This window comes from Somniosus microcephalus, chromosome 12, assembly GCF_052327205.1.
Source record: "Somniosus microcephalus isolate GS21.2 chromosome 12, FLI_Smic_1.0, whole genome shotgun sequence".
NCBI classification, from domain to species: Eukaryota; Metazoa; Chordata; class Chondrichthyes; order Squaliformes; family Somniosidae; genus Somniosus; species Somniosus microcephalus.
Window position 1 is genome coordinate 81,374,561 of NC_140998.1, and position 134,392 is coordinate 81,508,952.

Here is a 134,392-nt window from a genome sequence, read left to right on the forward strand (position 1 = left end):
CGAGAGATGTTATCGCTGCGGCAGATCCACCCATGACCAGAGGGACTGCTGGTTCAAGGACAAAGCATGCAGGCAATGCGGAAAGATGGGACACATTGCACGTGTATGCCGATCTGGAAACAAAAAATCCACTGACAGAAAAAAAATCAATAAGGAAAAGTACAGAAAGGTAAAAATGATGATGGACAGTAGCTCTGAAGACCAGAAGAGCGATAGCGACTCCGGAAACAAGAGACTAAGCTGTCTCAAATTACATAATGTAATTGCCAAAGAAGATTACCAGACCATTTGGGTTACCCTCACGATAGCGGCGTCCCCAGTTAAAATGGAGCTAGATACAGGATCAGCTCTGACCGTCATAAGTCGACGGGATTACGAGCGGCTATTTCTGCATATACCTTTGAAAGACACATCCATTATCTTGAAGACATATACGGGGCAGAAAGTATACCCCAGAGGGAAAATAAGGGTGCCTGTTGTATACAACGGCAAGGAAATACAGAAGTTGTATTTATACGTTCTGCAAGATGGTGGTCCGCCGTTGTTGGGACGTGAATGGATCAGGAAGATACGTTTAGACTGGCACTCCATTCAGGCACTGACAGTGACCAGTAAGAAAAAAAACGATGACGACGTCATACCTGAACGATTAAAAGACATCTTGGCTAACGCCAAAGAAGTGTTTCAACAGGAACTAGGAACCTTGAAAGGTGTCACCACCTCAATAAAAGTGGAAGATGCGGCAATTCCCAAGTTTTTTAAGGCAAGGCCGGTACCATACGCAATTCGCCCAGCAGTCGAGGCAGAGCTGGAGAATTTGGAAAAAGCAGGCGTGTTATCCAAGGTAGATTGGAGCGAGTGGGCAACACCCATCGTCCCGGTCATGAAGAAAACGTTGAATAATGATAAATCTGAAGAACAGAGAAAAATTCGCATCTGTGGGGACTTCAAGGTGACTGTAAACCCGGTCCTTCACACGATACAGTATCCTCTTCCAAGGATAGAAGATATTTTCGCCTCACTATCCGGAGGGAAACGTTTCACCAAAATTGACTTGGCACAGGCATATCTACAGATGGAGGTTGAGGAGGCCTCTAAAAAGTATCTCACGATAAACACACACAAAGGCCTGTACCAGTACAATCGACAGGTTTTCGGAGTAGCATCAGCTCCAGCTATCTGGCAAAGAGCTATGGAGCAAGTCCTGCAAGGGATTCCAGGGACTCTATGCTACCTTGACGACATCCTTGTAACAGGAGAAAACGACAATGAGCACCTTGCCAATTTGGAGCAGGTGCTCACTAGACTGAGAGAACGGGGCCTACGAGCAAATCGCCCCAAGTGCGAATTTTTCCAGAAACAAATATCATATTGTGGCCATATAATTAACGAAGAAGGGTTGCATAAGTCACCTGAAAAAATTGAAGCGGTCATAAAAGCCCCAGCACCTGAAAATGTCTCACAATTAAGGTCGTTCCTGGGATTGATAAATTACTATCATAAATTTTTACCGAACTTGTCAACTGTTCTGCACCCTCTTAACGCACTGCTACAAACGGGAGTAATTTGGAAATGGAGCGAAGACTGTAAACGTGCCTTCCATAAATGCAAAGGCTTGATCATGTGCAAGGAAGTGTTGGCTCATTACAACCCATCACTGCCAATCAGATTGGCGTGCGATGCATCCCCTTACGGCGTAGGAGCGGTATTATCGCATAGATTCCCTGATGGCTCGGAGCGGCCGATAGCTTTTGCGTCACGCTCATTGAACTCAGCTGAGCGTAACTATGCCCAGATCGACAGGGAAGCACTCAGCCTGGTGTGGGGAGTGAAGAAATTCAACCATTACCTACACGGACAAAAATGTACCTTGTTGACTGACCATCAACCCCTCGTCTCCATATTCAACCCTAAAAAGGGCGTTCCCATTATGACAGCGCAAAGGCTACAGAGGTGGTCCCTTTTCCTAGGGGCACACCAATATTACATAGAATACAAAGGATCAAAACAGCATGGGAATGCTGACGGTTTATCGCGCCTACCGTTGCCAACGGTAGAAGAGGCACCTACAGTGGACCCAGTGGAGATGTTCCAATCAACCATAGTGGAATGTCTACCAGTAACAAATTCTACCATTGAAAAGGAAACGAGAAATGACCCGACTCTCTCACGAGTCTACGATTTAACGGTGAAGGGATGGCCAGCACATGGCGAACCACTGTTGCCAGCATTCTCGCAAAGAAGAGAACAGCTGTCAGTGTGCCGAGGAACCTTGATGTGTGGATCCAGAGTGGTGATTCCACCCAAACTCCAGGATAAAGTGCTAAAGGAGCTTCACAAGGGGCATCTGGGTGGAGTGAAAATGAAGAACTTAGCCAGAGCATTTGTGTGGTGGCCAGGTATCGATGGAGACATCGAAGAAATGACCAAGAGCTGTCTAGGATGCCAGAAGGTCCAAAACGCCCCACCACAAGCCCCTCTACATCCATGGGAGTGGCCCTCATCTCCATGGCAAAGGGTACGTATCGACTTTGCTGGTCCATTTATGGACTCAATGTTCTTAATCGCGGTTGATGCACACTCCAAGTGGCCGGAGGTAATAAAGATGTCCTCCACCACCACGGAAAAAACCATCACAGTATTAAGGACCATATTTGCCAGGAATGGGCTGCCTGAACAGATCTGTTCTGATAATGGACCGCAATTTGTGTCCGAAGAATTCAGGAAGTTCTTAAAAAAACAATGGGGTTAAGCACTACACGTCCGCCCCATACCATCCCGCCACCAATGGATTAGCTGAAAGGTTTGTCCAGACCTTCAAGAAGGCCATAAAGGCCATGGGTAATGAAGACATAAATCTGCAACATAGGTAGATAACTTCTTGTTTGCGTACAGGAATGCAACACATGTGGTTACAAACCAAGCTCCCGCCATGATGTTTTTCAATAGAAGACTAAGATGCCGGCTGGATTTGATCAAGCCAAACATCAGAAGGGACGTAGAGAACCGTCAATTTCAAGGCATGAATGAAAGTCCAACTAGAACCTTCCAGATAGGTCAACAAGTTTTGGCCTGGGACTACCGTACCGAGAAGTGGCAGCCTGGAACTATTTGCACACGACTAGGACCGCTGATGTATACCGTGGACATTGGTGAAAGCATAAAAAGGCGCCATGCTGACCAGATCATAGAGTCATCCGAAAAGGGACAACCTACACCACAACTCTATACGCCTAATGATGAAGCAGAGATACCCATAGTATCTACCTCCGATCCGGTGATACTGGAACCAGATGAACCCGACACTAGCATTCAAGCCGAATCGACCTTGCCAAAAGAACCTACTACACCACCGAAAACTACTACACCACCGAGGCGTTATCCGGACCGAGTCAGGAAGCCTCCAGAGAGACTGACTTATAATTGATTAACTGCAGCAAATCTGTAGATTATTGTTCTTGTAAACATGTTAATTAATGATTACTTAAAATGTTATGTACTAATTATCTAAAAGGGGGGGAATTGTAGTGTATGTACTTTTAAGAGCCCCTGTGTACTGTAATACCGGTAGTGACCACTCGGGTATATAAGCCTGTATAGCGTCTTGTATCTTTTAGTTCACCTCCAGACTTTGTTCAGTAAACACCTGTTAAACCAACTCCTGCATTCCATGTCTCCATTAACACATGGATACAACACATACCATTTGCCTTCCTAACTGCTTGCTGCACCTACATGTTTGCTTTCAGTGACTGGTGTACAAGGACACCCAGGTCCCTTTGTACATCAACATTTCCCAATCTATCACCATTTCAATAATACTCTTCCTTTCTCTTTTTCCTAACGAAGTGAATAACTTCACATTTATCCATGTTATACTGCATCTGCCATGTATTTGCCCACTCAACTTGTCTAACTCGCCTTGAAGCCTCTTTGCATCCTCCTCACAACTCACAATCCCACCTAGTTTTGTGTCATCAGCAAACTTGGAAATATTACATTTGGTTCCCTCATCCAAATCATTGATGGATATTGTAAATAGTTGGGGCCCAAGCACTGATCCCTGCGGTACCCCACTAGTCACCACCTGCCACCCCGGAAAAGACCCATTTATTCCTACTCTCTGTTTCCTGTCTGTTAACCAATTTTCAATCCATGCCAGTATATTGCCCCTATTCCCATGTGCTTTAATTTTGCACACTAACCTCTTATGTGGGACTTTATCAAAGGCTTTCTGAAAATCCAAATACACCACATCCACTGGTTCTCCCTTATCTAATCTACCAGTTACATCCTCAAAAAACTCCAGTAGGTTTGTCAAACACGATTTCCCTTCCATAAATCCATGTTTACTTTGTCTAATCCCATTGATAGTTTCTAAGTGTCCTGTTATCACATCCTTTATAACAGACTGGCATTTTCCCTACTACAAGAAACTTTCGATTAACCAGCCACTAAATAACCAGAACGCTCTATCCACTGGCAAAATTCAGGAGACAGTTCAGATAACTTTTTTTACTTTTAGTTACTTTTTTTACTCATTTGTGGCTGTGCAAGCGTGTAGCTGAAGCTGTTGCTAAGCTACAGAGATGCTTGCAAGTTGTGCTGATTGTTTTGAAGCTGTAGCAACAGAGTTTGTTGCTTTAGACGGAGCTCTGAGCTCCATATCTTTTAACTATAGCGTTCGGTTATCCGGCATTGTTGATGGACCGGCACCAGGTCGGTCCCATCCATGCCGGATACCAGAAAGTTTCCTGGTGAGGTTAAGCTAACCGGTCTGTAGTTCCCTGTTTTCTCTCCCTCCTTTTTTAAATAGTGGGGTTATATTGGCCACCCTCCAATCTGCAGGAACTGTTCTATAATCTATAGAATTTTGGAAAATGACAACCAATGCATCCACTATTTCCATGGCTACCTCTTTTAGTACTCTGGGATGCAGATTATCAGGCCCTGGGGATTTATCAGCTTTCAGTCCCATTAATTTCTCCAGCACTATTTTTTTACTAATACTAATTTCCTTTAATTCCTCGTTCCCACTAGATCCTTGGTTCCCTAGCATTTCTGGGAAGTTATTTGTGTCTTCTTCCGTGAAGACAGAACCAAAGTATTTGTTTAATTGCTCTGCCATTTCATTGTTCCCCATTATATATTCTCCCATTTCTGACTGTAAGGGACCTACATTTGTCTTCATTAATCTTTTTCTTTTTACATACTTGTAGAAGCTTTTACAATCCGCTTTTATGTTCCTTACAAGTTTACTCTCATACTCTATTTTTCCCCTCTTAATCAATCTCTTGTTCCTTTTTTGCTGAACTCTAAACTGCTCCCAATCCTCAGGCTTGCTACTTTTTCTGGCAACTTTATATGACTCCTCTTTGGATCTAATACTATCCTTAATTTCTTTTGTTAGCCATGGTTGGGCCACTTTTCCTTGTGTTTTTGCGCCAGAAAGGAATGTATAACTGTTGTAATTCATGCATTCGTTTCTTAAATGTTAGCCATTGCCTATCCACCATCATGCCTTTTAATGAAGCTCCCCAATCTATCATAGCCAACTCACTCCTCATACCTTCGTAGTTTCCTTTGTTTAGCTTTAAGACCCTAGTTTCGGATTGAACTTCTTCACTTTCCATTTTAATGAAGAATTCTATCATGTTACGGTCACTCTTCCCTAAAGGACCCCGCACAAGAAGATTACTAATTAACCCCTTCTCATTGCACAATACTCAATCTAGGATAGCCTGTTCCCTAGTTGGCTCCTCAAAGTACTGGTCTAAAAAACCATCTTGTACACACTCCAGGAATTCATCCTCCACAATATTATTGCTAATTTGGTTTGGCCAGTCTATATGTAGATTAAAGTCACCCATGATGACTGAAGTACCCTTGTTACATGCATCTCTAATTTCCTGTTTGATGCCATCCCCTACATTACCACTACTGTTTGGAGGCCTATAGATAACTCCCACCAATGTTTTCTGCTCCTTGGTGCTTCTTAGCTCCACCCAGACTGATTCTACATCTTGATTTTCTGAGCCAACATCCTTTCTCACTATTGCTCTGATTTCATCCTTTACTAACAAGGCCACACCACCTCCTTTTCGCCTGTCTTTCCTAAATATCAAATATCCCTGGATATTCAGCTCCCAGCCTTGATCGCCCTGCAGCCATGTCTCTGTAATTACAATTATATCGTATCCGTTTACATCTATTTGCGCTGTTAATTCATCTACCTTATTACGAATGCTTCATGCATTCAGGTATACATTGCCTTTAGATTTGTCTTTAACATTTTTAGACATCTTAACATTTTTTTGTACTATGGCCCGATTTGTCTTACCATTTTTTCTTACCCGCACCCTATTTGTTAGTGCACTCCTTTGTTTGTACGCTCTGTCCCTTCCCGACACAATCGGATTATCCTTACCCCAATCACTTTCCTGCACTGCTTCCTTGTCTTTTCTCTTTAGCATTCTAGATTTTTCTCCACCAGGAGCACCCCCTCCACCCCTTATTTAGTTTGCTAGAACTCTGGTCCCAGCATGGTTCAGGTGTAGTCCGTCCCAACAGAACAGTTCTTTCCCCAGTACTGGTGCCAGTGCCCCATGAATCGAAACCCACTTCTCCCACACCAATCTTTGAGCCACGCATTCATCTCCCTGATCCTATTAACCCGATGCCAATTTGCTCGTGGCTCAGGTAATAATCCAGAGATTATGACCTTTGTGGTTCCGCTTTTTAGTTTAGTCCCTAGCTGCTCAAACTCTCAGCAGAACCTCTTTCTTAGTCCTATTTCATTGGTACCTACGTGGACCATGACAACTGGATCCTCCCCCTACCACTTCTTCTTCAGCCTTTACACTGGCACCGGGTAGGCAACACAGCCTTCGGGACTCACACTCTTGGCTGAGATTTACTGAGATACTATTGAGATTGATGAGTTACCTCTCTGGCAGATCCAGACCAGTTAATTAATTAACTAGCCCCACCCGCTCTCCAGCACAGAGCTTGCTTTGCCCTGCCCAAGCCTGGAAGAAACTTAAAACTTAAAAACAGTAAATTTAAGTTAAATGCTAATTGCAAGCACACAAGACTAGATTTTATTTTTTTTAAATTAAAGCTTAAAATTCACTCCCTTACTCACGAAACTCGCACATTTACACTCTGTTCCAAGCTGCACTCCACGACTCACCAATAAACTTGCTCACTGACCAAGGCCACTCAGTTCCCAACCTCATTACAGCCTTGGTCCAAACATGGACAAACGAGCTGAATTCCAGAGGACAAGTGAGAGTGACTGCCCTTGACATCAAGGCAGCATTTGACCGAGTGTGGCATCAAGGAGCCCTAGTAAAACCGAAGTCAATAGGAATCAGGGGGGAAAACTCTCCACTGGCTGGAGTCATACCTAGCACAAAGGAAGATGGTTGTAGTGATTGAAGGTCAATCATCACAGCCCGAGGACATCGCTGCAGGAGTTCCTCGGGGCAGTGTCCTAGGCCCAACCATCTTCAGCTACTTCATCAATGACCTTCCCTCCAACATAAGGTCAGAAATGGAGATGTTCGCTGATGACTGCACAGTGTTCAGTGCCATTCGCAACTCCTCAGATAATGAAGCAGTCCATGCCCACATGCAACAAGACCTGAACGATGTTCAGGCTTGGACTGATAAGTGGCGCCACAGAAGTGCCAGGCAATGACTATCGCCAACAAGCGAGAGTCTAACCACCGCCCCATGACATTCAACGGCATTACCCTCGCTGAATCCCGCACCATCAACATCCTGGGGGGGGGGGTCACCATTGACCAGAAACTTAACTGGACCAGCCACATAAATACTGTGGCAGCAAGAGCAGGTCAGAGGCTAGGTACTCTGCAGCGAATGTCTCACCTCCTGACTCCCCAAAGCCTTTCTACCATCTACAAGGCACAAGTAAGGAATGTGATGGAATACTCCCCACTTGCCTGGATGAGTGAAGCCCCAACAACACCCCAAGAAGCTCAACACCATCCAGGACAAAGCAACCCGCTTGACTGGCACCCCATCTGCCACCTTAAACATTCACTCCCTCCACCACCGGCGTACGGTGGCTGCAGTGTGTACCATCTACAAGATGCACTGCAGCAACTCGCCAAGGCTTCTTCAGCAGCACCTCCCAAACCAGCGACCTCTTCCACCTAGAAGGACAATGGCAGCAGACGCATGGGAACACCACCACCTCCAAGTTCCCCTCCCAGGTCACACACCATCCTGACTTAGAAGTATATCGCCGATCCTTCATCATCGCAGGGTTAAAATCCTGGAACTCCCTATCTAACAGCACTGTGGGAGTACCTTCACCACACTGACTGCAGCGGTTCAAGAAAGCAGCTCACCACCACCTTAAGGGCAATTAGGGATCGGCAATAAATGCTGGCCTTGCCATCGACGCCCACATCCCATAAACAAATAAAAAAAACTTCTTGCAGCAACAATGCACCTCCCCTTTAACAGCTGTAGGCTGCCATTAAGTAGCACAAGCCACTCGAAATATCGGGCACGTTACTGATGCATGCAGCCAATGAACAGCACGAGTAGCGCTGGCTGCACACAGCAATCATTTAAAACAGCAGGTAGCACGAATTTTACGTGCTGCCTGCATCACAATGAACAGGCTCAGGTTAATCCCCATGCCCGTTTTCGGGGGCTATCCCATTTAACCCTTGATATCTGAAAACTTTAAGACACTCCTTAAACATAGCTATAAGTTGCTCTCTTTACTTCAATATGCCATGCCAATGCAATAAAGCTTTCACTGCAGACCAGATCAAGATGACTCCTGGCAGTCATAATAGTCATACCACTGTTATCACTAGGTACGATAGTCAAGCAGTTCTGTAATACAAATGCAGCATTATGCTTAAGTAAATGAGTTATAACAATATCTATCCTTGTGACAAATGTTTGTTATTCCTAGACCGATGGATGGCTGCTGACTGTAAACATCCTGCATGAACTAAATTTGGATAGTGAACTGATTTCCTATCCTTGCCCAAATGTGACAGACTACTAATCCGGTGATTAGGTATGACAAGTGTAGTAAAATTCCCTGTATGTATGTAATCACAATTTTGGATTCAAAATACAATTATTACCACTGTATGCATTTTCTGGCAACTGTTTTCCTCTCCTAAAATGTATATATTTTTAAAAACAAAAATAGGTTCTAACGTATAAAAATGGTACGGCGCACATGTATTAGTATTTTACAGTGCCAGAAACCTAATTCAGTGTTCAAATTTGCTGCAATGCTAAAGTGGTCATTGTTGTGATAAAGCTTCGGATACAAGTGCATCTTGTGCTCATTGCTACCCAAAAATCCTGTACAACAGTTGTATTCACTTAACATCTCACCCTCACTGCATTTTCAAAACTCAGATTTTTGATCTCAACCTTTCACTTGAATATGCGATACTACCTACGCTGATTGAGAAACATTAAGAGAGCTGTGTGCACACAGTTTTATCGTTTCATTATACCATGCACGTTGTACATTGAGGCACAATCATGTCTCTGATAGTTAAGATAATCCATCAATTCAGAATATCATATTATTAAGTATGTTGGTACATTTACTTTCATCTAAATTGCTTTTACCTTTTAGGAAATGAAGCAATTTTATATGCTGGAGAAACCTTTGCCCACTCTCCTTTCCAGTTCAACACGTGCTGGCATTTCAACAAATTGTACCACTCTTAAAAAAAAAACTATTTTAAAACTATGAGAAACACAAATACTCAAAACAGATTCAGTTTAATTCCTGTCAAAAATACATAAAAATTCAAACAACATAGAAAAGTGAAAACTTGCATCTAAACAAAATTCAACACCTTGAAGGATGTAATACATTAAAATGTAATTACAAAAACATGGAAATCTGAACATTTTGACCTGTATTTATTTGCATGAAGTGGACGATGAGTAACTGGAGTTAACTAGACTGATTGCCGGCAGCTACCAAGCAAGAGTAGCAGCTTATTAATAACTGTATTCCAATGAATTCACAATTTAGCAGTTTGTGCCAATTAAATCACCACTATATTATGGTTCACAACAGCTCTACAAAACAATCACATTTCTAATGTCATGACTTTACAACATAGAAAATATATCCAAAAAATGAAGTCGTTTCAGTAAAAGTTAATTTGATTTATTCATATTTCTGTCCCCCCCCCCCCCCCGCTTTTGTACTACACATCATTCCAGTCAACAAATGCAGATAGATAACTGGTCCTTGGTCCGCTGCCAATCGCACCTAAACCAGATACTACGAGATGTCAACCAGTTCGTCACTCATTAAAACAAGTGCCTCTGTTCTGCTGAAATGGAGAACTCGCCACATGGGATGACTCTCGAGCACAGGTTGCATTGTTGATGTGAACTTCAAACAAATATATACATATAAAATCCCCCCCAATACAGCAAAAATAATTTTAAGAACATTTAAATATAGTACAAGTTTTGCTTAAACTGCTGCACTATCACCAATTAAATGTGGTTTCAAAAGATATGTTCAAACCGTGTCGAAGTAATATGTAGCATTGCTAGTCCTTTTTGAAGGCAAAGGCAGACAACCTTGAATTGGTGGATTGGTGCTGTGGTTTCTGCTTTTTGGCCAAGCCTTCGGGTTCTTCAGAGTTTTCCTTTTTGTTTTCTGGCTCACCTTCACTTGGCGCCTCCATACGCTTACGTTTTTTAACATCTTCTGCATCAGGCGTATTGTTGATACTTTCACTTCTTTTAGCTTTCTCCGTCCAGGCCTGGAAAATAAAATCGTCGCAAGAATAATTTAAAACGGTACTGCAGTGTGGATGTTACAATTTGGGCCATCATTCAACACTGCGCTCGAAGCTCAGCTCAAAAGTCAGCTTCCAGAAAAAGGTGAACACATCTTCTGAAACTTAACCTCATGCATGTAATCAATTGGAGTTAGCATGCCTTGGGGTTAACAATCTACTCTTTCATTGCTGGGTTATGCCAGAAATCGTGCAGGATGTCCACTCCTGATCTCTCCAAAAGGCAGAAAAGAACATGCTGACAGATCATCTATTGCAAGCTAAACTACAAATTGTTTATTACAAGAAAGAAAATGTACACCGAGCTTGGTATGGCAGCTTGGTGCTTATGGTACTGGACCAACAATCCCAAAGTCATGAGTTTAAATTTCACTGTGCCAAGTTGTGAAACTGAATTCCCAAAAAAATCAATGGTGTGATTTTTCCCCCCCACATGTTGGACCAGATAGAAATAAAGTTTAGGAATCAATGCATGGCTGGAACAATGGTGTAGAAGGGAACGTTTCAGATTCCTGGGACCACTTTTGGGACCAGGAAAGCTGCACAGAGGGAAGAAACGTCACCTAAACTGGAGAGGCACCCGTATCCTTGCGAAAAGGGTAAACAGGGCAGTGGGAAACATTTAAGCTAGTTAGGGCAGGTAGGAAAGGAAAATCCACAAAAAAGAAAAAGACTTGCATTTATATAGCGCCTTTCATTACCACCGGATGTCCCAAAGCACTTTACAGCCAATAAAGTACTTTTTGAAGAGGAGTCACTGTTGTAATGTAGGAAATGCGGCAGCCAATTTGCGCACAGCAGGCTCCCACAAACAACAATGTGATAATGACCAGACAATCTGTTTTAGTGATGTTGATTGAGGGATAAATATTGGCCAGGACACCAGGGATAACTTCTCGCTCTTCTTCGAAATAGTGCCATAGAATCTTTTACGTCCACCTGAGAGAGCAGTCGGGGCCTCAGTTTAACGTCTTATCTGAAAGATGGCACCTTCGACAGTGCAGCCCTCGCTCAGTACTGCACTGAAGTGCCAACCTAGATTTTTGTGCTCAAGTCTCTGGAGTGGGACTTGAATCCACAATGTTCTGATTCATAGGTGAGGGTAAGCGACTGGCTGACACACAAGTCAAAAAGTATGAGAAAAAAACCAGCAGGACATATTATGGGCAAAGTGGGAACTGTTATCCAGATTTTGCCCACTGCCTTATTTACCCTTTCCACAGGGACACAGGTGCCTCTCCAGTTTAGGTGACGGCTCTCCCATTTGTGCAGCTTTCCCTGGCCCCAAGAGTTCTGTACTCAAATGCACATAGCATTAGAAATAAAACAATTTGAAAGCACAAATTCAACTTATGAGGGGTATAATGTTGTAGCCATTACAGCGATCTAGCCACAACCCAAGTATGATTGGAAACTAAATATTCCTGGCTATAGGATCTTTAGAAATTACAGAAAAATTAGGAAAGATTGGTAGGGGTGGGGGGTAGGGGGGGGGGGGGGGCGGGGGAGAGATGCAATAGTAGTAGAAACAAGGATTTCAATGATCACACAGTGGAATTACTATGTGTAGAGTTAAGGAACAGCAAAGGATGCAAAGACTCCGGTAGGAAGTATCTACAGACCTCATGATAATGATGTAGTGGGGTGGGGGGAGGGGGATGCATCAATAGAGAGAGCAGGGAAGCATGTAGCAAAAACAATGTAGTTATAATGGGAGATTTTCATAGAGCGAAGCAGAACAGCTCAAGTAAAAAAATTAATTTCTAGAATGTAATCGGGACAGTTTTCTAGAACAGTGGCCTAAAAATTCGATAAAGCCCGAAAATGGGCAGTGCCGGGCCGAGGTCAACTCCCACCCGTTAAGAGTGCGCCGGCATCACCGTTATTTTGGTGCTGCCTGCTGATTTAAATGAGCGCAGCGCAGGACCTACCGTGAAACGCGCTGTTTCAGGAGGTACGATCAGCAGGAGGCCGAAGGTCGGGTCTAAACTATCTGTGTGGCGTTATCAGGAAATCATGATTTATGAAAGTGAAGTGGAATGTTTCTGGTGTTTTGTAGGTTGACAGAGCCTAAAAATACACTAAGCTGTCAGATTTTAAAGAATGCAACCTGCCGTTTAGCTGAAATCTAGGTTTAATTCAATTGTTGAAACTCTCAAATAGTTAGCCGGCTAATTTGTCAAGTGCAATTATTAATCAAAAAAGGTCCTCATTAACTGGTTAAACGACTGCAATTTGGGTGGAATCATTCCAGCAATTTGAGTTTCCAAATACAGTAAACTCTAGTTTAAACGGCACTTTATCAACCGGCAAAATAGATATATCGCAATACAAAACACTTCAATAACCGGTAATCTTGCCGAATCCATCCAGCACTCGTTTTGCCGAGTCCGAGTCTCCCGCGGTGGCCGAGTTAGTCAGTGGTGATGGTGAGTGGAAAAGCAGCACCGTGGTAGGTATGGCTCTCTGTTATCCAGAATTTTTCATCAACCGACACCATCCTGGTCCCATAGGTGCCGGATAAGAAAGAGTTTACTGTACTTGAACTTATGAAAACTCACGCTACATGTGTCATCAAATTCCTGATTGTTTGCACTAGATGGTGCAATGTCAAAATGTCAAAAACAGTGATCAGTTAAGAATGCAAACCTATCACAGAGCCTGGGTTAGGTGGGACTGCACATACTCTGCATAGTTATTAAAGACTGAGCTCCATAGATCGCCTCCACCTTCTCCCAGGTCTACGTGCGGACAACGGCTGCACGCACGTGTGTGCTTTGGAGAGGGCGTTAAAAGGAGCGGCGACATCCAAAATCACTCAGCGTGCGGCATTTTGATCATTAAAATATTTGAGGCAAGCGCAGGCAACGGCAGTGCTGCCGACCTGCCCAATATGGCGGCCGCTATGTTTCGCGCCGGAAGTGGGCGGAGGTGAGGCGGCCGCCATTTTTTCTTCAAAACCGCCTCAATGGCCGGCACTAAAGGTTCCAATTTCTAGGCCAATATGTTTTAGTACAGACAAGGTAACAGGCCAAACTCAATTTAGTGATGAGCAACGAACCAGAACGAGTTAACAATTTGCCTGTATGGGAATATCTTGCAAATAGTGACCATAATATGAATGAATTTGATATGAGGTTTGAGAGGCAGAAGGGCAAGTCACAAACCAAGGATGTCAATTTAAGGCAAACTTTGAAAGGATGTAAAATGAATTAATCGCAGTAAAACTGGGCGGAACTGTTATTGGGTAAACCTATAGACAAATAGCGGGAGGTATTCAAAAGAAGTATTTGGTACGATACAAAACCAGTGAATACTCGTAAAAGGCATAGGCTCCACATGTGTAGTTAAGCAACCATGGTCAACAAATGAAGTAAAAAAATAAGAGGAAAGGCTCACATAAATACAAGGAAAAGCTGAAATCCAGCAGATTGGGAGAGCTATAAAAAGCAACAAAAGGATACAAAGAAACTACTGAGGTGCAAAAAGGGACTATGAAGAAAACTTGTAAGAGATACCAAAGCTAACAGCAAAAGTTTTTATATATCAAGAGAAAGAGTGGTAAAGGGGAATGTTGGCCCATTAAAGACGGATGCAGGCAAAACTATAACAGATAATAAGGAAATGGCAGACTTGTTAAATTAATACTTTGCATTCATTTCACTGTGGAACTCACTGCCTGAAAGGGTGGTAGAAGCAGAAACCCTCCTCACATTTAAAATGTACTTGGATATGCACTTGAAGTGCCGTAACCGGCAAGGCTACGGACCACGAACTGGAAAGTGGGATTAGGCTGGATAGCTCTTTTTTGGGCGGCACGGACATGATGGGCCAAATGGCCTCCTTCTGTGCCGTAAATTTCTATGATTCTTGGAGGAAGAATACAAAATACCACTGGTACAAGGGAACATAAAAAGTCAAGGGGAAACATTGGATTTGATATAAGTTTAATAAATGGTAATGGAGAAAATAATGGGATTTATGATAGACACATCTCCAGGACCTGATGGTTTCCTACTCCAAGGTATCCAAAATACATAGATGAAGAAATTGCAGATGCGTTAGTCATAATTTTCCAAAGCACTCTAGATTCTTCATATTTAGAAAGGATCCCACCGGCTTGGGCGGGTGTCCTTGCTGCCTGCAATTTAAAATTTACGTTCTGCAGTTCCTCCATGCTTTTTCTTCATGGAAATATTTTTGGTGATACTTAATTCCTCCTTAGCAAAGAAAATCTCTTTGGTTTTGGCTTTGAGCTTATTTGCAGGATTTTTTTTTTAAAACATACATTGAAGCTCCTTCATGAATTGTATTTTTTCCTTCATACAACTGATTCTCAATCATTTGAAAATAAAGCCCCAAGTAAAGCAGTTGTAATGAAAAATGAGATCAATCCATTTTCAAAAGAGAAAAAAAATCAAATATGAAACGGTAAGTTGGCTAATCAATCCAAATCTTTTACTCACACTCAAGCTGTAACTCCTACTCTACAGCTTTAAAGACTTATCAGAAATTCATTTCATGTTCAAAGCACAAAAACCTGCTGCAAGAAGCCCTTCTGCAAAATTCCATTTTTCACTCTCCAGTTTTATCCTCCAATTAAGTGAATCTAAACTGATGTGTTACTGCATCTGCCAATCCTGTTTAAATAATAATGTCATCAGCTCACAAAGAAACTAAATCAATACTACTAAATTTACATAGGTATGGTTCCTCAGCAACATCCACTTCAAACCTATTCAGTTACATGTTGTTTTGTAGTCTGTGAGCAGTACAATCAAAATCAAGTAGCGCTGGTGACAACACCGTTTCCAATTTGATTGCTGCTAGATTTCCCAGTATTCATGAAAATAAATATCAGCACAGGGGATGTACCTTAACACACCTATACAGATTTATTCTGTACCAATTTAACCTATTCAGACCTATAGATTTAAACCTATACAGGTAGACTATCCTTTATCCGAAAACCTCGGGACCAGCCGAGTTTCGGATAAAGGAGAATTTCGGATTTCGGAAGGTGGGTCGGCGGGGGGTCGTGCGCACGACTTACGCTGACGCTCAGCGTAAGTCAGTCGGGGTTGGCGGGGGTCGGGGCCGGCGGGGTACGCGGGGGGGTCGGCGGTTGTCGGGGCTGGCGGGGTCCGCGGGGGGGTCGGCGGTTGTCGGGGCTGGCGGTTGTCGGGGTCCGCGGTTGTCGGGGCTGGCGGGGTCGGCGGTTGTCGGGGCTGGCGGGGTCCGCGGGGGGGGGTCGGCGGTTGTCGGGGCCGGCGGTTGTCGGGGCCGGCGGTTGTCGAGGCTGGGCGGGGCTGGCGGGGTCCGCGGGGGGGGGGGGTCGGCGGTTGTCGGTTGTCGGGGCTGGCGGGGGGGGGGTACGCACGACTTACGCTGAACGAAAAAACCTTCGGTTTTTAGAGGGTTTCGGTTTTCGGAAGTCCGGATAAAGGGTAGTCTACCTGTATAGTCATAGTAAATGTGGGGTTCCTGTTGTGCATTAGCTTTACTACACAGATTTAACGAGATTCAAATATCTACCCATTGTACCAATGCAAAGCAGCAATCAAGCCAATTGAATGTCGAACTATATAGCCAAAACAGCAGAATACAACTCAAAAGAATGATTATGAATTATTATTTGCCCAAGTGTATACATTTTCTTTGGCATCAATGAAAATGGATTGTCCTAGCTAAATAATTCTTAATTATTTGGAGATTTCAATTAAACTTTTTCAAATTAATTTTATTAATTATTAAAATCAAACAAAATAATTGGTGCTAAAGTACATTAAAAAATGCCAAAAAAATTCTAGGATTGGGTTCTCATACCTTCCTCTCCTCGGATGACAGAATGCGGAATCTGTTCATGCCTTCTTTAATTATTTCTTCTTCTGTCAAACCTGGACTCTCAGCAACAATATCACCTCGGCCTTCTTCTAACCAGAGTTGGAAACCTGTCCTCTTGGGCCTTTTTACAACAAAAAAAAAACACACTATCACTGTATTTTAACAAAGCATTGTTTTCTAGTGTCAAGTCATTAAGTAGTTAGGAATTACAATGCAGCACTGATCGCGGAAATAATGGTGCTAGAAATTGCGGTCGGAAGCGTACCTCCGGAGTACGCTTCCGACCCGCAAAAGAATTACGAAAGTACCTGCTGTCAGCCAGGCTGCAAAAACTTGCGGTCTCGAGCCTCGAGGTGGAGGGCAGCGTAATGGCCCACGGATCCCAGGCGGTGCGGAAGCATACCTGGGAGCACGTGGGCCTAGACCTCCAATCAATAAGCAGAATTCCATTTCAATCATTTACGAAGGGAATTCACTAATGAGATGCAATGGAATCCCCAAATCTAATGATTATACAATGTACAGAATTGGAATTTTATTCATAATTATCTTCATTCCACCAACCTCACGAAAAATTTAATTTTTTGATAATTTTATACGTCATTAAAACTGTAATCCGGGCCAATATTTGCATAAACTCAACTGATACAGTGTATGTGCATAATTTAGGATATGAAAATGTTTAATTAATGGCTTAGATAGCCCCTTACGCTGATGCAAACAGGCCCTGCGCCTGCTTCAATCAACCGTAAGACTTCCATGCACAATCGCTGGTCAGTCACTGGGCAAAGAGCCCAGCTCTACGTTAGCAATTGCTTTTTTGTAGCCCCCGCAGATGGCCTGTCAATGCGTATGTCGACAGCCGTAAGTTCTGGATTTCACACGTGCACAAGCAGAAATCCTGAACTTGCGGTGCATTTCAAAGGGAGTACGACGGTGTACTGAGAGTACGCCGTCATACACACCGCAATTCCAGGGCCAATAGATCTAAACTTCGAAGCAGAATCTTTCTGGTAACTATCTGGTGACACAAAGGAAACTTTGAAATGTCTAATGTTCAGCAAACAAGTCATATTACTAAAGGTTTAAAAAAAAAATCTGCTATGATCTCCAACACAAATTGTTAGATTTCCTGGTAGTATAAAGGTTATTAAAAGTGCACATTCTTTATGTATAATGTTAAAAGCACTCACTTTTTGTTTTCTGTGTTTTTGCTGTCAGGGATGATGGTTTGTACAGGCTTAGCCTCAACTGCTTTCTCTTCCACAGTTTTACTGCTGGATTTAGGAATGGTTGACTGGAACAGTGTAGCTTGGGTCTTTCAAAAATAAGAAAAGTGAAACAAGATGCCAAACTAGATAAATAGCCCTAATGTTGAAACAAAAATTACGGTTCTTTTGTCATGCAGATCATCAGTTCTGAATTAACTGCAGATAAGTGTAGGACTGGCTTCAGTTGGAATCAATTTAACTTACACAAACTAATTACAGAAGTCAAGAACGCTAATGTAATTATCACCACTTAAAAATCAAGTTTTTATTTTTACATCTAGCTGTACAGTGCAAGAGCTGCAAAACACTTCAAAAACATTTTTAAAAACTAGCTTGCAACTATATTGTTTTGAGATAAGTAATTATAAAATCAACTTTTAATATCCAGAAAAATGATTTAGTCATGTCTCTGGAGCTACACACACAACTTACTTTTTTAACCATCTCGAGTTTTGATATGTATTGTGCAAAATAATTCTCCTCAAATTTGAATCCAGTATTTGTTCCATGGGTGTTTAATAATGTCTGGTATCGTGGTCATTTTTCACATATGAGCAGAGGATGCTATTCAACCACGTGGACACCATTGTCAGACCCACTTATGTCCTAATGAAATGTCTACACATCACCTTCCAGATAGAGATGCTCAATAGTGATGAGCAGGGGCAACTCCTAATACAGGGCCACAGAGGTCAGCAGTAGTAATCTTCTTCTCTTCTTAGGCAGTCCCTCGGAACCAAGGATGACTTGCTTCCACATTAAAAATGAGTTTGCAGGTGACTGATGAGTCAAATGCAGGACCTACAGTCTCTGTCACAGGTGGGGCAGACGGTGATTGAAGGGGCGGGTGAGTGGGGTGCTTGGGTTGACGCTCCTTGCGCTGCCTGCGCTTGGCTTCCGCTTGCTCCCGGCGAAGAGAGCTGGCAGTAGTAGTACTCCTCTTACCACCATTCTGGTTGAGATCAACCAATTCAGCACAGAGCAGGGGTTAACTTGGGACTTTCTGACTTGCACAGCTCAGTCCCACACTGAGCATTGCATTTAATTGAGCCACTAGGAGAACCACCAATCCTGCATTTTTTTTAAAACATGCAATTCCTGATTCTAATAAAACAAATTCTGAAACAAGTTAATACCTGTTTGGCCTTTGGTTTTAATATCAGAGGTTTCAGGACCAGTGATTTCTCCTTATTTGCAGACTGGCTGTTGTTGCTTGTCGATTTTTTACTAGTTTTCGTCATGCTATCTAGAATATTGGTGTTACGGGCTTGACCTCCAGCTAATGCAGGAGATATTCCACCAGATGTAACCTGGGAAGGAGAAAACAACAAAGATTTTGGGTTTAAGTAAATAAAACTAGAAGTAAAATGAGTTTTAAAAAACAGCTCTATTAATGTTTATTGCATTACACGGTAAGACACAAGATCCTAGTAGCAAACAGCACAACTTTACTACTTGTTAAAAAAATCTGTTCTTGCTGACTCTTACTATTTTAATCACTTTTGCAGAAACTATGTTAAATAGACACTATTTTAACCAGTGATACACTTAACAACTTTAAGCCATTTGACATTGTAATTAATTCAATGGATGGTGCACATATTATCTATAAATCATTAGCATCTACTATTTGAGCTCCTGTGGCATTGAACACAGGGAGCCAAGACCAAGTGCAGTATTCAGATCAAGCAAGATCAGAGGGCAGGAGAAGGGAAACAGCAGATAGCACTGGAAAGAGGAGGGGAAGATGGAGATAGAGAAAGAGATGGTGAGAGGAGGGGAGGATAGAGAGGGCGAAATGGAAATAGAGATGGAGATAATGAGAGGAGGGGGGAGATGGAAATAAAAATGGAGAGCGAAGAGGGAAAAGGAGATGGTGGTGGCAAGAGGAGGAGGAAAGAAGGGGTAATGGAGATGGAAGGGAGAGACAAAGGGAGAGAGGAAAAGAGAAAGGGAGAGGAGACAGGAGGGTGGAGATGGAAAGAGGAGAGCAGGGGAAGGGTAATGAATGGTGAGGTGAGAGAGAAATTAAGTTGGAGAAAGTGGAGGAGAGGGAGAAGAAGAGAATTGTGGAAAGGAAGAAGAGAGGGCAAGGGTGTGGTGCGGAGGAGGGGAGGGAATGGGAGGATTGGGGTGGGGACAGGTTGCTGTAGGCACCTGTTCTGTTGACAGACTCGGGGGGATCCACAATTAGAAAGAAAGAAATTACACTGAAATGCATAATTATCTACCCACTGGTCAGTGTGTGCAATTGAGTGGATCTGAATAGCCAGGATTGAGCTGCAGTTTGTGTTTCTGGGCGTAACATTAAATTTTAACCTTGACGCCTTATCACAGCACTACTTTCCTGTGTGACAAATACTACATGGAATATGGCAACCCACCTTTGATTTTTAATATAGAATAGATTGTTCTTAAGATGTACATCTCCAAATATAGCCTGTGCAATGTCTTTACCTCAGTCTCTTACTCCTAGTCCACCTTTTCTTTTTGGAAATTTGTTTATGTTCATCCTATCCCTAAAAATGATGATTCTATCTTATACTTCTAACTATTGCCATAATGTCTGCACGTTCTAAAGTTCTGTAAGATTTTGCTGACTCTTAAACTAATTATCTTGAAAGTCCTGGTTTAATCCATGATCAGCAGTAGTTTTTAATTCCACTGGTTATCAACTTCTGCCAGTGATCACTTTGGTAATTCATTTGACATCACCCTGGACAAATTAACATTATATGGTCTTCCACAATGACTAACTAGTTTCCTCTCAAATCTCTAATTATGTTGTGGCTCAACCTCGACTTTTTCTCCATCAACTCAAAGGCTCTCCAAGGATGCTTTCTCTCCTTTTCATACCAATCATCTCCTCCACTCAACTGTACCTTCTATTTTGACGATAAATTCCTCTACATTCATCAATTTTCTTGACACCGCACACATAGAACTTTCATTCCTCTTGAAATATGGCTAAATTGGTGCATCTTGATCTCCATGCTGACTATTCCTCTTGTTTATGCTAATACTATCTTACATGCTCTTCCACCATTCCAAATCCTTATTGTGCTGAAATCAAAACTCACTGAACTTTCTCCTACTCCAACTCATCTCTCCCAAGATCTTAAAGTTACAGATCACCATAACTCCATCAGTCTTCTCGTTCTCCTCCAATTCACAATTCTTTAAAAACCAAGCATGGCATTACCCAATCATTACTTCCTGATTTACCCAGTATTATATTCCTACTTGTTTCAGCCTTGATGGTACTAAAGAACTTGGCCTCTTACTTAGGTTTCACAATACAAATAATAGGTAGGAAGACATGCAACATCAGTATTTATTAGCACACAGAATCCATCTATTTTCAGTTTATTTTATTATTTTACACCATTGTTAAAAAAAAACTGTCACTGTAGTTTGCTCTTTTTATTCTCTTTCTTTTAGGGAGAAGTTTCCTAAAAAAAAAGTATTTTTCCCCTTCACTTTCTGGGAGGTCAAATTGTGGTTCGGTGACTAGGTCTGTAAGTTACATCAAATTATAACAGTGGATATCAAACAGTTTTCTACCATTCCCCCCCACCTACATTCAAATGTTAGCTACAGGAGAGATAATATTTTACATTCTCAGAATCTTGAGGTAATGTACCCTAATCTCTTACCTTAAAGGGATTGGCACGTGCAAGAATACTGTTTGTAAGAGTTACTGTTGACAGGAGAGATACAAAGTTATAAAACCAGAACTTACATCACAAGTCCAATACTAGTTCCAATTTCACGAATAAAAAAATCAACCATTGTTTCATAGTATATTGAAATCTGTATCAATGGTTATATGACGTGATCATCTAGACACAGACAGCATTTAAAAGAAAGCAATCCTTGATTAAGCATCTAGTTGCAATTTGTGATGAACGGTCCATTAATGCAACTTGCACTGTTAACCAACCAGCCAGCTGAACAAACACAAGTGCATGTGATACAAGGTATGACACACTGCTATACAAATTCATTATACCAAATGATAGGATGTTGGTTTTTGACTGAAACCTACTGACACTAAAGTCAATATACTTCCAATCACACTTTTAAATATGCAACAAAATAACAAGCAGAAGTGATGTACTAGAATGGCCTTCAATTACATCAATGACAAACTTTCTCATTTGTAATTTACATGAAATACAGTTTGCATTACATACCTGATTTTGGAGTAATATTTTCTACAGAGCCATGATCTTTACTAAATGGATTTAACCCTGCAGTACAGAAGGACAGTGAGTTAGTTATATTCAAGAAACTTTCAACACTAAGAATCTGTTTTAGGCAGATATTGGGTTTGTTCCAAACACAAATTGCCAGCACAAATAAGGCAAGAGATTATTTTTGGAAATTGCAGGAAATCATGTGTCAGTATCTATTTGTACAAACATTTTCATCTATTTATTTACTTTAAAATTCTGAACCCAAATACTAAATGAATCACGTTATGCTTATGCATGAAGGAAGAAAAAGTGATAGAGTGGAAGACATGCAGACAGTTGCAAGAGAGGTGCAATTTATTTTATTTAAAGTCCTCGTGGGAATAACCCCACAGAAGAGCAGCCACTAGAAATTTTAAAAACTTAGGCTTACAATTGGTGCAAGACTTATAATTAGGCTGAACACACAGCAACCAGTAATCTAAAAATTCAAAAGCTGAATATTTAGCTGGTCTCACTTCGCTTTGCATAAAGTGTTTCCTCAGGATCCAATCTATTGTTACTATCTTCATCTGCATCATTCTGAACACATTCCTCACTTCCTTCTTCTTCCTTTTCAATACAACTTCGAGCTGGAGGTTGCACATGTGGCGAATTCCATTTAGTCACTGACGTACTGTAACTACATAAAGAAGACAGTTTCAATAACTAGCAAAATTTAGACAAATAAGCTTTACATATTGAAATGCTTAAACAACTATTTTTGTATTCATAACAATTCAGTGCAAATGCAGAAAAAAAATGCATGTGGTGGCTGGGTTCTGTGGCTACCTGCAGCTGCTCCAGTTATTTGGATGCTGTTAGTTGAAATCAATAAGAAATAGTTGTTCATATGAATTTAATGAGCCACTGTGAACAATGTAGATTTACTGGATTTCACATTGAAAGCTCTCTTCCAAGCTACCAATTTCACCCTAGAGTTTTCCATTTGAATCCAGCTCATGCTTCACAAGTAATGCACATTTAAGCCACTTACACATTTCCTACATTATGCCTTCTACATATTGGTAGCATCTCTAAAGGTATATACTACACCAAAATAGTGCACAATATATATAACTATGGGAGGGGGAGCGATAGGGGAAAAAAAGGCTGCATTTTCAGTTCTTACCTCAAAAGCACTAATGCTGCACAAAACATCACTGAATGAAGAAAAAAAGCTTCAGGCCGCTAAATTCGGCTCTGTAACATCTGTTTTTTTTTAGTCCAAAATGGCATCTGCGTTGCGCGCACACTTCTGGTGCGGGCCACGCCAAATGCCTGTTTTATTTTAGTCCAAAATGGCATCTGCGTTGCGCGCACACTTCTGGTGCGGGCCACGCCAAACGCCATTTTGGCAAGGTCATTAGCGCGGGCGCTGGGAGCGTGCGTCGAAGTACAGAGTAGGCAGATCGTGACGCCAGTCAGCGTGTAACACCGATTTAACCCCAGCACTGCCATTTTCGACCTCAACGCTGCAGCTAACACCCTCTCTTAAACACGTATAGCTGAACACGCATTCAGCAGCAGGAAGGACCCTCCCACCAGCGCCATTTGAAAAGATCATCAACTGCTTTCAGGTTAGTTCCTCACTGATTTCTTCTGGCTTTTGGTGAGTTTGTAGAAGTGCTTTGTGGTTTGTTATCTTGTTTGCAGTTGCTGAAGTGTCCAGGGAATGGTGTAGCAGGATACTCAAAAGCACCTACACTGACCTGTTGTCCCAGACATGGATGCAGCAGTTTGTATCCCCCTTGGCCTGCAGGGAGAATGAGCAGAAGCAACACAGAGAGGACAAGCTGCTTGAAGAGGGAGGGGGAGGGGGAGGGGAAGGGGGAGAAGGGCTCTCAGCAGGAGACCGTATCCACCCAGGGTCTTCAGGGAGAAATTCTCCTACCTCAAACTCAATGAGGGACAGTGTATGCGATGTCTCCGCTTCACTAAAGAAGGTACTCACGGAAATCTGCCACCTGTTGCAGGAGGAACTGCAGCCTCAGAGGAGGGACAGGACGGCATTGCCAGTGGCTGTGAAGGTGAGTGTGGCCATGAATTTTTATGCGTGGGGCCCCTTTCAGGCTAGCACTTTACAGCCAATGAAGTACCTTTGGAGTGTAGTCACTGTTATAATGTAGGAAATGCAGCAGCCAATTTGAGCACAGTAAGCTCCCACAAACACCAATGTGATAATGACCAGGTAATCTGTTTTTGTTATGTTGATTGGCCAGGACACCGAGGATAACTCCCCTGCCCGTCTTGATCTTTTACGTTCTGAGAACGCAGATGGGGCCTCGGTTTAACGTCTCATCCGAAAGATGGCACCTCCGACAGTAGAGCACTCCCGCAGTACTGCATTGGTGTGTCAACCTAGATTTTTGTGCTCAAGTCCCTGGAGTGGGACTTGAACCCACAACCTTCTGACTCAGAGGCGAGAGAGCTACCCACAGCCACAGCTGTGCAAATTGTGCAATTTGTTTCAGCGCCATGCCAAATTAAGCTTTGCAAATAATTTATATGGTCTTATGCAAAACATGACTTGAACAGATAGAACTAGTGATGTATGATGTCAACACATTTTCATACAGCTTATGATTTTGTGGGAGTACATGGTAACTACAAATTAACAAAAGTAGTAATACCCAGCATTTAGCTCAGCTCTAAAGTCGTCTTCTTCATCTTGTACGGTCATCAACGCTGTAGCTTTCTCCTGCGCAAGGTCACTAAGGCGCTGGGCAAGAGTTAGATGCTTTGAACGTGAAGCATACTTGATAGCCAGATTCAAGACATTCTGGGTCATAAACTCCGAGAGCTCCTCACAACGGAATTCACGCTCTACCTTGCAAGACAGCTAAACAATAAACAGAATGTTAGTTTTTTTCCTCCCCCTCAAAAGAAAATACCTTGATATTGCTCATTTTATAAACCTTCATTTAAAAAACAGTATTAATCAAGAAAATCCATCTTTAATTCCACAATATGAAAAGGTAAATTATCACAGTGCACACCATACTGACAAAAATAAGTACAAGGACCTTTTTGGGGTTCATCTTTGTGTTCCAGTCAAAATGTTAGTGCCGATGAATAGAGTTCTTCCTTTTGTGTACCCAGTGTCAGCACTGCTAAGGCAGCTGTATCAAGGGTTCCTGCTTTTCAGAGCATTTATTTTGAATCTCGTGTTTTTTTTTCTGGTTTCACATGATCTTTAAATCAGGGATTAAACCAAAAGCTATTGAAAATGACTAGGATATCAGACTTATTATTTTGGGGCAAGTTTACGAATGGTGAAAGTCAAGCATTGTCTTGCTAATCTCCTATTTGGCATTCTTGCTTCTGTGTAGTGATCTAACTTTTAAATAAATCCAACTTACAGCCTGAACCTAATGGTCTAATGTTACCCGTTTATGATGACATAATGCACTGGAGACCACATGGGATTACCACTATGTGCTCCTGTTTATTCCCAAATGGGGTATATATTGCACCATCAGACCATTACACTATAACCATAAAAGGTGCAAGTTTCAGTTCACTGGGGGACTCTGTCTGCTTATAGAAATTTTTGCTGCAAATGCAAGGTTGAAGTATTGGGAGGAAGCAATACATCGCTCTCACATTAACAGCTTTTACATTTTACCTTACAAAATGGTGTATGCTGTAGCTCTGTCAGATCAATGCAATTTTTGATTGTTACTGGTTAGGTCGGGACCTCAAACTGTGAACTATTTAAGCGGGAAGATGGGAAGTCAATCAGAAGCCCAAAATATTGGCCCAGATATTCCGATCGCAGGCCTCCCGCAGGCGAAGGGCTGCGATCTGCAAAAATCTGCGCCCTTACCCGAGGGCTCCCGGGAGGCGCGCAATTCCAATGCTGGGCCTCTCCAAACTGCCGGTGCGCAGGGCCCACGTATCCCAGAGGCGCAGGTAGTTCGCAGCGTCCCTGGGATCACGTGTGCCATGGGGAGCCAATCAAAGAAGGGAATCTCCCTTCATACATTTGACAGGAAGACCTGTCAAATATATGAATGGAGATCACCCCCAAAACATAGTAAAACATTAAATAAATAAAAATAAAAAAATCACATTTTTAAAATGACTTGAAAGTACAATAAATTAACTATTTTAAACAAAACTTAAAATTTTTGAAAAAAATAATTAAAGTTTTTTTTACAGGGCTAAAAATAAACTTACCTTTTTTCAAGTATTTTTAAATGATATAAATCAGTGGTAAAAATTAAAAAAAACTTTTTTCAACTCTTATTCTGGTAAAAGCAGGCCTTACGCCTGCTTTTATCAGGCGCAAGAATTGTAAGTGTTTCTGCGGGCGGAGGGTCTCCAAAAAGCGGAACTCTCCGCCCACGGAGGCCCTTCTCCTGGGCAGCCGGAGCATCAGTCAAGAACTTTCTTGACAGATCGGAAATGCCGGTTTCCAGCGCATGTGCAGTGCATGCCTGAAACCAGCATTTCCGATGTCCCTACGGAATATCCGGCCCATTATATACTAAGCTACCCAGTTAGGTATTCTGGCAGCACAGCAGGTTGGGGGCACCAATGTACATTAAAAATGGGATTGCACCCACAATTCATCATACAAAGTCCTTTTCTTTGTAGGGTTGGCAGAGTTCTCTCTTCATCCAGGAAAGGGAGGATGCATATATTTACACAAACAGCTGCAGAAGATTATATAGAATTTACTCACAGCAAACATCTTCATTAGCAGTTCCTGCTGTTCCTTCAGTACTTGGTGTTTTGCAGCTTCGTCAAATTCATAGCTATTTGCTGCCAGATAGTCAAAGTGATTATGAAATAGAACTGATCGCCAGTACTGCTCCTGGAAAGATGGGAAAAACTTTAATTCACCTGTGATATTCTACCAACAAAATTTCAACACAGGCTTCCAATATACTACAAAACATTTCGGATTGAGCTATTTTATATCAATATATAGTGAAACCCGCGCACAGGTTTATACATAGTGAAATCCATCTATAACAACTACTCTTGAGATTAACCTCTGCTTGATTCAAGTCTCAAATCAATTTCCTGCGTATTGCCACAGCAGCATTAATTGCTAGAAACTACAATACGACACCATCTTCCAAAGATTAACGATGACAGTGCAAGCATCAAATGGCATATTTCACTGTGGCTAAATCCACTTACAGGTGGTCTTTAAGAAGCTCTGGCAGTAATTTTCACTGTTCACCGCTTGAACATAAGAACATAAGAAATAGGAACAGGAGTAGGCCATTTGGCCCTTCGAGCCTGCTCCGCCATTCAATAAGATCATGACAGATCTTCTACCTCATCTCCACTTTCCTGCACTATCCCCATATCCCTTGACTCCCTTAATATTCAAAAATCTATCGATCTCTGTCTTGAATATGTTCAATGACTGAGCCTCCACAGCCCTCTGGGGTAGAGAATTCCAAAGATTCACCACCCTCGGTGAAGAAATTTTTCCTCATCTCAGTCCTAAATGGCAACCCCTTATTCTGAGACTGTGACCCCTGGTTCTAAACTCCCCAGCCAGGGGAAACATTCTCTCTGCATCTACCCTGTCAAGCCCTGTAAGAATTTTGTATGTTTCAATGAGATTCCCTCTCATTCTTCTAAACTCTAGAGAAAAAGGCCTATATCTATTAGTTTTACCTCATAATTACCAATTTGTTTACTATATATTTTTGGATAAACCTTTCAGATAATCAGAAGAAGATTTTTTTGGGTGCTAAACTGGCAGGGTGGATTATCCACCAGTTATAGAACCTGCCCGATTTTAATTTCCATTGATTTCTTCGCTCTGCCAGTTTACCAACCAAATGGTGACTGTGCAAATTACATCCCCTTCCCCCAGGAATCGCACAAAACGTCTAAGTGCTTTCAGCACCTTATGGGCAGTTTTCAAAATTAAACTGTTTTCACAAGCCTCTTACTTTTTAAAAATTCGCTTATGGGATGTGGGCGTCGCTGGCAAGGCCAGCATTTATTGGCCATCCCTAATTGCCCTTGAGAAGGTGGTGGTGAGCCGCCTTCTTGAACCGCTGCAGTCCGTGTGGTGAAGGTACTCCCACAGTGCTGTTAGGGAGGGAGTTCCAGGATTTTGACCCAGCAACAATGAAGGATCGGCGATATACTTCTAAGTCAAGATGGTGTGTGACTTGGAGGGGAACTTGGAGGTGGTGGTGTTCCCATGCGCCTGCCGCCCTTGTCCTTCTAAGTGGAAGAGGTCGCGGGTTTGGGAGGTGCTGCTGAAGAAGCCTTGGCGAGTTGCTGCAGTGCATCTTGTAGATGGTACACACTGCAGCCACGGTATGCCGGTGGTGGAGGGAGTGCCAATCAAGCGGGCTGCTTTGTCCTGGATGGTGTTGAGCTTCTTGAGAGTTGTTGCAGCTGCACTCATCCAAGCAAGTGGACTCCTGACTTGTGCCTTGTAGATGGTGGAAAGGCTTTGGGGAGTCAGGTGAGACAGTTGCTGCAGAATACCTAGCCTCTGACCTGCTCTTGCTGCCACAGTATTTATGTGGCTGGACCAGTTAAGTTTCAGGTCAATGGTGACCCCCAGGATGTAAATGGTGGGGGATTCGGCGGTGGTAAGCCATTGAATGTCAAGGGGCGGTGGTTAGACTCTCGCTTGTTGGAGATAGTCATTGCCTGGCACTTGTGTGGCGCGAATGTTACCTGCCACTTATCAGCCAATGCCTGAATGTCATCCAGGTTTTGTTGCATGCGGGCATGGACTGCTTCATTATCTGAGGAGTTGTGAATGGCACTGAACACTGTGCAGTCATCAGCGAACATCCCCATTTCTGACCTTATGATGGAGGGAAGGTCATTGATGAAGCAGCTGAAGATGGTTGGGCCTAGGACACTGCTCTGAGGAAGTCCTGCAGCAATGTCCTGGGGCTGTGATGATTGACCTTCAATCACCACAACCATGGAAATGAGACAGAGATCTAAACACATCCACACACCTAAGACCCTCATGGTTCCATAAGGGCAGTAATATTAAAAAGTTAGGTTAATAAATGAATTGAATAGTTCTGCATGCAATTCTATGCACATCCATTTTACACAGGACCCCACTATCTGCTAAGAGGTTTAAGAATGCATACTCAGAAATACAGTTAATATTCAGACATCTACACCAATCTTCCTTGATGTATTGCTTTTCAAAAATAACTAATTGTTGCATTGTCTTAATTGTTACCTAAACTGATAAATTTGGATCAATCCCAAAAGTGATCAGCCACGTACCAGTTCAGATTCAGAAACAGCTCGACAGGTTCTCTTTAACATGGTTTCTTACACAGTTTATTTATGAATTAATTTGCCTTTTTTTCCAAATACATTTTGAAATTAAGCAATAATGAAGTTCAAAGTTTTAGATTTTGCAAACAAGGTTAAAGTACTATTGAGTAAAAGATAAACTATGTTAATGAATTACTTCAGGGCATTGCATCAATGCAAAAAGAACATACTATTTATCACATACCTCCATTTGTCCTTTTTCTGAACTAGTTTGACAATAAGGAAGCTTCAATGGTAGGATTGTTACAGTGGGGCGTGGAAGTGTAGGTGGAAACCTAGATCCTTTACATTGAATGCATCTGTTAACAATAAAATGACATTTTAGTTCTAGGGGTGACATATTTTAATCATGTCTATTAGTTTTACCTCATAACTACCAATTTGTTTACTATATACTTTTGGATAAACCTTTCCGATAATCAGAACAAGGTTTGGTTTTATTGCATTGCCCAACCTGCTTTATTTGAAATGTGGCTCCTGCCAATAAAGAAACATAAAAAAATAGGAGCAGGAGTAGGCCATTCAGCCCTAAGAAATGTTGTCATGGAGAAATCCACGGTGCCAACCATTCTGCCCGCCACTAATGTTACAGGACTGCATTTTACACTCTCAGAGAAACAGGGCAGTGCACAATAGCAACCAAGTCAATTGAGGACATTAAGTTATAAAAAAGCTCACTAGTGTGTTGTTTGCATGTATTTTTAAAAAGTGCAGGTATTTTTGAACTGTCAAGCTATCTCATAATGGATTTTTCCACTTAGCTGAGAAAATGCTGAGAATGCAGGAAATTGGATAGCAAATTCAGACCAGCCTGAAAAATGAAAAAGCCCATCAGCTATATGTATTTACATCAAATTAATTCAGGCAGTCTCAATATTGGGCTTGGGACCACAAAATGCCCACAATTTGACAAAAACTTTTCATTCACATTCAGACAATCATAAGACCGGCTAGCCATGTGCAATGGAAGCATTCATACTGGTTATTAGGGGCTAGACCAGTTTTAATGGTTCCATTTCATACACTAGGTTAGAGTAATATATTAATATATATTGCAATGAAGGAGCTTTACTTTTCATCTAGACCATGCTGTACTCCCCATTTTATTCAGAAATAAGTAACTTTCATTTTAATAGAGCTGAAATTAATTTATTGCTTAAACAAAAGTGTACAGGCTCCACTAGTGTAAAGGTTGCATCCAGAGTTTTTTCCCGCAGCAGGAAGTCACACTGCCAGAAATGTAAATCATTAAAACCAGTGTGTGAAGGTGCAACTTATGCATCAGTTATTACAATAAGTAGAATTACCCGAGTGTCATATAAACATTTGGGCACAATACATGTAAGATACAAGGTGCTCAGCATTCCAATTTTGACAACAAAAGGAAACTGCTTTGCATCAATGTTAGATTTGTAGTATGAATTCACCCTAATCGACAAATTGTTCAAAAGTCCATCTTAAATGTGAAATAAGCTTAAAGAAACATAGAAGATAGGAGCAGGAGTAGGCCATTCGGCCCCTCGAGCCTGCTCCGCCATTCAATGAGATCATGGCTGATCATCCAAATTCAGTACCCTGTCCCTGCCTTCTCCCCATACCCCTTTAGCCTCAAGAAATATATCCAACTCTTTCTTGAATATATTTAATGAATTGGCCTCCACCGCCCTCTGTGGCAGAGAATTCCACAGGTTCACCACTCTCTGGGTGAAGAAATTCCACCTCATTTCAGTCCTAAATGTCCTACCCCTTATCCTTAGACTATGACCCCTGGTTCTGGACTCCCCGACCATCGGGAACATCCTTCCAGCATCTAGTCTGTCCAGGCCCGACAGAATTTTATAGGTTTCGATGAGATCCCCTCTCAATCTTCTAAACTCCAGTGAGTATAAGCCCAATCGACACAATCTCTCCTCATACGTCATTCCTGCCATCCCAGGTATCAACCTGGTGAATCTTCACTGCACTCCTTCCATGGCAAGAACGTCCTTCCTCAGGTAAGGTGACCAAAACTGCACACAATACTCAAGGTGCGGTCTCACCAAGGCCCTGTACAACTGCAGCAAGACATCCTTGTTCTTGTACTCGAACCCTCTTGCTACAAAGGCCAACATACCATTTGCCTTCTTAACCGCCTGCTGCACCTGCATGCTTACCTTCAGCGACTGGTGCACAAGAACACCCAGGTCTCTTTGCACTTCCCCTTCTCCCAATCTATTGCCATTCAAATAATAATCTGCCTTCCTGTTTTTGCCACCAAAGTGGATAACCTCACATTTATCCACATTGTAGTGCATTTGCCATGTTTCTGCCCAATCACCTAACCTGTCCAAATCGTACTGGAGTTTCATGACATCCTCCTCGCAGCATACCCTCCCACCCAGTTTTGTGTCGTCTGCAAATTTGGAGATATTACATCCAATTCCCTCGTCCAGATCATTAATATATATTGTGAACAGCTGGGGTCCTAGGACCGATCCTTGTGGTACCCCACTAGTCACTGCCTGCCACTTGGAAAACGACCCGTTTATTCCAACTCTTTGCTTTCTGTCCGCCAACCAGTTCTCTATCCAAGTCAATACCTTGCCCCCAATCCCATGTGCCTTAATTTTGCACGCTAATCTCTTATGCGGGACCTTATCGAAAGCCTTCTGAAAGTCCAAATACACCACATCCACTAGTTCTCCCTTATCTATTTTACCAGTTACATCCTCAAAAAATTCCAGTAGATTAGTCAAGCATGATTTACCTTTTGTAAATCCATGTTGACTTTGTCCGATCCTGTCACTGCTTTCCAAGTGCTCTGCTATTACATCTTTTATAATGGACTCTAGCATTTTCCCCACTACCGATGTCAGGCTTACCGGTCTATAATTCCCCGCTTTTTCTCTGCCACCTTTTTTGAATAGTGGGGTAATATTAGCTACCCTCCAATCCATGGGTACTGTTCCAGAGTCTATCGAGTTCTGGAAGATGACCAGCAATGCATCTACTATTTCTAGGGCCACCTCCTTAAGTACCCTGGGATGTAGATTATCAGGCCCTGGGGATTTATCAGCCTTCAGTCCCATCAATTTTCCTAACACCATTTCCCTACAGATACTGATTTCTTTCAGTTCCACCCTTTCATCAGACCCTATGTTCCCCGGTATTTCTGGGAGGTTATTTGTGTCCTCCTTTGTGAAGACAGAACCAAAATATGTATTTAGTTGGTCAGCCATTTCTTTGTTCCCCATTATAAATTCCCCCGATTCTGACTGCAAGGGACCTACGCTTGACTTCACCAATCTTATTCTCTTCACATATCTATAAAAGCTTTTACAGTCAGTTTTTATGTTCCCTGCGAGCTTACTCTCATTCTATTTTCCCTTTCTTAATTAATCCCTTTGTCCTCCTTTGTTGAATCCTGAACTGCTCCCAATCCTCAGGATTATTGCTTTTTCTGGCCAATTTGTATGTCCTCTCCTTGGATCTTATGCTATCCCTAATTTCCCTTGTTACCCACGGTTGAGTCACCTTTTTTGTTTTATTTTTATGCCAAACTGGGATGAACAACTTCTGTAGTTCATCCATTCGGTCTTTGAATGTTTGCCATTGCCTATCCACCGTCAACCCTTTGAGTGCCATTCCCCAATCAATCCTACCCAACTCGCTCCTCAGACCATCGTAGTTTCCTTTATTTAAATTGAGGACCCTTGTTTCTGAGTCAACTACTTCATTCTCCATCTTAATAAAGAATTCGATCATATTATGATCGCTCCGACCCAAGGGGCCTCGTACAACAAGATTGCTAATTAATCCTTTCTCGTTACATAATACCCAGTCTAAGATGGCCTGATCTCTGGTTGGTTCCTCGACATATTGGTCCAGGAAACCATCCCGTAAACACTCCAGGAATTCCTCCTCCACAGTATTGTTACCAATTTGGTTAGCCCAATCTATATGTAGATTAAAGTCACCCATGATGACTGCTGTGCCCTTATTGCATGCTTCTTTAATTTCCCTTTTAATGCCATCCCCAACCTCCGCCTTACTGTTTGGAGGTCTATATACCACTCCCACTAACGTTTTTTTCCCCTTAGTATTTCTCAATTCTACCCATGCAGAATTGTGTTATGAATCCAATGTTTTTGCAATGTGAAGTTATTTCTATATTAGTTTAAATGGATTGAAGTAATTTCTAAAGTTTGTGATGTGATGTAAAGTAATTTGATACAGACAAAACTGATAAAACGCTTAATTGAAACATGAATCGTAATACTTACTCCCTGAAGTTGCGCTTTCTGCGGACAACTTTACATATTTAAAGAATAAAAATGCACATCATACATCTGCTGATAGGTATACTTGCTTTACCTGAGCTGCTGAGGGTTTTCATGGATACCAACCACCCAGTAATAATCAGATTTGCCCTTGCAATGGTCCCTAGTGTTAGAAATAGGAATCCAGGTGTTCCCTAGAGATCTGTTCAGCATTCGCACTATCCCCTCGGAATCTGCAAATACTGGGGTTCCTACCAAAAAAGTATTAAGCAATAGTTAAAGTGCCAATCGTTATGCACATGTACTGTGAGTAGCATTATTTTGGGAACATTAGTGGATTAAAGACAAGTTACAATCACTATTTCAAAAAGACATTTACTGCAATACAAAGGCAATGAAGTAAGAGCTTCAAGACATGTGTACTGGTTGAGATGTTTAAACTTCAAGTCCAGCACTTGTGCCAAAATATTTATTACACTTTAAAAAAAATTACAACCATCCTTGCTGCAGTAAAACAAGGTCCCAATACAGCAATGGAACAGAAAAATTGCCATTATCCAATGCTTAGAAAACAAAAGTTAAAAGTATACACAGTATCCATCTTTTTAAGAATCAAACAGAAGTGATTTAACTTCTAAGAACAAAGGGATATTTTTTAAAATCATGAAGTTAAAAGCAAAAAATGCTAGAAATACACCAAAGGCTGATCAACAGCCAAGAAAGATAGGCTTGCATTTCAAGAATAACCCATCAGCAGTTCCAATGAAGGATCTCACTCAAAAAGTTAACCTTTCATTTCCTTTTAAGTGCTCATTAAACTACTGTGGATTTCCAGTGTTTTCTCAGTTTCTTTCTATATTAGTATACAGGTAGACTACCCTTTATCCGGACTTCCGAAAACCGAAACCCTCTAAAAACCGAAGGTTTTTTCGTTCAGCGTAAGTCGTGCGTACGAACGAAAAAACCTTCGGTTTTTAGAGGGTTCCGGTTTCGGAAGTTCGGATAAAGGGTAAGTCGTGCGCACGACCCCCCGCCGACCCCCCCCCCCCCCCCGCGGACCCCGCCAGCCCAGACAACCGCCGACCCCGCCAGCCCCGACAACCGCCGACCCCCCCGCGGACCCCACCGGCCCCGACAACCGCCGACCCCCCCGGCCCCGCCAACCCCCCCGCGGACCCCGCCGGCCCCGCCAACCGCCGACCCCCCCGCGGACCCCGCCGGCCCCGACTGACTTACGCTGAGCGTCAGCGTAAGTCGTGCGCACGACCCCCCGCCGACCCCCCCGCGGACCCCTGCCGACCCACCTTCCGAAATCCGAAATTCTCCTTTATCCGAAACTCGGCTGGTCCCGAGGTTTTCGGATAAAGGATAGTCTACCTGTAATATTATGTCAATCAATACATTCTGAACATATATACACAAAGAGCGTGTCATCATATTTCCAAGTTAGGAATTGTATTTTCTCTCCTTTGTCCTGCAGTAATTGGAATACTGTATTAAGGGTATATATTAAAATCACCTTCAGCAGAGAAGCCCTGCCATGCCAGGTATGACTTTCTGTTAAGAGGGAGGGGAACTCCTTGCAGAATCTGTCGTTTTCTTTTTCCTAATTCCATTAGTTGCACCCCCAGACATTGATCTCCATCAAACCCAGTGCCTGAAGAGAGAAAGCAAACTTTATCTAAAATAGTTAGCGACAAGACCCTTTTATTACTCCCACTGAAAGTAATACTTGTGAATATATACAGAATCTCTTAGTTGGGACGTATAGCTAACTCTAGCTAGCTTTCAAAATCAATGTCCTATGCTAGAGAATTTCAGAACAATAACGGAGCAATTATACCTCATGGTTGGAATGGCTACAAATCAAACAACTTTTGAATCATTCATTTATTCCTGACATTGCAAGTTTCAACAGGTTAAAATTTTCTTCAAAAATTTCTACCCCTTCATAGGGATTACTTTAAATAAATCAGGCTTATTTGGCACATGCAGTTTATTCCAATAGGTGCAGTAAATATAGAGAACTTGGATCAGAGTTCATGGAGATCATGCTCTTATTAAGTCATTAGTTCCCGATATGTAAATGAACAGCATAAAATGCAAATTTTCTTTTAAATATTTAAAAATCTCTAGTTTCTCAGGACTTAATCACACACTAAACCCCCAAGTATTTAAGATCACTCAGACCACAGTGGAATTCCTTACCCAACACCATCAGCACAAAGTGATGCCGCTCCCAACTCCCCCTTCTCACCATCACCCTCTTAGAATAACTAGGGAGGGGCACTATACACGGCCTGGCCAGCATCATTCACAACCCAAGAGCAAATTAAAATGAATAAATACGTAATGACTGTTTTAATTTCAGCCAAGTGCTAAGCTCCGTTACTGAGCAAAAGTATAAAGTGAGCAGATATGAATAAGTCACTCGCACTAGCTGTACGACTACTATTTTCTTAATTACATTTTGAAACAAATGAACTGTATAGATGGCTGGTGGTGTAGTAGTTTAATACTAAGACGGTCTAGGAGACCTGTTTTTATTTTAAATCCTTATTTCAGCTGATGCTCAGATAGGTGTCCTCCAATGTTAAGTCACCAATCTAATATAGGTAAAACGCACAAATGAGTTCAATATTAGTGTTATGTACACTGAAACCTGCTTTTGGGTCACTAAAACTGCAAGGGTATAAAAATCCACTAGGTGGCAGTCTGTATTTACACATGGAATGAACAGAATTACAGTATATTCTTGTTTCAACAACTTGTATTTATTATAGTGCCTTTAATGTAGAAAAACGTCCCAAGGTGCTACAGAGATGTAAGCAAAAAATGGATGCCGAGCCAAAGAAGGAGCGATTAGAAGTGGTGAGAAAAAGCTCTCAGTGGTGAGTTTTAAAGGGGGGTATTAAAGGAGAAGGAGGAACTGAAGAGGCAGAGGAATATAGAGAATGGATTCTGCCTGGGCTGCTAATGGCACAGCCACTGACAGAAGGGCAAAGGGGAGATGAACAAGAGTCCGAAATCAGAGAGTTTGGGGGTGGGGTGTTGTAAAACTGAAGGAGGTTACAGATGTAGGGAGAGAAGCCATGGAGGGATTAGAAGATAAGGATGAGAATTTTAAATTTGATGTGTTGGAGGACCAGGAGCCAATGTAGGTTAGCAAGTGCAGCGTGGTGGGCGAGTGGGACTAGATTTTGCAGAGCTGGAAGATGAGAGGCTAGAAAGGAGAGCATTGGAAGAGTCAAGTCTGGAGGTGACAAAGACATGGGTGAGGGCTTCAGCAGATGAGCTGAGCTAAGGGTGGAGCCATAGGGGAATTAAGTCAATGGTGAGGTAATGGAGCTTGTTGCGGGGGCTGAAGACAATGGCCTTTGGTCTTTCCAATGCAAAATGCACCACTGTCAAGTTAGAGAATGTAGCTTGTGGCTTTGATTAGGGCAGAAACATGACTGGAGGAATTCAAACAAGGGGTTGTGGTCGAGGTGAGCCTGAATTTGTGAGACAACACCACATTCATGAACTTGAGAGAAATGGGAGGCTGGAAATAGAGTGGTAGTTTGCAAGGACAAACCAATGCTCATTTCAGTTTACTACATAATTTAAACTGTGCTTAAAAAGGCTATTGTGCCATTTTAATGCAATTGCTCAATTACAATGACCAGATGTTTTGAATTCAGCAGAAAATTTGGAATTGTCAGAAATACACAGGCATCCTGAAAAAAAATGGAGCACGCTCTTACATTTTAAAAAACAAAATAGTGAACATATACACTATTCCTACTAAGACATACATTAGGGTTTTGGATTAAACAGCCTGGTTTTAAATCTGCCATTCAAAATTTATAAAATCTAAATCTAAGCAAAGAGCAAAACTTTGTCTTTTAAAACAGAAGTAATGTCTATCCACTCAGTTCTGTGCCTCAGAGAGTAGTCATTCGTTATTAATGTTTTCAATGAATTTTCATCAGCCACAAAGCAAGTACTTAAGCATGAACCTACCCCTGCCCCATTTTGCCCACTATCCAGCTTTTGACTTAGCAAAGACGTACAAAAGAAACAAAATTGTTAAGAAATGTAATAGCTGCTTCAGAATAATATTTTTCCAAATGATGAATGAACATTTGCAATAATGACAGATTGGACAAAAGCCAAAGAGGACAAAACAAATAAATACCAAAAATGTTGGCCTGCAAATTAGTGTTGCTGATGCAGAACTTTCTAGTTGTTAACAACTTCTTACCACACTCAGCCACAAAGAGCAATTGGCACAGGGAGGCGAGCTCAACAGTATAATGCAATGGATTGCGCAAAGCACCAGTAATTCTAGCAACGATTTGGAGGTATGATTTAAAATTAGTTTTCTAAGCAACTTTGTGGAAATAATATAAATTATCCAAGGACAAAAACAGAGAACAAGGGCTTCGCCAGTTGAAATACAAGTATTTGGCAAAGCAGAGGGGAGTGTGGATGAATAGAATTATCCTGAAAATCATTAATGTTTGACTAATATACATATGGGACTTTTGTTCAGGTCTTCTTTACAGAAAATGGATAACCTCCTGAGGCCCTTACCAGTGTTGCATTAAAGGTTTGGTGCAACGGAATTTGGGAGATGGGTGACCTTTTCACAATTAGAAAAGGAGGAATTCTGGCATTTTCAGTTTACAGACTTTTTAAGCACATCTGGACACTCCAGGTAGGTCACCTACAAAACTAACTCCTTTAAAACAGACCCTTATGAACACTCAAAATATTTCCAGGTTGCAGTCCAGTTTTATTGACAGTTAAGGGAACATGGATACAAACAAGCAGACCAGCAAGGCCGATCTCCTCCGGCAAATTGGAGGAGTGGGAAATCGCTGGCTCACTCATTTCTTAGAGATACCTGTAACAGAATGAAAGAGGATCAGTGGGAAAATTTTCCACTGAAGCTATTGCTCCCCTTACTTTTTAACCTAGTGTTGCTGGAAACTTGGTACTGTGGTTGTGGAGAAAACAGCATCTTAATTCTCAACTACTAAATCTTGACTGTTCAAAGATCCTCACAAACACACGTCCATCGTACACATCAGGTGCAACAATCTGCAGGCATACTAATGAATTTTAAAAGCAGGGCTATATGTCCAACCCCGCACATGTTGCAGGCACATGCCGAGCAGAATCCCTGTTAACTGGAATAAAAAACTGCCGTACTCTTTGTTTGCAAAAAGGGAAATACTGCAGGAATCAACAGGGTTATCGCCCTTTCAATTACTGTAATCCACAGCTGTACAAGATAATTATAGATGAGAAAGGCCATTTTCTGACATCAGTCTCAAATTTGCCTTTGACTACTTTAAACCATTGTCCCCCTCTCCTAATCTCAGATCTATCTTTTCCACATCATTACTGAGTTATATATATTTCTATAAGATCAGGTCTCAGACACCTCAGGCCCAATATTAACAGCGGGGCGGGATTCCTGGAGGTCTTGCCAAATTTAGCGGGGTGGGGGGGTGGTCGGGTTGGACAGATTGCAGGAGATTTACAGGTTGGACTGGGGGAGACACTCCTGCCCACCCTAGCCCACAAGCAGTGCTGTAAAGGCACTTACCTTATGGATCCAGCCCTTCATGCCTCCCTTCAGCTGCCGGGTTTCCCAAGGCCAGGGAAAACCGGGCTGCAGGGGTTAAAAATAAATCTTACATTAAAATGGAGGCACGCAGCCTGCTTAAAATATTTTAAGGACTGCCCCACCTCCTGATAGTGGGTTGGTTGCCCGGCCTCCGAGCCACCTCTTCAAACTGGATGTAGGCAGGCTGCTCTTTTTTTTTTTTTAAACCCCTACTCGCCCCGGTGGTAAAATTACCCCTCTCCTTTCCAGGATGAAAAGCCCAGATTTTCCTAGTCTTTTCTCATAACCTTTAACATTCTCTGCACTGTCTCCAGCACTAGAATGTCTCTGTTGTGTTTCAGTGATCGGACTAGAGCACTAGTTTGATCATCAAATGTGCTGCTTTGACTATATAGTTTAACATACTTTATTGATTGCTGCTCTGCTGCGGTTGGACATGTTGAGTATCAGGTCCACTAAGACTCCTAGGTGTGGCCTGATTATAGAAAGCAAGGTTACAGTGAAGGCTTAAATAAGCACAGCTAAGGCGCTGCATCTCAGGCACTGTATTGATGGGAGAAGACAGGAGACCTGATAGGGCTAAGGTATATCCCATTGCTCATTGGCCTTGCCCTAAAAGGGTTAGTGGTTGGGGCAGAATATACCAACATTCAAGATTATATTGGATAGGTGGATGAAGGAAAAGAGCTTGAAGGCATGACTACAAGGTGGGTAAATATGATAGGAACTATTTGCTCACCTTGAGGGTAAATGCTGACACAGACTGGTTGGGCCAAATGGTTTGTTTCCATTTTGTAACTTCTATGCATTTCTATGGAATGGTTCACTACAATACCCTAAAATGACATCACACTGATGGCAGCCAGTTGTGAGAGATATCTGTCCCTTCAAACCGTGGATAAATCATGGGTAATTTCACATTTAAGATATATTTATTTCCAATAATGTACAGAAAAATAACTCCAAGCAAATATATTTGTGAACAGACAAACCTTAATAATAGATGTTAAAGTTGTAATATATACTGATTAAAAGCCAGTTGGGAGCGGGTGAAAATCTAAACCATAAAACTTCCCATAGCTCAGCACAAATTGGTAATCCTATTTACAGATGACTGGTGTGGGAAATCGAAATGCGGATGTGATCTGAAACTACACCAAGACTAAGGCATGTGGTTGCTTTATTCTGCTGCACTATGCCAGTCTTAGGACTGCTTGCTGCTGATGCTAGTTGGCCAGAATTGAAAGTGTTCTATTCCTCAGCAATAATTTTGATACAATCAACCAAAAAAATGGAAGTGTGAGGATTCACAAGAATTTTAAATGAATTACCTCGGTGATAAGAAATCAATAGCTGCTCTCCATGTCCTGTCATGGCGACCACAGGCCCCGTTAGACTGAAGAGCTCCTTCTGTACACCACCAATGCTGAAGATGCGAACAATCTGAGCATTTGTCGAAACGGCAGCCCAGCCCTGACCCAGACAAATGGCTTCAATGTTTTCATCGTTTGGCATATCCACCATCCATTCTTTATTTGTGTCCCTGGAGTTGAAGTGAATACACTGGAGCGTGCTGATATAGATAGATAGATAGAAAGGCAGAATGTTTGAATACGCACAATAACTTCCTTTTCGAAGAGTACATTATTGATAGTTTCTTGTGCTGGGCCTTAAAGATGACATGTGTGTATTTGAATGAGCTGAACAGATTGGAGAAAAAAAAAAGTTTAGCTTCCCCAATAGTTTAGCAGGTTAAGACTGCGAATGGCTGAACCATGCAGGCCAGGAAGACCCCTGATTCAATCCCCGGTCTGTGGTGAGTTTACTGATCTGCCAGTACAGCAGTAGTAACTCGTCAGCTTGGTTCAGTTGATTGCATTCTCACCCTTAGAAAACCTTGTGGTTTCAAGAACCACTATGAACTTAAACAAACAATTTAAGTTGACATTGTCAGAGGTGCTGTCTTTTAAATGAAACAGGTCGAAGTTAAGGAACCCATGGCACTATTTGAACAGCACGAGCTCTCCTGGTGTACTGGCTAACATTTCTCTCGACCAATACCACCAAAACAGATGATCTGGTCAATCATTTATTTGACGTTTGTGGGACCTTGCTATGTGCAAATTGGCTACTGTGTTTGCCTACAACACAACACTTCAAAGTAATCCTTTGGCACATCCAGAGAAAAAGGCGCAATATAAATGCAAATTCCTAGCATGACAACAGGCGTTAGCTCCCCTGGGCTGAGGAAGGGATAATTGTTCAGGGTTCCAGCTCCTAATCGCCATCTAACAAACCCTGCTGGAAAGGGACGTCAGTGGCCATTGTGTGAGGACAAGATTGGGCTCAGCTAAGATACCTGCTACAGTTGAATAGCCTGCCTACATTCGCTGTCTAGGCTCACACATAAATAATGACCACCCTTGCAAGATACATTCCGATTGGTACGCATGTAGTTATTTCCATTGGATCCGTCAGCACCCCCTCCCCAATCTCATGCAACAACGACCTTCCTCAGTGCACCAGTCACATCTGGATTCAGAGCCTGGCATAGGAAAGGCATAATCAGATACAGCCAGATTTTTCACATGGAAAAGGTCTTTCCCATTCAGCAATTAATGCACAATTTCCACCTCACTCAGTAGAATATGTTCAGGTATTGCAAGGTCAAACGCTTCATCCAGGAGCAAGTAACACGCTGCAAACTTCAGCAGAGGCCACCAGTTATTTATTCGCAATGTCACAAATATAATTCTGCCCTGTAAAACTGTGCTCATGAAGGATACACACCTAAACATCATGACCTTTCTTTTCCCTGTACAGATGCTGACTGACCTACTGCATATTTCCAGCATTTTCTGTTTTTGTTTCACATTGACAGGATCCACATGAAGTCTAAAAGGAGCATGAGTGAGATCTAGGTCAACAAATAACTGGGAACGCTCACAATCACACTGCAATAAAATACATGAGCACCAACTCAAACTTGTATTGAATGAATCATACCTCACATAAGCTTCATAAATTCTTCCTCCTCTCTGTTGGATGAATTTCTGACCTCATATCCTCTCCATCACAAAGACCGCCTACTTCCACCTCCATAACATCGCCTGCCTCCACTCCACCTCACCTTAGCCCATCTGCCAATGAAACTCTCCTCCATTACATTGTCATCTCCAGACTCAACTGTTCCAGTGCTCTCTTGGCCTGTCTCCCATTCTCCACCCTCCATAAACTTCAGCTCATCCAAAAACTTTGCTGCCTGTATCCGATCCCGCACAAGTCCCGCTGACCCATCATCCCCATCCTTGCTGACCTGCATTGGCTCCTGGTCTCAACACCTCAAATTTAAAATTCTAATCTTTGTGTTTAACTCCCTCATGGCCTCGCCCCTCCCTATCTCTGTAACCTCCTCCAGTCCTACAACCGCCCCCCCCCGCCAATCTCTCCATTCTTCTGACTCCAGCCTCTTGTGCTTCCCCCTCCCTTCGCTCCACCGATGGTGGCTGTGCTTTCAGCTGCCGACACCTCACTCTCTGGAATTCCTTTAAGACCCTCCTTAAAACCCACTTCTTTGGCCAAGCTTCGTCAGCCCTCACAAAAAACAAATAAGTTTATACCGACAGTTAATTGTTAGCCAGCTTAGCTGTTTTAATTTACAATCTGTTGGTAATGATTGAACATTTTATTTCAGGAATCCATTTCAAAAAATGCAATTTTATAGTCAAACTTATTCAAATAAATGAGATGGCTAATAAATTCAGGCCACTTCTGTGCAGCTCAAAGTAGCACTGGCAGAGGCTTAGGACTAGGTTGTGACCTGCACTCTTGATGGAGGAATAAGAAATGAGGTAATGGCAGAGGTGTCCAACCTCTGAACATGACTAAATTCAAGGCCCCTTTCTGCTCCCACCACAACTAAAAACCCAAGATTACCCCTACCCACCCCAACTCTAATAATCCCAGCCCTCACAGTAAAATTGCAACCTTTTACACCAAAAATAATCACAACCATCCCCACTCTAAAAATTCAAGACCTTCCTATACTGAGAATCTAAGCTCCCATATACAGAATCCAAACCCACAGGCAAAAAAAAATCCAAGCTCAGCTATGCAGGAGAAAAAAAATGCTACATAAAGACTCTGTTACCTCACTTACTTTTATGTTCTTCCTGGCCTGGTCAGGACTAGTCTGGTTTGCTCCCCTGCATCCTGTTCTACAGCCTGGCTTGGTCCACTGCCATCTGCTTCCTGCTACTCTTTCCGCTGTTCTACTCTTGACAATGTGGAAGCTCTTTCAGTATCTTTAAACTGGAAACTGCTTCCTGATTAGTCTAAATGTACCAATAAAAAAGAAACATTTTTGAACTAATTAGGCAGCAGCTCTTCTTATCCTCAAGGTTCTGGAAGTTTGTACTGCTCAGGGAAGTCTTAGTTGCTCATGTGTGCATACAGGAGAAAGGAACTGTGTGCAAGGAGCTCGTGGGCCAGATTCGGCCCACAGGCTGCATATGTTGGACAATGCCAATAAAAAGGAGAAAAATACATTTTTTTAAATTAACGCTATAAGCGAAGCGCTGGTCGTAAACACTTAATCCACACTCAGGGGTGCAGCACAACCTAAATCTTAAACATTTAAATAAAAAGATAAATAAAATCTCCCTCCTCCTGCATTTTTACCTGGGCAGTTCATCAGTTTTTGCACATGCCAGTAACACTGCTTCCTGTGACAAGTCAGCCATGGTGTGATTCAGAACATTACTCAAGTGTATTGCATGATGTACAGAGGTATCATGGAATTCTACATCTACAGCATTATCTTGTTCATCACTGTAGCAGCGAATAATACCAGTGGAATTCCACATCTAAAAAATAAACCAGATACAAGTGTTCACTAAAGGAGGAATACTGTGACCCAGAGTTAACACGAACAGCGCTTGAAGCCAGCAACAAGATGAAAAACACACACTGACCATTGTTCGGAGGAAATCAATTTGATACACAACTTTATGGGCAACGTAAACTTCAGACAACCACAGGATTACATTATAACTGCGAAACAGCTTTAAAGCTGAATTGTAACAATTTCTTAACATTTGGTACACAAATATGACATTAGCTCTCAAAACTCCATGGTTGTATTATCAAAGATGACCCCTTTCACTCAGACCACTGGACTTTGGTCCTATTGAAAGGAAGCATCTTAAATATTATAAAATGTGATATCTTATCTATATGTATTGGTATTTCTCAGTACCTGCTTTAAAACTGTTGTCTACTAGAATGGTAGAATTTTAAAGATTATAGGCTATCTTAAAAGACACAAATAAACATCAGCTTGGCTAAGTTGGTAGTACTGTCATCTCAGAGTCAAAAGGTCGAGAGTTCAAGCCCACTCCAGAACATGAGCACATAAACTAGGTGGATATTCCAATGCATTACTGCAGGAGCGCTGCATTGTTGGCGCTGTCATTCTTCAGATGAAATACTAAACAGAGAAGCCTTGTCTGCTTATTCCAATGGACATTATCGATTGCATGACACAGCAAGGAGTTCCCCCAGTTTTTTGGTCAACATTACCCCTGCAACCAAAAACAAATGAACTGCTCCTGAATTTTATTGCTGTTTCTGGAATCCTGCTGTTCATAAAACAGCTGCCTCCATAATCACTACACTTTGAAGTACTTGACTGAGACATTGGAGGCTTTAAAAAAAAAAAAATCATATTACCCGTTGTAAATTTTAAGGATTATGTGATGTTTCATTAGTATGTACTTCACCCTGAAGGCAGCTGTGTGAAGAGATTACAAGCAATGGTACTTGTGTTTACCATGAACCGATGCAAGAGGTGAGAGGGTGTGGAACAAGGCTGAAAAGGCTTTTGTTGCGGTGTTGGCACTGGTCCAGAGTATCCTGCAGATACTGGTGCAGCTTGTGCACTACTGGCTTGGTCATCGTCGTCATCATCCATTTTATCTAAATGCATGGGAGATCCAATATCTGAAACAAATTTATAAAAACTTCAAAACTGTTACTTGAACATCCTCATGTCTCACTCTCCCCACCCAGTTACGCAATTAATGTAAACACTGCACTTTATTTTAAGGTTTCAAATGAATAGAGGAAGTATTTTTGTTCTCATTAAAAGGTGAATGATATCTGTGCTAGGGATTGCATCAAATATTCCAAGGCATAGCATAACCATTTCCCCTTCTGTTCAACCCCAACAATGTTTCGGAACATCCAATCTCAAGAGTTCACCCTTCACTACAATACTGTTAACTTTTCCTAGTCTCATCAGTCATCGTGATAGCTTGTGCATAATTCTCAGATTCATGCTGTGGACACACACTCTCTAGGAATTGGACTGAAACTGTCAAACTCATTTAACGTAGTATATTACAGCTAGCAGAGAGGGACTTTTAGCCTAGCAATATCAGATGAACTTCAAAACCAGGTTCTAGGCTGAAAGGAAATGATTTTAACCCACTGTAAATACACCTCCATGATGTTATAGTCATTATTTACCTTGCCTCCTTTATTGGACACCAAAAATCTGATTTCAGACTGACAATAGAATCATATATGCTCCTACAACAAAGCTGGTGCTCACTTAAATACAGTGGAGTCTCCAAAATAATGAAGCTAAGATGAATATAATCTATTATGTAGCAAGAATGGTCTAACTAGCTGGATTTCTTTTTCCTCTTTAAAAAGGAGTTTTTGCTCAAAAGTAATGTTTGATTTTTTAAAATAAAATCAACCAAATTTTTTCCAAACAGAACAAATAGCATATCAACTTGACACTTCCTCACTTTTGCACAAGTTAAATAATCACCCTTGACAAAATAATGAAAATAAAAATAGGGAAAAAAGTCCACCGATGGAAACTCAAATAGGCCATTCTATTCAACCCTAACACTGTTTCTGAACACCTAATCTCAGGAGTTCACCCTCCACTGCAATACTGTGAACAGATACAGAAATCATTGCTTACTCCATACCGTGAGAGTTATCATCTTCAATGGCTCGATGATGTCTAGATCGGTTGACTATAGCCATCACACTGTCGTCTTCATCATCATCATCATCCGCCAACGGCTGCCTTATTGGTGATGGATGTGATGGATTCATGCCTTTTGTTAGCAAGTCACTGTCCTCTTCATCAAACAAATCATCAAATGTGGTACCAGCCGAATGGGAAGCCAGTTCCTGAACAAAAACATAGTTCATAAATATATATAGTAACAGAACTAATTTTGAGTTGTCTGCAATTTTTCTAATTTGTATAATTTGCTACAATGGACAATAGAATTCATAAACCTCAGTACATTGATTGTGTATGATTGTGTAATTTTGCAACAGTGCTATAAACTGTGGAGCAAACACGTGCGTTACAGGGGGGAGTTAATTGAACAATCTTTCACCAGAGGGAGACAGCAACAGTGACACACACACACAGAGAGAGGTACACGCGCATACATAAATTAATAATGTTAATCAAAATGTATTGTTTTAATACAAAATTACCAGTTCAAATAAATTAGGCCTTTTAACTTTATTTATTCCTGGTGACTACTTTGTGGCAGTTTACTGCGAAGTATATTAGAAATAGTGAACAATGACGACTACAGTATTACAATGCCTGTAATACCATACTTTTAGTGCTCACCTTGCTGCCGGCATCTGCCAAAACCCCTTCAAAGAGTCCCAGATTTCCTTCAGAATCTGTATATGCTATATTTCTTTTTGAAGGGTGCCATGCCATCGCACAGATTCGATAAGCCTTCTCATGCCGCAACCTAAGGAAACCCATATTCAAGTATTACTTTTTGTAGGTCAGTTAATAGACATGCTGCACAAAAGATAGTTTTGTCTCCAAAATGACTACAGTATTCTACAGGGAACTTCGGGGCAAAAATTCAGGGCTTACATTTCTTTGACATAATACATTTTAATTTTACAGTATTAACATCTTAAATACTTAAGTATACAGAGAAGCACATCGACCAGCTCTCAAGTGCTGAGCTATTAGACTAGCAAAGTTTTTCAGTGCCTTGTTGTTCCGCCAATGATTTTCAGCCAGAAAAAAAATGAACTCAGTTTCGCTTGCTGAGTGTCACAATTCATTGCAGCACATGTGCAGCACCAAAGAATACCAGGATGCAAGTTTACACTTTCAATTCCATACAGGCAAGTTCCTTCACCTTCCAGTAGATTATTTGGGGAAAAGTGGCAAATAAGAGAAATGCTTCTCCAAAGGAGATAGAGGGAAGCAGACCACAATTCTCACATATCCTCTGGTAGCCAACTGCAGAAAATAGGTGGTCAGGGACAAGGTCACTTGCCCACCCTCTCATTGGTCAATGGCTCACGACATGGACTAAGAGCTAGAGTTAAAGTCTGCGCTTATATTCTTATAATCCAACCCCAACTTTTTAAGATATTCATCTCCCAGCCTTCAGTTATTAAGTTTGCTCAGCAAGTTCAAGACAGCAAGCAGGCAACTACATTTTTAGCACCCTACCAAGAGTGATGCAACTATAGCCTGGAGCAATTCAACCGACGACTCCCCCTCCATTCTTGAGAGAAATGCCTTGTATGAAGTCATAGGCGTAAACCCATACCTTGCAACTGTGGCACAGACGATTCAACCACCAAGAAACTATGCAAGTGAACTGCCTTTGCTCCAACCATTCTTATGTACCTTAGCAATAACATTTGCTGTTATTAAACTGTTAAGATAGTCATATAATTGCAAGTATCTATACTTGGACTATTTTACAGTATTTTCAAGAATTATGCCAACAAAATTGTTTATAAATTATAAAATATCACACCTGTTTTGAGCAGTAAAATACAATAAAATAATTTCCAAAAGACCAAAGCAAAGTAGCAATGGTTCATTAGTTTACATTCCATCCATTAATACGAAGAAAATAAATGATTTTCAATCCAAAGTGCAAACAGGATAGCAAAAGGTAGAGGCATTGGACAAATTAATTCTTAAAAAGAAGTTTGTGTGTTGCCTCAGTGTTTTGATTTCTCTCATTAGCGAATAAGGGAGCCTGATGAAGGACGATAAAAGTTTTGGCCGTAGCTATCCTGTACAAAGTTCACTGAGATGTTGCATCATGAACACACTCGAGCTATAATGGAGTTTCACAAATCAATACAATGAATCTTATACCTTTCAACACATTTTCTGGTCCGGACATTCCATATCACCAAGGATCCATCAATACTCCCAGCAGCCACGTATCCACCACAAGGAGACCATGATACAACATTTAATGACTGAGGAAGAAAAGGGATAAAATTCTTTCATTTAACATTTGCAAACAATTCATGAACATTAATTATGCCTTTGAATAGCATTTGTGCCTGTGTTCTAACTCGCAGCAAGTCCCATTCACCCATCTCCCCTGTACTCGCTGACCTACATTAGCTCCTGGTTAAGCAACGCCTCGATTTAAAAATTCTCATCCTTGTTTTCAAATCCCTCCATGGCCTCACCCCTCCCCTATCTCTGTAATCTCCTTCAGCCCCACAACCCTCCCGCCATTTCCCCCCCCCCCCGCCCCCGCACCCAGAGATATTTGCGCTCCTCTAATTCTGGCCTCTTGAGCATCCCTGATTTGAATCGCTCAAACACTGGTGGCCGTGCCTTCAGTTGCCTAGAATCTAAGCTCTGGAATTCCCTCCCTAAGCCTCTCCACCTCTCTTTCCTCCTTTAAGACGCTCCTTAAAACCTACTTCTTTGACCAAGCTTTTGGTTATCTGCCCTAATCTGTCCTTATGTGGCTCAGTGTCAAATTTTGTTTTATTATACTCCTGTGAAGCGCCTCGAGACATTTTACTATGTTAAAGGCGCTATATAAATACAAGTTGTTGTCCAAAATAATCATGACTTCTAAGATCAATTAGCAAGAATATTTTAAAGCACAGGAAAATGCACAAGTATTTCTTAAATCAACTATTTTATCAGAATTTTTTTTTCCTACTTATTTATGTTATATTTCTATGATCTTTGAAACATTAATTCTATTCTACACAGGACTTCACAGTTTATCACAGAGGTGTTCTCTATGAATCCTGCTTCATGAAATGCTATTATTATTCTTTCAAATTTCAGTAAAGCTGTTCTCAATCGTAATGTAAAACTTACCATCATAATGCTATAGTCTGAAAGGTTATCAGTATTTTCCCAGGTTTCCCTTTCATAGAGTTTAACAACCTTTTCTACTGGAACAGCCAGGAACTATATGCATGTACCAAACAGAAAGACAGAGAGAGTTAGACTGAAGAAAACAAACATTCAAGTTATACATCTACACTGTTAATTGTCAAAATGTAATTTCTAAAATCTGTTCATTTATTAACTTAACATACATTTACATATTTTTCTGGTCAGCAGTATTTTTATTAAGTTCATTCATGGGATGTGGGCATCACCAGCAAGGCCAGCATTTATTGCCCATCTCTAATTGCCCTCGAGAAGGTGGTGGTGAGCCGCCTTCTTGAACCACTGCAGTCCGTGTGGTGAAGGTACTCCCACAGTGTTGTTAGGTAGTTCCAGGATTTTGACCCAGTGACGATGAAGGGATGGTGATATATTTCCAAGTCACGATGGTGTGTGACTTGGAGAGGAACTTGAGGTGGTGATTTTCCCATGCACCTGCTGCCCTTGACCTTCTAGGTGGTAGAGGTCGTGGGTTTGGGAGGTGCTGGCGAAGAAGCCTTGGCGAGTTTCTGCAGTGCATCTTGTAGATGGTACACACTGCAGCCATGGTGCACCGGTGGTGGAGGGAGTGAATGTTTAAGGTGGTGGATGGGGTGTCAATCAAGCGGGCTGCTTTGTTCTGGACGGTGTCGAGCTTCTTGAATGTTGTTGGAGCTGCACTCATCCAGGCAAGCGATGACTTGTGCTTGTAGATGGTGGAAAGGCTTTGGGGAGTCAGGTGGTGAGTCACTCGCCACAGAACATCCAGCCTCTCACCTGCTCTTGTAGCCACAGTATTTATGTGGTTGGTCCAGTTAAGTTTCTGGTCAATGGTGACACCGCCCCCACCCCCCAGGATGTTGATGATGGGGGATTTGATGATGGTAATGCCGTTGAATGTCAAAGGGAGGTGGTTAGACACTTTCTTGTTGGAAATAGTCATTGCCTAGCACTTGTGTGGCGCGAATGTTTCTTGCCACTTATCAGCCCAAGCCTGAATGTTGTCCGGGTTTTGCTGCATGTGGGCACAGACTGCTTCATTATCTGAGGAGTTGCGAATGGAACTGAACACTGCAATCAGCGAACATCCCCACTTCTGACCTTATGATTAAGCGATGGTCATTGATGAAGCAGCTGAAGATGATTGGCCTCCAACAACCACAACCTTGTGCTAGGTATGACTCCAGCCAGTGGAGAGTTTCCCCCCGATTTCCATTGACTTCAATTTTGCTGGGGCTCCTTGATGCCACACTTGGTCAAATGCTGCCTTGATGTCAAGAGCAGTCACTCTCACCTCACCTCTGGAATTCAGCTCTTTTGTCTCTGTTTGGACCAAGGCAGTAATGAGGTCTGGAGCCGAGTGGACCTGGCAGCACCCAAACTTAGCATTGGTAAGTGCCGCTTTGCAGCACTGTCAACGACCCCTCCATTACTTTGCTGATGATTGAGAATTACTGATGGGGCGGTAATTGGCTGGATTGGGTTTGTCCTGCAATTTGTGGACAGGTCATAGCTGGGCAATTTTCCACTTTGTTGGGTAGATGCCAGTGTTGTAGCTGTACTGGAACAACTTGGCTAGAGGCGTGGTTAGTTCTGGAGCTGTTTCTTGATATCACGAGGAGCGAATCGAATTGGCTGAAGACTGGCTTCTGTGATGGTGGGGACTTCAGGAGGTGGTCCAGATGGATTATCCACTCGGCACTTCTGGCTGAAGATTGTTGCAAATGCTTCAGCCTTGCCTTTTACACTTGCGTGCTGGACTCAGCCATCATTGAGGATGGGGATGTTCATGGAGCTTTCCTCCTCCCGTTAGTTGTTTAATTGTCCACGACCATTCACGACGATGTGGCAGGACTGCAGAGCTTTGATCTGATCTGATCCGCTGGTTGTGGGATCGCTTAGCTCTGTTTATAGCATGCTGCTTCCACTTTTTAGCATGCATGTAGTCCTGTGTTGCAGCTTCCCCAGGCTCGCACCTCATTTTAGGTACTACTGATACTGTGCCTGGCATGCTCTTCTACACTCATTAAACCAGGCTTGGTCCCATGGTTTATTGGTAATGGTAGAGTGAGGGATATACCGGGCCATGAGGTTACAGATTGTGGTGGAACATAATTCTGCTGTTGCTGATGCCCCACAGCGCCTCATGTTTGCCCAGTTTTGAGCTGCTAGATTGATTCTGAATCTTTCCCATTTAGCACGGTGGTAGTGCCACGGTGGTACTCCCACGATGGAGGGTGTCCTCAGTGTTAAGATGGGACTTTGTCTCCACAAGAACTGTGCGGTGGTCACTGCTACCAAAACTGTCGTGGACAGATGCACCTGCAAACGGTAGATTGGTGAGGACAAGGTCAAGTAGGTTTTTCCCTCATGTTGGTTCACTCACCACCTGCCGCAGGCCCAGTCTGGCAGCTATGTCCTTCAGGACTCAGCCAGCTCGGTCAGTTGTAGTGCTACCGAGCCACTCTTGGTGATGGACATTGAAGTCTCCCACCCAGAGTACATTCTGTGCCCTTGCTACCCTCAGTACTTCTTCCAAGTGGTGTTCAACATGGAGGAGTACTGACTCATCAGCTGAAGGGGGGGGGGGGGGGGCAGTAGGTGGTTTCCTTGCCCGTGTTTGACCTGAAGCCATGAGGCTTCATGGGGTCCGGAGTCAATGTTGAGGACTCCCAGGGCCACTCCCTCCCGACTGTATACCACTGTGCTGCTACCTCCGATGCGCCTGTCTTGCCGGTGGGACAGGACATACCCAGGGATAGTGATGGGAGGAGTTTGGGGCATTGGCTGAAAGGTATGATTGTGTGAGTATGACTATGTCAGGCTGTTGGCTTGACTAGTCTGTGGGACAGCTCTTCCAGTTTTAGCACAAGTCCCCAAATGTTAGTAAGGAGGACTTTGCAGGGTCGAATCAGCTGGCTGTGCCTTTGTCGTGTCCGAATCTGGTGCTGAGGTCGATGTCGGGTGGTCTGTCCAGTTTTATTATTATTATTTTTCATTGCGGTTTGATACACCCGAGTGGCTTTCTAGGCCATTTCAGAGGGCAGTTAAGAGTCAACCACATTTGGGTCTGGATATATAGGCCAGACCAGGTAAGGATGGCAGATTTGCTTCCCTAAAAGGACATTAGTGAGACAGATGGGTTTTTATGACAATCTGGTAGTTTCATGAGCTTTTTATTCCAGATTAATTTAATTATCTGGAGTTAACTTAATTAACTGAACAGTATGGAAACCAATCACCATTCTTAAGAGTCTCCGAACAAAACTACTGAGAGAAATGCACATCATTAAAGTTTGATGATCTACAGTACATACAACGTTGCACCCACAGGACCCTATCCCACTTTCCCATATTGAAAGAATCTAGGTTCAGGTTAGCAACAACCAAGCCTTAGGAACCGCAAAGTGTGGTAGAGTACAGCTGAAGTTTAATTGTAGCTCATCAGCACATGGCACTGGTAAGCTTGCCGTTACTTGTCCAACTAGCGCCATCCTACTCAGGATATTTGCTTACATTAGTAGAGTAGGAAGAATCCCAGCACCCCCAGTGATAAATCTATCCCTCCAGAGTCCATCAAATGATCCAGGCTGGCTGCTTGTCATCATTCAATCAGATTTAGTGTAGTTATGGAAAAGGACAAAGATAGACCAGGTGTACATGTTCTCGATTGGCAAAAGGCCAATTTTACCAAGCGGAGATGTGATTTAGCAAAAGTAGACGGAAAACAGCTACTTGAAGGTAAATCAGTGTCAGAGCAGTGGGAGGCATTCAAACGAGGAGATAGTGAGGGTCCAGAACAAATATGTTCCCACAAAGAAAAAGGGTAGGACTCCCAAATCTAAAGACCCCTAAATGTCAAGAAACGTAGGGGATAAGGAACAAAAGTGAAGCTTTTATCAGATACCAAGAGCTCAATACTACAGAAGCCTAGGAGGAGTATAGAAATTGCAGGGGTGAAATTAAAAAGGAAATTAGGAAAGCAAAGAGAGGGCATGAAAAAATATTGGCAAGTAAAATCAAGGAAAACCCAAAGATGTTTTATAAATACATAAAAGCAAGAGGATAACTAAAGAAAGAGTAGGGCCTATTAGAGACCAAAAAGGTACCCTATGTATGGAGGCGGAAGACATGGGTATGGTTCTTAATGAACACTTTGCATCGTCTTTACAGAAGAGAGGATGGTGCAGACATTGTAGTTAAGGAGGAGGAGTGTGAAATATTTTATGGGATAAACACAGAGAGCGAGAAAAGAGGTATTAAAAAGAGGTTTAGCGTCTTTGAAAGTAGATAAATCACCAGGCCCGGGTGAAATGTATCCCAGGCTGTTAAGAGAAGCAAGGAAGGAAACAGCGGAGGCTCTGACCATCATTCTCCAATCACTCAGGTCCATCTTTCATCACCAGGTATGATCGCTTGAAGCTGGCTTGACTCCACTGGAACAGAAACCTTGCTAATGCCCCACTGAAGGAGAAGAGTCATAAGTTGGTTACGAAACAACTAATATGCAGATCTGAGCCCTCATTAGGTGGACAGCAGGCACCAAGATCTCCCCCCGAAGAACACAACGAGCAGCAAAATCCATCATAAATATGCCACTTTGTCATCATCCTTCTAATCGCAGCATGGACAGAAACTATCCTATTGAACAGGGACTCCACCAGTGGGAAGTGTGAAGCTCCAACATTCTCTTAAGTTATTTGACTACAGCATGGTGCAATGACCTACACAAAACAATTGTGGATCTTGATGCTTTAAATGTCCAGCTTCAATGTAATGTACCAGACTTGCCTGTCAGTGACTATTAAATCTAGGTTCTTGATTAAAGGGCTTTGATAGAGACATGTCTGCAATAAGGCCAATTCCCCTCCAGAATGCCAAGTGCTAAGTCTGTGTAGATTCCCCAGTTCCAAGCCATGGTGACGCTTCTCAGAACTTATCTTCTAAGACTGTTACTGTTCCTACCCTATTGCCTAGAGCCTAGGGATTTGAAATGAATACCGTCCACATTTGCCACACTCCATTAACTGGCCGATGCAGTAAGAGTCTACTTTCCAGCAATTAAAGAGCAAATTTTCAATGAATTCTGCTTGAAGTCAAGCACAAACACCACACAATCTTAACTTACCATTATTGACACCTTGCAGGGTTAGACCAGATCCCTCCAAGGAAAAATAAAATGGTCTGATACAGTACATTGGTTTGCACAAACGACAGTCATTCCTAGCTTGCTGTTATACATCTCTTACCAGCTGGCTCACTGCAACAGCAACAGTGGCCTGTGAGCAAGTGACTGCATGCCCAACTATTCAGCTTAAAGAATACAATAGCAAAATACCGCGGATGCTGGAAATCTGAAATAACAACAGAAAATGCTGGAAACACTCAGCAGGCCAGGCAGCATCCGTGGAGAGAGAAACAGAGTTAACGTTTCAGGTCTGGGACCCTTCATCAGAACTGGAAAAAGCTGGAGATGTAACAGATATTAAGCAGGTGCAGAGACTGGGAGGGGGGAATTGAAGGAACATACTGTACTGAGGTAAGAGGCAGGAAAGATAAAATGTTGCAGCATGAAAAATGGGAGCAGGGGTTATAGTTTGAAATTGTTGAACTCAATGTTGAGTCCAGAAGACTGTAAAGTGCCTAACTGAAAGATGAGGTGCTGCTCCTCGAGCTTACGCTGAGCTTCATTGGAACAATGTAATAGCCCGAGGACAGAGAGATCAGAGTGGGAGTGAAGCGGTGAATTAAAGTGACAGGCGACCGGAAGCTCAAGGTCACCCTTACGGACTGAACGGAGGTGTTCCGCAAAGCGGTCGCCCAATCTGCGTTTGATCTCCCCAATGTAGAGGAGACCGCATCGTGAGCAGCGAATACAGTATACTAAATTGCAAGTACAAGTAAATCACTGTTTCACCTGGAAGGGGTGTTTGGGGCCCTGGACAGTGGGAAGGGAGGAGGTAAAAGGGCAGGTGTTGCAACTCCTGCGCTTGCACGGGAAGGTGCTGGGCGAAGGGGAAGAGCTGTTAGAGGTGATTGAGGAGTGGACCAGGGTGTCGTGGAGGGAGCGGTCCTTTCGGAATGCTGAAAGGGGAGGTGAGGGGAAGATGCGTTTGGTGGTGGGATCACGTTGGAGGTGGCAGAAAATGATCCATTGAATGTGGAGGCTGGTGGGGTGAAAGGTGAGGACAAGGAGAACCCTATCGTGGTTCTGGGAGGGAGGGGAAGGGGTGAGAGCAGAAGTGCGGGAAATGGAACGGACATGGTCAAGGGCCGTGTCAACCCACAGTAGAGGGGAATCCTAGGTTGAGGAAAAAGGAAGACATGTCGGAAGCACTGGTATGGAAGGTGGCATCGTCAGAACAGAGATGGAGAAACTGGGAGAATGGAATAGAATCCTTACAGGAAGCGGGGTGGGAGGAAGTGTAGTCCAGGTAGCTGTGGGAGTCAGTGGGCTTGTAGTGGATGTTTGTCGATAGCCGATCGCCAGAAATGGAGACAGAGAAGTCAAGGAAGAGAAGAGTCGGAGATGGACCATGTGAAGGTGAGGGAAGGGTGGAAATTGGTAGTAAAGTGAATGAACTTATCTAGTTCAGGGAGAAGGCAGGAAACGGCACCGATAACAGTCATCAATGTACTGGAAGAAGAGGTGCGGGAGGGGACCTGAGTAGGACTGGAACAAAGAATGTTCCACATATCCCATGAAAAGGCTGGCATAGCTGGGGCCCATGCGGGTTCCCATAGCAACACCTTTAATTTGGAGGAAGGTGAGTGGAGTCAGAGGCCATCCTGGTGGGGATGGAGTTGTAGAGGGATTGGACGTCCATAGTGAAAAGGAGACGGTTGGGGCCAGGAAACTGGAAACTGTTAAAGTGGCGGAGGGCGTTGAAAGAGTCGCGAATGTAAGTGGGAAGAAACTGGACAAGGGGAGAAAAAAAGAGTCGAGATAGGAAGAGATAAGTTCCGTGGGGCAAGAACAGGCTGAAACGATGGGTCTACCAGGGCAGTCCTGTTTGTGGATCTTGGGAAGGAGGTAGAAGCGGGCTGTGCAGGGTTGGGGGACTATGAGGTTGGCGGCCATGGAGGGAAGATCTCCAGAGGAGATGAGGTCAGTGATAGTCTTGGAAACAATGGCTTGATGTTTGCTAGTGGGGTCATGGTCCAGGCAGAGGTAGGACGAGATGTCGGAGAGTTGATGTTCAGCTTCCGCACGGTAGAGGTTGGTTCACCAAACAACAACAGCGCCACCCTTGTCAGCAGGTTTAATGATAATGTTAGGGTTGGATCGGAGAGAATGGAGTGCTGCAAGTTCAGAGGGAGGTAGGCTGGAGTGAGAGAGGGGAGCAGAGAAATGGAGACGGCCGATGTCCCGCCAGCAGTTAGCAATGAAAAGATCTAGAGAGGGCAAGAGGCCAGAGGGAGGGGTCCAGGTAGAATGAGATTTCTGAAAGCAGGAAAAAGGGCCAGCTGTGCAGGGGGGGGAAGACTCCTGGCCAAAGAAGTGGGCAGAGACGAAGGCGACGGAAAAAGAGCTCAGCCTCGTGAAAAGCTCGAAATTCACTGAGATGGGGGCGTAAGGGGATGAAGCTCAGGCCTTTGCTGAGGACTGATCATTCGGGGTCAGAGAGGGGAAGGTCAGAGGGAATAGTGAAAACACAGCAGGGGGCAAGATTGGAAGGAGGGATGGGGTCTTAAGAAAGTGATGGGTAAGGTGGTTCCAGAGGGGCGTTGGTGTCCAAGAGTTGTTGAAGCTTGCGATCCTTGACATCAGAAAGGAAGAAAAAAAGTTTTCTGTTGAAGCGTCGCATGAGTCGAAGGATGAAATGGAACTGTGGACCCGGACAGCTTTGAGAAAGAGTGCGTCGGTGCTGCTGAAGAGAGAGGTCGAGAGTGTTCATGTGGCGGCGCATGGCATTGAGTGTGGATCTCAGGATGCGGCGAGAGCAGTAGCTCAACCTCAATGCAAAATTCAAACCTTATGGATTTTTGCACATACCATCTAAGTTTACAAATTTACAAATGGTTATTTTATGTAACAAAACTGGTACTAATGCACACAAGTACATGACTTCAACCATAAAACTTGTCCATCTTACCTGATCAGCAATTTTCCAGCTTAAAGGTTTGCCAGTCATGAGGAAAACAGAGGAAATCAAAACCTCATTTAATTAAAATAAATTCCTTTAATTAACTGTGCCTTTTCCTTCAGCAAACCAGGCCACATGCAAAAATAATTTTACTAACTTTACGATTTATTTCCTTTGGTACCAGACATTTGACCTCTGATCTGTTTAACCCAGGTAGTACTAGTATTAAATCCCTAACCAATAAATACTAATCTTTACTTGGTCCCTGCTGTGAAGACAATTTTATAACTCTTCTGAAAAATAAGACCTTTTAGTATGCTGCTCATTTTACATTTACCTTTCCAGTCTTTGGTTGCCACTCGAGCCTACAGATTGATGCAGCACGGCTCACCTCATTGAATTTAGTTAGCAGTGGCCAACTTGCCACAAGTGTCTACAAAATAGAAAAATATATTTTTAACAATCATCATCCCACTTATTAAATGTATTTTTATATATGTATTTTGTTTTAAACCAGATTTAAGCGATTCTGTAATACTGAATAATTTGTGAATGTGACCAGAATGCAGACTTGAAAATCAATACTGCTTCTCAACCTCAGTGCAAAATTCAAACCGTATGATTTTTGCACATACCATCTAATTTTACAAATGGTTATTTTATGCAACAAGACTGGTACTGATGCACACAAGTACATGACTCCAACCATAAAACTTGTCCATCTTACCTGATCAGCAATTTTCCAGATACATACTGATCCATCGCAGCTAGAGGAAGCCTGTAAAATGCAACACCTTGTGATTGTTATGCACTGAGCTATTTAAATACCAAACTATAAAAAACACTTGCACATATTAAAACAAAAATGCGTTCAAAATACATATCAAAAGCACTGTCCTGAACTTTTAACCTGAATACAAAATTCGAAATCTATTTTAGCAGTGCTCAATTAGTCATACTTTAAAAAGTATACTTCTACAAACACTTTATAGCTTACTAATTTCGGGTCTTTACTGCAGATTTTGCATGAATTAAGTTGTATTAACAGTTTATTACCAGAAATAAATCCATCGGATCAAAAGCAACACTGAGGATAGGACCATCATGACCTCGGATTGTCTTCTGTTGACTATTGTCCCTAGTCTCAATGATCTTCACCATAAAGTCACTGCAAGGTACACATACATTATTTTTCTACATAATACAATACTTGAAGCAGCATTCAGATCCCAAATTAAGAAAAAAGTTAATCCACTTCATCGTTACCATAAATAAAGCACATATGCATGTTATAACTTCAATACAGGAAACTTTCTGGTATCCGGCACTGACGGGACCGAGCTGGTGCCATTAAATCAAAACTGCCGTATAAAACAACTCCAATGTTAAAACATAGAGCTTTTCAACTCTGTGTGAATCAACAAACCCTGTTGCTTAGCAACAGCTTCAACACAGTCGGCTGCAGCTGCAAGTGTCTCTAGCTGAAGCTGTTGCTTAGCTACAGACCTTGCAGAGCCTGACTGGGGAAAAAATAAGCAACAAGAAGTAAAAAAACTTATAGAAAACGGCTCCTGAATTTTGCCGGTAGATAGAGCTTTCTGGACTTTTAACCTCCGGTTAAACGAAAGTTTCCTGTACAATGAAAACAAGATGGCTCCTGTGCTGGCAGCTCCCTAGGGAGCTCCTTTGCCATCCGTTGCCATCCTTTGCTCCCCGCCCCCTCCCCACCCAGTCTCCTCTCTTCTGCTGTTTAAGTTCCCCTGGTTCTAATAGTGGGTGCATTTTATCCTTAACTGCAAGTTCAAGCTGCAAGGTTAAAGTTACCTGAGCCCACTGCCCACCCCCCGACCATGCCTGTTCTTTGTTCTCAGTGAGCACTGGCTCTTCACTTAAACTTAGCTCCCAAATTCCCAGACCTCTCTGCCGTCAAGACTACGCTTCTCCACTAGACTAGTGATCTAGTGACTAGTGGATCGCGAGTGGAGTTCGGGGCCAGGGATCACGAGAATATCAGTGCCAATTTGATCCTGTGAGCGACAACATCATTCATGTCCAAGGCCGGGACCCAGGAGCGAGGACGAGCCCAGCAGCGAGGTCAAGGCCCAGGAGTGGCGCAGCGTGAACCAGCAGCGGGGCCGGGGCCCAGGGAAGGAGCGGCACGGGTCAACAGCAAGGGCGGGAGGACCACAATACATCCTACGAAACCCAGGCAGAGAGGACCCGCGGGAAGGAGGGAGGAGGACAATAGCAGTATGTTTGTGCGTGTGTGCTAGGCCGTTGTCGCAGAGCCTGGTCTCCAATCATTTTGGATCCCCTTGCCATTGGACCAAGACCTTGCTCTGTCAAGCCCGTGTGGTAGCTGGTGTGCAACGGCCACCCCACGTTAAAAGAATTCACGCACAGGCATCTTCCACCCTTTAAAATGAAGTTCAGGACCTGGAACGTCAGAACCCTCATGGACAACCCCAACAGTGACAGACCGGAACGCCGTACTACTATCGTTGCCCGGGAGCTCAGACGTTTCGACATTGACATCGCCGCCCTAAGTGAGACCCGGCGGGCAGGGGAAGGCCAGCTCAAGGAGCAAGGCAGTGGTTACACCTTCTTCTGGAAAGACAAACCTGAAGAACGACGCCGCCTCCATGGGGTAGGCTTCGCCATAAAAAATGAACTAGTTGGGCGTCTCAGAGACTCCCCTAGCAGTATAAACGAGCGCCTTATGATTCTTCGGCTCACCCTAGCCCGGAACCAGTGCGCTACGGTCATCAGTGCGTAAGCCCCAACACTGGAAACCACAGACGAGACCAAAGAGGAATTCTACTCCAGCCTCGCACAATCCCTGTCCCGAGTCCCAATGGGTGACAAGCTGATCCTCCTTGGAGACTTTAACGCCAGAGTTGGAAAGGACACTGACCTTTGGGGAGGTGTGATTGGCACAGAGGGGGTAGGGAAAGCCAACTCCAACGGTACCCTCCTCCTGTCGAAATACTTATAACATGGCCTTGTCATAACCAACACCTTGTTCCGTCAGAGAGACAAGTACAAGGCTTCATGGCAGCACCCTCGCTCCAAGCACTGGCACCTGCTGGACTACGTCATCGTCCGAGCGAGGGACCGCAAGGACGTCCGCATCACCCACGCCATGACAGGAGCTGATGACTGCTGGACAGACCACCGCCTAATCCGCTCTGTCATCTCCATCAATGTAGCCCCAAAACAGCGGCGGCAACAGAAACAATGCCGCAGGAAAATTAACGCTGGAGCACTCAAAGACCCCGCTAAGAAAGCCCTATTCAGCCTGCGCCTCACAAACAACCGGACGACTCCCAGTGATGCAGAGACACAGAGTGTCCACAGCGCCTGGTCTGCACTCAAGGCCTCCATAATCAGCACGTGTGAAGAGACGCTCGGTCACTCGACCAGGAAGCACCAAGACTGGTTCGACGAGAACGACCAGGAGATCCAGGAGCTAATAAGCCACAAGCGCAAGGCATTCCTGATCTGGAAACAGCAACAGACTCGAGAGCAAGAAAGCAGCTCTACAGACGCCTGAAGGCCGAGGTCCAACAAAAAACTCGCGACCTAAAGAACAGATGGTGGGTGGAGAAAGCGCAGGAGATCCAGCAGCTAGCTGACAACCACGACGTGCGTGGATTCTTTAGCGCAGTCAAGACCACCTACGGCCCAAGCAGCCAAGATCCTACCCCAGTGCGGGCCAAGAACGGAGAGGTACTCATCAAGGACAGAGAGGCAGTCAGTGCCCGCTGGAAGGAGCACTTCGAAGATCTCCTTAACCGCGACTCTGTCTTCGACGCGAGCGTCAACTCCATCCCGCAGCATGCTACCCGCCACCATCTCAGCACAACCCCAGCCCGGCATGAGGTTGAAAAGGCCATCCAACAACTGAAGAACAACAAGGCCTCAGGAGCAGATGGAATCCCCGCCGAGACACTAAAGCATGGCGGAGAAGCACTACTGGCACGAATTCATGAACTCATTTCTCTTATCTGGAAGGAGGAGAGCATGCCAGGGGATCTCAGAGACAGCGTAATTGTGACCATCTTCAAGAAAGGTGAAAAGTCCGATTGTGGTAATTACAGAGGAGTTTCCCAGCTGTCTGCCACAGGGAAAGTCATCGCAAGAATCCTCCTCAATCGCCTTCTCCCAGTAGCCGAAGAGCTCCTCTGTCGCAATTGGATTCCGCCCACTAAGGGGCACAATGGACAGGATCTTCACCGCACGTCAATTACAAGAGAAATGCAGGGAACAGCACCAACCGCTGTACATGACCTTCTTTGATCTCACAAAGGCCTTCGACACTCTCAACCGTGAGGGATTATGGAGTGTCCTCCTCAAATTCAGCTGCCCTCAAAAGTTTGTCACCATCCTCCGCCTGCTTCACGACGACATGCTAGCCGTGATCCTAACCAACGGTTCCACCACAGACCCAATTCACGTATGAACCGGGGTCAAGCAAGGCTGTGTCATCGCACCAACGCTCTTCTCAATCTTCCTTGCTGCAATGCTCCATCTCACCCTCCGCACTGGAGTGGAGCTAATTTACAGAACAAACGGGAAATTGTTCAACCTCCGTCGCCTCCAGTCCAGATCCAAGGTCATCCCATCCTGTCGTCGAATTACAGCATGCAGACGACGCTTGCATTTGCACTCACTCGGAGGTCGAACTCCAAACCATCGTCAACACCTTCGCCAAAGTGTACGAGAGCATGGGCCTTACACTAAACATCCGTAAGACAAAGGTCCTCTACCAACCTGCCCCCGCCATACAGTACTGCCCCCCGATTATCAAAATCCACGACAACGTGGACCATTTTCCATACCTCGGGAGCCTACTGTCAACAAGGGCAGACATCGACGATGAAGTCCAACGCCGCCTTCAGTGTGCCAGTGCAGCCTTCGGTCGCCTGAGGAAGAGAGTGTTTGAAGACCAGGACCTCAAACCCGGCACTAAGCTCATGGTCTACGAGGCAGCAGTGATGCCCCGCCCTGCTGTTTGCCTCAGAGACATGGACCATATACAGCAGGCACCTCAAAGCACTGGAGAGGTACCACCAACGCTGCCTCCGCAAGATCCTGCAAATCCATTGGCAGGATAGGCGCACCAACGTCAGTGTTCTTGCTCAGGCCAACATCCCCAGCATCGGAGCTTTGACCATGCTCAATCAGCTCCGATGGACAGGTCACATTGTCCGCATGCCCGATACAAGACTCCCAAAACAAGCGCTCTACTCGGAGCTCCGGCACGGCAAGAGAGCCCCAGGTGGGCAGAGGAAACGCTTCAAGGACACCCTCAAAGCCTCCTTGAAAAAGTGCAACATCCCCACCGACACCTGGGGGTCCCTGGTCCAAGGCCGCACAAAGTGGAGGCGAAGCATCCGGGAAGGTGCCGAACACCTCGGGTCTCTTCACCGGGAGCAAGCGGAAGCCAAGCGCAGGCAGCGCAAGGGGTGCACGTCAACCCAAGCACCCCACCCACCCACCCCTCCCACCTGTGACAGAGACTGTAGGTTCCACATTGGACTCATCAGTCACCTGCGAACTCATTTTTAATGTGTAAGCAAGTCATCCTCGGTTCTGAGGGACTACCTAAGAAGAGACACTGGGTTCAAAATCAACAACAGCTCTTAATCTCCCACCATTCCTCTCCCTTCACCCCTCCAAAAATTGTACAGTTGGTTTAAAAATTATGAAGAATTCTCTAGCAATAGTGATAGTGATTACCTAAAGTTTGCTACAGGTGATCATTTAAAATAGTATTCTCCAGTATTAGATTACCTGGAACCAGCAGCGACACTGGTCGCAGTGTTATTGAAGACAACATGGTTTGCTTCAGCAGTGAAGCGGGTTAAAATTCCATCTGGTGAACCCTCAGGGAAGGAATGGACTTGAACAATGTTGTTAGAAACAGTGGTAACAAGCATCCCATTCTAAAACCAGAAACAAAAATATTCAGATAATTATTAATTGTCTCAAATCATAAATGATGGCTTATTCTTTAAAATAGTTCATGCATTTATAGAGAGAAACCTTTTTTGGAAATAGAACAAAAGCTGCCTTATTCTTTCTTCTTAAGTTGCAGTTGGAAGGTTAAAGTCCACATTTGGTTAAAAAGCATTCATGATAAAAGTTGGAGATTGAATCTTTTCTTTCATAAGTCTATTAGTTATGTAAAATCACTTGACTTTTTGTTCAGATTTATACTTTTGCCATCTGCATTAGTTACACTCCACTAATATAGCAGTCATTTAGCCACCACAACACAATAGAAACAAATAGCTTCCAGCTTTTTAAAAAAAAAAGTGGGATGAAGTTAAAAATATTTTCAGCAAAAATTAACAACTGGGTTATAGTGAATCTACATAAAGTTGCACAAATGCAAGGTTCCAGAATAAAGACATTAAATATAAAAAATGTAAATATGAAAAATGTTCAATGTGAAGTACTTATTCATTAACAGACATACAAAAAAAATCTCCAACTATTTTCATGACTGCTTTACTCTAATGATTTGGACTTTAAACCTTCAAATGCCATTATCCTATAAATCTTTCTGCAATGTTTGCATGCGTTCAAGTATTGTTCAGTTATAAGTTAGCAGGCGGTTCTTTTTGATTAATCATGCAGTATCCATACTGCATCCATATGGTGTCCATACTTAAGAAAGGACATACTTGCTCTCGAGTCAGTACAAAGAAGGTTCACTCGGTTAATCCCGGGGATGAGGGGATGGACATATGAGGAGAGGTTGAGTAGATTGGGACTCTACTCATTGGAGTTCAGAAGAATGAGAGGCGATCTTATTGAAACATGTAAGATTGTGAAGGGGTTGGATCGGGTGGATGCGGGGAGGATGTTCCCGATGATGGGTGAAACTAGAACTAGGGGGCATAGTCTTAGAATAAGGGGCTGCTCTTTCAAAACTGAGATGAGGAGGAACTACTTCACTCAGAGGGTGGTAGGTCCATGGAATATGCTGCCCCAAAAAGCTGTAGAAGCTACATCATTACATAAATTTAAAACAGAAATAGACAGTTTCCTAGAAGTAAAGGGAATTAAGGGTTACGGGGAGCGGGCAGGAATTTGGACATGAGTCTAGGTTCGGATCGGTCATGGCCCTGTGGGTAGCGGAGCGGGCCCAGGGGCAGTGTAGCCTGATCCTGCTCCTATTTCGTGTGTCTAATTCTGTTAGATTCAGGAGATGGTTCTGTGATAGTGGATTGGCGGTTAGGATCAGATCAGCCATGATCTTATGGAATGGCGGAGCAGGCTCGAGGGGCCGATTGGCCTACTCTTGCTCCTATTTCTTATGTTCTTATTATAAAACCAAGTTCTTTGATTTCAAAAACTTGACTTGAGCCACTAACAGCAGGACACCTCCCAACATTGGCATTCCATGGTCAAATTCAGATCCTAGCTGCATTTACATAACTTTTTTAATTTAATAATGTTGAAAATGGTCACTGTCAAATGTAGATGTCTACCTATTAAAATTAATGGCTACCATCTGTAATGAATTGCAACGCTAGGTTGTGTTGCCTGCCAAGGTTAAAGACATCTCCTCGTGGCTGGAGAAGAACTTGGAGTGGGAAGGGGAGGATCCAGTTGTCATGGTCCACGTAGGAACGACATAGGTAGAACTAGGAATGAGGTTCTGCTGAGGGAGTCTGAGCTAGGATTCAAATTCAAAAGCAGAACCTCAATGGTAACAATTGTTACCTGAACCATGTGCTAATTTGCATAGGGACAAACAGATTAGAGGTTTAAATGCATGGCTCAAAGAGTGGTGCGGGAGGAAGGGGTTTCAGTTCATGGGGCACTGGCACCAGTACTGGGGAAAGAGGGAGCTGTTCCGTTGGGACGGGCTCCACTTAAACCGGGCTGGGACCAGTGTCCAGGCGAACCGAATAACTAGGGCAGTAGACAGGGCTTTAAACTAATGAAGAGGGGGGGGGGTGGGAGGATTCGGGAAAGAGTAAATTTAAAAGCAGCGAGAGAAATGTCAAGGCTCTAGAGCAGAGTAGAGTTTTGGGTAAAAATAACCAGAGTGGGTCACGAGGGGAGAGAGAGAGTAACAAAAGTAATAGGGCATCAGTGACTAACGTGACATCAGAGAAAAATAGAAATAAGAAAAGCTAAAGGCAGGTGGGCCAGGTTGACCAAGTGTCTGTGGGAGAACACTTAGGTACGAGTGATCATCGGATCATAAGATTTAGATTAGCAATGGAGAGGAGCAAGGAACAATCTAGAGTGGAACTTCTAAACTGGAATAGGGCTAACTTCAATGGGATGCGAAAGGATCTAGCCAGGGTAAAATGGAACCAAAGACTGACAGGAAAAACTGTAACGGAACAATGGGTGATCTTTAAGGAGATGTTCCAAGTACAGGCTAGGTACATTCCAACAAGAGGGAAGGGTAAGGGAACCAAAGTAAGGGCTCCTTGGATGACAAGGGAGATAGAGAAGACGATGAAACAAAAAAGAGGGTGTATAATGCATGTCAGGTGAATTCTTCAAGGGAGAACAAGACAAAATACAGTAAGTTGAGAGGGGAAATGAAGATGAAAATAAGATTGGCAAAGAGAGAATATGAGAGTAGAATGGCGGTTAACATAAAAGGGAACCCAAAAATCTTCTACCAGCATGTAAACAGTAAGCGGGCAGTAAGAGGCAGGGTGGGGCCCATTAGGGACAAAGAAGGTGATATATTTGTTTAGAGGTGCAGGGCAAGGCTAGAATACTCAATGAGTACTTTGTATCAGTGTTTACTAAGGAGGTGGACGCTGACAAAATATCTGTAGAAGTGGAAAAGGTAGAAACAATGGAAGGGGTGAAAATTGATAGACAGGATGTACTAGAAAGGCTGGGTATGCTTAGAGTGGATAAGTCGCCTGGTCCCGATGGCTTGCATCCCAGGTTGCTAAGGGAATTGGGGGAGGAGATAGCGGAAGGGCTTGCCATAATTTTCCAATCTTCCCTAGATGCAGGGGAAGTGCCTGAGGATTGGAGAGCGGCAAATGTGACACCATTGTTCAAGTAAGGGTGCAAGGACAATCCTAGTAACTACAAGCCGGTCAGTTTAACATCAGTGGTGGGTAACGTTTTAGAAACAATAATCAAGGAAAAAATTAATGGGCACTTGGAGAGGTTTAAGCAAATTAAGGAGAGCCAACACAGATTTGTAAAAGGCAGATGATGTTTGACTAATCTAATTGAATTTTTTGATGAAGTAACAGGGAGGATTGATAAATGGAATGCAATGGATGTTGTCTACATGAATTTTAGGAAGGTGTTTGACAAAATACCACATAGAAGGCTGGTTAACAAAATTGAGGCTCAGGGAATAGGTGGGTCAGTGGCAGCTTGGATAAGGAATTGGCTTAAGGACAGAAAACAGCGAGTTGTGGTAAATGGCTGTTTTTCAGACTGGAGGATGGTAGACAGTAGTGTTCCCCAAGGGTCAGTGCTTTTTTGGATATATATACATATACAAAAATGACCTGGATATTGGAATACAGAGTAGAATTTCTAAATTTGCAAAAGACACCAAACTTGGGGGGTGTAGCAAACAGTGAGGATGATACCAATCGACTGCAACAGGACATAGAAAGGCAGGCAGAATGGGCAGACAAGTGGCAGATGGAATTTAATACAGAGAAGTGTGAGGTGATGCATTTTGGCAGAAGGAACAGGGAGAGGCAATATATACTTAATGGCATCGTTTTAAAGAGTGTGCAGGGACAGAGGGATCTGGGAGTTAATGTGCATAGGTCCCTGAAGGTGGTAGAACATATTGAGAGAGTGGTTAGCAAAGCATGTGGGATCTTGGGCTTCATAAATAGAGGTATTGAGTACAAAAGTAGAGAAGTTATACTGAACCTTTATAAAGCGCTGGTCAGGCCACAACTAGAGTATTGCGTCCAGTTCTGGTCACCACACTTTAGGAAAGATGTGAAGGCCCTCGAGAGGGCGCAGAAATTTACCAGAATGGTTCCGGGGATGGGGGATCTTAGCTACAAGGACAGGTTGGAGAAGCTGGACTTGTTTTCATTAGAGCAAAGGAGGTTGAGGGGTGATTTGATAGAGGTGTACAAGATTATGACAGGTTTGGATAGGCTAGACGGGGAAAGGCTGTTCCCACTAGTTGATGGCACAAGGACTAGGAGATACAGATTTAAGGTTTTGGGCAAGAGATACAGGGGGATGTGAGGAAAAACTTTTTTACGCAGCGAGTGGTGAGGACCTGGAACTCGCAGTCGACGGAAGTGGTGGAAGCGGAGACACTCAATGTTTTCAAAGGGAGACTGGATAGGCACTTGAGGGAAATAAACTTGCAGGGCTCCAGGGAGAGAGCGGGGAAATGGGACTGACTGGATTGCTCTACAGGGAGCCGGCACAGACTCAATGGGCCGAATGGCCTCCTTCTGTGCCGTTATGATGCTTTCTGAATGCGCAAAGCATTCGCAACAAAATAGATGAATTGATAGCGCAGATAGAAATTAGCAGGTTTGTTTAACAAAAAATTAGCGAAAGTAAATGTGGGTCCCTTACAGGCTGAGACAGGAGAAATTACAATGGGGAATAAGGAAATGACATAGAAATTAAACAACTACTTTGTGTCTGTCTTCAAGGAAGAAGACGCAAAAAACTTCTTGGAAATACAGGTACACTATCCCTTATCCGAAAGCCTTGGGACCAGCTGAGTTTCGGTTTTCGGATTTCAGAAGGTATTATTATAAGACTGGGAAATTTGTATTTAATATAAATTTTAAAAGTTCAGGTTACCTCTTGCGACTGTTCCGTGTCTCATTCCCCTTCCTGCTTCTCTGGAAAGCCGGATATCGGCTGACTCCTACTAAGCTGGCCCGCAAATCAGGTCGGGTGGGGGGAGAAAAGAATATCGGACGGGCCGCGGTTCAGGTCGGAGTCGGGGGGGGTAAAAGAATATCGGACGGGCAGCGGTTCGGGTCGGATGAAAAGAATATCGGACGGGTCGGGGGTCGGGTCGGGTGTGGGGGGGGGGGGGGGGGGAAAAGAAAAGAATATCGGACGGGCCGCGGGTCGGGTCGGGGGAGAAAAGAATATTGGACGGGCCGCTGCAGCTATCGGACCGGCCGCTGTATTGTTGGGTTCACTCTCCCGGTACCTCCTTCACACTGTCCGGCTTGGCCTGCAATCTCCTACCCAGGAGGGAACTCTGTGACCCTCTGCCCTGCTCAACGTAAGTCGTGCGCATGACTTATGCTGAACGAAAAAACTTTCGGTTTTTAGAGGTTTTCGGAAGTTCGGATAAAGGATAGTCTACCTGTACTAGCGAACCAAGGGTCTAGCGAGAATGAGGAACTGAAAGAAATTAGTATTAGTAAAAAAATAGTACTGGAGAAATTCATAGGACCGAAAGCCGATAAATCCCCTGGATCTAATGGCTTACATCCTAGGGTTTTGAAAGAGGTGGCTACAGAGATAGTGGATGCACTGGTTGTCATTTTCCAAAATACCATAGATTCTAGAACGGTTTCCACGGATTGGAAAATAGCAAATGTAACCCCACTATTTAAGAAAGGAGGGAAGAGAGAAAACAGGAAACTACAGACCAGTTACCCTGACATCATTAGTGACAAAAATGCTAGAATCTATTATTAAGGACGTGGAACAGGGCACTTAGAAGATAATAATAGGATTGGGCAGACTCAACCCGGATTTATGAAAGGGAAATCGTGTTTGACGAATCTGTTAGAATTTTGAGGTTGTAACTAGCAGAATAGATAAGGGGGAAGCAGTGGATGTGGTGTATTTAGATTTTCAGAAGGCATTTGATAAGGTGCCACACAAGAGGTTATTAAACAAAATTAGGGCTCATGGGATTGGGGGTTATATACTCGCATAGATTGAGGATTGGTTAATGGACAGAAAATAGAGAGTAGGAATAAATGGATCATTTTCAGGTTGACAGGCTGGAACTAGTGGGGTACCGCAAGGATCAGTGCTTGGGCCTCAGCTATTCACAATCTATAGCAATGATTTGGATGAGGGGACCAAATGTAATATATCAAAGTTTGCTGATGATACAAAGCTGGGTGGGAATGTAAGTTGTGAGGAGGATGCAAAGAGGCTTCAAGGGGATATAGACAAGCTGAGTGAGTGGGCAAGAACATGGCAAATGGAATACAGTATAATGTGGAGAAATGTGAAGTTATCCACTTGTAGGAAAAATAGAAAAGCAGAGTAATTTTTAAATGGAGAGAGATTGGGAAATGTTGCTGTTTAGAGAAACCTGGGTGTCCTTGTGCATGAATCACTGAAAGTTAACAAGCAGGTACAGCAAGCAATTAGGAAAGCAAATGGTACATTGGCCTTTATTACAAGAGGATTTGAGTATAAGAGTAAAGATGTCTTACTGCAATTATATAGGGCCCTGATGAGACCACACTTGGGAGTATTGTGTACAGTTTTAGTCTCCTTACCTAAGGAAGGATATACTTGCCATAGAGGGAGTGCAACGAAGATTCAACAGACTGGATCCTGGGATGGGGGGATTGTCCTATGATGAGAGATTGAGTAGACTAGGCCTTTATTCTTTAGAGTTTTTAGAAGGAGAGGCGATCTCATTGAAACATACAAAATTCTTACAGGGTTTGACAGGTTAGATGCAGGGGAGTCTGGAACCAGGGGTCACAATCTCAGAATAGGGGGTCGGCCATTTAGGACTGAGATGAGGAGAAATTTCTTCACTCAGGAGGGTGGTGAATCTTTGAGCCTCCACAACCCTCTGGGGTAGAGAATTCCAGTCGTTGAGTATATTCAAGACAGAGATTGATAGATTTTTGGATATTAAGGGAATCAAGGGATATGAGGATAATGCAGGAAAGTGGAGATGAGGTAGATCAGCCATGATCTTAGTGAATGGTGGAGCATGCTCGAGGGGCCAAATGTCCTGCTCCTGCTCCTATTTCTTATGTTCTTATGTTATATACCAGATGACATCAACTCAGGACATATACAGGGGGAATTATTTGAAAAGGCATCTGTAAAGGCAAATCAATCACATACCCGGAGAGCCAGCGAATAAACTTTTTCACCCACGTTGATCGACTTGGGATCGTCATCCTCCAGACTTTCCCATATTCTAACGTCTCCATCACTGCCACCGGTTACGATAAACCTGAAATTTCAAGAAGATTAACTCAATGACCCTGGAAAGTCCTTTCAAAAGACTATTACTTTGTCAGTCTTGACAATGGTATACTCTCATCTTTGAGTCAGTGATGCGCTATCAATTACTGAGAAAGACTGGAAGTTAAGAGAGTAACAAACAGGCTTTTATTAGCTAAAGAACAAAGGCATGCCTCTAGTGGTCGACCGGTCCTGAATGCCTGGGGAACTGCAGAGCAGCCGCCTTTATACCAGGGCATATGGGTGGAGCCAGCTGAGGCATGCACAGACAGGTACAACAATGGGCAAGAGTGAACAACAGTGAAGTGAACAACAGTGAAGTGAACAACAGTGGTTTACCACATTCACCCCTTGCTTAAAAAATGAGTCTGACGGGGTGAAGTGTATTAAAAGTTCGTATAATTAAGTCTTTCTGGGGGTCTTGTATGCCGTTGTGACGACGGCTGAGGTGGTGCAGCTTCCGACGCCGAGTCCCGCGTGGGCCGGAGCACTGGCGTGTCATCCTCATGGGTGTTGACTTGGTTGATCAATGGCGGGTCACGGGGCCACGGCGTGCTGTCTACAGGGGTTAGGTATGGGTCCGTTGCCGCCGGTGCATTGTGGGTAGCGGTGGTGTTGGTTTCAGGGGCCCCCGAGGGTGCGAGGTCTCGTATGGAGACTGTGTCCTCCCGCCCGTCCGGGTACGCAATGTAAGCATACTGGGGGTTGGCGTGGAGGAGGTCGACCCTCTCGACCAGGGGGTCCGTTTTATGGGTCCTCACGTGTCTTCTCAGTAGGACCGGCCCTGGGGACGTCAGCCATGGCGGTAGCGATGTCCCCGATGTGGACTTCCTTGGGAAGGCAAACATTTTCTCATGAGGGGTGGCGTTAGTGGCAGTGCAGAGCAGTGACCGAATAGAGTGGAGCGCATCGGGGAGCACATCCTGCCAGCGGGAGGTCGGAAGGCCCCTAGACTTTAAGGCTAGCAGGGCGGCCTTCCAAACTGTCGCATTCTCTCTTTCCACCTGTCCGTTCCCCCGGGGGTTGTAACTGGTGGTCCTGCTTGTGGCAATACCCCTAGCGAGCAGGTACTGACGGAGTTCGTCGCTCATAAACGATGAGCCCCGGTCGCTATGGATATAGCTGGGGAAACCGAACAGGGTGAAGAGGTCGTTCAGACATTTAATGACCGTGGCACTGGTCATGTCCGGGCAGGGGATGGCGAACGGGAAACAGAAGTACTCATCAATAATGTTGAGGAAGTACACATTGCGGTCGGAGGAGGGGAGAGGCCCTTTAAAATCAACGCTCAGGCACTCGAAGGGGCGAGTGGCTTTTATCAGGTGAGCCCTGTCTGGTCTATAAAAGTGCGGTTTGCACTCAGCGCAGACTTGGCAGTTCCTGGTCATGGTCCTGACCTCCTCAATGGAGTAAGGCAGGTTGCGGGCCTTGATGAAATGGAAGAACCTGGTGACCCCCGGGTGGCAGAGGTCATTGTGGAGGGCCCGCAGTCTATCAACCTGTGCGTTGGCACATGTACCTCGCGATAGAGCATCCGGGGGCTCATTGAGTTTACCGGGCCGGTACAAGATATCGTAATTGTAGGTGGAAAGTTCAATTCTCCACCTCAAAATCTTGTCGTTTTTGATTTTGCCCCTCTGCTTGTTATTAAACATAAAAGCAACTGAACGCTGGTCAGTGAGTAGGGTGAATCGTTTTCCGGCCAGGTAATGCCTCCAATGTCGCACAGCTTCCACAATGGCTTGGGCCTCCTTTTCGACAGAGGAGTGTCTGATTTCGGAGCCTTGGAGGGTTCGTGAAAAGGCCACTTGGTTAAGGGTAGCGGCCAGGGCAAAGTCGGACACATCGCTCTCCACCTGGAAAGGGATGGACTCGTCCACCGCGTGCATGGTGGCTTTAGCAATGTCCTCTTTGATACGGTGGAAGGCTAAGCCGGCCTCTGCCGCCAGGGGAAAAGAGGTGGACTTGATAAGTGGACGGGCTTTATCCGCATAATTAGGGACCCACTGGGCGTAGGAGAAAAACCCCAGGCATCTCTTCAGGGCCTTGAGGCAGTGGGGCAGGGGAAGGTCCATAAGGAGACGCATCCGGTCGGGGTCGGGGCCGATGACTCCGTGTTCCACAACACAGCCAAGGATAGCGAGGCGGGTTGTGCGGAATATGCACTTCTCCTTGTTATACGTAAGGTTTAGGAGTTTGGCAGTGCGGAGGAATTTGTCGAGGTTGGCGTCATGGTCCTGCAGGTCATGGCCGCAGATGGTCACATTGTCCAGGTAGGGAAAAGTGGCCTGCAACGCATTCTGGTCGACCATCCGGTCCATCTCCCTTTGGAAAACGGAGACCCCATTGGTGACGCCGAAGGGAACCCGAAGGAAGTGGTAGAGGTGGCCGTTTGCCTCGAAGGCAGTATACTGGCGGTCCTCATAGCGGATAGGGAGTTGGTGATATGCTGACTTAAGGTCAATGGTGGAGAATACGCGGTATTGTGCGATCTGATTGACCATATCAGATATGCGGGGGAGGGGGTATGCGTCCAGTTGGGTATATCGATTAATTGTTTGGCTGTAGTCAATGACCAGGCGCTGCTTCTCGCCGGTCTTGACGACCACAACCTGGTCTCGCCAGGGGCTGGTGCTAGCTTCAATAATCCCCTCCTTCAGGAGCCGCTCCACCTCAGATTTAATAAAAACTCTGTCACCAGCGCTGTATCGCCCGCTTTTGGTGGCGATGGGCTTACAGTCGTGGGCGAGGTTAGCGAACAACGATGGGTGGGGGGATGACTTTAAGCGTGAAGAGGCTGCAAAAGGTGCGCGGCGGGCAATTTGAAAACTGCTGGTTGCAGACTGTGAGTGGGGGAAGGGGTCCACCGTACGCCATCGTGACACTCTTAAGGTGGCACTGAAAATCCAACCCCAGTAGAACGGCAGTGCAGAGATGAGGCAGGACAAGCAGTTTAAAGTTTCTGTACTCTGTGCTCCTCACCGAAAGGGTCACCACGCAGTAGCCGCCGACGTCCGCTGAATGGGACTTGGAGGCCATAGAGACCCAGTGGCACGCTGGCAGGACCGGGAGAGAGTAACGCCGCACCGTGTCAGGGTGGATAAAGCTCTCCGTGCTCCCGCAGTCGAAAAGGCAGGTCGTGGCGCGGCCGTTTACCTTAATGTCCATCATGGACCTGGCTAGTTGGTGAGGTCTAGATTGGTCCAGTGTAACGGAGGCCAGCGTAGGGTCAGGCGTGTCGCTGCAGTCATCAGGTGAGGCGGTGGGTGAGTCGGGGGCCCGTTGCAAAAATGGCGGCCGGAACGGATCACCCATGGTCGAAGGCGTCCAAGATGGCGGCGCCCATGGTCCACACGCGGCTGGAGGCGTACAAGATGGCGGCGTCCAAGATGGCGGCCCGCTCGGCCCACACGCGGCACTGCTGGAGTTTGGGGTAGGTTTAGCCTTGCAGACGCTGGCGTAGTGCCCTTTCTTCCCACAACCAGAGCAAGTAGCGTTTTTCGCCGGGCAGCGCGCTCTGGGGTGTTTGGCTTGGCCACAGAAGTAACACTTCGGGCCCCGGGACATCGCTGCAGAAGTTGGGCCGTTGGCAGAATGTGACGGGGGTGGCGCGGCGCAGGGTGGCGGTCCTACCGTGTCCCAGGATGGCGGCGCCCGCGCCATCCACGATGCGGCCGCGCGGTCAGGGGAGTAGGCGTCCATATTCCGGTGGGCCACGTCTAGCGAGAGTGCGAGGGCCGTGGCCTTCTTCAGGTCGAGTTCGCCCTGCTCCAACAGTCTCTGCCGGGTGTAGTTGGACCTGAGGCCCGCGACGAAGGCGTCCCGGACAAGTTCCTCAGTGTACACCGCGGCCGACACCTCTTTACATTTGCAGGCCCGGCCGAGCACCTTCAGCGCCCGTAGGTATACCTCCATCGATTCCCCGGGTTGCTGTTTGCGGGACCCCAGGAGGTGTCTGGCGTAAACCTCATTTACCGGGCGTGCGTACTGTTCTTTAAGGAGGTCGAGAGCACCCTTGTAGGTAGTCGCATCTTGGATGAGCGAATAAGCTTGGTGGTTCACCTTGGAGGTCAGAACCCTTAGTTTGTCGCCATCGTTTTGAACAGTTTCGACGGAGGCTTCTAGGAAAAATTCGAAGCATCGCAGCCAGTGTGCGAACTTGGTAGATGAATCCGCCTCGAGGGTCTAGGTCCAGGCGTGCTGGTTTGAGGATTTGCTCCATCGAAAAAAAGTTTAGCTAATAAAATTGATGCGCTATCAATTACTGAGAAAGACTGGAAGTTAAGAGAGTAACAAACAGGCTTTTATTAGCTAAAGAACGAAGGCATGCCTCTAGTGGTCGACCGGTCCTGAATGCCTGGGGAACTGCAGAGCAGCCGCCTTTATACCAGGGCATATGGGTGGAGCCAGGGGCGGAGCCAGCTGAGGCATGCACAGACAGGTACAACAATGGGCAAGAGTGAACAACAGTGAAGTGAACAACAGTGGTTTACCACAGTCAGAAAGTCCCATTCAAGCCCCATTCCAGGATTGAGCACATAATCTAGGCTGACACTTCATAAGAACATAAGAATAAGAGCAGGAGGCCATTCGGCCCCTCGAGCCTGCTCCGCCATTCAATGAGATCATGGCTGATCTTCTGCCTCAACTCCATTCACCGGCCCTATCGCCATATCCCTTGATGCCCTTACTAGTCAGAAATCTATCGACTTCTGTTTTAAATATACCCAATGACCGAGCCTCCACAGCCCTCTGGGGTAGAGGATTCCAAAGATTCACCACCTTCTGTGTGAAGAAATTTCTTCTCATCTCAGTCCTGAATGGCCTACCCTTTATCCTGAGGCTGTGGCCTCTGCTTCTAGACTCCCCAGCCAAGGGAAACATTCTCCCAGCATCCATCCTATCAAGCCCTGTAATAATTTTGTATGCTTCAATGAGATCCCCTCTCATTCTTCTGAATTCAAGAAAATACAAGCCTAGTTTACTCAATCTCTTCTCATACGACAGTCCCGCCATCCCAGGAATCAATCTCGTGAACCTTCGTTTCACTCCCTCTATGGCAAGTAAGGAGACCAAAATTGTACACAGCACTCCAGGTGTGATCTCACCAAGGCCCTATATAATTGGAGTAAGACTTCTTTACTCCTGTATCCCAATCCTCAGGCTGACTGCTTTTTCTGGCAACTTTATAAGCTTTCTCCTTTGACTTAATACTAGCTGTAATTTCTTTTGTTAGCCATGGTTGGATCACTTTTCCTTTTGGGTTTTTATGCCCTAGAGGAATATATGTTTGTTGCAAATTATGCATTATTTCCTTGAATGTTAGCCATTGTATGTCCACCTTCACACCTTTTAGTGTAGTCTCCCAATCTACCATGGCCAACTTGTCCCTCATACCCTTGTAGTTTCCTCTGTTTAGATTGAAGACCTTAATTTCAGATTGGACTACATCACTCAAACTTAACATAAAATTCAATCGTATCACTTGTCCCTAAAGGCCCCCTTTACCACAAGATTATTGATTAGCACTTTCTCATTACACAGTACCAGATCCAGAATAGCCTGTTCCCTGGTTGGTTCCTCCACATACTGATCCAGGAAATCATCTCGCATGCATTCCAAGAATTCGTCCTCCACACCATTAGTGGTAATTTGATTTGCCCAGTCAATATGTAGATTAAAGTCCCCCATGATTACCGTATTGCCCTTGATATGGACCACGACCTCTGGCTGTTCACCCTCCCCTTTCAGAATGTTCTGCGGCCGCTCAGTGACATCCTTGACCCTAGCACCAGGGAGGCAACATACCATCCTGGAGTCATGTCTGCGACTACAGAAATGTCTATCTGTTCCCCTTACGATAGAATCCCCTATCTATTGCTCTCCCACTCTCTTTCCTCCCCTCCTGTGCAGCTGAGCCACTCGTAGTGCCACGGACTTGGCTCTTGCTGCATTCCCCTGAGAAACCATCTCCCCCGGCAGTATCCAAAACGGAAAATCTGTTGGAGAGGGAGATGGACCCAGGGGACTCCTGCACTAGATTCCTAGTTCTTTTACTCTGTCTGGCGGTCCCCCATTCCCTGTCTACATTGTGCACTCTTTACCTGCGGTGTGACCACCTCGTTAAACATGCTATCCAAGAAGATCTCAGCCTCGCGGATGCTCCACAGTGACTCCAGTCGCAGCTCCAGCTCCGAAACGCGGATTTCGAGTAGCTGCAGCTGGAGACACTTCCTGCACACATGTTCGCCCTGGACACCAAAAGTGTCCCTGACTTCCCACATAGCACAGGAGGAGCACTCCACGCTGCTGAGCTACCCTACCATGTCCTACCTTTAATTTACTCCCTTTAAATTAAAGATTAAATACACTAGGGACCTTACTTCACTTTACACACTACTTACTCTAGAGACCTTACTTTGACTTTAACGACTGGACTGTAGGAATACTCACCAGGTCCTACTTACCAATCAGCTCCTTCCCTTGTGCCGACGTCACTTTTAGTCTCTGATGTCACTTTCGAATGTTGCCTGTTGAGGTCTGCTCTTGCTGCTGCTCCCAACAGCTCGGTCTGGGCCTCGAGCTTTATTTCCTCGCTCCTCCTTCGCCTGCTCCCTCACAGGGGAGCAGCAGGGAGAGCGGACTGACAATAGCTCGGTCTGGGCCTCGAGCCTCGGGCTTTATTTCCTTGCTCCTCCTTTGCCTGTTCCCTCACAGGTCGATCCGCTCTCGCTGCTGCTCCCAATAGCTCGGTCTGGGCCTCGAGCCTCAGGCTTTGTTTCCTCGCTCCTCCTTCGCCTGTTCCCTCACAGTTCAGTCCGCTCTCGCTACTGCTCCCAGTGCAGTACTGAGGGAGTGCTGCAGTGTTGAAGGTGTCGTCTTTAGGATGAGACATCAAACTTGGGTGGATGTAACAGATCCCATGGCACTATTATAGTGTCCCTGCCAACATTTATCCCTCAGTCGACATCACCAAAAAGACAGATTGACTTGGCATTCATCTCATTGCTGTTTATAGACAGTTTTCTGCTGCGAATCCTAAGGATTGGATCTAGACGAAATTAATTTAATGTAGGACTCTTACAATCAGAAGAGAAGACTTTCAACCAGCCTGTCTGCAAGCACTGAAGGAACAGTGTTTGAACTCAATGCGACACCCGTGTGTTTACTTTTCTTTTGACATCTATTTTGTATAGGTTGCTACAGTTGAACAAATTCTTATGACAAAACAAATTAAAACCATTAAGTCAATGATGCTTGTTATACCAAATATAGTGCAATCAGGTTTTTGTTTCTTTTCTTCTTCACTACTGTCATCCCATATATCTATTTTTGCACTAGTCTCCTGCCATTTGTGCTGCTTTTGATTGCTCAACATTTGGTATGCACTTAAAAAGGGCAAGGACTCCCAGATTTCCCTCCCCGAATGAAGCAGTCCATCTTAACAAGTTCAAATGTCAAATATTGGGATTTAAATTTTATCAAGAAGTGTCCACTACCAATTACAGCAATGAGGTTGTCTGGTTATATCTGAAGCCTGTGGCAGTGTGCGCTGACATACCAGAGTGCAGAGTTTTAAATTGCAATCTCAAATGACAACTCAATGGCAGTTTTGTCAGGGGCCACAGAGAGAGAGCTCTACGTTGAGGGAGCAAAGGGGGAGGAGAAACATTTGAATGAAGAAGAATTTGAGATCTTTCTCAATCCACATCTCCTATTAACGCATTAGAGACTAGCATTTAAGAATTACTAAGTTACTCTCTCAACCAGCAGAATTGGGGAGGAGGTCACCTGCTCACCCCGAGTCACAAATGATGTACAAGGCACATGAAGAGTTAATACATTGGTGCTTGTGGACAGGAGTAATTTTTGAAAAAAAGGAATAAAACAAAGTTGAGTTCAATCAGGCCAGGCTACAACAAGGTACCTTACCTTCCACTTTCATCAAAACAAACACTGGTGTAGCCATCCGGGTGAGCGTACCGCATTGGCTTTCTCTCAGCTGGCATCTTTGGTTGCTTTGTCCTAATCAAAGGAAAAATGATATTCAAGAAAGAAAAAGTACAGAAAGGTTTTGTAGGTTATGGCCCTGCCTAATGTTGCTTTTATACTGATGACATTTTGTATTGTTTGATTTTTTTTAAATAGCCAATGACAAGTTTTGTTCCCTATATTGAGAAGGAAAGTCTGGGGAGGGGGTGGAGGGAGATCCCTTTTAAGCCAAAGAAATTCATCTGTTTATTGAAGAAAATTAAACATAAATTCAACTGAAATTTACATATGTGCTGATTTCTTGAAAACCTCCATTTTCCTACCTTTGGCACCAGGTTATTTCAGTGACACGGGTAGCATCCCAGTGTAACTCCACTGCAAACAATACAGGCCACAAGTTCAAACTGGGCTGAAGGATGCCCAACTCCAAGAAATCATAAGATAGGCTGGAAATTCAAATTTCCCAGGGTGTAGCAGTTTTTTGGAGTTAGAATTGCCTGAGCAGCCCTTGGGCTGGTTTGAAGTCATGTCCCAGCTGCTGTTTGCAATGGAACCTCTTAAGGTACGAGGACATTCCACATAATTAACACCAAGGGAAGGGGGTGCAGTCGCGGGCACCTGACTGGATGACCTCTATGCCAACAGTAAAACTGCCAGTTTCAATAAATATCAAATAGATTTCTAACTTTCAGATGAGAATCTCTTCCCTCTTTAAAAAAAAGTGGGGTGGAGAAGAGGAGCAGCAAGAAACAAAAGTTCTAGACCTCCAGGTAGCCACTGGATCACTACGTGAGGCAGGTCCCCGACCCAGCAACTGCCAGGTAGACCTCTGCCAGCCTGCAGACCCAGGCTCCAACCAGCCGCCAAACCTAACTACAAACCTCTTCATTGCCATTAGGTGCCAGATCTTCCTCGACCTCCACCACCAAACCCATGACACTCTTCAACCATCGTCAGGTTCCAGATTCTTCCCCACTCTCCACCACTAGGCCAGAATTTCCTCAACCACCACTGGTCTCCGATTCTCAGTCATCAGCAGGCCTTGTTTGGCACCTACAACACATTTCCACAGTTTGTACGTGCAACCCATAGCAACTTCTGCATTCACTGTGTGCATTGTGGCTGCCACCAGCCATCAAGTCCTCCATCCTCGTTTTTCTTGTTGACTGCCTTCCCTGCTCTTCTTGTCCCCCTGCCTCTTTTCTAGAGCCCCATTTCTCACCCTATTACACAATGCCCCAACCCACTCAGCAATACTAATCTCCTCTCCTGAGGATTGATTTCTTCCTGGACAGGCCCACAGCTTTCTTTTGCTCTTCTACTGGTATCCTCGACCACATGCATCACAGAACCCACCACTGGATCTCCCAAATCAGGAATCCACACTGTCTCATTGCCCTACTTCGGCACAAGGGCTATATAACTGTCCCTGTTAGATCCGTGTGTTAATGGAGACACGGAATGCAGGAGTTGATTTAACAAGTGTTTACTGAACAAAGTCTGGAGGTGAGCTAACTACACAAGACGCTACACAGGCTTATATACCCGAGTGGTCACTACTGGTACTACAGTATACAGGGGCTTCAAAAACATAGTTCCTCTTAAAAGGTACATACACTACAATTCCTCCCCTTTTAGATAAATAGTACATAACATTTTAAGTAATCATTAAATAACATTTTTACAAGAACAATAATCTATACATTTGCTGAAGTTAATCAATTACAAATTCAGTCTCTCTGGAGGCTTCCTGACTCGGTCCCGATAACGCCTCGGTGGTGTAGTAGGTTCTTTTGGCAAGGTCGATTCAGCTTCAATGCCAGTGTCAGGTTCATCTGGTTCCAGTATCACAGGATCGGAGGTAGATACTATGGGTATCTCTGCTTCATCACTAGGCGTATAGTTGTGGTGTAGGTTGTCCTTTTTCGGATGACTCTATGATCTGGTCAGCATGGCGCCTTATTATGCTTTCTCCAATGTCCACGGTATACATCAGCGGTCCTAGTCGTGTGCAAATAGTTCCAGGGTGCCATTTCTCGGTACGATAGTCCCGGGCCAAAACTGGTTGACCTATCTGGAAGGTTCTAGTTGGCCTTTCATTCATGCTTTGAAATTGCCGGTTCTCTACGTCCCTTCTGACGTTTGGCTTGACCAAATCCAGCCGGCATCTTAGTCTTCTATTGAAGAACATCATGGCGGGAGCTTGGTTTGTAACCACGTGTTGCATTCCTGTACGCAAACAAGAAGTTGTCTACCTTATGTTGTAGATTTGTCTTCAAGAAGGCCATAAAGGCCATGCGTAATGAAGGTCTGGACAAACCTTTCAGCTAATCCATTGGTGGCGGGATGGTATGGGGCGGACGTGTAGTGCTTAACCCCATTGTTTTTTTAAGAACTTCCTGAATTCTTCGGACACAAATTGCGGTCCATTATCAGAACAGATCTGTTCAGGCAGCCCATTCCTGGCGAATATGGTCCTTAATACTGTGATGGTTTTTTCCGTGGTGGTGGAGGACATCTTTATTACCTCCGGCCACTTGGAGTGTGCATCAACCGCGATTAAGAACATTGAGTCCATAAATGGACCAGCAAAGTCGATATGTACCCTTTGCCATGGAGATGAGGGCCACTCCCATGGATGTAGAGGGGCTTGTGGTGGGGCGTTTTGGACCTTCTGGCATCCTAGACAGCTCTTGGTCATTTCTTCGATGTCTCCATCGATACCTGGCCACCACACAAACGCTCTGGCTAAGTTCTTCATTTTCACTCCACCCAGATGCCCCTCGTGAAGCTCCTTTAGCACTCTATCCTGGAGTTTGGGTGGAATCACCACTCTGGATCCACACATCAAGGTTCCTCGGCACACTGACAGCTGTTCTCTTCTTTGCGAGAATGCTGGCAACAGTGGTTCGCCATGTGCTGGCCATCCTTTCACCGTTAAATCGTAGACTCGAGAGAGAGTCGGGTCATTTCTCGTTTCCTTTTCAATGGTAGAATTTGTCACCGGTAGATATTCCACTATGGTCGAGTGGAACATCTCCACTGGGTCTAGTGTAGGTGCCTCTTCTACCGTTGGCAACGGTAGGCGCGATAACCCGTCAGCATTCCCATGCTGTTTTGTTCCTTTGTATTCTATGTCATATTGGTGTGCCCCTAGGAAAAGGGACCACCTCTGTAGCCTTTGCGCTGTCATAATGGGAACGCCCTTTTTAGGGTTGAATATGGAGACGAGGGGTTGATGGGCAGTCAACAAGGTAAATTTTTGTCCGTGTAGGTAATGGTTGAATTTCTTCACCCTCCACACCAGGCCGAGTGCCTCCCTGTCGATCTGGGCATAGTTACGCTCAGCTGAGTTCAATGAGCGTGACGCAAAAGCTATCGGCCGCTCCGAGCCATCAGGGAATCTATGCGATAATACTGCTCCCACGCCGTAAGGGGATGCATCGCACGCCAGTCTGATTGGCAGTGATGGGTTGTAATGAGCCAACACTTCCCTGGACGTGATCAAGCCTTTGCATTTATGGAAGGCACATTTACAGTCTTCGCTCCATTTCCAAACTACTCCCGTTTGTAGCAGTGTGTTAAGAGGGTGCAGAACCGTCGACAAGTTTGGTAAAAATTTATGATAGTAATTTATTAATCCCAGGTACGACCTTAATTGTGAGACATTTTCAGGCGCTGGGGCCTTTACGACCGCTTCAATTTTTTCAGGTGACTTATGCAACCCTTCTTCGTTAATGACATGGCCACAATATGATATTTGTTTCTGGAAAAATTCGCACTTGGGGCGATTTGCTCGTAGGCCCCGTTCTCTCAGCCTCGTGAGCACCTGCTCCAAGTTGGCAAGGTGCTCGTTGTCGTTTTCTCCTGTTACAAGGGTGTCGTCTAGGTAGCATTGAGTCCCCGGAATCCCTTGCAGGACTTGCTCCATAGCTCTTTGCCAGATAGCCGGAGCTGATGCCACTCCGAAAACCAGTCGATTGTACTGGTACAGGCCTTTGTGTGTGTTTATCGTGAGATACTTTTTAGAGGCCTCCTCAACCTCCATCTGTAGATATGCCTGTGCTAAGTCAATTTTGGTGAAACGTTTCCCTCCGGATAGTGAGGCGAAAATATCTTCTATCCTCGGAAGAGGATACTGTACCGTGTGAAGAACCGGGTTTACAGTCACCTTGAAGTCCCCACAGATGCGAATTTTTCTCTGTTCTTCAGATTTATCATTATTCAACGTTTTCTTCATGACCGGGACGATGGGTGTTGCCCACTCGCTCCAATCTACCTTGGATAACACGCCTAATTTTTCCAAATTCTCCAGCTCTGCCTCGACGGCTGGACAAATTGCGTATGGCACCGGCCTTGCCTTAAAAAACTTGGGAATTGCCGCATCTTCCACTTTTATTGAGGCGGTGGCGGCTTTCAGGGTTCCTAGTTCCTGTTGAAACACTTCTTTGGCATTAGCCAAGATTTCTTTTAATCGTCCAGGTATGACGTCATCATTTTTTCTCTTATTGGTCACCGTCAGTGCCTGAATGGAGTGCCAGTTTAAACGTATCTTTCTGATCCATTCACGTCCCAACAACGGTGGACCACCATCTTGCAGAACATATAAATACAACTTCTGTATTTCCTTGCCGTTGTATACAACAGGCACCCTTATTTTCCCTCTGGGGTATACTTTCTGCCCCGTATATGTCTTCAAGATAATGGATGTGTCTTTCAAAGGTATATGCGGAAATAGCCGCTCGTAATCCCGTCGACTCATGACGGTCAGAGCTGATCCTGTATCTAGCTCCATTTTGACTGGGGACCCCGCTATCATGAGGGTAACCCAAATGGTCTGGTAATCTTCTTTGGCAATTACATTATGTAATTTGAGACAGCTTAGTCTCTTGTTTCCGGAATCGCTATCGCTCTTCTGGTCTTCGGAGCTACTGTCCGTCATCATTTGTACCTTTCTGTACTTTTCCTTATTGACCTTTTTACTGTCAGCGGATTTTTTTTCAGATCTGCATACACGTGCAATGTGTCCCGTCTTTCCGCATTGCCTGCATGCTTTGTCCTTGAACCAGCAGTCCCTCTGGTCATGGGTGGATCTGCCGCAGCGATAACATCTCTCGAAACCCCGTGTCATTTCATGGGTGCCGAAGTCCTGTGGCTTTTGCTGTATCTCTGCAGCTCCTCTTGCTGCTGCTTCGTATGATACAGCCACACTGAAAGCCTTGTCCAGTGTCAAATCTTTCTCAGAAAGTAGTCTTTTCTGTGTTCCTTCGCTTAGGAGACCGCAGACGAATTTGTCTCGTAGAGAATCGGCCAGTCCTGCCCTGAATTGGCAGTGCTTTGACAGCTTTTGTAATTCGGTGAGGTAATCAGCGTTACTTTCATTCTTGTGCTGATTCCTCCTGAAGAATTTGAATCGTTCCGCTATCAGCAGCGGTGTTGGGTTTAAGTGCTCCTGTAAGGTATCAACAATCTCCTTAAAATTCTTGTCCATCGGTTTGGCTGGAGTGATCAAGTTTCGTAACAGCCCGTATGTCCTTGCGCCCATCAGATTTAGAAGTACCGATGCCTTATCATCCGCTACTTCATTCACCTTGCAATATACCTCCACTCTTTCCACATGTGGTCCAATCTTCCATATCACGATCGAAAGCAGTAATATTGCCAGTCTTTGGCATCTTGAAAATCTAAAATGGCGCTTCCCGCACTTTTCCTCCGTCCCCGATGGATCAAAATGGCGCCTCCTGCGCTTTTCTTTCTTCCCCGCCGAGTTAAGATGGCGCCTCCCACGCTTTCCCGCCGCTGCTGCCAACGCTGATCTCCGCGGTTCCCGTTGCGACCTGCAGCTTTTCACGGTATTTCTATTTTTTTTAATATATATATCTCTTCAATAGTTTCTCCGTTACTTGGAGAACCGTTCCCGTCGTGGAGCGGACCCTCTGGGACTTTCCCCTCCCTCTGTTCGGTCCGAACGCCGACCTGCTTTGCAGCACCGGCCACGAGTGCTCCACCCTCTCTCTCTCTTTGCTTCTGCTTCCCGACTCGCTGCCTGGCCCCGTTGCAGAGCCACCCGATCGAGCTCTAGCCCGCCGCAGCCCAGGAAGGATCAGTGCACTACCTGCCACCAGCCCGTTTAGCTGGTGAAACCACAGTTTTTTTTTCTCCTTTCTTGCTTCTGGCTTCGACCTTCATCTGAGGAATCAATCCACTTGAGGTGCTGCCGAATTGCAGGTAAGTTCGTTTCTAACTTGTCGCCACTGTTAGATCCGTGTGTTAATGGAGACACGGGATGCAGGAGTTGATTTAACAAGTGTTTACTGAACAAAGTCTGGAGGTGAACTAACTACACAAGACGCTACACAGGCTTATATACCCGAGTGGTCACTACTGGTACTACAGTATACAGGGGCTTCAAAAACATAGTTCCTCTTAAAGGTACATACACTACAGTCCCTATGGGAAGAAACCTTTCCAAACTCTTTTACCATTACTCTCTTCTACCTTCATCCCTCCCCCAAATATGTATACAGTTCTATTACCCACACACTCTGCATTATCCCTCAAAATGTGCACTCCCTTGCAAATATGGCTATTATCCATTACCTTCCCCTAGGAGTCCAATGCTGCCTTTAATATAGTCGAGCACACCATCATCCTCTTATTCCCTTTCTCCACTGTCCAGCCTGGTGGAACTGCTGTCACCTGGTTCCACTCTTACCTATCCAATCATAGCCAGACCACCTTTACTAATGGCTTTCTTCCTACCCACGCACCATTACCTCTAGAGTCTCCAGTCCCCCCACACCCCCAGGATCTATCCTTGAACCCCTCTTCTTCCTCATCTACATGCTTCCCCACGTATAGTGATGATGACACTCAACTCCACCATTCTGTGCTATCAAACAACTTGTCCAACCTTCAATCTTAGATGAAGCACAATTTCCTCCAGCTAAACAATGGGAAAACCAGTCATCATTTTCAGCCCCCGCCACAAACACTGTACCCAAGCCAGCTACTGCCTCAGGCTGAATCAGACTGCTCTCAGCATCATATTCATCCCTAAGCTGAGCATCCAAGCCTATATCAGGTCATCCAAAACTCTGCTGTCTGTATCCCATGTAAACCCCCGTTAACCAACGTGGAACTGCATTTTTTGAAGCTGCTCAGATCAAAACATGCTCATCAAAATGGGGAATGTTTGAAAGGCCTGCAGCATCCCCTCAATGCCAGTAAGACAGCAGCAGGCGGTGGGCTGCAGTCTGTCCCGGTTAGGTAGGGTGCGACCTTTTCCCCAATGTACACAGGGTCCGGATCCTATCCCGAGGACAGGAGACTGAAGCGAATGCAGAGAAGCTCACTGGCGGCCCCGTTACTCACGGTGGGGACTAGCGGAACCTGCGCGGGCAGCGGCTCCCTCTCAGCCCACTCCCAACCGCTGACAGACGCCTCGCCGGATCACCAACTTCGCGTTTCCCGCCCCCTCCCTCACGTCACCGACAGCGCGAGATGAAAAATGTAATGGGGGAGGAGAAAACCCACAATTAACCGCGATTGTTAAACTTGGCTTACGTTTAACTTTATTTAAAAAAATCTGCGGTCATAAAGAGTTTTCCACTTCTGCAATATTAATCTTTATATAACATACAGTGGGCTATTTTCCGGACGTCATTTCCCCTGGCAGGGCATGTGTATCCGGGTCAATGAAGCCGAGCTGTTAAAAGGGAGGCGCGCTCAGCCCGAAAACGATTGACCCCGAGCCGGCGCTCGATCGTGCCTCACTGAGTGTAAGTGCTCGTCGCCCCCATTGTCGCTCAAAGCGGTGCTCGCGAGCCCACCGTTAGTCCCCGGCTCGCGCTCACCGGCGCCACTCCACCTCGGCAACGGCTTCGACCGCACATCTGCAAGAGCCTTCCCTCCGTCTCTAATACCACAGCTGCTCGATTGAAACCTGTCCTTTCTGGTCGATGGCGGTGTCAGTAGCGGGTTCAACAGGCAATGCAGAGGTAACTGCGCAGTTGTCACCTGAATGGACAGTGCCAACAATCCATATATCCCCTGAATCCCCGACCCGTTCCCTGAATCACCGCCCCCCCCGACCCGTTCCCTGAATCACCTCCCCCCCCCGACCCGTTCCCTGAATCCCCCCCCGACCCGTTCCCTGAATCCCCCCCCCCGACCCGTTCCCTGAATCCCCCCACCGACCCGTTCCCTGAATCCCCCCCCCGACCCGTTCCCTGAATCCCCCCCCCGACCCGTCCCCTGAATCCCCCCGTCCCCTGAATCCCCCCCCCGACCCGTCCCCTGAATCCCCCCCCCCCGACCCGTCCCCTGAATCCCCCCCCCGACCCGTCCCCTGAATCCCCCCCCCGACCCGTCCCCTGAATCCCCCCCCCCGACCCGTCCCCTGAATCCCCCCCCCCCGACCCGTCCCCTGAATCCCCCCCCCGACCCGTACCCTGAATCCCCCCCCGACCCGTACCCTGAATCCCCCCACCGACCCGTTCCCTGAATCCCCCCCCCGACCCGTCCCCTGAATCCCCCCGTCCCCTGAATCCCCCCCCGACCCGTCCCCTGAATCCCCCCCCGACCCGTCCCCTGAATCCCCCCCCCGACCCGTCCCCTGAATCCCCCCCCCGACCCGTCCCCTGAATCCCCCCCCCGACCCGTCCCCTGAATCCCCCCCCCGACCCGTCCCCTGAATCCCCCCCCCGACCCGTCCCCTGAATCCCCCCCCCGACCCGTCCCCTGAATCCCCCCCCCGACCCGTCCCCTGAATCCCCCCCCCCGACCCGTCCCCTGAATCCCCCCCCCGACCCGTCCCCTGAATCCCCCCCCCCGACCCGTCCCCTGAATCCCCCCCCCGACCCGTCCCCTGAATCCCCCCCCCGACCCGTCCCCTGAATCCCCCCCCCGACCCGTCCCCTGAATCCCCCCCCCGACCCGTCCCCTGAATCCCCCCCCCGACCCGTCCCCTGAATCCCCCCCCCCCGACCCGTACCCTGAATCCCCCCCCCGACCCGTACCCTGAATCCCCCCCCCCGACCCGTACCCTGAATCTCCCCCCCCGACCCGTACCCTGAATCCCCCCCCCGACCCGTACCCTGAATCCCCCCCCCCGACCCGTACCCTGAATCCCCCCCCCCCCGACCCGTCCCCTGAATCCCCCCCCCGACCCGTCCCCTGAATCCCGACCCCTGAATCCCCCCCCGACCCGTCCCCTGAATCCCCCCCGACCCGTCCCCTGAATCCCCCCCCGACCCGTCCCCTGAATCCCCCCCCGACCCGTCCCCTGAATCCCCCCCCGACCCGTCCCCTGAATCCCCCCCCGACCCGTCCCCTGAATCCCCCCCCGACCCGTCCCCTGAATCCCCCCCCGACCCGTCCCCTGAATCCCCCCCCGACCCGTACCCTGAATCCCCCCCCCCCCGACCCGTACCCTGAATCCCCCCCCGACCCGTACCCTGAATCCCCCCCCCGACCCGTACCCTGAATCCCCCCCCCCCCGACCCGTCCCCTGAATCCCCCCCCCGACCCGTCCCCTGAATCCCGACCCCTGAATCCCCCCCCGACCCGTCCCCTGAATCCCCCCCGACCCGTCCCCTGAATCCCCCCCCGACCCGTCCCCTGAATCCCCCCCCGACCCGTCCCCTGAATCCCCCCCCGACCCGTCCCCTGAATCCCCCCCCGACCCGTCCCCTGAATCCCCCCCCGACCCGTCCCCTGAATCCCCCCCCGACCCGTCCCCTGAATCCCCCCCCGACCCGTACCCTGAATCCCCCCCCCGACCCGTACCCTGAATCCCCCCCCCGACCCGTACCCTGAATCCCCCCCCCGACCCGTACCCTGAATCCCCCCCCCCCCCCGACCCGTCCCCTGAATCCCCCCCCCGACCCGTCCCCTGAATCCCGACCCCTGAATCCCCCCCCGACCCGTCCCCTGAATCCCCCCCGACCCGTCCCCTGAATCCCCCCCCGACCCGTCCCCTGAATCCCCCCCCGACCCGTCCCCTGAATCCCCCCCCGACCCGTCCCCTGAATCCCCCCCCGACCCGTCCCCTGAATCCCCCCCCGACCCGTCCCCTGAATCCCCCCCCGACCCGTCCCCTGAATCCCCCCCCGACCCGTCCCCTGAATCCCCCCCCGACCCGTCCCCTGAATCCCCCCCCGACCCGTCCCCTGAATCCCCCCCCGACCCGTCCCCTGAATCCCCCCCCGACCCGTCCCCTGAATCCCCCCCCCGACCCGTCCCCTGAATCCCCCCCCGACCCGTCCCCTGAATCCCCCCCCGACCCGTCCCCTGAATCCCCCCCCGACCCGTCCCCTGAATCCCCCCCCGACCCGTCCCCTGAATCCCCCCCCGACCCGTCCCCTGAATCCCCCCCCGACCCGTCCCCTGAATCCCCCCCCGACCCGTCCCCTGAATCCCCCCCCGACCCGTCCCCTGAATCCCCCCCCCGACCCGTCCCCTGAATCCCCCCCCGACCCGTCCCCTGAATCCCCCCCCGACCCGTCCCCTGAATCCCCCCCCGACCCGTCCCCTGAATCCCCCCCCGACCCGTCCCCTGAATCCCCCCCCGACCCGTCCCCTGAATCCCCCCCCGACCCGTCCCCTGAATCCCCCCCCGACCCGTCCCCTGAATCCCCCCCCGACCCGTCCCCTGAATCCCCCCCCGACCCGTCCCCTGAATCCCCCCCCGACCCGTCCCCTGAATCCCCCCCCGACCCGTCCCCTGAATCCCCCCCCGACCCGTCCCCTGAATCCCCCCCCGACCCGTCCCCTGAATCCCCCCCCGACCCGTCCCCTGAATCCCCCCCCGACCCGTCCCCTGAATCCCCCCCCGACCCGTCCCCTGAATCCCCCCCCGACCCGTCCCCTGAATCCCCCCCCGACCCGTCCCCTGAATCCCCCCCCGACCCGTCCCCTGAATCCCCCCCCGACCCGTCCCCTGAATCCCCCCCCGACCCGTCCCCTGAATCCCCCCCCGACCCGTCCCCTGAATCCCCCCCCGACCCGTCCCCTGAATCCCCCCCCGACCCGTCCCCTGAATCCCCCCCCGACCCGTCCCCTGAATCCCCCCCCGACCCGTCCCCTGAATCCCCCCCCGACCCGTCCCCTGAATCCCCCCCCGACCCGTCCCCTGAATCCCCCCCCGACCCGTCCCCTGAATCCCCCCCCGACCCGTCCCCTGAATCCCCCCCCGACCCGTCCCCTGAATCCCCCCCCGACCCGTCCCCTGAATCCCCCCCCGACCCGTCCCCTGAATCCCCCCCCGACCCGTCCCCTGAATCCCCCCCCGACCCGTCCCCTGAATCCCCCCCCGACCCGTCCCCTGAATCCCCCCCCGACCCGTCCCCTGAATCCCCCCCCGACCCGTCCCCTGAATCCCCCCCCGACCCGTCCCCTGAATCCCCCCCCGACCCGTCCCCTGAATCCCCCCCCGACCCGTCCCCTGAATCCCCCCCCGACCCGTCCCCTGAATCCCCCCCCGACCCGTCCCCTGAATCCCCCCCCGACCCGTCCCCTGAATCCCCCCCCGACCCGTCCCCTGAATCCCCCCCCGACCCGTCCCCTGAATCCCCCCCCGACCCGTCCCCTGAATCCCCCCCCGACCCGTCCCCTGAATCCCCCCCCGACCCGTCCCCTGAATCCCCCCCCGACCCGTCCCCTGAATCCCCCCCCGACCCGTCCCCTGAATCCCCCCCCGACCCGTCCCCTGAATCCCCCCCCGACCCGTCCCCTGAATCCCCCCCCGACCCGTCCCCTGAATCCCCCCCCGACCCGTCCCCTGAATCCCCCCCCGACCCGTCCCCTGAATCCCCCCCCGACCCGTCCCCTGAATCCCCCCCCGACCCGTCCCCTGAATCCCCCCCCGACCCGTCCCCTGAATCCCCCCCCGACCCGTCCCCTGAATCCCCCCCCGACCCGTCCCCTGAATCCCCCCCCGACCCGTCCCCTGAATCCCCCCCCGACCCGTCCCCTGAATCCCCCCCCGACCCGTCCCCTGAATCCCCCCCCGACCCGTCCCCTGAATCCCCCCCCGACCCGTCCCCTGAATCCCCCCCCGACCCGTCCCCTGAATCCCCCCCCGACCCGTCCCCTGAATCCCCCCCCGACCCGTCCCCTGAATCCCCCCCCGACCCGTCCCCTGAATCCCCCCCCGACCCGTCCCCTGAATCCCCCCCCGACCCGTCCCCTGAATCCCCCCCCGACCCGTCCCCTGAATCCCCCCCCGACCCGTCCCCTGAATCCCCCCCCGACCCGTCCCCTGAATCCCCCCCCGACCCGTCCCCTGAATCCCCCCCCGACCCGTCCCCTGAATCCCCCCCCGACCCGTCCCCTGAATCCCCCCCCGACCCGTCCCCTGAATCCCCCCCCGACCCGTCCCCTGAATCCCCCCCCGACCCGTCCCCTGAATCCCCCCCCGACCCGTCCCCTGAATCCCCCCCCGACCCGTCCCCTGAATCCCCCCCCGACCCGTCCCCTGAATCCCCCCCCGACCCGTCCCCTGAATCCCCCCCCGACCCGTCCCCTGAATCCCCCCCCGACCCGTCCCCTGAATCCCCCCCCGACCCGTCCCCTGAATCCCCCCCCGACCCGTCCCCTGAATCCCCCCCCGACCCGTCCCCTGAATCCCCCCCCGACCCGTCCCCTGAATCCCCCCCCGACCCGTCCCCTGAATCCCCCCCCGACCCGTCCCCTGAATCCCCCCCCGACCCGTCCCCTGAATCCCCCCCCGACCCGTCCCCTGAATCCCCCCCCGACCCGTCCCCTGAATCCCCCCCCGACCCGTCCCCTGAATCCCCCCCCGACCCGTCCCCTGAATCCCCCCCCGACCCGTCCCCTGAATCCCCCCCCGACCCGTCCCCTGAATCCCCCCCCGACCCGTCCCCTGAATCCCCCCCCGACCCGTCCCCTGAATCCCCCCCCGACCCGTCCCCTGAATCCCCCCCCGACCCGTCCCCTGAATCCCCCCCCGACCCGTCCCCTGAATCCCCCCCCGACCCGTCCCCTGAATCCCCCCCCGACCCGTCCCCTGAATCCCCCCCCGACCCGTCCCCTGAATCCCCCCCCGACCCGTCCCCTGAATCCCCCCCCGACCCGTCCCCTGAATCCCCCCCCGACCCGTCCCCTGAATCCCCCCCCGACCCGTCCCCTGAATCCCCCCCCGACCCGTCCCCTGAATCCCCCCCCGACCCGTCCCCTGAATCCCCCCCCGACCCGTCCCCTGAATCCCCCCCCGACCCGTCCCCTGAATCCCCCCCCGACCCGTCCCCTGAATCCCCCCCCGACCCGTCCCCTGAATCCCCCCCCGACCCGTCCCCTGAATCCCCCCCCGACCCGTCCCCTGAATCCCCCCCCGACCCGTCCCCTGAATCCCCCCCCGACCCGTCCCCTGAATCCCCCCCCGACCCGTCCCCTGAATCCCCCCCCGACCCGTCCCCTGAATCCCCCCCCGACCCGTCCCCTGAATCCCCCCCCGACCCGTCCCCTGAATCCCCCCCCGACCCGTCCCCTGAATCCCCCCCCGACCCGTCCCCTGAATCCCCCCCCGACCCGTCCCCTGAATCCCCCCGCCGACCCGTCCCCTGAATCCCCCCCCGACCCGTCCCCTGAATCCCCCCCCGACCCGTCCCCTGAATCCCCCCCCGACCCGTCCCCTGAATCCCCCCCCGACCCGTCCCCTGAATCCCCCCCCCGACCCGTCCCCTGAATCCCCCCCCCGACCCGTCCCCTGAATCCCCCCCCGACCCGTCCCCTGAATCCCCCCCCGACCCGTCCCCTGAATCCCCCCCCGACCCGTCCCCTGAATCCCCCCCCGACCCGTCCCCTGAATCCCCCCCCGACCCGTCCCCTGAATCCCCCCCCGACCCGTCCCCTGAATCCCCCCCCGACCCGTCCCCTGAATCCCCCCCCGACCCGTCCCCTGAATCCCCCCCCGACCCGTCCCCTGAATCCCCCCCCGACCCGTCCCCTGAATCCCCCCCCGACCCGTCCCCTGAATCCCCCCCCGACCCGTCCCCTGAATCCCCCCCCGACCCGTCCCCTGAATCCCCCCCCGACCCGTCCCCTGAATCCCCCCCCGACCCGTCCCCTGAATCCCCCCCCGACCCGTCCCCTGAATCCCCCCCCGACCCGTCCCCTGAATCCCCCCCCGACCCGTCCCCTGAATCCCCCCCCGACCCGTCCCCTGAATCCCCCCCCGACCCGTCCCCTGAATCCCCCCCCGACCCGTCCCCTGAATCCCCCCCCGACCCGTCCCCTGAATCCCCCCCCGACCCGTCCCCTGAATCCCCCCCCGACCCGTCCCCTGAATCCCCCCCCGACCCGTCCCCTGAATCCCCCCCCGACCCGTCCCCTGAATCCCCCCCCGACCCGTCCCCTGAATCCCCCCCCGACCCGTCCCCTGAATCCCCCCCCGACCCGTCCCCTGAATCCCCCCCCGACCCGTCCCCTGAATCCCCCCCCGACCCGTCCCCTGAATCCCCCCCCGACCCGTCCCCTGAATCCCCCCCCGACCCGTCCCCTGAATCCCCCCCCGACCCGTCCCCTGAATCCCCCCCCGACCCGTCCCCTGAATCCCCCCCCCGACCCGTCCCCTGAATCCCCCCCCGACCCGTCCCCTGAATCCCCCCCCGACCCGTCCCCTGAATCCCCCCCCGACCCGTCCCCTGAATCCCCCCCCGACCCGTCCCCTGAATCCCCCCCCCCCCCCGACCCGTCCCCTGAATCCCCCCCCGACCCGTCCCCTGAATCCCCCCCCGACCCGTCCCCTGAATCCCCCCCCGACCCGTCCCCTGAATCCCCCCCCGACCCGTCCCCTGAATCCCCCCCCGACCCGTCCCCTGAATCCCCCCCCGCGACCCGTCCCCTGAATCCCCCCCCGACCCGTCCCCTGAATCCCCCCCCCCGTCCCCTGAATCCCCCCCCCCCCCCGACCCGTCCCCTGAATCCCCCCCCGACCCGTCCCCTGAATTCCCCCCCCGACCCGTCCCCTGAATCCCCCCCCGACCCGTCCCCTGAATCCCCCCCCGACCCGTCCCCTGAATCCCCCCCCGACCCGTCCCCTGAATCCCCCCCCGACCCGTCCCCTGAATCCCCCCCCCGACCCGTCCCCTGAATCCCCCCCCGACCCGTCCCCTGAATCCCCCCCCGACCCGTCCCCTGAATCCCCCCCCGACCCGTCCCCTGAATCTCCCCCCCCCGACCCGTCCCCTGAATCTCCCCCCCGACCCGTCCCCTGAATCTCCGCCCCCCCCCCCCCCCCCGACCCGTCCCCTGAATCCCCCCCCCCCCGGACCCGTCCCCTGAATCCCCCCCCCCCCCCCGACCCGTCCCCTGAATCTCCCCCCCGACCCGTCCCCTGAATGTCCCCCCCGACCCGTCCCCTGAATCTCCCCCCCCGACCCGTCCCCTGAATCTCCCCCCCGACCCGTCCCCTGAATCTCCGCCCCCCCCCCCGACCCGTCCCCTGAATCCCCCCCCCCCGGACCCGTCCCCTGAATCTCCCCCCCGACCCGTCCCCTGAATCTCCCCCCCGACCCGTCCCCTGAATCTCCCCCCCGACCCGTCCCCTGAATCTCCCCCCCGACCCGTCCCCTGAATCTCCCCCCCCCGACCCGTCCCCTGAATCCCCCCCCCCACCCCGACCCGTCCCCTGAACCCCCCCCCCGACCCGCCCCCTGAATTCCCCCCCCCGACCCGCCCCCTGAATTCCCCCCCCCCGACCCGTCCCCTGAATTCCCCCCCCCGACCCGTCCCCTGAATTCCCCCCCCGACCCGTCCCCTGAATTCCCCCCCCCCCCGACCCGTCCCCTGAATTCCCCCCCCCCCGACCCGTCCCCTGAATTCCCCCCCCCCGACCCGTCCCCTGAATTCCCCCCCCCCCCGACCCGTCCCCTGAATCCCCCCCCCCCCGACCCGTCCCCTGAATCCCCGTCCCCCCCCGACCCGTCCCCTGAATCCCCGTCCCCCCAGTCCCCCCCCCGCCCAGTCCCCCCCCCCCGCCCCGTCCCCCCAGTCCCCCCCCCCCCGCCCCGTCCCCCCAGTCCCCCCCCCCCCCGCCCCGTCCCCCCAGTCCCCCCCCGCCCCGTCGTCCCCCCAGTCCCACCCCGTCCCCGTCCCCCCAACCCTGTCCACCCACCCACCCCGTCCCCCCCCACCCGGTCTCCCCCTGCACCCCGTCCCCGTCCCCCGAGTCTCTCGCTGACCCGTGTTTCCCCCCGACCCGTCCCCCGAGTCTCCAAGTCCTCAGCCCGTCCCCAGTCCCACCCCCTCAATCTGTCCCCCCACCCACCCATCCTCTGAGTATGTCCCCCCACACCCCAAACACTTGTCCCATAGACCCTACTTATCCCCACCCCTCCTAATCCTAAATTGTGTGGTGTAGGTCGTGTGACGCATGGCTGGCGAAGTGTCATGTCGCTTTTGGTTTTGTGACTGAAAAATAGTAACCAGTTACTGATGATAGGGTTCCTTCAAAGACGACACGTTAAATCAAGTGTTACTATAAATGTATAAATACTGTGATGTAGATGACAGAGCGGTTAGGCGGTGGTCTGTCCCGCAGTCGTCGGCTCCTGTCATGGCGCGGGTGATGCGGACGTCCGTGCGGTCCCTCGCTCGGACGCTGACGTAGTCCAGATGCCAATGCTTGGAGCGAGGGTACTGCCATGAAGCCTTGTACTTGTCTCTCTGATGGAACAAGGTGTTGGTTATGACAAGGCCATGTTCTAAGCATTTCGACAAGAGTAGGATACTGTTGGAGTTGGCTTTCCCTACCCCCTCTCTGCCGATCACACCTCCCCAGAGGTCAGAGTCCTTTCCAACTCTGGCGTTAAAACTCTTCACCGCACGTCAATTACAAGAGAAATGCAGGGAACAGCACCAACCACTGTACATGGTCTTTGATCTCACAAAGGCCTTCGACACTGTCAACCGTGAGGGATTATGGAGTGTCCTCCTCAAATTCGGCTGCCCTCAAAAGTTTGTCACCATCCTCCGCCTGCTTCATGACAACATTCAAGCCGTGATCCTGATCAACGGTTCCACTACAGACCCAATTCACGTACGAACCGGGGTCAAGCAAGGCTGTGTCATTGCACCAATGCTCTTCTCGATCTTCCTTGCTGCAATGCTCCATCTCGCCCTCGGTAAGCTCCCCACTGGAGTGGAGCTAATTTACAGAACAAACAGGGAACTGTTCAAACTCCGTCGCCTCCAGTCCAGATCCAAGGTCGTCCCATCCTCTGTCGTCAAATTACAGTATGCAGACAACGCTTGCACCTGTGCTCATTCATAGAAACATAGAAGATAGGAGCAGGAGTAGGCCTCTCGAGCCTGCTCCGCCATTCGGTGCGATCTTGGCTGATCATCCAAATTCAGTACCCTGTCCCTGGTTTCTCCCCATATCCCTTGATCCCTTTAGCCTTAAGAAATATATCTAACTCCTTCTTGAATATATTTAATGAATTGGCCTCAACTGTCTTCTGTGGTAGAGAATTCCACAGGTTCACAGCACTCTGGGTGAAGAAATTCTTTCTCATCTCTGTCCTAAATGGCTTTCCCCTTATCCTTAGACTGTGACTGCCATCGGGAACATCCTTCCTGCATCTAGTCTGTCTAGTCCTGTTAGAATTTTATAAGTTTCAATGAGATCCCCTCTCATTCTTCTAAACTCTAGCAAATGTAAGTCTAATCGACCCAATCTCTCTTCATACGTAATTCCTGCCATCCCAGGTATCAGTCTGGTGAGTCTTCGCTGCACTCCCTCCATGGCAAGAACATCCTTCCTCAGATAAGGCGACCAAAACTGCACACAATACTCAAGGTGTGGTCTCACCAAGGCCCTGTACAACTGCAGCAAGACATCCTTGCTCCTGTACTCAAATCCTCTCGCTATGAAGGCCAGCATACCATTTGCCTTCTTAACCGCCTGCTGCACCTGCATGCTTACCTTCAGCAACTGGTGCACAAGGACACCCAGGTCTCGTTGCACGTCCCCTTTTCCCAATCTATTGCCGTTCAGATAATCTGCCTTCCTGTTTTTGCCACCAAAGTGGATAACCTCACATTTATCCACATTATACTGCATCTGCCCAATCGTACTGGAGTTTCTCGGCATCCTCCTCACAGCACACACACCTACCGAGCTTTGTGTCATCTGCAAACTTGGAGATATTACATCTAGTTCCCTCGTCTAGATCATTAAAATATATATTGTGAATAACTGGGGTCCTAGCACCGATCCCTGCGGTATCCCACTAGTCACTGCCTTCCACTTGGAGGTCGAACTCCAAACCATCGTCAACACCTTCACCAAAGCGTACGAGAGCATAGGCCTTACACTAAACATCCGTAAGACAAAGGTCCTCTACCAACCTGCCCCTGCCACACAGTACTGCCCCCCGATTATCAAAATCCACGACAAGGCCGTGGACAAAATGGACCACTTTCCATACCTCGGGAGCCTACTGTCAAGGGCAGACGTCGACGACGAAGTCCCAACACCACCTTCAGTGTGCCAGTGCAGCCTTCGGTCGCCTGAGGAAGAGAGTGTTTGAAGACCAGGACGGCACTAAGCTCATGGTCTACAGAGCAGTAGTGATACCTGCCTTGCTGTATGCTTCAGAGACATGGACCATGTACAGCAGGCACCTCAAAGCACTGGAGAGGTACCACCAACGCTGCCTCCGCAAGATCCTGCAAATCCATTGGCAGGATAGGCGCACCAACATCAGTGTTCTTGCTCAGGTCAATATCCCCAGCATTGAAGCTTTGATCAGATGTGTAGAGAAAATGACGTGGGACCGCAGTCTCCTGAAGTCATTGACATAAATGGATGTTACTGCCTTGATCCCTCCCCACTACTGTGTATGTGAAAGAATGTTGTATGCACAATTGCCAGACTTCACCTTTCTGTGGGTTGTGGTTACCAAGAGCCTTTCTCTGCCAACTTATTTACTTTGAGATTATATTTGTTGTATCTTCACCCACTTTACTTTCCTGTCCAGGAAGCCAGGGTTTAGGCATTGTACAAAATGCATCATTTCTTTCTCCGTTTCCAAGATAAATGTAGATGTCTCTCTTAACCCATCATCTGGAAAAGTCTACAGTTCTCCCATCTCAGCATCCAGATCTCTCTGGAATTGCTCAATTTTTTGACAATACTACTGTACCCCAAAGTTCATGCTATTGTTGACTACTCTTGCACTAAGAACTGCTTAACATCAGATCTAAATTTTGCCTTTCACCCATTTGAACCTATGCTGCCTTGTCCTACTATTTTGAAGTGATGCTCCCAGATGTACCTTTCTCTATATCACTTAATACCTTGTATTCAGGTCCCGGTCGGTCTTGGTAACCTCATCATCAAGGAAGGTAAGCCACAAGTTTCTCCAGTCCTTAATATCTCTGTCTGCTAGCACTAGGAATCATGTTGTGGCTTGTCTGTGCACCATCTCCATGTTATGTGGTCAAGTATAGTTGTCACTTTCTTTGTCTCATGGCCTCGTTAGATTTACCTAGACTATGCTTCATGCATATTTATCTTGATGGTGAGTGTTGGCAAGCCATTCAACCAAGAGACATCACAGCCAAACTTGATCATGTCAGATCTTCGTTCGTTTGTGTTCTCACTCTCTCTATGCCTTGGCAGCCTGGTAACAACTAGACTGTAACTTTCTATTCTTAGCTTGGAGACTAGTTTGAATCTTGGTTTTAACTGTCCTTTTAATTCAAACGATGTAGAGGTAACTTTATCAACCTGACTGAAGAGCGATTCCTTCCTTCTATCAATCTAATTTTAAACAAATTAATGGCCATTATCAAAAAAGAATGTAACCAGAACTTCTAATACCAGTGTTAATTTGCATATTGAACAGTACTGCCTCATTTAACACCAAGCAGATTATTCTGCCTGCTCACAAGTGCCTTAATTTCCTGCAATGCCTCGAGTACCCTTGAATACTTGCATGAGCCGTGGCACTGAAAAATTGAGGATACTAGAGATCCTAGGGTATTCCGATCAATTCATTATGCTGCACACCGTCAATCTACTTACTTGGTAAATCTAAGCCTGAAGGGAGTTGAATTTCTGCCAAATTGGAAGGACTCATGATCTGTATTGGTTTCTGGTGCATTGTCAATCCTACTTGAGCTGATAAGTGTGCCTGCAGTACTGAACTATATAGTTGGGTATCACTTGGCTGAGGCTGTGCAAATTTGAGTATCATTCAGCTGCTCGTTGAGGATTTTCATATCAAATTTATGCCATTACAGTCATAAATTCAGCATAAACATCACATGAGTTTTGAGTGTATTGTTGGTGGGATTTACAGGACTGATTACAGCATCTCTTATTTTAATAGTAACCTAATTGATTTTTAAAGTAAAAGGCATATTGTATCTTCATCCTTTCAGATATTTTTAAATAAAGCCCTATCCCATAATCTCAAACAGTCAGACTGGCAGACAAGATGCTGAGCTGCTCATGTCTGGCACACTTTCATCAGCACCTGTAACACAAGGTGAAGCTGCAGGTGGGTGGGAATGTTTAAGCTGGAGTATTCTCGGCCTCCCCAGATCTTACCTGGTCAGGGCAGCAGGAGTGCAACACCTTTTTTATTTAAAATTTAGATTATTTTTTCCTAAAATTGGCATCTTGTTGGTTTAATCATAATTTTACAAAATCTGTTGCTAATAACACCAGCAACAAAATGGTTAATTGGCAGAATTGTATTGTCAATAATCAACTCTTCAATTATTATGCATTGTGTAGATGAGATTTGTGGAGGTTTGCATAATGCCTTTTATTTTCATAAGCTTGGTTGTGTCACTTGTGAGTTAACCCACTTATGAGTGGAAACATCCATGAAATGCATTTTGGCACTTTGCGTGTGTTTCATTTTTTAAGGTTGAGAAATGGGATATTAGCCATGTGGTGATGTCACAAATGATCTTTAGACTAGTCAGTTTATCTTTTCAGGGTTGCTGGTTCAGGCCTTGAACACATAAAAGCTGGGAATCTTCAAAGTGATTATTCAGATGCTGTTTTTTATGGCAAGTATGGATTACCGGGGTAAATGTTTGTCTTCATGTGGGCTGTAATCTGGCGGTGTGGATTGCCCCATGTTATAAAATCCATCCGATTTTCATTCCGGTGAAATCCGAAGGGTTCTACAATTCTAAAATCCATTTTTGTCCTTTTTTCTGTTGCTGATGTGCAACACAGGAGATCAAATGTCTGGCATCTGCTCACGGTAGCATTGCTATGGTCAGTAACTTACCTTGAGTGGAGCATTATGAGCATGAATATGGTTCGAGCTGGTACAGGAAACTTTGTGCTATCCGGCACCAACGGGACCGAGCTGTTGCCGTCCCATCAAAACTGCCGGACAAACCAGCGCTAATGTTGAAACATACGGAGATTTTGAGCTCCGTATCTGGTAACAAACCCTGTGCTTCTAAACAGTCGGCCGTACCTTGCAAGCGTCTCTAGCTTAGCAACAGCTTCAGCGAGACCTTGCAGAGCCTGACTTGCGGGGGGGGGGGAAGCAACGAAAAGAAAAAAAACCTAACGAAACGGCTCCTGATCTTTGCCGGTGGCTTGAGCATTCCGGACAGTTAACCTCCGGATAAACCAAAGTTTCCTGTAATACTTTATTTTTCTGTTTATCTGCTTATTTTAGTTTGCTTGGAATAATATTTGTTCAAGCATCCTTCTACTTGCAATTTATTTCTTTAGTGTCAGCCTTAGTTTAGTGGTAGCACTCTTGTCTCTGAGAAAGAGATTGTGGGTTCAAGCCCCACTCCAGAGGCTTGAGCATGTAATCGAGGCTGATACTTTGGTGCAGTACAGAGGCAGTGAGGCACCATTTAGGGTGCCATCTTTCGGATGAGTCGCCAGTCCTCTTGGGTGGAGGAAAAAAGGGGGTGGGTTAGAAAATGTCAGCCTGGATTATATACACCAACAGCAGAAACTTGCATTTATATAGTACCTTAACATAGGAAAATGCCCCACGGCACTTCACAGAAGTATAAACAGACAAAAATTGACGCCAAAGGAAAAGATATTGGGAGGGGTGACTAAAAGCTTGTTTTTAAGGAGAGGTTTTGGGAGAGAATTTCAGAGTTTAGGGCAGAGAGAGCTGAAGGCACGGCTGCCAATTTCGGGACAAAGGGAGTGGGGGGTGCATATGATGCCAGAATTGGAGGATCACCAAGTTTCAGAAGGTTCTAGGGCTTGAGCAGGTTGCAGAGATCGGGAGGGTGAGTTCATGAAGGGATTTGAATACTCAAACCCTGGATGTGCTGCTTGAATTTGCAAGCTTCTGACCAGAGGTGAAAGTGCTACCACTGAATCACGCTGAATCGAGAACTATTCATTCTCTCTTCTCTACATCATTAAGAGTAAAGCACTGATTGATTTTGTTTTTTCTTCTTATGCAGATGTTCTCGTTTGAAGAAGCACGGTGGAATTATCTGTGCAGCAGCCAGATGGAATAGCTCTAGTGAGAACTAGCAAAACCACAAATCTGTATTTTGCCATTATTAGTTGTGATACAAAGATCCTGAATTAACTGATTTGCATTTACATTTCTAACTGTCTCAAAGTTAGTTAAAAGAATGTCACAACAAAGAGGAGCAGCAGCTCAAAACTTGGATGTAAAGCCTAAGGTCAACCAAGGGAAAAGTGCTGATCGTAGGGACGGTTATGCTTGGAGTGGCAAGAAACGATCACGTTCTTCCAAAATGGAGACGGCTTCAGATGGAGAGGTGGGAGATGTTGCTGGGATATCGTCAACTGCTTCAAGAAGGGAGAGAAAATTGAGCTCGCCTGGACCTGAGCTGGATCTTGACGATTCATGTTCGCGCAAGCTCTCCAGTCGATCACTGAAGCAAAAGATCCAAGATGCAGTAGCTCAGTGTTTCCCTCTTAAGGCGCATAACCATAAAAACGCTGCTTTAATTTCAAAAAGTAAAATCCACATTAGTGATCTGCTGGTGGATAGTTGTCCATTTCCAGTTGGATCTGAGCTGGCTCAAAAATGGCACTTGATTAATTGGCATACAATTCCATTGACTCAAAGCTGTGGCGTTTGGGAAGGCTCCGAGGCGGGATTTGATGAAGATGAACTAGAAGAAGGATGCAGAATGAGCATTGAACTAGAGGTGGGCACTCCGGATGCACAAATTCGCACACTTGAAGTGATTTCTCAGATTAATGCTTTGTGCACACAGAATTCTGAGGTGGAGCCTGGAATGAATGAATTAGAATGTGATAATAGCATTACCTTTCCTTCGAATGATTCAGACACTGATGAGGAGCTGATGGCTCTTTTCACAGATTCTGAAAATCAGAATAATACCAAACTGGATTTTGATAACGATTGCAGTTGGCTAGCACCCTTTCACAAATACCATACCCGGTTTGGTTATATCTACCGCTTAGTCCCAGATCTATTTCGGATCAGTAATAATCCATGTTACTGGGGTGTAATGGATAGATATGGAGCTGAGGCTCTGTTGGAAGGTAAACCAGAAGGTACATACTTGCTCAGGGATTCTGCTCAAGAGGACTATCTTTTCTCTGTCAGTTTCCGACGTTACAGCCGCTCTCTCCATGCTAGAATTGAACAATGGAATCATAACTTCAGCTTTGATGCCCATGATCCTTGTGTTTTTCATGCACCCAGTGTAAATGGCCTTTTGGAACATTACAGAGACCCAAACTCGTGTATGTTCTTTGAGCCACTGTTGTCACTTCCACTAAACAGGACTTTTCCATTTTCACTTCAGCACCTTTGCAGAGCTGTAATTTGCAGCTACACAACGTATGAAGGCATTGGTGCTCTTCCTGTACCACCATCATTGAAAGGTTACCTGAAGGAATACCACTACAAACAAAAAATAAGAGTGCTTAAGATCAGCGCACAAGAATGGTATGATGGATTGAAAGGAAACCAATGAATTTAAGGGTTACAAAAAAGATTGTTAAAGACCACCATGAACATTTCTACACCATAAAGAAACTTAGTGTTTGTCTTAAATAGGTGTTTACTGGCACTCTATTTTGTTACGCTACAGTTTTTTGAAGACTTAACTTTCGAACATTATCTTCTACTTTATTCAGGTATTCCTGATTAATTTTCTCCTCCTTGTTCTTCAGTGCAATTAAACATAATGTACCTTGTCTTTTGACATTTGCGCTTATCTTCTGTAGGTTGTGACACTAGATTTCTGGCCTACAAAGCACTCTCTTGTCATGTTGAGGTGGAGCTTTAAGACTGAAAAAGTTCAGTTCTGAAGCCAAGATCTTCTCTGTAAAATGTACTTTTGGAAAGTCATGAAAACATTTGGCATGAATATCATTTTATTTGCATTGTTCTTTTTATACTCATTCTGTCAAAGATGTTAATTAACCTATAATTTTTTAAGTTATCTGAAGCTTGAAGTATGTAACATGGATTGTTGCAATGTAATTTTTTAATTAATTTTACATGAGTAAAATCTCTAACAGAAATATTGCTCTTTGAAGTTTTGTTTTGCATAATGCAAATTAGAAGTGCAAGATTAGAGTATCCAGTATTGGCAAAGATCCAAGTATCCTACTCTATGTACTGTTACTCAAATATAGTTTGCAATACATGACCGATATCTCTTTGAAGCAAAATCAGAAAATGCTGGAAACCAACATAGAAGATAGGAGCAGGAGTAGGCCATTTGGCCCTTCGAGCCTGCTCCGCCATTCAATGAGATCATGGCTGATCATCCAATTTCAGTACCCTGTCCCTGCCTTCTCCCCATATCCCTTGATCCCTTTAGCCTTAAGAAATATATCCAACTCTTTCTTGAATATATTTAATGAACTGGCCTCCACTGCTCTCTGTGGCAGAGAATTCCACAGGTTCACCACTCTCTGGATGAAGAAATTCCTCCTCATTTCAGTCCTAAATGGCTTACCCCTTATCCTTAGACTATGACCCCTGGTTCTGGACTCCCCGGCCATCAGAAACATCCTTCGTGCATCTAGTCTGTCCAGACCTGACAACATTTTATAGGTTTCGATGAGATCCCTTCTCAATCTTCTAAACTCCAGTGAGTATAAGCCCAATCGACACAATCTCTCCTCATACGTCATTCCTGCCATCCCAGGTATCAGCCTGGTGAATCTTCGCTGCACTCCCTCCATGGCAAGAACATCCTTCCTCAGGTAAGGTGACCAAAACTGCACACAATACTCAAGGTGCGGTCTCACCAAGGCCCTGTACAACTGTAGCAAGACATCCTTGTTCCTGTACTCGAACCCTCTTGCTACGAAGGCCAACATACCATTTGCCGCCTTAACCGCCTGCTGCACCTGCATGCTTACCTTCAGCGACTGGTACACAATAACACCCAGGTCTCTTTGCACTTCCCCTTCTCTCAATATATTGCCATTCAAATAATAATCTGCCTTCCTGTTTTTGCCACCAAAGTGGATAACCTCACATTTATCCACATTATAGTGCATTTGCCATGTTTCTGCCCAATCACCCAACCTGTCCAAATCGTACTGGAGTTTCACGACATCCTCCTCACAGCTTACCCTCCCACCCAGCTTTGTGTCGTCTGCAAATTTGGAGATATTACATCCAATTCCCTCGTCCAGATCATTAATATATATTGTGAACAGCTGGGGTCCTAGGACCGATCCTTGCGGTACCCCACTAGTCACTGCCTGCCACTCGGAAAACGACCCGTTTATTCCAACTCGTTGCTTTCTGTCCGCCAACCAGTTCTCTATCCAAGTCAATACCTTGCCCCAATCCAATGTGCCTTAATTTTGCATGCTAATCTCTTATGTGGGACCTTATCGAAAGCCTTCTGAAAGTCCAAATACACCACATCCACTGGTTCTCCCTTATCTATTTTACCAGTTACATCCTCAAAAAATTCCAGTAGATTGGTCAAGCATGATTTACCTTTTGTAAATCCATGTTGACTTTGTCCGATCCTGTCACTGCTTTCCAAGTGCTCTGCTATTACATCTTTTATAATAGACTCTAGCATTTTCCCCACTACCGATGTCAGGCTTACCAGTCTATAATTCCCTGCTTTTTCTCTACCACCTTTTTTGAATAGTGGGGTAACATTAGCTACCCTCCAATCCATGGGTACCATTCCAGAATCTATAGAGTTCTGGAAGATGACCAGCAATGCATCTACTATCTCTAGGGCCACTTCCTTAAGTACCCTGGGATGTAGACCATCAGGCCCTGGGGATTTATCGGCCTTCAGTCCCATCAATTTTCCTAACACAATTTCCCTACAAATACTGATTTATTTCAGTTCCTCCCTTTCATCAGACCCTATGTTCCCCGGCATCTCTGGGAGGTTATTTGTGTCCTTTGTGAAGATAGAACCAAAGTATGTATTTAGTTGGTCTGCCATTTCCTTGTTTCCCATTATAAATTCCCCTGATTCTGACTGTAAGGGACCTACGCTTGACTTCACCAATCTTTTTCTCCTCACATATCTATAAAAGCTTTTACAGTCAGTTTTTATGTTCCATGCTAGCTTACTCTCATTCTATTTTCCCTTTCTTAATTAATCCCTTTGTCCTCCTTTGTTGACTCCTAAACTGCTCCCAATCCTCAGGATTATTGCTTTTTCTAGCCAATTTATATGTCCTCTCCTTGGATCTTATGCTATCCCTAATTTCCCTTGTTCGCCACAGTTGAGTCACCTTTTTTGTTTTATTTTTATGCCAAACTGGGATGAACAAATTCTGTAGCTCATCCATTCGGTCTTTGAATGTTTGCCATTGCCTATCCACCGTCAACCCTTTGAGTGCCATTCCCCAATCAATCCTACCCAACTCGCTCCTCAGACCATCGTAGTTTCCTTTATTTAAATTGAGGACCCTTGTCTCTGAGTCAACTACTTCACTCTCCATCTTAATGAAGAATTCGATCATATTATGATTGCTCCGACCCAAGGGGCCTCGTGCAACAAGATTGCTAATTAATCCTTTCTCATTACATCATACCCAGTCTAAGATGGCCTGATCTCTGGTTGGTTCCTCGACATATTGGTCCAGGAAACCATCCTGTAAACACTCCAGGAATTCCTCCTCCACAGTATTGTTACTAATTTGGTTGGCCCAATCTATATGTAGATTAAAGTCACCCATGATGACTGCTGTGCCCTTATTGCACGCTTCTTTAATTTCCCTTTTAATGCCATCCCCAACCTCCGCCTTAGTGTTTGGAGGTCTATATACCACTCCCACTAATGTTTTTTTCCCCTTAGTATTTCTCAATTCTACCCATACAGATTCCACATCATCAGAGCTAATATCCTTCATTACAATTGTATTAATCCCTTCTTTAACCAGTAATGCTACCCCACCTCCCTTTCCTTTTTGCCTATCTTTCCTGAATATTGAATACCCCTGGATGTTGAGTTCCCAGTCTTGGCCATCCTTGAGCCACGTTTCCGTAATCCCAACCAAATCATATTTGTTTACCTCTATTTGCGTAGCCAATTCATCCACCTTATTACAAATGCTCCTCGCATTAAGACACAAAGCCTTCAGGCTTGTTTTTTTAACGCTCTTAGACCTATTAGAATTATTATTTACTGTGGCCACGTTTGATTTAAACCGTTGATTTCTCTGACTGCCACTTTTGTTTTTCTGCTTCCTATCTTTTGCTTTTATCCCTGTTTTCCTTTCCTTTGTCTCCTTGCTCAGGTTCCCAACCCCCTGCCATTTTAGTTTAAACCCCCCAGAACAGTGCTAGCAAACCTCCCCGCAAGGATATTTGTCCCGCTCTGGTTCAGGTGCAACCCGTCCGACTTGTACAAGTCCCACCTTCCCCAGAAGCAGGCCCAGTGCTCCAGGAAATTAAAGCCCTCCCTCCTGCACCAACTCTTTAGCCACGCATTCATCTGCTCTATCCTCCTATTCCTATACTCACTAGCACGTGGCACCGGGAGTAATCCAGAGATTACAACCTTTAAGGTCCTACTCTTTAATCTGCTACCTAGCTCCCTAAATTCTTGCTGCAGGACCTCATCCCTCTTCCTACCTATGTCGTTGGTCCCAACGTGAACCACGACCTCTGCCTGTTCACCCTCCCCCTTCAGAATGCCCTGCAGCCGTTCAGTGACATCCTTGACCCTGGCACCAGGGAGGCAACAAACCATCCTGGAGTCACGTCTACGGCCACCGAAACGCCTATCTGTTCCCCTTATGATAGAATCCCCTTATGATAGAATCCCCTACCACTATTGCTCTCCCACTCTTTTTCCTCCCTGAGCAGCAGAAGCACCCCTGGTGCCAGGAAGTTGGCTGCTGCTGCCTTCCTCTGGTAAGTCATCCCCCTCAACAGTATCCAAATGGGAATACCTGTTTGAAAGGGGGATGGCCACAGGGGTCCCCTGCACTACCTGCCTGCCTCTACTGCTCTACAGGTCATTCAGCATCAGTGGGGAGAACAATCAAGTTGACATTTTGGGTGCAGACACTTGTGCAGCACACTTTGAAAGCTGCTTCAATGTACAAAAATGTTTTGGATCCCTAACCTTTTTATGGTGATTTGAGAAAAAAAATAGATTTTGCTGCTTTTACATACAACTGTTTAATAATTAGCTAAAAAGCAATATCTTTCCAAATGTGAAGTTACAAGTTCTTGTATTTTAGGATATAAAGACTTGACAAGCATATCTTTCAGTTTTAACACAAAGGCAGGACACCAGTGAGTAGCACACTCTGAGTCAGGAGGTTGTGGGTTCAAGTCCCACTCCAGGGACTTGAGCACATAAAGCTAGGCTGACACTCCAGTGCAGTGCTGAGGGAGTGCTGCACTGTCGGAGGTGCTGTCTTTCAGAAAAGACGTTAAACCGAGGTCCTGTCTGCTCTCAGGTGGACGTAAAAGAACCCATGGCACTATTTCAAAGAAGAGCAGGGGAGTTATCCCGGATGTCCTGGCCAATATTTATCCCTCAATCAACATAACAAAAACATTATCTGGTTATTATCACCTTGCTGTTTGTGGGAGCTTGCTGTGCGCAAATTGGCTGCCGCGTTTCCCACATTACAACAGTGACTACACTCCAAAAGTACTTCATTGGCTGTAAAGTGCGTTGACTCGTCCGGTGGTCGTGAAAGGCAAGTCTTTCTTTCTAAGCATAATAATGGAAAACAGGGCCATGCTCTAAACTTGCAGGTGTGATGTTTTAACAGGTTTCCAATGAGGTATCTGACACCACCTACTATTTCACTTCACAGCCTCTGCTTTATTCTTACTCAAAATATTGTGGAGCTGTCAAGGGGCCAGAATTTGCGGTGGGTGATAATTGCGAACTAACACCGTTCGCTGTTATTATCACTTTGAAACTGACTGCAACTTCAGGATGTAGTGCATGTGCATCTAAATGCGGAAATCCTGAAGTTGCGGTCAGTCATTGACTGTTCTGACACTGACTACGCTGTGATTGTCGCTATTCCCGCCCCCTCGGGCCCATGGCCAGCAATCCATGTAATCAGTGAAACTGACAAATTTGGGCTCTTCTGCAGTAATATCGTCGTTATTTACCCCAGTAAATGTTAGGCCTTGTTGGATAAGGTGTAACTGGGGTTTTAACAGCGTATTCACTGCTAAACAAACTTTATGGTCCTAAAAAACTAATTTTAATCCATTATATGATAAATTACAATATAAGAAACTTAAAAAAAATTATTTTTTAAAAAGATTGTTCATATTCATTTCAGGTTCTACCTTAACCCCATGAGAGAGCCCCAATTTTTGTTTTGCTGTTTAACATTTTTTTTTAAAGTCCGAATAAAAGCAGCTTCTCATTTCCTGGTTCCCTGTTTGAGAATTCTGCAGTATGATTGGCTGCTTAGACAGCTTGTTGACATCACAACAGATCGCACTCGGGAATTCCCATTCTAGAGTGCTGCAATCAATTACGCATCGGAAAAGGCAAATTTCTTTCCAGAGAACACGAAATTCCGGGCCATTCTGTTTTTGACTCATTTATACATGGACGGCCTTGTATTTACAAATACGACCTATATAGTGCAATAACATTACCAGCTCATCAACTTTATACATATCTTTTGCAGTCACAACCTTTTTTAATATCGTGTACTATTTGGGGATCTACATCTAAACAAAAGGTGTATCTGACTGACGCATTGTTTTCTATAATATTTATTAATACAAACTATTCACTATTAATGACTTGAATGATGGGATAGAGAGCCACGTATCCAATTTGCTGATGAGACAAAGATAGGCAGCAGTGGAAGGACTATAGATGGAAGCATAACATTACAAAGATAATAGATTAAGTGAATGGGCAAAACTGTGGTAAATTGATTTCAACATAGGCAAGTGTGATGTCAACCACTAAACGATAGATCAAAGTACTTTCTAAATGGTGAAAAGCTAGAAACAGGTTTAAAGAGACTTGGGGGTCCATGTATGTAGTTAATTAAAATGTCATGGACAGTTACAGAAAATAATCCAAAAGTCTAATGGAATGCTGGCCTTTATATCTAGAGGACTAGAATACAAGGGGGTAGAAGTTATGCTGCAGCTATACAAAGCCCTGGTTAGACCACACCTGGAGTACTGTGAGCAGTTCTAGGCACCACACCTTTGGAAGGATATATTGGCCTTGGAGGGAGTGCAGCATAGATTTACCAGAATGATACCTGACCTGCAAGGGTTAAATTACAAGGCGAGATTACACAAACTAGGGTTGTATTCCCTGGAATTTAAAAGGTTAAGGGGTGATTTGATTGAAGTTTTCAAAATATTAAGGGGAACAGATCGGGTAGATAGAGAGAAACTATTTCTGCTGACTGGGGAGTCCAGGATTAGGGGACATAGTCTAAAAGTTGGAGCCAGATCTTTCAGATGTGAAGTTAAGAAACCCTTCTACACGCAAAGGGTGGTAGAAGCTTGGAACACTCTTCTGCAAATGGCGGCACAGCACAGATGAGGTGGCAGGGAAGAGCTAGGCAGAGGGCCAGCTCATATTTTGGTTCTGCTGGGGAGTTTAAAGATGCAGACTTCAGGGACTTGGCATTTAAAAGAAAGATGATATCGGTGCACCAATGCTGAATGTGCTGGACGGCTTGCCAGGGAGCTTCCAAAACATGCTGGGTAGTTTTCTGAATACTATTGCCCACCTATGTGGGGTTCTCGTGCATGATGTTGACACTCTACATTCAACCATGGTCACTTTGATGACCATTGCAGCTGAGAACCCTCCTGCAGGAGTCTGTGACGGCAGTAATAGCATCTCTCAGCAATGCTCCTACTGCAGCCATAAATGACTCAATGATTCAGCAGGATGGGAAAGCAAATGGATAGAGGCTGCACTCAGCTCGTTGATCTCTTACAGTCTGCTCTCTCTCCGATTAGTAGCTATTCATTCAAAGTACTCCCCAAAACACTTCTCCTTTCAGGATTTTTATATTGATAGTATCCCATTCTGTAGCACAGGAAGGCATAACTCCTGGTTAGTGCCCCTGAAGATACCAGCAGCACGTAATTACTTTAAAATGTTCACAAAAGTCAACCGATCTGAGCATATTTATTGTATTCAGTCTTTGTAACTAACTTTAAAAGAAAATCAGTCCTCAATTAAATGTAGAAAAACACTCAGGAAATTGCAAAAGCATTGATGTAACTCGCCTAAAATGTTTACAATAAATTTATAGTCTTCTGCTTCTCTTCTCCCTTCTTAGGCAGTCCCTCGGAACCGAGGATGATTTGCTTCCACATTAAAAATGAGTTCGCAGGTGACTGATGAGTCTAATGCGGGACCTACAGTCTCTGTCACAGGTGGGGCAGACGGTGGTTGAAGGGGTAGGTGGGTGGGATGCTTGGGTTGACGTGCGCTTGGCTTCTGCTTGCTCCCGGCGAAGAGACTCGAGGTGTTCGGCGCCTTCCCGGATGCTTCTCCTCCACTTTGTGCGGTCTTGGGCCAGGGATTCCCAGGTGTCGGTGGGGATGTTACACTTTTTCAAGGAGGCTTTGAGGGTGTCCTTGAAGGGTTTCCTCTGCCCACCTGGGGCTCTCTTGCTGTTCCGGAACTCCAAGTAGAGCGCTTGTTTTGGGATGTCTCGTATCGGGCATGCGGACAATGTGACCCGTCCATCAGAGCTGATCGAGTGTGGTCAAAGCTTTGATGCTGGGGATGTTGACCTGAGCAAGAACACTGACGTTGGTGCGCATATCCTGCCAACGGATTTGCAGGATCTTGCGGAGGCAGCGTTGGTGGTACCTCTCCAGTGCTTTGAGGTGCCTGCTGTACATGGTCCATGTCTCTGAAGCATACAGGAGGGCGGGTATCACTACTGCTCTGTAGACCATGAACTTAGTGCTGGATTTGAGGTCCTGGTCTTCAAACACTCTCTTCCTCAGGCGACTGAAGGCTGCATTGGCACACTGAAGGCGGTGTTGGACTTCGTCGTCGACGTCTGCCCTTGTTGACAGGAGGCTCCTGAGGTATGGAAAGTGGTCCATGTTGTCCAAGGCCCTGTCGTGGATTTTGATAATCGGGGGCAGTACTGTGTGACGGGGGCAAGTTGGTAGAGGACCTCTGTCTTACGGATGTTTAGTGTAAGGCCTATGCTCGTACACTTCGGTGAAGGTGTTGACGATGGTTTGGAGTTCGACCTCCGAGTGAGCGCAAATGCAAGCGTCGTCTGTATACTGTAATTCGACGACAGAGGCTGGGACGACCTTGGATCTGGACTGGAGGCGACGGAGGTTGAACAGTTTTCCATTTGTTCTGTAAATTAGCTCCACTCCAGTGCGGAGGGTGAGATGGAGCATTGCAGCAAGGAAGGTTGAGAAGAGCGTTGGTGAGATGAGACAGCCTTGCTTGACCCCGGTTTGTACGTGAATTGGATCATGGCTTGCATGTTGTCGTGAAGCAGGCGGAGGATGGTGACAAACTTTTGAGGGCAGCCAAATTTGAGGAGGACACTCCATAATCCCTCACGGTTGACAGTGTCGAAGGCCTTTGTGAGATCAAAGAAGGTCATATACAGCGGTTGGTGCTGTTCCCTGCATTTCTTTTGTAATTGACGTGCGGTGAAGATCCTGTCCATTGTGCCCCTTAGTGGGCGGAATCCGCATTGCGACTCTGGGAGGAGCTCTTCGGCCACTGGGAGAAGGCGATTGAGGAGGATTCTTGTGATGACTTTCCCTGTGGCAGACAGCAGGGAAACTCCCCTGTAATTACCGCAATCGGACTTGTCACCTTTCTTGAAGATGGTCACAATTACGGCGTCTCTGAGATCCCCTGGCATGCTCTCCTCCTTCCAGATACAGTCTTCTGCTTCTAGCAGTTTTAAGATACACTACCCAACCAAGGTGTGACTGTATGACTTTAACATTCCTAAAATGTGACTTAAAGAGTAGGTGTTAATGCTGCTTGGGGTAAAATCAACACTCTGACCTGGTCTAGTTTCCCATGTTGGCAGACTATCTGACAGGTATCATGTGACTCTATTTAATACTGATATGCAGAACCACTTAAGTAATTTAGGCAAGGACTTAGCAATGAAAATGGTCTTGTATGAAGATGAAAGAGGAAGCTTTTAGGTAGTCTCTAAAGGTTGGATTATTGATTAAGTGATCAATGCAGCTTCATTTCCTATATCCTGAAATAATATCCTGTTAGCAAAATGTCACTATTGTGAGGTTTAGAAATGTAGAAATAAATTCCATATTAAATTTACTAAAAGTTTAAATTATACATTCATTAAGTCAATGCAAATTGGTAGTTGTGCATTTCTGTGGACTGCCTACGCATTTAGTGTAAAACCTAGTTTAAAATTGATTTAATATTGATGAATGGGAAAGACTGCAAACTACAAAATGTTACTATTGTGTATTGTTCAAACAGTAATGTTTTGTGGTTTCAAAGCACTCAGTTGGCATAATTTTTGGTTCAAAGAACCTAGAAAAATGGAGAGGAGGATGAGAGGAGGGGAGAAAAAGAAAGGAGGGTGAGGAGAAGGGAGCCTACTCCCCTGCTCTATTGATCCTGGAACAAGAAATTCAGCCTCTGGACAACTGCAAACCTAAACCCACATCCTACACCTCTGTTAATGAATCTAGGTGGTTGATCATTGAAAATTGACTGTCTCTGGGAATATTTTATTTAGGGCTGACCTATTCTGTGTATATCGTTTGATAGAATACATGTTATTTGTACATATAATACATTATTTGAGCACATAATATTGGCCCAGAATTTGCGGTCAGCGGCAACGCGACAGCGCTCGCCACTGACCGCAAAGAAAGCTGTCCACAAAGATGTAGCAATCTCTGTGGCATGAATTTCAGCTTTCCCGATGTTAATTTCGTGCTGGTGTCAAGTCTGGGGGATCTCCAGCATCCAGCAACAGTGATGTCATCAAGCTGGCTAAGCAGCCAGTCACATTGAAGAATTCTCACAGGCAGCAAGCCAGGAAATAAAATGCACTGAATTTTCTTCACTTTTTAATCATTTTAGAGAGCAAAATAAAGATTAGGACATACACATGGGCAGAAGCTGAAATATCAATTTAAAAAAAAAAAAATGACAAATCATGGAATTTTTAAATTGGACATTCCACAAATATAAAATTAGTTTTTCAGGGCCAGAACAGTTGTTCAACAGTAAGTATGAACCAGTATGCCATTAAAAACCCAGTTACACCTCATTCAACAAGGTTTAACTTTTTTTTTTAAAGATATAGGGTAAAAGCTTAATGTACTCGTCAGTTCAGTGATTTCTCAAAGACAGCCAGCTCCAGGGAGTTCAACAGCGCACCCTATGGAGAAGCGTAGAATCACCGACAGCAACTTCTGGATATCCGCGTTTTATGTGCGCATGCGCTATCTTTAGAACTTGCTGTCAGTTTCAGAAGGGTAATGACGGCGAATGCTGGCAGTTTTGTCATTATTACTGCCACAAAATCTGGGCCAATCTAGGCTGATACTTTACTGGGGGAATGCTGCACTGTTCAAGGTGCTGTCTTTCAGATGAAATGTTAAATCTGCTCCCTCAGGTAGATGTAAAAGATCCCATGGCACTATCAAAGTATAGCAAGGGAGTTCTAGGAACATAAGAACAGGAGTAGGCCATTGATCCCCTGGAGCCTGTTCCGCCATTCAATGAGATCATGGCTGATCTGCGACCTAACTCCATGTACCCACCTTTGGCCCATATCTCTTAATACCTTTGGTTAACAAAAAGCTATCGATCTCAGATTTTAAATTAACAATTGATCTAGCATCAATTACCATTTGAGGAAGAGAGTTCTGTTAAATCCGTGAATCTTAAGGTATGGTGTTCTTCAATAAATAGACGGAGACTGCAGATCAACAATCAACAGGTGTTTACTGGATGAGGGTAGTCTAAAAACAAACAGTACAGATGCCTGCTCAAAGCTTATATACAGGTGTGGTCACTGCCGGTACTACAGTATACAGGAGCTGTAAAAGTAGTTCTCCTCTTAAAGGTACATACACTACAATTCCTCCCCTTTTAGATTAACAGTACCATAACATTCAATTAACAGTTAACACTTTTAACATGCACATTAACTGAAATAGTCCATTTATAGATTCAGTCTTTGGGGCGGCTTCCTGATCCTTTCTGGATAGCGCCTTTCCTGAGTGTCTTGCTCTTGGTGCGGAGGCGATTCTGGCCCCCTGTCGTCGGTTAGTTCATCAGCTTCCGATGCTACTGTTTCTGGGGTAGATGCTACCGGTATGTCGGGTTCATCACCAGGTACGCGAGACATGGGGTTGACTCGTTCCTGTGACACTAGGATCTGGTCAACATGGCGTCTCACAATGTTCTCCCCAACATCCACTGTGTACATTAGTGGCCCCTGCCGTGTGCATATCGTTCCTGGTTGCAATTTCTCTGTTCAGTAGTCGCGAGCCAAGACTGGTTGTCCTACATTGAAGCTCCTTGTCGGCTTCTCATTGATGTGCTGGAATTGCTTATTCTCAACATTTCTTCGTACATTTGGTCTGAGCAAATCCAGACGAGATCTCAACCTACGGTTAAAGAACATCATGGCCGGGGTCTGGTTGGTAACTGCATGTGTCGCGTTTCGGTAGGCTAACAGGAAAATGTCCACCTTATGCTGCAGTGGAATGTCATCATCGCACATGGCCCTTACTGCCTTTTTAAAGGTTTGTACGAACCTCTCAGCCAATCCATTTGTGGCTGGATAATACGGGGCGGATGTGTAATGCCTTACCCCATTCCTTCTCATAAATTTCCAAAACTCTTCGGACACAAACTGTGGTCCGTTATCAGAGCAAATCTGTTCTGGCAAGCCGTTCCTGGCAAATATGGTCCGTAGGACTGCAATCGTTTTCTCCGTAGTGGTGGAGGACATTTTGATCGCCTCAGGCCATTTCGAGTGCGCATCCACTGCTATTAACATTGAGTCCATGAATGGACCAGCAAAATCAATATGCACCCGTTGCCATGGAGAGGAGGGCAACTCCCATGGGTGTAGAGGGGCATGTGGTGGTGCATTTTGGACCTTCTGGTATCCTGAGCAGCTCTTTGTTAGGTCCTCGATTTGTTGATCGATCCCCGGCCACCACACACAAGCCCTAGCAAGGCTTTTCATTTTCACCCCTCCCAGATGGCCTTCGTGAAGCTCATTGAGCACTCTCTCCCCTAACTTGGGTGGAATTACCACTCGGGATCCACATATCAATTTCCCCTGGCATACTGACAGCTGTTCTCTTCTGGATGAGAATGCTGGCAACAGTGAGTCGCCATGTGTTGGCCATCCCTTCACCGTCAAGTCATATACCCGAGACAGTGTCGGATCATTTCGGGTCTCCTCTATATCCGCGTTAGTTACTGGCAAGCGTTCAATTATAGTTGAATAAAATATTTCGACAGGGTCCACTGCTGGTACTTCCTCCGCAGTAGGCAGTGGCAGGCGTGATAGCCCATCAGCGTTTCCATGCTGTTTTGTGCCCTTACTCTATTTCATATTGGTTCGCCCCTAGAAAAAGGGACCATCTTTGTAGCCGTTGCGCAGTCATCACCGGAATGCCCTTCTTTGGATTAAAGATGGAGACAAGTGGTTGGTGGTCAGTCAGCAAGGTGAACTTCTGCCCGTGCAGATAGTGGTTGAACTTTTTCACTCCCCATACTAGGCTGAGGGCCTCCCTGTCAATCTGGGCATAGTTACGCTCGGCTGAGGTTAGTGACCGAGACGCAAAGGCTACTGGCCTCTCCAACCAGTCTGGGAGTTTGTGTGACAGTACTGCTCCAATACCATAGGGTGATGCATCACATGCCAACCGAATTGGTAGTGCTGGGTTGAAATGAGCCAACATCTCTTTTGATGTGATCAATTCTTTGCACTTCTGGAAAGCTCGTTTACATTCGTCATTCCACTTCCATGGTACCCCTGTTTGCAGTAGGGTGTTCAGTGGGTGTAATACTGTAGACAAATTTGGTAAGAACTTATGGTAGTAGTTCACCAGCCCGAGGAACGACCTCAGTTGTGACACATTTTCCGGTGCTGGAGCCTTGACTACTGCCTCAATCTTTTCAGGGGACTTATGTAACCCCTCTTCATCAATAACGTGGCCACAATACGAGATCTGCTTCTGGAAAAACTCGCATTTGTGGCGATTAGCTCGTAGCCCATATTCCTTCAATCTAGTGAGCACCTGCTCCAGGTTGGTGAGGTGATCACTGTCATTTTCGCCCGTGACCAGGATGTCGTCCAAATAACACTGGGTCCCTGGAATCCCTTGCAGGACTTGATCCATTGCCCTTTGCCAAATAGCTGGAGCTGATGCTATCCCGAACACCAGCCGGTTGTATTAGTAGAGACCTTTGTGAGTGTTGATTGTGAGGTATTGTTTCGAGGCTTCTTCTACCTCCATTTGCAGGTACGCTTGGGCCAGATCAATCTTAGTGAAGCGTTTTCCTCCAGATAGCGAGGCGAAAATATCTTCAATCCGCGGAAGCGGTTATTGTACCGTGTGAAGGACTGGGTTCACTGTCACCTTAAAGTCCCCACAGATGCGAACCTTCTTTGGTTCCCCAGGTGTATTACTCAACGACCTCTTCATTACAGGAACGATGGGTGTAGCCCTCTCGCTCCAGTCCACTTTGGACAGTACTCCTGAACGTTCCAAACCTTCCAGCTCTGCTTCGACGGCTGGTCGGATCGCATAAGGCACCGGTCTGGCCTTTAAAAACTTTGGGCTTGCATTTTCCTCTATTTTGATCGTCGCTGTTATGCCTTTTAGTGTTCCGAGTCCCTCCTGGAATACTTCTTTTGCGTGAGTTAGCATTTTTGACAGTCGTCCAGGTGTGACGTCGTCATCCTTTTTGGCCTCTACCGTCAGTGCCTGTATGGAATGCCAATCTAACTGTATCTTCCGGATCCATTCACGTCCTAGTAGTGGTGGTCCTCCATCTGGCAATACATATAGGTCCATTTTTGGTGTTTCCTTGCCGTTGTATATCACATTCACCCTTATTTTTCCTTTGGGGTAGACGTTTTGCCCCGTGTACATCTTCAAGACAATCTCTGTATCTCTCAAGGGTATATGTGAGAATAGCCGCTTGTAGTCCTTCGGTTTATTACTGTTAGGGCTGATCCTGTGTCCAATTCCATTTTCACTTGGACTCCGTCTATCTTGAGCATGACCCAGATAGTTTGGTGATCCTCCATTTTGATTACATTATGTAGTTTCAGACAACCCAGCTCCTTGCTTCCGGAGTCTGTATCACTTTTCTGTTCATCTGAACTACTCTCCGTCACCTTATGTACCTTTTTGTACTTCTCCTGTGGAGATTTCTTGCTGCTGGTTTTCTTTCCCAACCTGCAGACTCTTGCTATGTGTCCTGCTTTTCCACACTGTCTGCACACTTGGTCCTTGAACCAACAATCCTTCTGGTCGTGTGTTGTTCTGCCGCAGCGATAACACTTCACTGCTCCATATGACATTTCATTGGTGCCATATTCTTGCGGTCTCCGTTGTATCTCTGCAGCGCCCCGTGCGGCTGCTTCGTGTGATACTGCCATGCTGAAAGCCTTGTCCAGCGTAAGATCCTTTTCTGATAGAAGCCGTTTCTGGGTTCCTGCACTTTGAAGCCCACACACAAACTTGTCCCTTAACGTATCTGCCAGTCCCATTCCAAACTGGCAGTGTTTCGATAGCTTGCGCAGTTCCGTTAAATACTCAGCATTACTTTCGTCTTTATGCTGGTTCCTTTTGTGAAACTTAAATCTTTCTGCTATCAGCAGCGGTGTGGGGTTTAAGTGGTCCTGTAGGATTGCCACTATGCTTTCGAAATCCTTATCCACTGGCTTCTCTGGGGTTACTAGGTTTCGCAGTAAGCCATACGTTTTTGCACCCATGCAATTCAACAATACCAGTGCTTTCCTGGCATCTGGCACTTCATTTGCCTTGCAGTACACTTCAATGCGTTCTAAATATGTTGCCCAATCTTCGACTTCATTGTCGAACGCTGTGACACTGCCACTCTTCGGCATCCCTGGGTGTGGTTAGACTGGCTAAAAAGGCGTCTCCCGTGCTCTCCCTTCTTCTCCGCTGGCTCAAAATGGCGTCTCCCGCGCTTCCCTTTCTTCTCGCACTCGCCCTTCTCCACTGCGGCTTCAAAAATGGCATCTCCCGCGCTCTCCCTTCTCCGCGGCTCAAAAGGCGTTTCCCGTGCTTTCTTTCTTCCCCCGCGGACGCTGCTCAGCCCTTGAGCACTGGCTGCGCTCTGCGCGTTTTCCTGCACGCCTCTCTCGTTGCCGCCGCTCGGTCCTGAACCCCGGCTGTGCTTTACCCTCTCTCGCTTTTTGTTTTCCGTCGACGCCGCTCGGTCTTCAACCCCCGGCTGCGCCCTGTGCACTTTACCCTCTCTCTTACCCCGTCGACGCTGCTCGGCCTTTTCTGTTCCGTCGGTCGGCTCCAGCCGCCGCTGTCCGGGAAGGGTCTGCGCCGTACCTGTTGCCAGCCTGTTGCGCTGGATCGTCATAACTGGAGAACCAAGCCCAGCTCTCAACAGCCTCCCCTGCGATGCTCACTCTCTGCTGGATGACTGGGCGGTTGCTTGTGGTCGACGCCCGTGCTTTTGGCCTCGACTTTCTTCCACTGTCCTCCAGGAGCGAATCCCTGGGAGGAAATGCAGAGTTGCAGGTAGGTTCGAATCGGCCTCGTCGCCACTGTTAAATCCGTGAATCTTAAGGTATAGTGTTCTTCAATAAATAGACGGAGACTGCAGATGAACAATCAACAGGTGTTTACTGGATGAGGGTATTCTAAAAACTAACAGTACAGATCCCTACTCAGGGTTTATATACAGGTGTGGTCACTGCCGGTACTACAGTATACAGGAGCTGTAAAAGTAGTTCTCTTAAAGGTACATACACTACAAGTTCCAAACTTCTACCACCCTGTGTGTGTAGAAGTGTTTCCTAATTTCACTCCTGAAAGGTTTGGCTCTAATTTTTAGACTATGCCCCCTAGTCCTAGAATCCCCAACCAACGGAAATAGTTTCTCTCTATCGACCCTATCTGTTCCCCTTGATATGAAAACTTCGATCAGATCACCCCTTAACTATCTAAATTCTAGGGAATACTACCCTAATTTATGTACTCCTCGTAGCTTAACCCTTGGAGTCTCTGGATAGCATTCTGGTAAACTACGCTGCACTCCCAAGGCCAATATAGACTTCCAAAGGTGTGGTGCCCAGACTGCTCACAGTATTCCAGGTGTGGTCTAACCAGGGTTTTGTATAGCTGCAGCAGAACTTCTACCCCCTTGTATTCTCGTCCTCTAGATATAAAGGCCAGCATTCCATTAGCTTTTTGGATTATTTTCTGTCCCTGTTCATATTTTAATGATCTGTGTACCTGGACACCCCAAATCTCTGGACCTCCACGGTTTTTAAGCTCTTCACCATTTAGAAAGTACCCTGTTCTATCCTTTTTAGGTCCAAAGTGGATGACCTCACATTTGCCTACATTGAAATCCATTTTGCCACAGTTTTGCCCATTCACTTAATTTATCGATGTCACCTTGTAATTTTATGCTTTCATCTACGCTGCATACAATGCCGCCTATCTTTGCGGCATCGGCAAATTTGGATATGACTTTCTGTGCCATCATCTATGTTGTTAATAAATATTTTGAATAGTTGAGGCCCCAACACAGATCCCTGCAGGACACCACTAGTCATATCCTGTCAATTTGAGTACCTGCCCATTATCCCGACCGCCCTGTCTCCTGCCACTCAACCAATTTCCTAACCAGGTCAATAATTTGCCCTCCATTCCGTGGGCTTCTATCTTAGTTAACAGTCTTTTATGAGGGACTTTATCAAATGCCTTCTGGAAGTCCATATAAATAACATCCATAGACATTCCCCTGTCCACTACTTTAGTCACCTCCTCAAAAAATCTATCAGGTTTATCAGGCATGACCTACCTTTCACAAATCCATGCTGGCTCTCTCTGATCAACTGAAACTTTGAGGTGTTCAGTCACCCTATCCTTAATTATAGACTCTAGCGATTTCCCAACAACAGATGTTAGGCTAACTGGTCTATAATTCCCTGGTTTCCCTCTCTTGCCATTCTTAAATAGCGGAGTGACATGCGCAATTTTCCAATCGAATGTTCCTGAATCGAGAGAACTTTGGAAGATTATAGTTAGGGCATCTGCAATGTGCTCACCTACTTCCTTTAAAACCCTGGAATGGAAACCATCTGGTCCTGGGGATTTGTCACTCTTCAGTGCCATTATTTTCTTCATTACTGTTATTTTACTTATGTAAATTTTATTGAGTCCCTGATTCAAAATTAGTTTCCTTGGGATTTCCGGCATGCTATCCTCTTCTACTGTAAATTACTGATGCAAAGTAATTATTCAACATGTCCGTCATTTCCTTATTATCATTGAAAATATCACTACTTTCAATTTTTAAGGGGCCAACATTGCTCCTGACTACCCTATTTTTCCCAATATAATTGTAAAAATTCTGTGTGTTGATTTTGCTATCCCTTGCAAGTTTCTTTTCATACTCCTTTTTGTAGCTCTTACTATCTGTTTTGTGACCCTTTGCTGTTCTTTGTATCTTTTCCATTTGCCAGGATCTGTGCTATTTTTTGCATTTTTGTATGTTTTTTTTTAGCTTTATGTTGTCCCTTACCTCATTAGTCGTCCATGGCTCCTGGTGTCCTGGCCTACATTTATCCATCAACCAACATCACTTTGAAAAAAATTATCAGGTCATTTATCTTATTGCTATTTTGGGACCTTATTATGTGCAAATTGGCTGCCACATTTCCCTAAATTAAAATAGTGATTACATTTAAAAAGCTTAAAAATTGGTTGTGAAGTAAGTGCTTTGAGCATGAAAGGTGGTGTATAAATGCAAGTTCTTTATTTCTTTAAAGATATAAGACAATATTGACATCTGTACTGCACCGTAAACCAATCTGGAGTAAGTGCTGTAAAGTACTAGGCACTTGAACAAGGTATACATATAAATATTGCAAAATGCATATTTCCATGCATTAAAGTTTCAAATATTTGTATTAAGAGAAACTTCTAGTTTGACTCTGGCAAACGGTTCAAATAGGGTTGGAAAGGAAAAAAAAGGACACCAAGAAAATCATTAAACCTCTTATTAGCAAATAGAAAGTTACACATTATTTAACTATCGTTCAAAATGTGTTTTGCATATAATGAATCTAATGCTTTTATCCATTTTTTTTGTCAGATTGAATTGAAAGATTTCTGAAGGTTTTACCCTTAAGGAATATGCCACTATATGCAATGGTCACTTTTTATTCTGACTAACAGAGAAAGGATGAGAATAGGTAAAGGAAAAAAGAATGGAAAAGCTAGAACAGGAGATTGAAACAATATATTAAGATTAGTGAATACTGAAAGGGAAATAATGCTGAAAAAAACAATAAAATGAGGCAAGTAATATAAAGTCGGATAGAAGGTGAAAACATCAGATGAAATATATACAGAAAATAACATCAGGAGACTATGCTAATTATTGTATACTACAGGTTTCATTTTTATTTTCACTGGTGCAAAAGATTACTTTGCAGACTGCAAAAATAGCCTCAGAATAAAATGCTGCAACAAATTTCCTCCAGTTTTCCCAGGACTTGTTGATTAAACTTCACACATTGGCTAGCTTCACAAATCCAAACGTTTTCCCATTTCCCCGCTAAAAAAAATTACAATGCTGCTGTGTTAAAACAAAGTCCCCTCTGCTGTGTAATAGCTGTCAAATGATTGCACTCTTTCTTAATAAATGACAGCAAATTGGCACCATGTTAGTAATATTGTTCATAGCTTCAGGGAACACAAGTATGTATTTTCTAATTTAGCTTTATAAAATTTAAGACTTGAGAAATATTGATTCATAGAATTAAATGAACTACATTCGGCAGAAATAAAAACCGATAAAGCTGGAAGTACTCAGCAAAGCATTTCCAGCTTTTATTTCAGATTTCCAGCATCTGCAGTATTTTGCTTTTACATTAGGCAGAGTTCGTTTATTCCAAAACACGACATCTCCCATCTACATCTTCCAGAAAATTCTCCTGGGTTTGCTTGATTACTATGAAGAGGCAGGTAAGACTCTTGAATTGGATGCAGCTCTCCCTTTTTTGCCTGGCTCAAGAGATGGAGGGAAGGGATGGTTGGGTGTATAGGAATGAAATCAGCCAAAAGTTGGAGGCATGAATGCTCTTTTTTATCCTGAATACATAAACAAGTCTCGATGTGCGCAGGCAGGAAGCTTACATTACAATAAAAAAATGTTTAAATCAAACTGACATCAGTAGGTCTCTGGTAACTTTTTCCAGGTATCTTTCATGCTAATATTTACTTTTCTGTATGTACGAGATTGGGTTTGATATAATGATTTTATATACCCAAACATCAAATAAAATCTGCTCTGTATTTCCATTAGGAGGGCATGCCGGTTTGGTTCCTGGAAATTTGCCTCATTTCTTCGCTCGGTCTTCTTCCTTCAGTGCTGCCAGAGTCCCTTTAAGCCGCAGCAGGTTTTATATCCTGCTGCTGCTTAAAGGGGTCTGCCTCTCCTTCAGGTATTTTCCATCCCTGCATGGCACCATTAGAATTTTGGGCCTAAATATCTGGAATTTGACTCTGATACACTAGTTGCAAAAATCATTAGCAATCTAATGATATGTAAATCATCTTAAAATATAACAACTTGCATGTTTTTAGTGCCTTTAACATAATAAAATGTCCCAAAGCAGCTAAAAATGATCAGTGCAAGATAAACGGCATAGATAGGATTCTTCTTTTCTTCTTCTTAGCCAGTCCCTCGGAACCGAGGATGACTTGCTTCCAATGCGTGAACCATTGTACTGAACAGAAAGATGTACAACTGTACTGTATAGTGGGATACAAGTTTTTGCAGATTATTTGAAATTAGGCTTGAAAAGTTTGCCAAAGCTTTCAAATGAATGATAATTATTCAGTGTTACATAATGATTGTATCAAATTAATCTTGTCACAAGATCAGCTCCATATGTTCAACCTCAACATCATATAAATTTAGATTAACACGGTTTTTAAATTTGTGTTTCTGCCACAACATAAAAGTTACTACCCAAGTTTTTTTTTAATTCATTCATGGGATTTGGGTGTCGTTGGCAAGGTCTGCATTTATTGCCCATCCCTAATTGCCTTTGAGAAGGTGGTGGTGAGCCATGAGGTGAAGGTACTCCCACAGTGCTGTTAGGGAGGGAGTTCCAGGATTTTGACCCAGCGACAATGAAGGAACAGCGATATATTTCCAAGTCAGGACGGTGTGTGACTTGGAGGGGAACTTGGAGGTGTTGGTGTTCCCATGTGCTTGCTGCCCTTGTCCTTCTAGGTGGTAGAGGTCGTGGGTTTGGGAGGCGCTGTCGAAGAAGCCCTGGCGAGTTGCTGCAGTGTATCTTAAATTAAATATCCAGATTCCCAATAATATATCCAAAACCCAAAACAGCACTTTGTTAAGGGCTTTTGAACACTGATTAATCCTTAGTACTGTAGTGACATTTCAAAGGATTAACTACAAAGCCACCTCTTTCAGTTTAGCTGTGTCTATCATAATAGTTTCTACAGTAATTACTTTATGATTGAAGCAGGTTTACAAGCCAATCGTTACTCAGTGTAGGTAATTTAGAATTCAATTTTTATATTCATTTTAGTTACAAAGATAAAAGTAAGACATAAAGACCGCGATTTTCTGCTTGGAGTCGGGTTGGTGTTGGGAACGCTAGTCGGTGGGTTCCGGTCCCGCTCTCGGCTCCAGCCGGCCTGCTGACACAATTTTCTGTTAATTGGGCTCGTTAAGCCCACCGTGTGCGTTACCCACCCTGATCACAAGGTGCAGGTCTGCTGAGTTGCTCTGCTGACGCGTTTGCAGCTGGTGTATTTAAGGGGGCCATTTCACAATTAGATCTCAGGTCATTTCTGATGCTCTCGACTGCTGCTGCTCTCCACGATGTCTGCAGAGAGACAAAAGGCAGCTCACCGATTTAACCAAGAATCTCTCCATGTCCTTGTGGAGGGAGTCAGAGGATGTCAGGAGGTCCTATACCCAGGTGATGGAAGAAGGAAACCTCCTCAACAGACAAAGGCAGCCTGGCTGTGAATAGCTGAGGAGGTCAGTGCCAGGTTCATGTACAGACGCACCTGGTCCATTGCAGGAAAAGGTTCAATGATCTCCTGCGCTCTGGAAAAGTGGGTATAAAAGCACACTTACCTTAATTCTGCTGTGCCTGTCATCACATCCCCATCACTCTGCATTGCCAACTCTACTCCTGCACATCCTAACTCAGCCCAACACCCCTTGCACCATCACCCATCCCCTCTCTCCCCTATGCACAGAATCACTTCCCCATCTAATTATGCACCCCTCACACCCACCCTCAAGGTTATGCAATGACAACAACTAACAAATCAAAAGGAGGGAACTTGATAATGGGATCCGACTTCATCACAGTCTCCCTCTGAACATCTATCGTATCCATTCTTTACACTCATTCCATCACTCTCACTGAAACGCCACTTCTTTCCCTCATTGCAGGAAAAGAGAGCCCACAATAAGAGGGAGAGGGAGAGAACAGGAGGAAGACCACCATCCTTCTCACAGCTCACCCACGCTGAGGAGGCCACTCTCAACATAGCGGGATCAGTGGAATAGCTAGAAGTGGGGGACGGAGAGACGGGCTCAGTAGAACAACCTGGTGACAGAATGCTTCTCCATCCATCTTATTTGGCTTTCATGAGTGATACATATGGGATCTGATGTCAATAGAAATTGAATGCTCATCAAGTGCACAATGAGATGTCTGCAATCTACATATCACATGTCTAACTCATTGCTTTACGCTCCCACAGGATCATCAAGTGCCCCCCTCCCTACTGTCCAGGAGGAAGAGCAGGAGGATCCTCAGATGATGCTGCATCCTCTGAGGGAGCAGTGTCAGCAGAAATTAGCGCACCCAGCACCAGCGCAGAGACGCACACCTCGGTGGGTCATTTGCGAGATAGAGTATTGTTGTCACCCGGTGTCTCACAACTCACGAGTGAGCAAGAGCAGATGGTGGAGACAGGGACAGCAGTGGAGAGTCCTCTTCAGAGGCCACAGGACGCTCCTAGCTCTGCTCAGCTGCATGTAGACGCTGAGCCTCGGGCTATCCAGAAAGAGAGCGGTGCTGGAGTTTCAGGAAGAAATGCAGGAGGCTCTGACTGGGTTTGCAACCACGGTGACTGCGACTGTGCAGAGAATGGAGGAGTCCATCTCAACATGAGCAATGCTGTGGTGCATGCAATGGCGAATGTAGGTCCCACCATGGAAAGGATGGCAATCTCCATGGAGGACATAAATCGCCAGACTCAAAACAACATGGTAACTCTTCTAAATAGATGGTCAGCTATGGAGGATAGATGGGCATCTATCGTGGAGAGGAACCATTATGAGGACGGTCAGTACAGAGACGGGTCCTCACGGACCCACTGATGTGCGGCAAGGTGCTCTCCAGCTACTTGATAGCAGAGAAGTGCGGGTGGCCCATGAGGGGGATGATGGTGGGAGGTGACATGCAAGTGGCGGCTCCTCTCCAAGCACTCATACTTCCATCCTTTTACCAACCCCTCGGTCAGAGCCCCAGATGACTCCCCGAGCAGTGATGGCCGAGTCTACCTCTGTGCAGCCGCAGGAGGAGCAGACTTTGGCGGGGCCTTCACAGGCTCCAAAACCCAGAGGACCACCGCCAAAGGCATCTAAGCAGACGCAGCAGGGAAGTGAGCAGGCTGTCTCTACATCTGCTGAAGCCACAGGGATAGCACAACGTAGAAGCACGCGTAAGAGAAAGCTGACACATAAATAATCATAAGGGTTCTCACTTGGGTGTTCTGCTAGAATCCAATGTTAAGTTTCTGTTCTTTTATTCTGTTGGAATAAATTAATGTTGTATGAATGTTTGACATCGTTGCCATATGTATGCTCACAATTTGAGGTGGCACAGTGAAGGGTGAGGGCGACTTTTATGTCCAGCAATGCAGGTGACATTGGATATAGAGTTAACACCACACACTTACAGCCTCAAAACAGATTGTGTCACCCAAATTGTTAAATCAGCAACCTCTGACATTTGAAATTGAGCAGATGTGAGAGTGCAGCTTTTAGACTGCATTTGCAGCCGTGAACTATCCAACTCGTTGGTCCTCCTGACACACTAACTTGGCGTGATCTCCAAATGTCATGAAACCCATTGAAAATGTTGGAAAATAGCAAAAGGCTGTCAAAATAGCAGTTAACAAGCACTTAACAAGGAGTTAAGTGCCTTAAATGCCGCTTGGTGTCTCGTCTGTTGTGAAATCGCAGACTTGACACTCTTGAAATTCACATGGAGGCAGGTTCGCAGTGGGTTTGCCACCGTCAATCATTGCGACTTTAACAGCTGACCCACCTCCGAACCCACCCTGAGTGCCAGCAAAATCACGACCAAAATCTCTCTTAAACAGAACTTTAGAAGTGGAGAAACATAGCCAATGATATGATGCCACAATCACACCAATAATGTTTGGGTCAGTACTCATGAAGTGAGATAACATCTATCGATTGTGCAGATGAGCCTGATGATGAAACAGGAGTTACATAGATCACTGGGACAGATGAGATTAAATATTGCCGACATTTGCACCCAGCATGCTTATTGGGTGTTAACCTCGCTTACCTTCATCCCATTCTGCTGACTTCACCCATCACTGCCTCCTTGTCCTCGAGGAGCAGATAAAATGAGCATTGCACCTTTCCACATTTCCCTCCAGATTGTCCATTCAGTCTTGAACAAAGCCATTGTCATCCCTGACCTTATTGTGGATGACTATATTGTCATCCCTGACCTTATTGTGGATGACTATATTGTCATCCCTGACCTTATTGTGGATGACTATATTGTCATCCCTGACCTTATTGTGGATGACTATATTGTCATCTCTGACCTTATTGTGGATGACTATATTGACATCCCTGACCTTATTGTGGATGACTATATTGTCATCCTGGCTGTGACTGAAACTCTGTTCAACTCTCTCGTATTCCTTTAAATTCCTCATTATCTACCATATCCCCTGGCCCCCTCCCTCCCCACCCAAGGTATCCTCCATTCTTTCCTCCCTCCACCTCTGCTTCAAGCAACTCCTCATCCTCAACAATCTCAATCTCCATCTTAATCCCTTATGTATATATATCCCCTTAATCTCTTTCCTCCAAATTCACTGAGCTGCTGCCTTCCCGAATCCTCTCCTTCTATAAATTCTCCTATCCATATTCATGACCACCCTTTCAATCTCACCATCTCCAATGGCCTCTATACTTTTTTTTTATTTGTTTATGGGATGTGGGTGTCACTGGCAAGGCCAGCATTTATTGCCCATCCCTAATTGCCCTTGAGAAGGTGGTGGTGAGCCGTCTTCTTAAACCGCTGCAGTCAGTGTGGTGAAGGTACTCCCAAAGTGCTGTTAGGGAGGAAGTTCCAGGATTTTGACCCAGCGACGATGAAGGATCAATGATATACTTCTAAGTCAGGATGGTGAGTGACTTGGAGGGGAACTTGGAGGTGGTGGTGTTTCCATGTGCCTACTGCCCTTGTCCTTCTAGGTGGAAGAGGTCACGGGTTTGAGAGGTGCTGCCGAATAAGCCTTGGCGAGTTGTTGCTGTGCATCTTGTAGATGGTACACACAGCAGCCATGGTACGCCAGTGGTGGAGGGAGTGAGTGTTTAAAGGTGGTGGATGGGGTGCCAGTCAAGCCGGCTGCTTTGTCTTGGATGGTGTCGAGCTTCTTGAGTGTTGTTGGAGCTGCACTCATCCAGGCAAGTGGAGAGTATTCATCACACTCCTGACTTGTGCCTTGTAGATGGTAGAAAGGCTTTGAGGAGTCAGGAGGTGAGACACTTGCCACAGAATACCTAGCCCCTGACCTGCTCCTGTTGCCACAGTATTTATGTGGCAACAAGAGCCTGTAGCCTCAATTGCTGACAAGGACATCTCCAACCATAAGAAATAGGAGCAGGAGTAGGCCATTTGGCCCTTCAAGCCTGCTCCGCCATTCAATAAGATCATGGCTGACCTTCTACCTCATCTCCACTTTCCTGCACTATCCCCATATCCCTTGATTCCTTTAACATTCAAAAATCTATCAATCTCTATCTTGAATATACTCAATGACTGAGCCTCCACAGTCCTCTGGGGTAGAGAATTCCAAAAATTCACCACCCTTTCACTCAACCATGTTCTTGTATCCCTCACCACCTTACCCTCCTTCAAAATAGATCTGAAATGCACTGCCTGAAAGGGTGGTGGAGGCAGACTCAAGAGTGATGTTCAAAGGGGAATTGGATAAGTACCTGAAGGAAAACAATTTGCAGGGCTACGGGGAAAGAGCGGGACTAGCTGAAGTGCTCTTGCAGAGAGCCAGGACGGGCTGAAGGGCCTCCTTCTGTGCTGTAACCATTCTATGATTCCAATTTCGTTTTGCATCCTCTTTAGAAAAAAACTTCCCCAAGTTGCTTACAATTGCACTCTACTTTCCAACATCCAAGCCTTTGGCCCTCCATCTGTCATGATACCTCTGCAGCTGTTGATTGCTCAACCAGTCCCTCACCTCCAACTTTGATGTTTTTGTCTCCAGCAATACCTTTACTGTCTCCTGTACTGATACAACTACAACAACTTATATAGCACACTTAATTTTAAAAATGTGTCAAGATGCTTTACAGAAGTGTAATCTGGCAAAAATGGATGCAAAGCCAAAGGAGACATGAGAAAGTGTGCTGTGAGGAGGATGCCGAGAAACTCCAGTATGATTTGGACAGGTTGGGTGATTGGGCAGATGCAGTATAATGTGGATAAATGCAAGGTTATCCACTTTGGTGGCAAAAACAGGAGGGCAGATTATTATCTGAACGGCAATAGATTTGGAAAAGGGGAAGTGCAACGAGACCTGGGTGTCCTTGTGCACCAGTCGCTGAAGGTAAGCATGCAGGTGCAGCAGGCGGTTAAGAAGGCAAATGGTATGTTGGCCTTCGTAGCGAGAGGGTTCGAGTACAGGAGCAAGGATGTCTAGCTGCAGTTGTACAGGGCCTTGGTGAGACCACACCTTGAGTATTGTGTACAGTTTTGGTCGCCTTATCTGAGGAAGGATGTTCTTGCCATGGAGGGAGTGCAGCGAAGATTCACCAGACTGATACCTGGGATGGCAGGAATGACGTATGAGGAGAGATTGGGTCGATTGGGCTTATATTCGCTGGGGTTTAGAAGAATGAGAGGGGATCTCATTGAAATTTATAAAATTCTAACAGGACTAGACAGACTAGATGCAGGAAGGATGTTCCTGATGGCGGGGGAGTCCAGAACCGGGGGTCACAGTCTAAAGATAAGGGGTAAGCCATTTAGGACAGAGATGAGGAGGAATTTCTTCACCCAGAGAGTGGTGAACCTGTGGAATTCTCTACCACAGAAGGCAGTTGAGGCCAATTCATTAAATATATTCGAGAAGGAGTTAGATATATTTCTTAAGGCTAAAGGGATCAAGGGATATGGGGAGAAAGCAGGGACAGGGTACTGAATTTGGATGATCAGCCGAGATCTCATTAAATGGCGGAGCAGGCTCGAGGGGCCGAATGGCCTACTCCTGCTCCTATCTTCTAAAAGCTTGTTAAAAGAGGTAAATCTTTGCAATCCTCATTTATGCATCAGGGCTGAACTTCCTTTAGGCCTGCTTTCAGGCCTGAATTGGAAATCTGGCACAGAACCGCAACCCAACCAGGACACCTGAGGCCAGACTGAAATTGAGCCTCAGTCCTCATTAACATTAATTGGATGATTTGCCGGCACCTGTTGTGCCTCCAAAGGCAGCTCACCCATTTGAAGAAACTAAATATCAGCTTGTTTATCTTGCTGGCAGCAGCCCGAAGGCAAGCCCAGTGTGGGAGAAGGAGGCAATTGGGATACTGTGTTGTTGGGGAGCACACCTGCTCCTCCTGGCTTTACAGCAACATTTAAAAACATTGTTTTTTTTTAAACTTACCTTTTGTTGGCAACCACTGAAACATTCAGAGCAGAGCCAACCCGGCACCTGGTCCACTCTGTGATATTCCATTTCCCAGAGGGTGCTTAAAACAGGAACTAGGTCCCTCATTTACATATGTAAGTAGCCTAACACCTGTTTTAGGTGGCTACTAGGGACACCTGAAACAATGGCCTGACCCAATATTTGGTTGGGCATCTTTCAGGTGTCTTTTGGATGCAGGATGTTGGTTCCCAAAATTGGCCCTGTAAAACAGGCGCAACAAGGTCCAATTTCTACCCCAATCAACTTTTGACATTTTACCTTGACACAGCCTCAAACATGAGGAAATTCCATGAATTGTTCCTATAAAAATGTACCTCCATTGCTAGACTGAGCACTGCAATGGCCCAGAAATTAGGTTCGGGGGCTTGCCGCGCGTGCAAGCCCCCGATGTGCACTCACCCGGCGCGCCGACATCTGAAGCCTGGGCCTGCTTGGAATTCCTGTCACTGGCCCGGTTCAGATGTCGGCGCGCTGTGCTTACCTGATCCAGTGGCAGATTCGATGTGCCGGCTGGGATCAGGTGAGCACTGTGCAGCCAATCAGGGGAGGGGAAACTTCATTCATGAGTTTGATAGAACTGTCAAAACTCATGAAAAGTACGGGCGCCCAAAAGACTAGTTTAACTTTAAATAAAATTTAAAAAAAATCCCAATAATTAAATAAACTATAAATAACTTTTAAAAACTATTTTAAACAATTAATCAAATTTTTGAAAAAAATAATTTTTTTTAAAATCGGGCCTAAAACTACACTTACCTTACTGTAAAGTCCTTAAAAACAATAAAGCTGTGGAAAAAATGTTATAATTTTAAGTAATAGACCACTTACCTTAAAGAATGAAGTCCTTACGTCTCCTTTTTACATTCGTAAAAAGGAGGCCCTTACACACACGCAAACCTGTGGAAAAAAAGGAATTTCAGCGCGGACGCGCAGACTCCTGTGCGCACGAGTTCATCCTCTGAACCAAGGGGTTCAGAGGACAGGAAATGCCGGTTTTCCGTGCATGCACTGTGCATGCTGAAAACCGGCACTTCCATCGGGCCCACGCATGAGTACCCCGTCCGTACTCACGCGTTGGGCCCGGAATTACTGGGCCATTGTGTTGATAGAGATTATGACTATATGTTATTGCAGTGTGGTAATGGTAGAATTGTATGGGCCTCTCAGACTTTAAATCTGATGAACCCCACAGAAATGGAATTTGCACTCCTGCTTCAATCATAGAATCATAGAAATTTACAGCACACATGGAGGCCATTCAGCCCATCTTGTCCGTACCGGCCGACAAAGAGCTAGCCACCCTAATCCCACTTTCCAGCACTTGGTCTGTAGCCTTGTAGGTTACGGCACTTCAAGTGCATATCCAAGTACTTAAAAAATGTGATGATGGACTCTGCCTCTACCACCCTTTCAGGCAGTGAGTTCCAGAACCCCACCACCTTCTGGGTGAAAAGATTTATCCTCAAATCCCCTCTAAACCTCCGACCAATTACTTTAAATCTATGCCCCCTGGTTATTGACCCTTCTGCTAAGGGAAATAGGTCCTTCCTATCCACTCTATCTAGGCCCCTCATAACTTTATACTCCTCAATTAGGTCCCCCCTCAGCCTCCTCTGTTTAAAAAAAAAACAACCCCAGCCTATCCAGTCTTTCCTCATAGCTAAAATTCCCCAGCCCAGGCAAGATCCTCGTAAATCTCTTCCGCACCCCGTTCTAGTGCAATCACATCCTTCCTGTAATGTGGTGACCAGAACTGCACGCAGTACTCTAGCTGCGGCCTAACTAGTGTTTTATACAGTTCAAGCATAACCTCCCTGCTCTTATATTCTGTGCCTCGGCTAATAAAGGCAAGTATCCCGTATGCCTTCTTAACCACCTTATCTACCTGTCCTGCTACCTTCAGGGATCTGTGGACATGCACTCCAAGGTCCCTCTGATCTTCTGCACTTCTCAGTGTCCTACCATTTATTGTGTATTTCCTTGCCTTGTTAGCCCTTCCCAATTGCATTACCTCACACTTCTCCAGATTGAATTCCATTTGCCACTGTTCTGCCCACCTGACCAGTCTATTGATATCTTCCTGCAGTCTGCAGCTTTCTTCCTCATTATCAACCACACGGCCTATTTTTGTATCATTTGCAAACTTCTTAATCATACTTCCAACATTCAAGTCCAAATCATTGATATATACCACAAAAAGCAAAGGACCCAGTACTAAGCCCTGCGGAACCCCACTGGAAACAGCCTTCCAGTCACAAAAACACCCTTCGACCATTACCCTTTGTTTCCTGCCTCTGAGCCAATTTTGGATCCAACTTACCACTTTGCCTTGGATCCCATGGGTTTTACTTTCGTGGCCAGTCTGCCATGCGGGACCTTATTAAAAGCCTTGCTAAAATCCATATAAACTACATCAAATGCACTACCCTCATTGACCCTCCTTGTTACCGCCTCAAAAAATTCAATCAAGTTAGTCAGACACGACCTTCCCTTAACAAATCAATGCTGATTGTCCCTGATTAATCTGTATCTTTCTAAATGAAGATTTATCCTATCCCTCATAATTATTTCCAATAATTTTCTCACCACCAAGGTTAGGCTGACTGGCCTGTGATTACTCGGTCTATCCCTTTCTCCCTTTTTAAACAACAGTACCACGTTAGCAGTCCTCTGGCACCAAACCTGTAGCCAGAGAGGATTGGAAAATGATGGTTAGAGCCTCTGCTATTAATATTAAGTATTTACCTTTTAACTATCCTGTTGTACATTATAAAACTGTAATGCTAACAATTTTGATGTTGGTTGCATTATCCAGTTTTAGACAGAAAACCATGGCTTTATTATAAAATGTTTGGGCAGAATAGTGAAATGTCTGATGTTCCAGATGTCCTAGCATTGCACAGGTCAATGACCTTTTATTAACATAGGCTGTGAACTTACCAGTATTGACTAAGCAATATACAGTATGTCTCTCTTGCAAAGCGCAAGATATATTAATGAAAACTTTAATGCATTGGGGAAGTTCCCATATTAATGAACTTGAGTTCTATTGATTTTCAACTTGATACATTGTTTCAGTCATTCAGGAAAATGTAGATTTTTAAATTATTAAAAATGCAACTGCAGTAGTGCACCCAAACTGTAAAACATAATGAGGTAAGGACACTTAAGAATGATACTAAATCATTACAGCATGCATTTTGCAGGATAATGGGCCCTGCAGGTCATTTTTCTACACAGATGTTTGAACCATGAAGGGTTAGTTGGCTTGGATAAATGCAATTACTTCCTGACATATCAAAGTGTAAATAATAATCTATCATATGCTATACAGCAAAAGTGCCATAGCGTGCAACAAAAAGGATTAAAATTCATGCTTATAACCATAGATTTGCATATATAACCATATATAAAGACTCTATTGGCCAATATTGATGGATTTCACCAATTGTAATTGTATTTTCTGCTCATTCATTTTACTCAAAGATCTCCAGCTCTGCAGTAATGTTGAAATGTGGCAATACATGAATATAAAGCTGATGGGTCTACTGTGATTTTAAACTGCATGTTCTGAAATCAGCAGACTTACTGCTACTGCTGCTTAGTACAGAAAAAGGAAGCTCCATTTTTTCAACAGAGATCCTGATATCCCCAGTTGTTTTTTTTTGTGTTTTGCATCCAGAACTGAGTGAAAGATACAATCGTGGAGTTATTACATGCATCTACCTACCTTCAGTCTGCAATTAGATCTGAATGTTGGGAAAATTCCAACAAGGAAGCAGAGCTGTTTATACACTTAGCCTGACATAAATGATGTATGTTCTAATGTACAT

The 134,392-nt window shown here is 46.1% G+C and overlaps 2 protein-coding genes across 6 annotated transcripts; one reads left to right on the plus strand and one right to left on the minus strand.

The window, feature by feature from the left end:
- Nucleotides 1–9,778: 9,778 nt before the first annotated feature.
- Nucleotides 9,779–86,351, minus strand: wdhd1 (WD repeat and HMG-box DNA binding protein 1). 2 transcript variants are annotated; one of them, XM_086003223.1, is made up of 27 exons: nucleotides 86,233–86,330; nucleotides 79,740–79,911; nucleotides 78,799–78,891; nucleotides 70,744–70,855; nucleotides 63,472–63,623; nucleotides 58,732–58,843; nucleotides 58,403–58,453; nucleotides 58,013–58,108; nucleotides 49,535–49,627; nucleotides 48,557–48,663; nucleotides 47,039–47,168; nucleotides 46,371–46,578; nucleotides 45,197–45,366; nucleotides 44,047–44,231; nucleotides 40,698–40,939; nucleotides 35,266–35,403; nucleotides 33,841–33,997; nucleotides 29,672–29,786; nucleotides 26,879–27,010; nucleotides 24,822–25,030; nucleotides 22,668–22,831; nucleotides 22,150–22,206; nucleotides 21,610–21,653; nucleotides 19,090–19,263; nucleotides 17,876–18,000; nucleotides 16,665–16,803; nucleotides 9,779–10,802 (listed from the first exon to the last, which is right to left on the minus strand). In XM_086003223.1, the coding sequence occupies exons 2-27, from the start codon at nucleotides 79,751–79,753 to the stop codon at nucleotides 10,587–10,589; spliced, it is 3,435 nt and encodes a 1,144-aa protein (XP_085859349.1). In that variant the 5' UTR covers nucleotides 79,754–79,911; nucleotides 86,233–86,330; the 3' UTR covers nucleotides 9,779–10,586. The 2 variants fall into 2 exon arrangements, with proteins under 2 accessions (XP_085859349.1, XP_085859350.1); XM_086003224.1 differs by lacking the exon at nucleotides 79,740–79,911 and having other exon boundaries at nucleotides 86,233–86,351.
- Nucleotides 86,352–86,531: 180 nt separating this feature from the next.
- On the plus strand, nucleotides 86,532–103,375 carry LOC147109354 (suppressor of cytokine signaling 4-like). Of its 4 annotated transcripts, none has more exons than XM_086003226.1 (3): nucleotides 86,539–86,858; nucleotides 99,839–99,912; nucleotides 101,302–103,375. In XM_086003226.1, exon 3 carries the CDS (start codon nucleotides 101,479–101,481, stop codon nucleotides 102,820–102,822), a length of 1,344 nt encoding a protein of 447 aa, XP_085859352.1. In that variant the 5' UTR covers nucleotides 86,539–86,858; nucleotides 99,839–99,912; nucleotides 101,302–101,478; the 3' UTR covers nucleotides 102,823–103,375. The 4 variants fall into 4 exon arrangements, with proteins under 4 accessions (XP_085859353.1, XP_085859352.1, XP_085859354.1 ...); XM_086003228.1 differs by having other exon boundaries at nucleotides 86,539–86,639; XM_086003227.1 differs by lacking the exon at nucleotides 99,839–99,912 and having other exon boundaries at nucleotides 86,532–86,639.
- The last annotated feature ends 31,017 nt before the right edge of the window (nucleotides 103,376–134,392 follow it).

Bases quoted from the DNA above. Each gene is read 5' to 3' on its own strand.
- wdhd1 (XM_086003223.1), bottom strand. The intron at 35,404-40,697 runs GTAATTCATTTA...TTCTCTCTTCAG, and splicing joins ATTGATTTCTTATCACCGAG to GCACTGGGTTTGATGGAGAT. The intron at 29,787-33,840 runs GTAAAGCAAGTA...TATTGTTAACAG, and splicing joins GAAAACCCTCAGCAGCTCAG to ATGCATTCAATGTAAAGGAT.
- LOC147109354 (XM_086003227.1), top strand. From the start codon at position 101,479: ATGTCACAACAAAGAGGAGCAGCAGCTCAAAACTTGGATGTAAAGCCT.